Here is a 144,179-nt window from a genome sequence, read left to right on the forward strand (position 1 = left end):
GAACTACGGTGCTTAAAAAGAAGAATTTGAAGAACTGTCATTTTTTGTTGACATTGTTGGAAGATTTCAAGCTTCTAGTGCTGAGTGCAAATGTCCATTCAGTCTTATGAATTTAAACAAATGTACATACAGAAACAGACTAGAAGGGGAACATGTGGATGATCTAATGAGGATTAGGATGTAGCTTTCACCTGGATGTGAAATTAATCCGGACAATGGTGTATAAACAATGAATTTGTAATGAAGACAGACGAGAAAAGCTTATGAAACATGAAAGATCTTCCTTGTTGTACCATATTTCATTAGACCCTACAATTAAAAAATAAAATCAAAAGTATGTGATTTTCAGATTTTCGTTCTAGATGTTCATAGTATGCATATTCCAAAAATATGTAGAGTGCTGCAGAGTTTTCAGGCTGTGTAAAAATTTCCTGCTCAGAGCAATGGCTGGTCCACACGGCTGTAAAAAAAAACTTAAAAGCATAGAAAACCCACAGCACAATACAGGCCCTTCGGCCCACAAAGCTGTGCCAAATAAGTCCTTACTTTAGAAATTACCTAAGGTTACCCATAGCCCTCTATTTTTCTAAGCTCCATGTACCTATCCAGGAGTCTCTTAAAAGACCCTATTGTAACCGCCTCCACCACCGTCACCTGCAGCCCATTCCACACACTCACCACTCTCTGCGTTAAAAACTTACCCCTGACATCTCCTCTGTACCTACTTCCAAGCACCTTAAAACTGTGTCCTCTCATGTTAGCCATTTCAGCCCTGGGAAAAAGCCTCTGACTAGCCACACGATCAATGCCTCTCATAATCTTGTACATCTCTATCAGGTCACCTCTCATCCTTTGTCACTCCAAGGAGAAAAGGCTGAGTTCACTCAACCTATTCTCATAAAACATGCTCTCCAATCCAGGCAACATACTTGTAAATCTCCTTTGCACCCTTTCTATGGTTTCCACATCCTTCCCATAGTGAGACAACCAGAACTGAGCACAGTACTCCAAGTGGGGTCTGACCAGGGTCCTATATAGCTGCAACATTATCTCTCAGCTCTTAAATTCAATCCCACAATTGATGAAGGCCAATGCACCGTACGCCTTCTTAACCACAGAGTCAAACTGCGCAGCGGCTTTGAGTGTCCTATGGACTCGGACCCCAAGATCCCTCTGATCCTTCACACTGCCAAGAGCCTTACCATTAATACTATATTCTGCCACCATATTTAACCTACCAAAATGAACCACCTTACACGTATCTGGGTTGAATTCCATCTGCCACTTCTCAGCCCAGTTTTGCATTCTATCAATGTCCCATTGTAACCTCTGACAGCCCCCCACACTATCCACAACACCCCCAACCTTTGTGTCATCAGCAAATTCACTTACCCATCCCTCCACTTCCTCATCAAGGTCATTTATAAAAATGACAAAGAGAAGGGGTCCCAGAACAGATCCCTGAGGCACACCACTGGTCACCGACGTCCATGCAGAATATGACCCGTCTACAACCACTCTTTGCCTTCTGTGGGCAGGCCAGTTCTGGATCCACAAAGCAATGTCCCCATGGATCCCATGCCTCCTTACTTTCTCAATAAGCCTTGCAAGGGGTACCTCTTCAAATGCCTTGCAGAAATCCATATACACTACATTTACTGCTCTACCTTCATCAATATGTTTAGTAACATCCTCAAAAAATTCAATCAGGGTTGTAAGGCACAACCTGTCTTTCACAAAGCCATGCTGACAATTCCTAATCATATTATGCCTCCCCAAATGTTCATAAATCCTGTCTCTTAGGATCTTCTCCATCAACTTACCAACCACTGAAGTAAGACTCACTGGTGTATAATTTCCTGGGCTATCTCTACTCTCTTTCTTGAATAAGGGAACAACATCTGCAACCCTCCAATCCTCTGGAACCTCTCCTGTCCCCATTGATGATGCAAAGATCATCGCCAGAGGCTCAGCAATCTCCACCCTCACCTCCCACAGTAGCCTGGGGTACATCATGTCTGGTCCCGATGATTTATCCAACTTGACGCTTTCCAAAAGCTCCAGCACATCCTCTTTCTTAATGTCTATATGCTCAAGCTTTCCAATCTGCTGTAAGTCATCCCTACAATCGCCAAGATCTTTTTCCGTAATGAATACTGAGGGAACTTTGATGGTGAAGCCAGTGGGATTGAAGCCACAGTGCCCTGACTGTGGAAAGAATTAACGTGTGGGGTGTTTGATGCAGTTACGATCAAGTGAGCTGCCTTGTTCAAGTGATGTCATAGCTTCTTGAGTATTGGATTTTTCTAGGTAGGTGATGGGCATTACACCACACTCCTAACTTGTGACTTGTAAATGATGGAAAGACTTTGGGCTGTTGAGAGGTGAATACCTTACCACAAAATCTTGCTTGAAATTTGCCTCCCAATGGGAGGCTCACTTCAGGGGCAGGGCAGCCAGCCACAGCTAGAACATCTGACCTGCTCTTGTAGGCATATTTACATGGCTGGTTCACCTAGTCTTAGGTGCATTGCTACTCCAGATGGCTGAGGTTGGGGGAATTCAGTAACACCGATGCCATTTGTAATGGTCATTGTGTGCATATTACTGGCACAGTCCTTCCTTGACCATTTCTCAAAGTTGTAAGGTCCTGCTGTATGGAGACACAGGCTGCTTCATAGGCTGAAAAGTTATGAGTGTACAGTAATTGAATATATACAATCACAGGCAAAGACTCCCACTTCCAAACTTATGATGGGATAAAGTCATTAAGTAACTTAAGATTGGTTACCTAGGACACTGCCTGGTAATGTCTTGGGGTAGGAACAATTCACCTGCAACAATCACAACCATCTTTCTTAATGTAAGGAGTGATTCCAACCATTGGAATGATTTTCCCCAATACACATTGACTCTAGTTTAACCGGGTGCCTTAATCCCACATGTTGCCCTAATGTCAGCGGAACTTACCCTCACGGCTCTTTGATCCGTCTTTGGACAAACGGTGTGGTGAGGGAAAATCCTCTTGGTGAAACCATCTCTGGGGATCAACTGATTCTATTTATTACAATCAACTTCAGCAAGGAATGTACTACAAAGGAGATCTGAAAAAAGCAACAAAGGAACGTACGGAATAAATCTGAAGATTTGACAACAGGAAATCGGGAACAGCTGTCAGGGGCAAGTTACATGGCAAGTTTTCAGTTCATTATTTGAAATATCTATGTCACAAGATTCAGCAACGAGAAAAAAAGGGGTCAGTAAAAGCCTGATTTGTCAATACACAGTCAAGTTACCAGTAATGTGTGTGATCATAATTACAAAGCATGCAAAATATTTCAAGACGAATGATAGCTACTTTGGCTATGGCTGTCCATGCTTAATAGCAAAAATGTCCAGAATATTATTTCAACCAGCAACTTTATATTTCTCTATATTGTTAATCCCATAGGCATCCGTTAGTCTCGTGAGACCATGGATTTGCACCTTGGAAGGTTTCCGGGCACAGGCCTGGGCAAGGTTATATACCCATGCTGCAAGTCTCCCCTCTCCACGACACCGATGTTGTCCAAGGGAAGGGCATTAGGACCCATACAGCCTGGCACCAGTGTCGTTGCAGAGCAATGTGTGGTTAAGTGCCTTGCTCAAGGACAAAACACACTGCCTCAGCCAAGGTTCGAACTAGCGACCTTCAGATCACTAGACGAATGCCTTAACCACTCGGCCAGGTGTAATATCAAAGAATAACATTAAGAATTCTCTCGTAATATCAAAGAATAACAATATCCAGACCACAACCCAAAGATGTATCTAAAGTAGGTTAATTGCTTATTGTAAATTGTCCCACAATTTAGGGAACCCTACAGTTAGGGGGTCAGACAGGTGATCTGTGGATGCAGGAAAGAAACGTGGATGGTAGTTTGCCTCCCAAGTGCCAGGGTCCGGGATGTTTCTGATTGCATCCACAACATCCTGAAGTGGGAAGGTGAACAGCCAGAGGTCGCGGTACATATTGGTACTAACGACATAGGTAGGAAAAGGGAGGAGGTCCTGAAAACACACTACAGGGAGTTAGGAAGGAAGTTGAGAAGCAGCACCTCAAAGGTAGTAATCTCGGGATTACTGCCTGTGCCACGTGACAGTGAGTATAGGAATAGAGTGAGGTGGAGGATAAATGCATGGCTGAGGGATTGGAGCAGGGGGCAGGGATTCAGATTTCTGGAAATTTGGGACCTCCTTTGGGGCAGGCGCGACCTGTACAAAAAGGACGGATTGCACTTGAATCTAAGGGGGACCAATATTCTGGCAGGGAGGTTTGCTAAGGCTACTGGGGAGAGTTTAAGCTAGAATTGCTGTGGGGGGGGGTGGGAACCGCACTGAAGAGACAGAGGAAGGGGCGGTTAACTCAAAAAAATAGAGAAAGCTTGGAGACCAATGCAAGAGGGAGGGTAGGCAGGTGATAGAGAAGGGATATGATCAGACCGATGGTTTGAGATGTGTCTATTTTAATGCAAGAAGCATCATGAACAAAGCAGATGAGCTTAGAGCGTGAATCAGTACCTGGAGCTATGATGTTGTGGCCATTACAGAGACTTCGATGGCTCAGGGGCAGGAATGGCTACTCCGAGTGCCAGGCTTTAGATGTTTCAGAAAGTACAGGGAGAGAGGCAAAAGAGGTGGGGGCATGGCATTACTGATCAGAGATAGTGTCAGGGCTGCAGAAAAGGAGGAAGTCATGGAGGGATTGTCCACTGAGTCTCTGTTGGTGGAAGTTAGAAACAAGGAGGGGTCAATAACTCTACTGGTTGATTTTATAGACCACTCAATAACAACAGGGACATCGAGGAGCAAATAGGGAGACAGATTCTGGAAAGGTGTAATAATAACAGGGTTGTCATGGTGGGAGATTTTAATTTCCCCCATATTGTTTAGCTTCTCCCTAGAGCAAGGGGTTTAGATGGGGTGGAGTTTGTTAGGTGCGTTCCCCGACACAATATGTAGATAAGCCTACAAGAGGAGAGGCTGTATTTGATCTGGTATTGGGAAATGAGCCTAGTCAGGTATCAGGTCTCTCAGTGGGAGAGCATTTTGGAGATAGTGATCATAATTCTATCTCCTTTACCATAGCATTGGAGAGCGATAGGAAAAGGAAAGTTAGGAAAGTGTTTAATAGGAGTAAAGGGAAATATGAAGCTACCAGGCAGGAACTTGGAAGCATAAATTGGGAACAGATGTTCTCAGGGAAATGTACGGCAGATATATGGCAAATGTTCAGGGGATGTTTGAGTGGCGTCCTGCATAGGTACGTTCCAATGAGACATGGAAAGGATGGTGGGGTACAGGAACCGTGGTGTACAAAGGCTGTTGAAAATCTAGTCAAGAAGAAAAGAAAAGCTTACAAAAGGTTCAAAAAACTAGGTGATGATAGAGATCTAGAAGATTATAAGGCTACCAGGAAGGAGTTTAAGAATGAAATTCGGAGAGTCAGAAGGTGCCATGAGAAGGCTTTGGTGAGCAGGATTTAAGAAAACCCCAAGGCATTCTACAAGTATGTGAAGAGCAAGAGGATAAGACATGAGAGAATAGAACCAATCAAGTATGACAGTGGAAAAGTGTGTATGGGATCGGAGGAGATAGCAGAGGTACTTAACAAATACTTTTCTTCAGTATTCACTACGGAAAAGGATCTTGGCAATTGTAGGGATGATTTACAACAGATTGGAAAGCTTGAGCATATAGACATTTAAAAAAAAGGATGTGCTGGAGCTTTTGGAAAGCATCAAGTTGGATAAGTCTCCGGGACCAAACATGATGTACCTCAGGTTACTGTGGGAGGCGAGGGAGGAGATTGCTGAGCCTCTGGCAATGATCTTTGTATCATCAGTGGGGACGGGAGAGGTTCCAGAGGATTGGAGGGTTGCAGCTGTTGTTCTCTTATTTAAGAAAGGGAGTAGAGTTGGCCCAGGAAATTATAAACCAGTGAGCCTTACTTCAGTGGTTGGTATGTTGATGGAAAAGATCTTGAGAGGCAGGATTTATGAACATTTGGAGAGGCATAATATGATTAAGAATAGTCAGCATGGCTTTGTCAAATGCAGGTCGTGCCTTTATGAGCCTGATTGAATTTTTTGAGGATGTGACTAAACACATTGATGAAGGTAGAGTAGTAGATGTAGTGTGTATGGATTTCAGCAAGGCATTTGATAAGGTACTCCATGCGAGGTTAATTGAGAAAGTAAGGAGGCATGGGATTCATGGGGACCTTGCTTTGTGGATCCAGAACTGGCTTGCCCACACAAGGCAAAGAGTGGTTGTAGACGGGTCATATTCTGCATGGAGATCAGTGACCAGTGGTGTGCCTCAGGGATCTGTTCTGAGACCCCTTCTCTTTGTCATTTTTATAAATCACCTGGCTGAGGAAGTGGAGGGATGAGTTAGTAAATTTGCTGATGACACAAAGTTTGAGGGTGTTGTGGATAGTGTGGAGGGCTGTGAGAGGTTACAGCAGGACATCGATAGGTTGCAAAACTGGGCTGAGAAGTGGCAGATGGAGTTCAACCCAGATAAGTGTGAGGTGGTTCATTTTGGTAGGTCAAATATGATGACAGGATAGAGTATTAATTGCAAGACTCTTGGCAGTGTGGAGGATCAGAGGGATCTTGGGGTCCAAGTCCATAGGACACTCAAAGCTGCTATGCAGGTTGACTCTGTGGTTAAGAAGGCATACGGTGCATTGGCCTTCATCAACCGTGGATTGAGTTTAAGGGCCGAGTGGTAATGTTACAGCTATATAGGACAGCATTGTGGGCCGAAGGGCCTGTATTGTGCTTAAGATTTTCTAGGTTTTTACGTAACTGCAATCCCCTGGGAATTCTTGTTGTTAATGATTACAGCTTAGTGCTAAAACTACTACTAATAAGATTGGTCCAACATTGTTATCACTAATAATATTCTGAGTACTATTGCTATCAGTCACAATGTTCACAGAACTACCATTGAATTTCCAGCCAAAAATAAAGGAGATGGAAAATTGATACCAATCACCACAGGACTATTAGATTCAAAGATGCGCTCAAAACTTCCTTGAAGAAATGCAGAAATACTATTGCTACTGATGTTCCACATTGTGCTGTTACCAGCATGAATGGTCTTATAATGCCTTCCAGTAGCAGTGTATTTCTCTCAGTAATTATGCTCTGAGTATTATTTGTCAGTAATGTTGTGTTATTGTTGACATACTTTTCACCAATACAAATATTCTGAGTACTTTATTATAGCACTGCTACTTATAAAATTGCTGCTAGCAATTTTGACTTAACTATTATTCTCGCAATAATAGCAGTACTCTTCCTGCTGAACACTGTAATAATGTTCTAAACATTTTTTTCTCCCAGCAATAATTCTCCCAGCTCTAAAGCATTATACTCCCAGTTGTAAGAGTCTTATTTCTGGAAGTAATAACACACTTAATAATGTACCCTGCAATCATGTTCTAAACATTTTTTTTCTTGGTAATAATATTCTAAGTATTATTTAATGTCCCAGTTATAATGCCTTGGGTATTATTGAGCCTGTAATAATGCTTTGCATGTTACTTCTCCTGATAACATTCCTGTCAATAGTACCTTCCAGTTGTCGTGTTCTATTTCATACTAATCTCATACTCCCAGTACAATAATGTTTAAAGCATTCGTTCTCCCTATAACAATGCTGCCAATAGTATTGTGCTCCATTTTATACTCATCTGTCTACTCCCAGGGCAGTAGTAATGTTTCAAGCATTCCCCTTGCATCAATGCTGTGGATAACATCTCCCGGTTACGCTCTGTTTTCTGTCTGCATGCTGCCAGTGCTGTAATGATGCGCCGCCCGTCCGTAGCTCTGAGCTGGGAGGCTGAACTCTGGTCACGTGAAGAGAGCCGTCCCATCATGCAGCGGGCCGTTGTCCAAGATGGCGCTGCTGTGGGCGTCGTTAAGGTGCGGTGTGTCCCTCCACAGGCGCCGGCTCGCTTTCCTCCTGCAGCCCGCCAGCTCGGCACACGTACTCTGGAGCTCCAGGCATCGGACTCGGCGACGGCGCGAGGTGAGCGGGTGGGAATGGGGCGAAGGTTGTGTGAAGGACGGTGTGGGTCGGATCATTGCGGATGGGAAGGGAGACGACGTGGTCGGAACTGCCTGCCCACCGGCCGGCACTGGGCAGCGGACGCCCGGGGATCGATCCGCTGGCCGGGTCTGCGCAGCGCCAGCGTTGGGGATCTGTCCGGTCCGGGACACCGTGGTCAAACGGTCTGCCGCCGGCTGGGTCTGGACAGCAGGAGCTCCCTGTCCTTTAGTTATAGTGACCTGGTTACTACAGTTTTGATTATCTCTGTTTCCGCTCTCCGTATCCAGCTGAGAATGTCCCGGCACAGATGAAAGCGAAAGAAATCTACAGCGTGACATACTGAATCAAATGACAGCGATTAATCCCTCGCATATCAAAGGTTTACCGAGAACTTTGTGTCCTTGTTGCGAACGGAAATCTATGCCCGTTATTTTCAGTTTGTGTTGGTGCTGAACATTAACTGCATGAGGCAGATCCAATGTGGAGATGGATTTAACCATATGCAGTCGCTTCCTATTGTTACCAGGAAGTCGATGTGACTTGTTTCACTTAATGTAGCTAAATTTTATTTCTTTTAGTTATTTATAGCTAATAATCGTATTAGTTATGATACTCCATTTCGCTTGTGAATAATGGTCAGTTGAAGTCAGATATGGAAAAATGATTATTAACCTTGGTAATACGTAGAGCAGCATGTGTCTTCAGATTTCATCACCTCATTTGAAGCCTTCTGTACATGTAAGGGGCAAAGGTTAACTATTGCTAAAACAAGTGTGTTGAGAAACGATTTAAAGTATTGCTCCTAATCGTAATTCTTAGACTGCATTCTTCTGCAAAATAGGTCTAATACTAGTGAAATAATTATTGCCTTTGATAATTTTTTAAACCAATTTTTCAAAATATATATCTTTGCCTTTAGCATACCTTATTATGAAAAGTTGTCAAAGGCTATCTGGCTGACACATGGTAACAGCACTATATGGATTTGCATTGCTTCTAAAATTCATTTAGACATTTGTTTGCAACTTGACCTTTTGGAAATAGAAGAAGGAAGTTTCAATGTCAGATGATGAGTTCTTTCAAATAGTGGGTGAACTAAAATGAGGTTCTGATTATCTTTGGAACCATAGAATTAGGTAACGACAGAGTAACATGGCATGGAACAAGGTGCTGCAGCCCAACTGATCCATCCCTACTAGTTCCACTTGTCTACATTTATTTGTCCCATAAGCCTTCAAGTCCCTCCCCTCCACGTTCCATTTAGACCATTAGACATAGCAGAATTAGGCTATTTGGCCCGGCAGGTCTGCTGTTCTGTTTCCCCCTCAACCCTGTTCTATCTTCTCGTAATGTTTCACGCTTTGACTTATCAAGAACCTATCAATCTTGGTCTTAATTACACCTAACGACCTGAGCTGCACTGCTTCTGGGGCAATTAATTCCACTGATTCACCATCCACATGCTAAATTCCTTTACATCTCCGTTCTGAATGGAAGTCCGTCAATTCTGTGGCTCTGCCCTTTGGTCCTAGACACTGTCTCTCCCCCCCCCCCCCCCAATAGGAAACATCCTCTCCACATCCACTCTGTCTAGGCCTTTCAACATTCGATAGGTTTCAATGAGATTCCCCACCCCCACCCCCATGTGAAGCCTCATCGGTGCTTTATAAAGCCCCAATATTACCTTTGCTTTTATATTCTAGTACTCTTGCAATAAATGCTATCATCGTGTTTGCCTTCCTCACCATGAATTCAACCTACATACTAACCTTGAGGGAATCCTGCATGAGGACTCCCAAGTCCCTTTTTTCCCCATTTAGAAAATAGTCAATGCTTTTATTTCTTCTACCAAAGTGCATGGCCATACACTTCCCGACACCATATTCCGTCTGCCACTTTGTAGCCCATTCTCCTCATCTGTCCAAGTTCTTCTGCAGCCTCCCTGGTTCTTCAACACTACCTGCCCCTCCACCTATCTTTGTAAACTTAGCTAAAAGCCATTAATTCCATTATCCAAATCGGGTCACGTAAAAAGAAGCAATCACAACACTGACCCCCATGGAAACCACTAGTTATCAGCAGCCCAATGAGAAAAGTCTCCCTTTGCTCCCACTCTTTGTGTCCTGCCAATGGTCTATCCATGCTAGTATCTTTCCTGTAATACTGTATGATCTTATCTTGTTAAGCTGCCTCATGTGTGGCACCTTACCAAAGGCGGATTGAAAATCCAAGTATACAACATCCACCAATTCTACTTGTTTACCCTGCTTGTTGTTTCCTCAAAGAATCCAACAGATTTGTCAGGCAAATTTTCCCTTAAGGAAACTATGCTGACTTTGGCCTATTTTATTATGTGCCTCCAAGTACCCCAAATCCATGTCATTAATGATCAACTCCAACGTCTTCCCATCTGCTGAGGTCAGGCTACCCATCTTGACCATTTCCTCTGGAGGCTTATTCCAGGTTCTCACTACACTCTGTGTAAAGAAGTTACCTCCAGTAACTTTGTATGCAAACTTGGCTGCAAAACCAGTAATTCCTTCATCCAAATCACTGACATACAATGTGAAAAGAAGTGGTCTCAACACTGATTCCACAGCACAACCAGAGTCACTGGCAGCCAACCAGGACAGGCCCCCTTTATTTCCATTCTTTGCCTGCTGTCAGTCAGTGAATCTTCTATCCATTCTAGTAGCTTTCCCATAATACCATAGGCTCTTATTTTGTTAAGCAGCCTTATGTGTGGTACACTGGCAATGGCCTTTGAAATCCATAAAATAATCATCCACTGACTTTTCATTTGTCTATTCTGCCTGTTATTTCCAACAGATTTGTCAGGCAGATTTCCCCTCCATGCAGACTTTGCCCTGCTTTGTATGTGCCTCCAAGTACCCCAAAACCTCATCCTTAATAATAGATTCCCAGCACCTTTCCAACCACTGAAGTCAGGCTGACTGGCTTATAATTTCCTTTCTTCTGCCTCATTCCGGTGAACTGTGGAGTGACATTTGTAATTTTCTGGTCCTCAGGAACCATTCAGAATCTAGTGATTCTTAAAAGATCGTTACTAAAAACGTCTTTTTCAGAACCCTGAGGTGTAGTCCACCTGGTCCAGGTAACTTATCTATCTTTGGACTCTTTAGCTTCCCAAACACTTGTTGAATTATTGTAGCAACACTGCTTCTGCCCCCTGGCGCTTTTTTTCTGGCATTCTGCTGATGTCTTCCACAGTGAGGACTGGCGTAAAGTACTTATAAAGTTCCTCTGCTGTTTCTTTGTCCCCCATTGCTACCTTTACAGTGTAATTATCCAATGGTCTGATCTCCACTCTCATTTCTCTTTTACTCTTTATATGTCTGAAAAAGACGTTTTTTTTGTGTACAATTGGCTAGCTTACCTTCATATTTCATCTTTTCTCTATGGCTCTTTAGTTGGCTTCTGTTGGTTTTTAAAAACTTCCCTATCCTCTGCCTTCCCACTAATGTTTGCTATATGATATGCCTCTCTTTTGCTTTTATACTGTTTTTGCCTTTTCTTGTCAGCCTTTTCTTGCCTCACCTCCCTTTAGAACTCTACTTCATCTTTGGGATGTATCTTTCCTGTGCCTTCCAGATCTATCCTAGAAATACCAGTCATTGCTGTTTTACCATCATCCCTGAATGTGTCCCTTTCCAATCAACTTTGGCCAGCTCCTCTCTCATGCTCTGTAATTCCCTTTATTCCACTGTAATACTAATACCTATGATTTTAGCTCTCTTTCTCAAACTGCAGGGCGTATTCTGTCATTTTATGATTGCTCCCTCCGAAGGGTTCTTAATCAAATGAACTCTGTGATTGCTTCCTAATCAAATCTGGGGCATTACATAATACCCCATCCAGAATTGCTATTGGGCTCAACCACAAGCTGGTCTAAAAAGCCATCATGTAGACATTCTACAAATTCCTTCTCTTGGGATCCAGCACCAACTGGATTTTCCCAATCTACCTGCATATTGAAATCCCCCAAGACTAATGCAATTTTGTCCTTTTACATACTTTTTCTATAGCCCTTTGTAATTTGTAGCTCATGCCCTGGCAACTGTTTGGAGGCCGTATAGAACTCCCATGAGGGTCTTTTTACCCTTGCAGTTTCTTAACTCTGCCCACAGGGATTCTACATATCCTGATCCTATGTTTCAAAAAATTTGATTTCATTTTTTTTTTACCAGCAGTTTTGCCCACCCTCTCTGCGTACCTGCCTGTCCTTTTGATACAATGTGTATCCTTGGATGTTAAGCTCCCAGCTATGATCTTCTTTCAGCCGCAACTTGGAGATGCCCACAACATTATACCTGCCAATCTCTAACACATCAGCCTTATTCTGTATACTGTGTACATTCAAATATAAAACCTTCAGGCCTGTATTCAATGCCCTTTTTGATTTTGGTCCCCTGTTACACTTTAACCCATCCCACTGACTGCAATTTTGCCCAATTATCTTGTCTTTCCTCACAGTCTCACTACACACTGTATCTACTGTACTGTATACCAACTGCCCCAGCCTTGGCCCTATCAATCCGGTTCACATCCCCATGCCAAATTAATTTAAATCCTCCCCAACAGCTCAAGCAAACCTGCCCCCTCGGATTCAGGTGTAACCTATCCTTTTTATACATGTCATAGGTCCCAGTGATTCAGGAATCTGAAACCTTGCCCCCTGCACTGATCATTCAGCCATGCATTCATGTGCCAAATCATCCTGTTTTTGCCCTTACTAGCAGGTGACACAGGCAGCAATCCGGAGGTTACTACCCTGAGGGTTCTGCTTTTCAGCTTTCTGCCTAACTCCCTAATTCTCTCTTCAGGACCTCCTCCTTTTTCATATCCATATCGTTGTTACCAATAAGTGCCACGTCTTCCAGCTGTTCACCCTCCCCCTTTTGAATGCCTTGGACCTGATCCGAAACATTCCTGACCCTGACAGCTGGGAGGCAACATACCACCCGGGATCCTCTTTCATGTCCACAGAATCTGCTTTCTGCTTCTCTAATTATGGAATCCCCCATAGTTACTGCACTTCCCTTCTTACCCCTTCACTTCTGAGCCACAAAGCCAGACTCAGTGCCAGAGACCTGGTCACTGCCGATTCCCACCGTAAGTTGTCCATCCCCTAACAGTATCCAAAGTGATATTGTTATTGAGGAGAACTGCTACAGGGTTATTCTGTACTGGCTGCCCATTCCCTTTCCTTCTCCTGACAGTCACTTAGGCACCTGCCTCCTGCAACTTAGGAGTTACAGGATCCCTATCCATCACTTCCTCATTCTCCCATATGAGCTGAAGTTCGTCAAGCTGCAGCTCCGTTTCCTTAATACTGTTTCCTAAGGAGCTGTAGCTCAATGCACTTTGTGTAGATGTAGTTATCAGGGAGTCTAGAGGTCTGCCATTTTCCCAGATCTCACACAAGGAACATGCGCTACCTCCAGATCCATTCTCAGCACACTAGCTATGCACTAACAAGAAAAAAAAACTTAACTTAAAAAGTGGGATTTCCTAGTGGCCACCCATTTGAATTCCGCTTCCAATTCCGATATGTCCATCCATGGCCTCCTCCACTGTCATAATAAGGCCACACTTGAGTTGGAGGAACAACACCTTATATTCCATTTGGGTAGCCTTCAGCCTGATGGCATGAACATCGATTTCTCAAACTTCTGGTAATGCCTCCCACCCACCCTCTCCTTCAACATTTCCAATCCCCTTTTCCTTCTCTCACCTTAACTCCTGCCCTGCCCATCACCTCCCTCTGGTGCTCCTTCCCCCTTTTCTTTCTTCCATGGTCTTCTGTCTCTTTCATCAATTAACTTCCCTGCTCTTTATTTCATCCTCTCTGTTCAGATTTCACTTGTCACCTTGTGTTCCCCCCCCCCACCACCTTTTAAACCCAGTCCAAAGCTTTTTTTCTCCAGTCCTGCCAAAAGGTTTTGGCCCAAAATGTCTACTGTACTCTCTTCCATAGATGCTGTCTGGCCTGCTGAGTTCCTCCAGCATTTTGTATGTGTTGCTCAGATTTCCAGCATCTGCAGACTTTCTCTTTGTGATTGCATTTACCTTCCTCACCACCAATTCAACCTGCAAGTTAACCTTTAGGATGCTCTGCACAAGAACTCCCAAGTGCCTTTGCATCTTAGATTTTTGGATTTTCTCCCCATTTAGAAAATAGTCTGCACATTTATTTCTACAACCAAAGTGTATGACCATGCATTTTCTGTCATTGTATTTCATTTGCCATTTTCTTGCCCATTCTCCTAATCAGTCTAAGTCCTTCTGCAGCCTACCTGTTTCCTCAACACTACCTGCCCCTCTACCAATCTTCGTATCATCTGCAAACGTGCCAACAAAGCCATCTATTCCATCATCTAAGTCATTGATATACAGCATAAAAAGAAGTGGTCCCAGCACCAACTCCTGTGGAAGACCACTAGTTACTGGCAGCCAACCAGAGACCCTTTTATTCCCACTTGCTGCCTCCTACCAATCAGCCAATGCCCTAATCATGTTAGTAACTTTCCTGTAATACCACTGATTCTTAAGTTGGTAAGCAGCCTTGTGCAGTATCTTGTCAAAGGCCTTCTGAAAGTCCAAATATACAACATCCACTGCATCCCCTTTATCTACCTTACTTGTAATCTCTTCAAAGAATTCCAACAGGTTCGTCAGGCAAGATTTTTCCTTTAAGGAAACCATGCTGAGTTTGTCCTATCTTGTCCTGTGTCACTAAGTACTCCATAACCTCATCCTTAACAATTGACTCCAACATCTTCCCAACCACTGAGGTCAGGCTAACTGGTCTATAATTTCTTTACTGCTGCCTCCCTCCTTTCTTAAATAGTGGAGTGATATTTCCCATTTTCCAGTCCTATGGCTCCTTGCCAGCGTCCAATGATTTTTGGAAGATCATTATTAATGCCTCCACAATCTCTACAGCTACCTCTTTCAGAACCCTAAGGTGCAGTTCATCTGGTCCGGGTGCCTAATGTATCCTTAGGTCTTTCAGCTTTTTGAGCGCCTTCTCCCTTGTAGTCGTAACCACACTCACTTCTCTTCCTTCACACACTACAACACCTGGCACACTGCTAGTGTCTTCCACAGTGAAGGCTGATGCAAAATACTCATTTAGTTCATCTGACGTCTCCTTGTCTCCTGTTATTATTTCTCCGGTCTCTTTTTCTAGTGGTCCTATATCCACTCTCATCTCTCATTTATTTTTTTACATACTTGAAAAAGCTTTTACTATCCACTTTGATATTGTTTGCTACCTTGCTTTCATATTTCATCTTTTACCTCCTAATGATTCTTTTAGTTGCTGACTATAGTTTTTTTTAAAAGCATCCCAATCCTCTATCTTCCTGCTAATTTTTGCTTTGTTGTGTGCCCTCTCTTTTGTTTTTAAATTAGCTTTGACTTCCTTGTCAGCCACGGTTGTTCTATTTTGCCATTTCGGTATTTCTTTGTTTTTGTAATACATCCGTCCTGCACCTTCCTCATTTTTCCCAAAAACTCGCTGCATTGCTTCTCTGCTGGCAGGATGACCAATTTATTTTGGCCAGCTCCTCTCTCACTGTAATTTCCTTTACTCCACTAAAATACTGCTATATCAGACTTTACTTTCTCCTTATCAAATTTCAAGTTGAACTCAATTATATTGTGATCAGTAAGGGCTCTTTTACCTTAAGCTCCCTAATCGCCTCTGGTTCGTTACATAACACCCAATCCAATATAACTGATCCTGTAGTAGACTCAATGACAAACTGCTCTAAAAAGCCATCTCTGAGGCATTCAACAAAATCACTTTCTTGAGATCTATTACCAGCCTGATTTTCCCAATCGACCTGTATGTTAAAATCTCCCATGACTATCATAACTATCGTCAGTGGTGGGTAAATTGATGGAAAGTATTCTTAGAGATGGTATATATAATTTTCTGGATAGACAGGGTCTGATTAGGAACAGTCAACATGGATTTGTGCGTGAATGGTCATGTTTGACAAATCTTATTGAATTTTTTGATGAGGTTACTAAGAAATTTGACGAGGGTAAAACGGTGGATGTTGTCTATATGGACTTCAGTAAGGCCTTTGACAAGGTTCCACATGGAAGGTTAGTTAGGAAGGTTCAATTGTTAGGCATTAATATGGAAGTAGTAAAATGGATTCAGCAGTGGCTAGATGGGAGACGCCAGAGAGTAGTGGTGGATAACTGTGTGTCAGATTGGAGGATGATGTGTAGTGGTGTGCCTCAGGGATCTGCACTGGGTCCAATGTTGTTTCTCATATATATTAATGATCTAGATGATGGGGTGGTAAATTGGATTAGTAAGTATGAAGATGATACTAAAATAGGTGGTGTTGTGGATGATGAGGTAGGTTTTCAAAACTTGCAGAGAGATTTAGGACAGTTAGAAGAGTGGGCTGAAAGATGGCAGATGGAGTTTAATGCTGAAAAATGTGAGGTGCTACATTTTGGTAGATCTAATCAAAATAGGACATACATGGTAAATGATAGGGAATTAAAGAATGCTTTAGAACAGAGGGATGAAGATGGAATCTCATGTGGATAGGGTGGTGAAGAAAACTTTTGGTTTGCTGGTCTTTAGTAATCAGAGCATTGAGTATAGGAGTTGGGATGTAATGTTGAATTTGTATAAGGCATTGGTAAGGCCAAATCTGGAGTATTGTGTACAGTTCTGGTCACCGAATTATAGGAAGGATGTCAATAAAATTGAGAGAGTACAGAGGAGGTTTACTAAAATGTTGCCTGGGTTTCATCTCCTAAGTTACAGAGAAAGGTTGAACAAGTTAGGTCTCTATTCTTTGGAGCATAGAAGATTGAGGGGGGACTTGATAGAGGTGTTTAAAGTTATGAGGGGGATTGATAGAGTTGACGTGGTTAGACTTTTTCCATTGAGAGTGGGGAAGATTCCAACAAGAGGGCATGGGTTGAGAATTAGAGGACAAAAGTTTAGGGGTAACATGAGGGGAAACTTCTTTACTCAGAGAGTGGTAGCTGTGTGGAATGAGCTCCCAGCAGAAGTGGTTGAGGCAGGTTCTATGTTGTCGTTTAAAGTTAAATTGGATAGATATATGGACAGGGAAGGAATGGAGGGTTATGGGCTGAGTGCAGGTCGGTGGGAATAGGATAGGGTAAGAGTTCGGCATGGACTAGAAGGGCCGAGGTGGCCTGTTTCTGTGCTGTAATTCTTATATGGTTATGTAACATTGCCTTTTTGACATGCCTTTTCTGCTTCCTTTTGTGATCTGTGGTCCACATCCCAGCTGATGTTGGGAGGCCTGCTATACAGGAGCAGGGAGGTACTACTGCAGTTGTACAAGGCCTTGGTGAGACCACACCTGGAGTATTGTGTGCAGTTTTGGTCCCCTAATCTGAGGAAAGACATCCTTGCCATAGAGGGAGTACAAAGAAGGTCCACCAGATTGATTCCTGGGATGGCAGGACTTTCATATGAAGAAAGACTGGATGAACTGGGCTTGTACTCGTTGGAATTTAGAAGATTGAGGGGGGATCTGATTGAAACGTATAAAATCCTAAAGGGATTGGACAGGCTAGATGCAGGAAGATTGTTCCCGGTGTTGGGGAAGTCCAGAACGAGAGGTCACAGTTTGAGGATAAAGGGGAAGCCTTTTAGGACTGAGATTAGGAAAAACTTCTTCACACAGAGAGTGGTGAATCTGTGGAATTCTCTGCCACAGGAAACAGTTGAGGCCAGTTCATTGGCTATATTTAAGAGGGAGTTAGATATGGCCCTTGTGGCTACGGGGATCAGGGGGTATGGAGGGAAGGCTGGGGCAGGGTTCTGAGTTGGATGATCATAATAAATGGCGGTGCAGGCTCGAAGGGCCGAATGGCCTACTCCTGCACCTATTTTCTATGTTTCTATGTTTCTATAGCTGCCATCAGGCTCCTTTTACCTTTGCACTGATTTAATGCCATTCTTTACCAGCAGAGCCAAGCCACCCCCTCTGCCTACTTTGCTATCCCTCCGATACAGCATGTAACCTTGGACATTCAACTCCCAACTACAGCCATCCTTCAGCCACGACTCAGTGATGGCCACAACATCATACCTGACAATCTGTCATAGTGCAACGAGATCATCCACCTTATTTTTTTATATTCTGTGCATTGATGTATAACACTTTGAGTGCTATATTTGCTACCCTTTTTGACTTTGCATCTCTAATGCACTGATAGTCACCCTGCTCGCTGCAGTTTTGTCCTTCCTGTCCTTGTTGACAGTCTGACTGCACGCTATCTTTGCTTTTTTTTACAAACCATCCTATTCTGGTTCCCACCCTACGCCAAATTAGTTTAATCCCTCCCCAACAACTCTTAACAAACCTGCCTGTGAGATTATTGGTCCCCCTCTGGTTCAGGTGCAATCCGTCCCTTTTGTATAGGTCATACCTCCCCCAGATGAGATCCAAATGATCCAAGAACCTGAAGCCCTGCCCCCTGCACCAGCTTTTCAGCCACACAGTTATCTGCCAAATCATCTAGCACGAGGCACAGGTAGCAGTCCAGAAATTACTACCCTGGAGATCCTGCTTCTCGGCTATCTACCTAGCTCTCTAAATTCTCTCTTCAGGACCTCATTGCTTTTCCCTTCTTTGTCATTGGTACCAATATGTACCAAGACATCTGACTGCTCTCCCTGCCTCTCTAAAATGTTGTGGACATGATCTGAGATGTCGCTGACCCTGGCACTGGGGAGGCAACATATCATCCAGGTGTCCCTTTCACATCCACAGAATCTCCTGTCTGTTCCTCTGACTACTGAGTCCCCTATCACTACCGCTCCCCTCTTCTTTCTCTCTACCTTCTGCACCACGGACCCATGCTCAGTGCCAGTAACCTGGTCTCCCAGTCATTCTCCTGGGACAACAGTATCCAAATGGTATACTTATTATTGAGGGGAAAGGCCATAGTGGTGCTCTGTGCTAACTGCCTGTTCACATTTCCATTTCTCCTGACAGTTACCCAGCTACTCCTCTCCTGCAACTTTGGGGTGACTACTTCCCTGTAACTCTGATCGATCATCTCCTCACTCTCCCGTATAAACTGAAGGTCATCCAACTGCTGCTTCAGATCCCAACACGGTCTTCAAGAAGCTGCAGCTGGATGCACTTCATGCAGATGTAGTTCCCTGGGAGACTCTGGGTCTCAGGACTCCAGCATCTGGCATGAGGAACACACAATAGCCATTTACTACACTAAGTACAGCAAGAGAGAGGGAAAAAGGGAACCTTAACAGAAACTTACCCAGAGCCAATAGCTCTTCCGAGCTAAAGCCTGACACTCCTACTCTTAGCACTAGCCTACTCCCAACAATGGCTGCTCTGCTTGGCCCTTCTATTTAATTTGCTGTGCTCTGCTCCCATTGCTGATTGGGCCTCTGGAATGTCCGAACGCCTGCAAAGTTCTCCTTTTAAACAAGCGTCGCTGACCTTTGAGAAACCTCGTCACTGTGCTGTGCGCCCACTGTTAATTGGGCCACATTCTTTGATAATAAATGTACTTTGAACTTTGTTAATGAGGCAGACAACACTGGAAGAAACAGCACAGTGTCTCCTCATCCCAAGATCATCTGCTTTCAGGTCCCTCAACTGCAGTGTTGTTAATGATGATGTACCCTCTCCCTCAAGTTTCTAAGACCTGATGTAGTTATCATGTTTGATGCAGCATTATTTTCTTTTTTAAGCAAAGATCATCGCGCCTTTGGTAATTACAAAACGTATTATTTTTGCATGGAATTTGAGTTTCATCCCCACCTAAAATCCCGTGTTTGAGTGTAACATGACCAGTGCATTATTGCATTAAAATAAAATTTTGACTTTTTACGTAGTTTTCATTACATTAACTTGGAATTAAAATTCAATCTTTTGTTTTTATGTCTTATATCAAATCTAAAAAAAGTAAAATACAAATACAGTATTGCATAACCTCTTAATCAAATCATGGCATTGTAAGTGGAGACTGAAAGCCTGCCGTTGTTCATCAGCTGATTCAGGTATTTCCCCTGATGTTGCTATGCTGCTTTTGTTAGCCTGCACATAATGACAAGTAATATAATTACCTGTCATTATATTAAGTAATAATTTTTACTGTTATATATTCCAAAATCCAAAACACTTCTGGCCCCAAGCATTTCAGATAAGGGGTCCTCGACTTGTACTTCTAGAAATTGTTTAAAGAGAAAGCAACAGAGCAGAAAATAGAGTGCATCAGGAAATACATACCGTTCTGATATAGGGTTTTATAGGGCTAAACCAGGTGAGGGTTGCCGGCAGGCCTCATACCCAGGTGAAGTAGGAACGTTCCTGTTCTAGCGTGTGAAAAGTCACCTCTGGTGGACTGGGTGGATGAGATCAACAGTGAAGTCAACATTGCAGTTCTGCAATGCTTCTTGGAGAGCGAAGAGCATGATGAGGCACAGAAGTTATCTGCTGCAACCAAGGAAGACCCCAGTTTGTGACAACTACTTGTAGCACTGGAGCCAGACTTCTGAAGTGGAGAGACTGGAACTTTCACAGTGCACTGGCTTTTCCTCTTTAAAAACTTGCCTCCACATGTTTCACTATCATCATTGGATATGATGGATAACCAATACATGACTGTGTTCTTTTGATTGTAAATGAACAAAATTAGTGCAAATACTTAAGTGCAGAAAATGCACTGCTTTCATACAATGCTATCAATGACTGTATCCTCCAAATCTTCACTTTCATTGGAATATTCAAGATGATTGTTGATACCTTTATATTCTTCGTAGTTCTTGTTGAAGTAGTTTCATTTTCACTCATGGCCATTTCTGCCATCTTCATGCTTGAATACTTGAAACCACAGTGAGCAAAACAATTCTAAATTGTCTTACTGCTGCTTACTTATCACCACCTATCAGCGACTGCTTTTTGAACACAAGCACACGCAACTGACGCTATTTAAAAACTGTTTGCTCTAAGCGTGGTGTGGTATCTAAAGGCCACACAAGTTCATGTGACTGTTGCTACTTAGAAACTGTTCCACAACAGTTTCCTGTACCAAGTAAGTGGCATAGGGTCCCAAATAAATGAAGAGCATCCTGGCTATTTTCTAGGTTAGTTTTTGTTCTTTAAGGGTTGTCCCAAATAAACAGCTGTCCTGATTATCCGATAGCCCAATCAACCGGAATCCATTGTTTATTTGGCATCTTTTCTACTTAGTATTCCACATACCTTTAATCCTTTTGCAACCTATTAGGCCATGCTCTTTATGTGGTTATCAAAGTAATTACAATGCTTTTCATTTAGCTTGCCATCTTTTTCATACTTTCGCTTTCCTTTTCCAATTTCCCTTTAAATTTGCTTTTGCACATTTTTTAATCTTACCAGACTAATATTTTGAAGTCTGACATGTGCTGATTTTTTTTTTGTAAATTTTGTATCCATATTCCTTTGTTATCCAGGGACTCAAGGTTTAGCTGTCCCACTATTTACTCTGGATTCCATGAACACTTCTCATGAGACTAATTCACCATGGTAGCTATTTCAAGCACACTTCTGCTGAATCGCTTCTCAGTCTGTTGAAATGCACAGGTTATCTTTGTGACTGTATTGTCTGCTACAGACTGCAGTCATGCTCCAACCTTCCATTCCCAGTCATTTTTCTTTCCCAATTCTTTCTTCCTCTGGTCTCTTTTGGCCACTTCACTGTTCCTACCTAGTGATGTGGACTCTTTTTTTTACTCCACAGATTCCATTTGACTAGCTAATTATTTCTGGTGTTTTCTTTTTTTTTAATCAATGCAGCTTTCTTCCTCTCTCACCCAAATCTTCATGCTACTAAAAATAGATCTTGTATTGAAGGAAAGAACAGGTAGCTGGAACTTACCCTGCATTATTGATGTATGGTTCTGACAGCTCGAAAGAACATTTGCAGAGATGTTGTTCATCCCTCTGTAGTTTGGAAATAGCCATATGAGGTGTAGAGATTGGTGAGAAACATACTGAATCCTCACCTTTCAATAATGCTTTATTATTGCCTTTGTTGTTATGATATCTGCTGCCTTTGAAGGTCAGCTTTACATTTATTGCAGTGAGCAAACATGGGTTGTACCTCCTCCATGGTCCTCTTTCTTAAAGTCCCTTTAGGTTTTTTCAAAACCTGTCACTTGTTTAACCTCTGTATTCGTTGCAATAAAATTGAAAAGAACTGGAATATAATGAATTTTATTTGAATAATCTTGAATTACTATTCAATTTTCACACCTCTTGTTTTTACAACGGTGAATCTGTTAGACACAGATTTTGATTCCTATCAAAATTATTATTCTAGGAAAATGAAACAGTAAGGAAAAGGGTAAGAGGCATTCTTTATCCTGACCATGTGTCTGTGCACATCCTTTATCAGTGATGCAGTCCTCCTTATCGGTGTGGAACATTTGAAAAATGGGCTGTTGTCAGGGATACACATGGAGGTGTTCATCAACTAGGTGAAAGATGCACTTTGCTCTGTTCAAAAGTTGTTAGTCTGCTAGATGTCTGTGGAGGAATTTTGCTGACTGGCATATTTCAGGCTGTAGGAATAGGTACTGAGGGACACACTGAAGCTTGGTGTAGCCACAACTATGGCTTGGTGGGGGAGGGCCACAGTGTAGGGGTCTTCTGATACTGGAGAGAGATGGGCCAGTTTGGGTGAGGAAGCCCCTCAACTACCACCCCAGGGGGCCACATGAGTGGCAGCAGTGCTATTAATGTGGACGAATATAATAGAACAGTACAGGAAACATAGACTATGAATGTAAAGATAAAAATGTATTGCGTGGTTTGTTTTTGTAAATTTTTTTATGAATAATGTTTTTAATAACAAGATTTTTTTTAAAAATGGGAACTTCCCCATTCTGCCTAAGTCTTCTGGTAGTGGAGCTGAATTCTAATAAAACATAAGAGTGGTATCAGTTTTGTGGCATCAGCAGTGAAGTTTTTAAATGTGTTATGGAGGTCAATAAGTTAAATTTTCTATTCTTAAATAATTTTTAAAATTTTTCTTGTTTTTTCTTTTTTGTTTCAGACTGCACAATGGTGGCATTTTGTAGATAAACGGACAGACTGGCATGGGCATGCTGGTGGAGGCCTTCATTCTGACCCCAAAACTGTAACTATTTCCATTTTATGATTGAATTTTTAATATCTGATGACTGAGTTTTACCTGAAAAAACATATTATTCATAAAATAAATGTTTGGTATTGTTTGACTTTCACTCATGCGATTTTGAGCATTACTTGTCCACATTTATTGTCTATCTCTAAGTCCATTGGTTCAAGGATGCCTGCAGTTTTTCAGTGTTCGGCGAGGAGCACCAGCAATTTCCCTCAACTGTAATAATGTGCAACCTGGAGAATAATTAGGAGGTTTTCTCATGTGTCTGTAGAGGTTACAAGTTTGGGAGCAGTAGGAAAAGCTTTGCCAAGTTTCTGCAGTGCATTTTCTGTATGTTGCTCCCTGAAGGGTGTTTAAAGTACTTGTGCCCTGTAAATGTGTGAAAAGCTTGAGTTAGGAATCTGCCATGCATATATAAATTTGTATATGTGATTTTGGAAAAACTCCTTCGAAGTGTGAGTGTACAGGTTGAACATTCCTTACTGAAATGCTTGGGGCTGGAAGTTTGTGGATTTTGGAGTTTGGAATATTTGCATCCATGTAATGGGATAGCTTGGGGGTGGGACCCAAGTCTAAACACGAAATCCATTTATATTACATATACAGCTTGTATATATACCCAGAAGGTAGTTTTATATAATATTTTTAATTTTGTGCATGAAACAATGTGTATATTGAACCATCAGAAAGATGAGCTATCACTTTCTTGGCTGCCCACATGGACAACCTATGGCTGTTTGGCATCGCCATCATTCCTAAGCAGACTTTGTCTTATACTTGTTCATCACACATGTGTGCTGAGGCAGCCATTCAGTGGCTTAGATTTTCACTAGAGATTTATCTTGGCAAGCTCATCAATGAATTTCTCTGCTACTTGGTGATTAGCAGACACTTTATCACCCACAAATATTTTTAAAAATTAGTGCAGTGCCTTTTCTTAAATTTATGCAATCAGTTTGCTGAATATTCACAATTAGCTTCAATTTTAAGTTAATCGTGATAGATATTTGCTGTTTTCACAACATACAGTAAAGTGGCATATGTTCACTCCTATGCTGATGGGTTCACTCTTTCAACACACAGTTGAGATCTTCATCTTTCAGGTTATGCAGTGTTTTTCTATTTTTCATCAACTTCTGTTCAGTACATATGTGAGGTCACTTCTCAGAACTGTTGGTGGTGCGCAGAGACCTGCACATTGCCTGGGAACCTTCCCAGCGCCTTGGGAAATTTTCCATTTGTGGTGTCTTGACATAGCTCAAAAAACTTTTGGATTTCAGAGGTTTTTGGATTTTTGAATTTCAGATAAAGAGTGCTCAATCTGTATATATTTATGCCATTGAAGCTCAATCTGCAAAAAATACTAGTAATGCTCAAAAGGTCAGACAACATCTATGGCGAGAGAAAGTGTTTTAATGTTTCAAGTTTGCAACTTTATTAGAACTAGGGAAAAAGGTGGGTTTTGCAGTTATTACCCTACAACCATCAGACTCCTGAGCTGGCATGAATAACTTCAATCATCACTTCTATGAAGTGATTCTGTGACCAATAGAATCACTTTCAAGGTCTCTTCGACTCGTGTCCTCAGTATTATTATTTTTATTTGCGTAGTGTGTCTTTTGCACATTGGTTGTTAGTCTTTGTTTATGTAGTTTTTCATGAATTTAATAATTTTTTTCCCTGTAAATATCTGCAAGAAAATGAATTTCACAGTAGTGTATAGTCACATATATGTAACTTTGATAACAAATTTACTTTGAATTTTGAACTTGTAGTGACGACAAGGGAAGAGAGGGGACCAAATAAGTGAAGGCTCCCTAAGGTGGAAGAGAGAAGTTCAAAAGACATGGTTGACAATGAGATGATTAAAACAATACAGAGAGCCATTATGATAGACTAAAATATCAAGGCATTGACTATAATAAATTTGACCTCTTGAGTCAAGTTGTGATAGGCTTAATCAGTACTGTTCCTTGAGTTTGTTGAACTTAAGTGGAAAGACATACAAAGTCAAGATCAATTTGGGACAGGGGAAGAGATTGAAAATGATAGGCTCAGTTAAACTTTTGGACTGAATTCAGCTAAGGTATTCTACAGATCAGTAACTTCATTGGCATTCACTTTCTTTCTGAGAGTGAAGTCTCTTGCGACTAATTTATACAGTATCCTAAATTGACATCAGGTACCTAACAACTTTCTAAAACTCAACAATTTCACATCAAAATAAGTTTTTATTTGCATACATGGATGCTTTAAACTGTTCTGCTGTTCTCATTTTTTGGCTTCTCTAGAACTATCTTTTCATCTTTTCCCTATACATTCTTCAATGTTTTTCTGTTTAAATTTATTCCCAGGTTTTGTGTTTGTCGTCTTTTTATTTTGGAGTCTTTTATACAGTTTCCACACTATTGGAAATACATTTTTCTATTGCACTAAGTTTTTAATTCTCAATTTTATTTTTATGCATTTGTTCTGGTCATGTTGTTCCAACTGATTATTAATTTCATCCTTACTGTGACTTCAAAAAGCTCTTACATGGCTATAAACCATGTTTTTTAATTCCACAATTGTAGTCTTTCTCCGTCCTGTAGAATAACATTTCCATCTAAGAGAATTTGAAAGTTTTTTTTCTTTTTACAATAGTATTCTGAGATTTGATTTGTAGCACTATTTCCTTATCTATAATTATCTCATTTAATTATTTCATATCCCCTTCATATCTATAATTTCCACTAAGAAGCTGTTCCGTGAAAGCCAAGACAAAGAAATCCTCATTTGTGTCTGATTGTCACGTTATCCTTTAAGGCTATTAAAACTTTAAAAAAATCATTTCCTATTTTCCTTTTTTTGAAATGTTATGTCAAAATCCATACTTTAATATGGCCTTTTGTTTTCCCTTTATTCCATTCTGTTAATTTGACCTAATGTATATTTTATTTGCCTGATAACTGCTGAACGATACTGTAGGGAAAGTTGTAGTGTAAATGTGGAGCATTTCATAGACAAGAATCTAGATTAAGGATGTTATAAGTTTTTTAAATAATCCAATGAAGCTGTCATCTGATACCAATATGCTGTCAAATAAAATGAATAGAAATCCTTTTTAAGAAATCTTGACAGTAAAAAATGTTAAGCATTCTTTTCATTCTGTATGTTTTTTTAGATTTCACTGATTGCAATGAAACTTTAGCAGGAGATCCTACTGAGCCCAACCATCAACGTATTTGTTGAGATAATGAACTTGAACCAGAAGGACAACTTGGTCTCTGCAAAGTTCCATTTACATTATCCTCAATAATGATCACAGAACAGAAATATAGACTATTTACATAAACTTATCTAGTATTGGTTGTACACTTATTTCACTATTTTTATCTTTCAGTTCAAAGATATTGATGCAGGAAAAATCCTCAAAGCAATGCTGACATATGTTTGGCCAAAAGATAGACCTGATCTCCGTGGAAGGGTGGCTCTGTCTCTTGGTCTTTTAGGTGGAGCAAAGGTTGGTGATTTCTGCAGATTTTTAAAAGTTTTTTTGTACATGTGTCTTGCAGTTTGTGTTGATTAATTTTATTGTTCCACCCAATAGAATAAAAATTTACATTTTGCCTTTTTATTGTAAAATTATACCAAGAGAATGTGTAGTTAAAATATTTGTGTATCTTAACTTCAGAGAGTGTTATTAGAATCATGTAATGAGAATCATGGAAATCTAGTAATTTAGACTGATTGGACTTGACAGGATATTCTCTTCAACTATCATGTGTGTTAAATGTCCATGAGATTTCTCCCTCTGCTAATCTTGGGAGTGAATTCTAGATTATATCATTTAGCCTCCATTCCAATTAAATGAATATTGTACCTGGATGCAAGGGTCATGGATTTCTCAAACAGCACTCGATGTGTATTCAACTGTTCTGTGGTGTTCTGCCTTGTCTCCTTAATATACTGTTAAAAAGGAAGGGCTTTATGTGTATGATAGTGACATCTTGTTGCAGGTTGTAGTTATTGGTGGGTGGAAGAGGACAAGGGAATGCAATTTTTATTGTGTCTGAAGAAGATGGGATGTCTAGAAGAATGGGAAATGGAGGTTTGCAGCTTGAGGCAACAGGATACATACATAATACCCTAAAACGTAGAAGCAGAATTAGGCCACTCAGCCCTTTGAAGCTGCTGTGCCCTCTGGTCCTAGGCTCACCCACAATTTGAAACATGCTCTATACATTCACTGTGTCCAGCCTTTTCAATACCCGGTAGATTTCAATAAGATCTTCTCACCCCCGCCCCATCCCCGGCCCCATTCTTCTAAACTCCAGTGAGTAAAAGGCACAGAGCTATCAAATACTCTTCATATGTTTACGCTTTCAACCCTTTCATTACCAGCATCAATTCTGTGAAACCTTCTCTGGACCCTGTCCAATAGCAGCACACCTTTTCTTAGAGAAGGGGCCCAAAACTGCTCTCTATACTTGAACAGCAAGAGGTACCAAATAAAGTGGCCACTGAGTGTATAATCCCACTGTATCTTTTGCCAACCTTTTACACCATCCACAACACCACCAATTTTCTACTGTGTGCAGACTAACTAACCCACCCACCTACGTTTTCACCCAGATTATTAATAAATATCGCAAACAGCAGCGGTCCCAGGCTGGATCCAGTAGTTACTGACCTCCAGCCAGAGTAAGTTTCATTGATCACTACTGTTTGTTTTCTATGGGCAAGCCAGTTATGAATCCAAATGACAAATTCACCATGGATCCTATACATCTTAATCTAATGGATGAGCCTCCCATAAGGGACCTTATCAAACGCATTGCTAAAATCCTTGTAGACAACATTCACAGCTCTCCTTCATCAGTCACCTTTATTGCCGCCTTGAAAAACTCAAGTTAGACACCCCACACAAACTGTGCTGACTGTCTCTAATTAAGCCATGCCTTTTCCGAATGCTCTTAAATCCTACTACTAAGAATCCTTCCCAGGATCTTCCCATTCACTGAAATGAGACTCATCGATCTATAGTTGCCAGCGTCATCCCTATTTTCCTTCTTGAGTAGTGGAACAACATTAGCTACTCGCCAAAACAAGAGGACCTCACATATGGCTAGAGAGGATATGATGATATTGGTCAAGGCCCCAGGAAATCCATCTCCTGCAATAGCTTGTGGTATATCCCATCATGCCCTGGGGACTTATTCACCTTAATGTTCTCTTACAGACTGAACACTACCTTTTTTAACTGGAAATGCCCTAGCAAATTAGCATGCCACACATTGATCTTCCTGTCCTCCATGTCCTTCTTGATAAACGATGAAGCAAAATACTCACCTAAGACCTCAGCCACGTACTGCACCTTGAAGCACATGTTCTCTCTTTTATCCTTGAGTGATCCTACCTGCTGTCTGGTTATCCTCTTGCTCTTTATGTATGCATAGACAGCCTTGTCTTTAATCATACTTGCCAAGGACTTTTCATGAACCCTCCTGGCTCCCCACACTCTTCTCGTTTCTTTATAATCTTAAAGGGCTCTGTTTAATTCGAGTCTTCTAAGCTTTACATATGTTTTCCTTTTTTATCCCCTTGACTAAATTCCCCATCCCTCTCGACATCAAAGTTCCTTTACCTTGCTGTTCTTGTCCTTTTCACTCGAACGTGCCTGTACTCTGTGCAGTTGGTCTTTAAACACTCTCCATGTGTCAGGAGTAGACTTGCCCAAAAACAGCTTTTCCCAATTAACTCTTATTTTTGGCTAAAACTCTTGTAATTTGCCCTGTTCCAGTTTAATACTCAGTCACAAATAAAAAAATTTCTCTGTGTTCATACTTAGCTATAGCTGTCTTAAAGCTTAAGGAGTTGCATTCATTCTATCTGATAGCAACACACACAAAATGCTGGACGAACTCAGTAGGTTAATCAGCATCAGATTCCCCCTTCTCCAGCCCTGTATCTCTTTCACCAATGAACTTCCCAGTTCTTTACTTCACCCCTCCCCACCCTCCCAGTTTCACCTGTCACCTTGTGTTTTTCCCTCCCCTCCTCTCCCCCCACCTTCTAACTCTGACTCCTCATCTTCTCTTTTCTCCAGTTCTGATGAAGGGTCTCAGCCTGAAACGTCAACTTTACTCTTTTCTATAGATGCTGCCTGGCCTCCTGAGTTCCTCCAGCATTTTGTGTGCGTTGCTCTGCTTTCTTTGTTGATACTGCCTGGCCTACTGAGTGTCTCCAGCATTTTCGATTTCTGTTTCTTAAATATTAACCTCACACAATAGATTAGTGTCTAAATATGTTGATGTTTGCATGGATACTTGTTTTCTATCCTCTCCATGGCACAGTAACACAGTAGTTAGCACAACTCTTTACAGTATAGGCGATCCGGATTCAATTCCCACTACTGCATGTATGGAGTTTTTGTGTTCTCCCCGTGACTGTGGTTCTCTGGTTTCCTCCCACAGTTTAAAGACATATCGATTGGTAGGATAATTGGTCATTATAAATTGTCCTGTAATTAAACTAGGATTAAATTGGGGAATTGCTGGGCAATGTGGCTCAAAGGGTCTATTCTGCGCTGTATCTCAATGAATAAATAAAACTAGTGTGATGGCACTTAATAGCTTTCAATTCAAGTTACCCATCTGCTCTCACCCCTGCTCCCCTCAGTCAAATATCGATGCAAGGTTGTGGAATGGGAGAAGGGAAAGCAGACCCAAAAGCAATTTATTAATATTATCTGTATAAGATAAATCAGACACTGGTTTTGTATTCATCATCAAATTTGTAAGTTTTTACATATAATCGGAAGATGGTAGTTTAATACATCTAACAAGATGGTCTTGCTGAAATGAAATGGCAATCTAAGCTTACAGTGACTGCTGAAATCTTTGTTTCATGGTAAAACACTCCTTTGTTGCTGAAGACCCCCTTTTCTGCCCCAAAACCATGTTAGTATTTAGTGTCATCAGCTGCAATAATGATATTAACTGTATATCCTGTGTCCTGAAAATCCTGGCTTTATTCACTCGAGAACTTCATTTAAATAATATCCACGTGACTGCATCGTCCCTAAGCAGCTTGGCCTTCTTTCGTAGTGGGGTAATTCTCATTATTCATTGCAGTGCGGCATTTTCTGTTTGACATGTGTTTTTTGTTTTGATTATAAGCTCTGCAGTGATTTTCATATTTTAAATGCTAACTTAAGATAATGTGTAGTTTTTGAAGCTTAATTTTGTTATGTAGACTTTAATTTTTAACATCAAATCTATGTAAAAAAACACAACTGCATTCTACTGAAAGCTTACCATTGGTTTCACCATGCAATATAATTTTCCTCATCTGTTCAATGGTATGTTAATGAGTTGTTTTGAACCCCTTATCTAAGAAAGGACATGCTGACATTGGAGAGGGTTCAAAGGAGGTTCACGGTAAGCCTTCCGCGATTGGAAGGCTTATCATATGATGAGCGTTTAATGGTCTTGGTCCTGTACTTGCTGGAATTTGGAAGAATTGGCGGGGTGGGGGGGGGAATCTCATTTAAAACTATCGAATGTTGAAAGGCCCAGACAGAGTGGATGTTTTCTGTAGTGGAGGAGTCTAGAACCAGAATTGAGGTATGTCCGTTTAGAATGGAGATGAGGAGGAATTTCTTTAGCCAGAGGGTGGTGAGGTCAGGTCATTGAGTGTATTTAAGGCAGAGGTTGAAAGATTCTTGATAAGTCATGGCGTGAATGTTTACGGGGAGAAGGTGGGAGAACGGGGTTGAGAGAGAAATGAATCAGTCTTGATCAAATGGCAGAATAGGCTCAATGGGTCAAATTACCTAATTTTGCTCCTATGTGTTATGGTCTTAGACTTTTCATAAGACCATATCTCATGGTTTCACCATGCAACATAATTTTCCTCATCTGTTTCAATGGTATTTCTCTCTGGTATAAATTTTCTTTTAAATACAGATTTTGCATTTTCATTTAACTCTTCAGTAAATAACCACAATATTGCGCTACATCATTGGATCAAATAACCCAATTAAATATCCAACTATTATCTTTCATACTTTTGCAGATTTATTGTCCTTATTTTTTTGCCGACTTAAGCTTGCTGTTGGGAATTCATTCCGATCAGAATCAGGTTTATCATCACTCGCATATCGTGAAATTGGTTTTGTGGTAGCAGTACAGTGCAAAGCATAAAACAAAAATCACTATAGGTTATAATAAAAATGAAAATAAATGTGCAGAAGTGGAATGGAGGTAATATTCATAGGGGTATGGACTATTCAGAAAACAGGCAGAGGCAAAGAAGCTGTTCCTAAAATGCTGAGTGTGCATCTTTAAGCTCCCATACCTCTCTGATGGTAGTAATGAGAAGAGGGCATATCCCGAATGGTGAGGATTCTTAAGGATGGATGCCACCTTCGAGAGGCAGTGCCTTTTGAAGGTGTCTTCTGGTGGGGTGGTTTGTGCCCATGATAGAGCTGGCTGAGTTTACAACCCTCCTGTGCATTGGAGCCTCCATAACAGGCAGTGATGTAACCAGTCGGGATGCTTTCCACGGTACGTCTGGATAAATTTGCCGGAGTCTTTGGTAATGTACCAGATCTCCTCAAACTCCTAATGAAGTATAGCCACTGGCATGCCTTCTTCATGCTTGCATCAATATGATGGGCTCAGCAGAGACCCTCTGAGATGCTCATGTCCAGAAACTTGAAGCTGTTCGCTCTTTCCACTGCTGACCCCTCAATGAAGACTGGTGTGCATTCTCTCAACTGCCCCTTCCACTCAGCTCATTCTGGATGTTCACTAAACATCAGTTTACTGCCACTTCCTCTTATTGCGTGTCCACTAGTTTGAGGCAATGCTACCTAAAGCTTTATTTACCAATTGAACAAGAGAACCCCCGAAGAAATTACCAGCATGTGTGGATGAAAAGATTCAAGCAGCTGATCAAAGTCAAAGCAGGTGAAGAAATGCAGTGTCCTCATGATTCCTAGGCATCTTTGGTTCATGATCATTATAAGTGGAAGAGGAGTATTTGGTATAGTTATGGGGACCAGAGAAGCCCTGCATAAGCGGAGGAAGGAGAGCACTACTTCACTAACTGTTAGCCAGGGCCTGTCTTGTCTGGAAGAATCTTCAGTTCCCACATTGGTCTCATTAATCACTTCAGTACCCACATAGCTAGAACGGTGTCAACCGTAATCCTGTGACTGGCCAAGTGGAAGAAGTAGTCCTTTAATTATAAATATTAGTTTCTTTTTAAATTATAAAAGTTCATTATAAGTATTAGATGCTGCCCTCACCCACATCTCTATTTCTCACACATCTGCCGTCACCCCACCATAACATGGATGGGGGTTCCCTTTGTTCTTTTTTACCATTCCATGAGCTTCCGTATCCAGCGCGTCATTCTCCATCACTTTCAGCATGTACAATGGGATCCTACCACTAAGCAGGTCTTTCCTACTCCACTCCGTTCACTATTTGAGACTCTTGTCCATTCATCCCTTCTCACTGATCTCTTTTCTGACACTTATCCCTGCAAGCAGGATAAATACTACACCTGTCCATACACCACCTCCTTTAAGGCCCCAAAAAGTCCTTCCGGGTGAGGGGTCATCAGCTGTATCCGGCACTCCCGGTGTGGCCTCCTCTGCATCAGTGACACCCAAAGTACTGTAGATTAGTGATCACTCCATTGAGCAAATTTGCTGTGTCTGCCAGAAAAGGCACTTTTTCCTAGTAACCAGTCTTTTCAATTCAGCTTCCCATTCCCATTCCAACACATCTGTTCATGGCCTCCTCTACTGCCGTGATGAGGCCACATTCAGGTTAGAGGAGCAACAGCTCATATTCTGTCTGGGTACCCTCCAACTTGATGGCATGACCTCTGGGACTTTTCGAATTTTCTCTCTGCCCCCCCACTTTCAATTCCCCATTTTCATTCCCCTTTCACCCCTTCTCATTTGCTCATTACCTCCATTTGGTGCCCCTCCTCTTTAACTTTCTTCCATGGTCAACTGTTATCTCATATCAGATTTCTTCCGTCCTTTGCCTCTTCCACCTATCCACTCCCAACTTCTTACTTCACTCCTCTGCCCCACCCACCCATCTTCCCCCTCACCTGCTTTCATCTATCACCTACCAGCTTGTACTCTTTCCTGTCACTCACTGTCTTATTCTGGCTTCTTTCTCCTTCCTTTCCAGTTCTAATGAAGCATCTCTGCTTGAAATGTTGACTGTATATTCCCCTCCGTAGGTGCTGCTTGACCTGCTGAGTTCCTCTAGCATTTTGTGTGTTGCTCATTAGTTTTTCCACTTATTAATATTACCTATTCTTCCTTCAGTTACTTGGAAAATTTAACATTTTGCAAAATTCACATTTGAAATTGTGGTGGAATCCTGTCTACTTCATGGTAAAATATTTCGAGCAGTTTTGAAAGTGGTCTTTGAGCATGGTGTTATTTGGAACTATGGTCTTTAGTAAAAGATGATGAATGCTCCTCCACAAAATTTTTAGATTGCTAGGAAAATTAGGATAGTTATATTTTCTCAAAATACTGTCTCTACAATCACCTAGGGTGAATGGAAGAAACATCCAAAATTGCAGGGTGGTTGGCAATGATGTATGTTTCCAGTGTTGACTTTGTTTTAGCTGATCCTTGCTTGAACGTTTCTTTATTCACAAAAGCAGATTATACAACCCAGTATGTCTACGCTACTTCATCCCTCAAGCCTTCTTTCTTTCCTTATCCACCTAACATTTGTGTAAGATCATAAAAGTGCAAGATTCCTTGGGGATAAATCTGTGGGAAAACTAAAGGGGGACTAAGTGAAAGTGAAGAAATCCTGATTGCCACCAGATACATTGCCACACAGCAGGCTTTCGTTAGCTTACCAATTCAACTATTGCAAAGACCTTTACATTTTCTTCTGAAAATTACTACTTCATAGTTTAGGAATATCAATCTGTAACATTTTCCTATAATCAAATCACTCTACAACTTTAAAATTTTGTCATCAACTAGACTTAAGTATTACATGTTCGTAGTCACCAGTAGAGGTACAGGTGAGTATTTGATCTGGACTTCCCATTCACAATAATCACTTTCATGTTTCCTCGACATCTCTTGATTCATGAACAGTACAGCAAATACAATAAAGGGGCAACACATAAAGTAAATGTTTTATGTTTAAACATGAAAGTGATTATTGTGAATATTGTGTAGTCTGGTTGATGAAAAAATTTTAAGTTGTAAGTGATTTGAACTGATGTTAGATATCTTGATATTTAAATAATAAGAATCATCAATTATTGTTTTCTTAAAATGGGATGATTTTGCAGAGTTCTTTACACATTAATCGAACTGCTGCCTAAAGTTCAAAAATTCAAAGTAAATTTATTGTCGAAGTACATATATACCACCATGTACATCCCTGAGATTAATTTTCTTGCAGACATACTCAATAAATCCAATAACCACAATAGAATCAATGAAAGACAACAGAGTGCAAAATTCAAGAAACTGTACAAAGACAAAAATAAAGAAGAAATAATAATAATAAATAAGCAATAAATAAATAACAAATATTGAGAGCATGAAATGAAGGGTCCTTGAAAGTGAAAGAGACTGTGGAACAGTTCAGTGGTGAGGTAAGTGAAACTGAGTGAAGTTATCCCCCCCTTTGGTTTAAGTAGCCTGATGGTTGAGGGATAGTGGTGTGAGTCCTGAGGCTCCTCTATCTTCTTTCTGATGGCATCAGTGAGAAAGGAGCATGACCTGGGTGGTGGGGGTCCCTGATGATGGTTGCTGCTTTCCTGCGACAACACTCCATGTAGATATGCTCGGTGATGTGGAGGGCTTTACCCGTGATGGAAAGGGCCATACTTTTTATAGGATTTTTCATTCAAGGTCTTGATGTTTCCGTACCAGGCTATGATGCAGCCAGTCAGACTCCTAATCATGTATCTATTGAAGTTTGTCAAAGTTTTAGATGTCACACTTAATCTTCACAAACCCCTCAAGAAGTAGAGGCACTGTCATATTTTCGTCATAATTGCACTTAGGTGCTGGGCCCAGGACAGGTCCTCTGAAATTGTAGCTCTGAGGAACTTAAAGTTGTTGACCAACTCCACCTCTGATCCCCCGATGAGGACTGGCTTATGGACACGTCAATAATTAGACCCGTGGTTGTGCTAACATTGAGTAAGAGCCAGATTTTCAATTTCCTACCTATGTGCTGATTTATCACGAGTGTGGTGTCATCAGCAAACTTAAAATACGGCATTGGAGCAGTGCTTGGTCTCATTCATAAGTGTAAAACGAGTAGTAGTGTTGTTGTTAAAAGCTGACATGTAAATACAATGAAGCAATAATAATACGAGCATCAGCTGCCAGCTATTAGCTGTTGTAGTCAATTAAATCTTTACTGCCAACTTTTTACAGTAGCATGGACTTGACATTTCAAATTGCCTCCAGGACCTTTCTTCAGGAAATTGTAAATCAGTCATATAACTCACTCAGTATAATGTTCAACCTTTTGTACTGTTTTGTTCTTGTGTCTTTGCAGCTCACAAATGTAATGGTTCCTTTCATGTTTAAATATGCAGTAGATGAACTCAACCAAATGTCAGGTAGTGTTTTGAACCTCAATGATGCAACCAGTACAGTAATCACCATGGCAACAACTGTTCTTATTGGCTGTAAGTAAAATATTTTAATTTGCTTGACAGATGTTGACTGACTTGCAGCTACTACTAAATAATTCTGATGATTAGAATTGCAGGGATTTATCTTCATGTTGCATAAATGTGTTATATAATTGGAGGCTGTTACTGAAGTGATTTTTTGAGAGTATGTATCATTGTATCAAAGTGAGTCATGTAAATGTTTCAATTAGAAATAAATAAATAAGACATGCATGTGGCAAATGACCATCTGGGAAAAAAAAAATTGAAGCATCAAATATGTGCTCACTGGGCAAATGCACTGCAAATTGATTAGGTTATATCCCCAGTCCACCATGCCATGATCTATGGACATTCAGCTATTGTGGTAGATGGTATCATGGAACTATTTGGTTTATTTTACCTTGATGGATGTTTGGTGAGCTATCCAGTTAGTGGCATATCTCTGCTTTTTCTTTATTGCCAAGCTCTCCTTCATGTCAATAAATGTTTCAGGGAAGGGATTCAAAACCAGGTAGCAATGTGGACAACTGGAAACAACGTAAAGGAATCAGCATGAGGAAATAGCTGTATTTAAAGCATTGCATAGATCCATTATGTTATTGAAACAGCTTGTCAATAATTGCCATAAATTCCCCAGAAACATTTCTGTTTGTAATGCTGGAACCTTTATATGGAGCCTGCAAAAACATTGATCAAATATCTTGTGCCAATTGCCATTCTTTGTTTTGAATGGGCACTGCATTTGTTATTTACTCACTGATTTTTTTTTAATTGTTTCTCCCTCCTTTCAGCAATTTCTTGCTGAGATTCAGTTACTCAGATATCAGCTGCTGTCCAGTACATTGAATAAATTGTCATTTTTCATGCGAGTTTCCGTGCTGAGAAGGAGTAAGTTTTGCCAATAATTGGATGGATCCAAGCAGAGTTATATCCTGTCCTCAAAAAACATATTCACATGCACTTCGTGCTGGGCTTGCCAGAAAGTGATCATTACAGAGGTCCTTTTTTCAATATTTTGCATCTCTCTTCCAAAGCCTGCAATGCTGCAGCTGTTACTGGCTTGTCACAGCCCAGCTGAGATCAATATACTCAGACTGAAGATGTTTGGAATTATTTTGTGTGTTAAGCATAGAATTTGCTGAGATAGTTAAATTGTATTTTTGTTCAAATAAGAAATGCAATTTTGGTATACTATAGATTTATTTGCAGAAATGAGGACCCTGAACCACACCTGGGGCACTATAGAGGACATGGCTAAAAACAGACAGATGGCTGCCCATCTCTGCCCTAAACATAACGGGCAGATCATGATAGATCTATTTAATATATTAATTTTGTGTTCACTTTTGAAATTTTACACTTGAAGCAACTTTGAATTGCTGACTTAAATTTTAAAAACAAAAGGCAACTTGAATCTTCTGAATTCCTTTGCAGATGGTGTTTCCAGGGTTTGTGCAGCTGCCTTCAATGAGCTGAGGAATGCTGTCTTTGGCAAAGTAGCTCAAAGTTCCATCAGGCGAATAGCTAAAAATGTTTTCCTCCACCTGCACAACTTAGATTTGGGCTTTCACCTCAGCAGACAGACAGGTGCACTCTCAAAAGCCATAGACAGAGGAACAAGAGGAATCAGTTTTGTGCTCAGCGCCTTAGTGTTTAATCTCGGTCCCACTACATTTGAAGTACTGCTTGTTAGCAGCATTTTGGTAAGTAACGTGTTTGCTTAAAACTGCTTTTTGGCCCTCTGCTGAAAATGCCAACCAGGGTAGGTCTTACACCGTGAGCAGTAGGGCACTGATGAATGCAGTAGAGCCAAGGGATCTGGGAATACAAATCCATAATTCATTGAAAGAGGCGTCACGGGTAGATTGGGTTGTAATGAGAGATTTTTGGCACATTGGCCTTCATAAATCATCTTATTGAGTACAGGAGTTAGGATGTTATGTTGAAATTGTATAAAACATTAGTGAGTCCTAAATTGGAGTATTGTGAGCAGTTTTGGTCACCTACCCCCAGGAAAGCTGTCAAAAGATAGAAAGACATGAGAGAAAATTTACAAGGATGTTGCTGGGACTTGAGGATCTGAGTTATAGGAAAAGGTTTAATAGGTTAGGACTTAATTCCCTAGAACCTAGAGAACTGAGGGGAGATTTGATGGAGGTACACAAAACTAAGGGGTATCGATAGGGTAAATGCAAGCAGGCTTTTTTCACTGAGGTTGGATGAGGCTACCACTAGAGATCACGGGTTAAGGATGAAAGGTGAAATGTTTAAGGGGAACATGACGGGGGATCTTCACTTAGGTTGGTGAGATTGTGAACAAGCTGTCAGCGCAAGTGGTGAATGTGGGTTCGATTTCATAGGAAAGGCAGATAATAGTGCTGAAGATGAGGTAGCTGGTTTACAAACAGAAGCAATGTGTATTGAGGAGAGGCTGCTGATAGGGCAAAATTACAGTTAAGAGTATGAGTTGCAACATAAAAAGTGGACAAAATCGAAAAGAGTGAGTATGGGACTGAAGGTGTTGTATTTGAATGCACACAGTATACAGAATAACGTAGATTGACTTACAGCACAGTTGCTGATTGGCAGGTATGATGTTATAGACATCTCTAAATCATGGCTGAAAGAAGATTATAGCTGAGAGCTTAATATCCAAGGATACATGTTGCATAGAAAGCACAGGCAGGAAGCGAGAGGGGGCGACATTGCTCTGTTGGTAAAAAATGAAATCAAATCATTAGAAAGATGTGATATAGGGTCGGAAGGTGTTGAATCATTGTGGATAGAGCTAAGGAACTGCGAGGGTAAAAAGACCCTGATGAGAGTTGTATGCAGATCCCCACACAGGAGGTTGAAATTGTAGGCCAAAGGGGCAATGTTACATTAGCCATTGGGGACTTACAGTGTGCAGGTAGATTGGGAAAATTAGGTTGGTGCTTGATTAAAGGAGGAGGAATTTTATAGAGTGACTACGATATGGCTTTTTAGAGCAGTACATGGTTGAGCCCACGAGGGTATCAGCTATTCTGGATTGGTAGTTGTATAATGGCGGATGAACTGACTAAGTATTTTGCATCAGTCTTCACTGTGGAAGACACTAGCAATATGGTGGAAGTTTCAGGTGTCAAGGAGCATGAAGTGTGTGAAGTTACCATAACTAGAGAGAAAGCTCTTGGGGAAACTGAAAGGTCTGAAGGTAGATAAGTCACCTAATCAGATGATGTATATCCCAGGGTTCTGAAAGGGGTGGCTGAAGAGATTGTGGAGACATTAGTAATGCTTTTTCAAGTGTCACCAGATTCTGGATTGGTTCTAGCAGACTGCTAAATTGCAAATGTCACTCCACTCTTCAAGAAGGGAGAGAAGCAGAAGAAAGGAAACCATAGGCCAGTTCTTCAGACCTCAGTGGTTGGGAGGATGTTGGAGTCGATTATTAAGGATGAGGTCTCGGGGTACGTGAAGGCACAGGATAAAATAGGCCATAGTAGGCATGGTTTCCTCAAGGGAAAATCTTGGCTAACAAATTTGTTGGAATTCTTTGAAGAAATAACAACCAGGATAGGCAAAGGATGTTATATACTTGGATTTTAAGAAGGCCTTTAACAAGGTGCCTGCTACACATGAGGCTGCTTAACAAGCTACGAACCCATGGAAAGATATAGGATAGATTCTAGCATGGATAAAGCAATGGCTGATTGGCAGGGGGCAAAGAGTGCGAATAAAGGGACCCTTTTTTGGCTGGCTGCTGGTGACTAGTGGTGTTCTACGGAGGTCTGTGTTGGGACCGATTCTTTATACTTTATATGTCAGTGATTTGGGTGATGGAATTGATGGTTTTGTTGCAAAGTTTGCAGATAATTTGAAGATGGATGGAGGGGCAGGTAGTTTTGAGGAAGTAGAGAGGCTACAGAAGGACTTAGATTAGGAGAATGGGCAAAAAAGTGGCAAATGGAATACAGTGTCAAGAAGTGTATGGTCATGCGCTTTGGTAGAAGAAATGAAAGGGTTGACTATTTTCTAAATGGAGAGAAAATACAAAAAACTGAGGCACAAAAGGACTTGGGAGTCCTTGTGTAGGATTCCCTAAAAGTTAATTTGCAGGTTGAGTCTGTGGTGAGGAAGGCAAATATTAGCATTCATTTCAAGAAGACTAGAATATAAAAGCAAGGATGTAATGTTGAAACTTTATAAAGAACTGATGAGGCCTCACTTGGAATATTGTGAGCAGATTTGTGCTCCTTTTCTTAGAAATGATGTGCTGAAACTGGACAGGGTTCAAAGGAAGTTTGCTAAAATAATTCCAGGATTGAATGGCTTGTTATGTGGAGAGCATTTGATGGATCTGGGCCTGTATTCACTAACATTTAGAAGATTGAGGGGTGACCTCATTGAAACCTATCGAATGGTGAAAGGCCTTGATGAAGTGGATTTGGGGAGGATGTTTCCTATGGTGGGAGTGTCTAAGACTAGAGGACATGGCCTCAGAATGGAGGGGTGTCCTTTTTATAACGGAGATGAGAAGAAATTTCTTTAGCCAGAGAGTAGTGAATCTGGAATTATTTCCGATAGGCAGCTGTGGAGGCCAAGTGTTTATGTATATTTAAGTCAGAGGTTGATGGATTCTTGATTGGTCAGGGCATGAAGGGATGTGGGGAGAAGGCAGGAGATTGGGGCTGAGAAGTAAATCGGATCAGCCATGCTGAAATGGTGGAGCAGACTGAATGGGCCAAATGGCCTAATCCTGCTCCTATATCTTATGGTGTTATAGTTGGGCCAAAGGGCCTGTTTCTGTGTTGAAGTTTCTATGACTGATTAATTTATCAATTCATAAGCAACTGAAAGCTGTTGAGTAATATTTACATGCCACATGGTTGTCATGTACTGCCAACAGACATGAATATAAAATCAACACTTTCCATTGGACCTGATGTCCACTGTAATAATCTTGATTTGGAAAGGCAGATGAAGAGCTAAATGGGAAGAGGTTCTAAAGTAATGAAGCAAATTTGAAGATCACTACATTCAGATTGGTGTAAGAAATATGCTATTAATTTTTTTAAATCATGTCTGCATTTTCTGCAGATAATTGTAGTATTTCACCTGGACGATTTTGGTATCTATGTCATTTGGCTCGGCTTTCACAGAAGCAGGAGAAAACTACATTAGCTATTTGCAGGCTAAAAGGATTAGGACACAGGTGGTTTGTGCTGTTTTACAATATAGAAGCTCTGAGATCTTGGCTTTGTGTTCAGCAAGTAATAGTCTGTTAGAGGTGTTTATTCAGAAAATAAAAATAATATTGCATTATACTTCCTGTATAGACTAAAATACAAGATATACAATACAATCATCTTTCTTTACATTCTTTGTACCACTGAATCAATATATTCTATTTACAAGCATCAATGCAATCTCTGTTTATCTTTAAACAATATGCCATGATGTCTTTGGGAGGTGGTTACACAGGACCCAACCCCCTTTTTATAGGCAGTAGAACTTTGGACTGTGTTCCTTTTCCATAATAGTCTTTACTACGGTGGCTGCAGTGAATTTCAGTTCATTCCTCAATACGGAGTCCTGCACTCTGGAATGTGATAACTATCAGCATTCACCTCCAGGCACCTTTTTGCACTGAAAGACAAACATACTCTGACAAGATCAAGTGTGTAACCAAGTTGAAGGTTATCCAGCAGGGGTTGAGCTAAAAGTATCAGGCAAAGGACTATTTATACAGAGAATATATCAATACGGACACTTAGAATTGTTAAGTCGTGGAGAACCACATACCATAGAAATAGTCCCTCCAACCTGCAGAATCCATATTTATCATCACCCATTTACAGTAATCTTACACTGATCTTATTCTCCCTACATTCGCTCACATCCCACGAATCGCCCTGTCGATAACCCTCCTCTCCCATCCCAGCACCCCACCACTGGTTCTACCACTGCCATGTATATTGGCCGATTAACCTGCCAATGAGCACACCTTTGGATGTGAAAAGAAACAAGCACCCAGAGGAGACCTGTGTGATCAAGAGGAAAAACTCTACACAAACAGCACTGGAGATCAACACTGACCCTGCGTCACTGGAGCTGTGCTTTTTGGTTCGATTTTTATCAGACCTCTGTGTGCATTTGTATTCTAAGGAACATGTAAACATGCTTATTTCCTTGTGCTCAGCCTAGGGAGGTTGCTTAGTAAATGTTGGAAATTCACTGTGCAGGAAATTGAAATCTAAACATGTATACTCTCAATTCACAATGCACCAATACCATTTAAATTATCATATCTTGTTGTAAAGTTGGCCAAATAGGAACTGCCAGCTTGATTCTCCTAATACAGGTTTCCCCCGCCATCCGAAGGTAGAGCGTTCCTATGAAATGGTTCGTAAACCGGAAGGTCGTAAAGCTAAAAAGTAATTACCATTTATTTATATGGGAAAAATTTGTGAGCGTTCGCAGACCCAAAAATAACCTACCAAATCATGCCAAATAACACATAAAACGTAAAATAACAGTAACATTTAGTAAAAGCAGGAATGATATGATAAATACACAGCCTATATAAAGTAGAAATACTTCTCTATAATCATTTCCACACTGTTCTCGGTAGCGAAAATCTCACGGAAGCGCTCTCGGCAGAAACACTCTCTCCAGTAACCCTTAAGCTATGAAGCTGCCAAATCATACCAAATAACACCTTAAAAATACACAGCCTATATAAAGTAGAAATAATATATGTACAGTGTAGTATCACTTACGGGAATCGGGAAGACATGGAGCACACTGATGATGGTGTGTTAGGCTGAGTCGTTGGAGATTAAGGTGGTGTAGTGGCCCCCACCCTCCGGGCCACGAACCGATACCGATCCGCGAAGCATGCAGGGGTACAGCAGTGGCCAGGACGCACCGAGCACATCTTTAAGAAAAAAGCCGAAATAAACAAGCTAATTAGGTACCGCCCCGCATGTAAATGTCGGCCCAGATCAGAGGCGATTGCCGATTGCGTCGCCTCTGATCTGGGCCAACATTTACGTGCCGGGTGGCACGTAATTAATTAGCTTGTTTATCTCGGCTTTTTTCTTAAAGATATGCTGGGTGCGTCCCGGCTACCACTGCATTCTCCGCGGCCCAGAGGTTGGGGTGGTGGGACACTGGGGTGTCATCTCATCGTCGATCAGGGCAGGCAGGTCATCTTCTCCTATGACTGCCTGCCTCGATATTTGAAGGTCGAGGTTCGTCGTCTGCTGAAGGCTTGCTTGACTGCTAGCCTCGCGCATCTTTCTATCATACAGTTCTTTGTAAGCACTCAAACCATCTTGCAAATATGCCCTAAAGCGACATACCCTTTCAAAATTAAAGTCGTTCTTTATCATTGCAGTGAAAATCTCACGCAGTTGCATCACGTTCAGTTCCTGGATGACTTCACTTTTGGTCTGTTCACTACTGCATTTGGTTTCGATTGTAATCCTTTCCTCTTCCAATTGCGTCAGCTCTTCATCTATCAGTTCTTGGTCATGGGATGCCAAAAGCTCTTCAACATCACCTTTGTCAGCTTCCACAAGCCAAACTCACTTCGTCCTTACTTGGTTCACCACGATCGAAAGGCTTAATTATGTCTAGTTTTACGCTAAGTGTAACACACTTACGAGCTCTTTTAGGCTTTTCCAATACCTTCGAACTCATCTTGCTAACGGCTGCTCACAGGCACGTGATTAAGCAATGCCGGCTAGAATGCAGTTTCGAATAAAGGGGGAGAGCGGCTGCTCAGGGCGCACGCTGCCTTTTTTCATAACAGTGAAAACACCTTCTGTTAGCGAAAACAGGGAACTAATGTAGGTCTTTCGTAACAGTGAGGTTTCGTAAAGCAAACGTTTGAAAAGCGGGGGACACCTGTATTCGCAAACCTAATTGTTCCCTGTTTCGAATATACGGTACAGGTGTCCTCCGCTTTTCGAACATTCGCTTTACGAAACCTCGCTGTTACGAAAGACCTACATTAGTTATCTGTTTTCGCTAACAGAAGGTGTTTTCACTGTTATGAAAAAAGGCAATGCCCGAGAAAGCAGCGCGTGATAAAAGGCAGCACGTGCCCCGAGCAGCCAAGCTCCTCCCCCGGAACTGCATTCTAGCCGGCATTGCTTAAACACGTGTCTGTGAGTAGCCGTTAGCAAGATGAGTTCTAAGGTATAGGAAAAGCCTAAAAGAGCTCGTAAGGGTGTTACACTTAGTGTAAAACTAGACATAATTAAGTGTTTCAATCGTGGTGAACGAAGTAAGGACAAAGTGAGTTTGGCTTGTGGAAGTTGACGAACATGATGTTGAAGAGGTTTTGGCATCCCATGACCGAGAACTGATAGATGAAGAGCTGATGCAATTGGAAGAGGAAAGGATAACAATCTAAACCGAATGCAGTAGCGAATGGACCAAAAGTGAAGTCGTCCAGGGACTGAATGTGAAGCAACTGCATGAGATTTTCGCTGCAATGATTGCAGAAAAGTATGACTTTAATTTTAAAAGGGTACATAGGTTTAGGGCATATTTGCAAGTTGGTTTGAGTGCTTACAAAGAACTGTATGATAGAAAAATGTGCGAGGCTAAGCAGTCAAGCATACTGTCATTTTTCAAGCCTTCCACAGCAGGTGACGAACCTCGACCTTCGACATTGAGGCAGGCAGACATAGAAGAAGATGACCTGCCTGCCCTGATGGAAACAGACGACGAAGAGATGATACCCCAGTGTCCCACCACCCCAACCACCGGGCTGCGGACCGATATATTGCTGCGGAGAATGCAGCGGTGGCCGGGACGCACCCAACACATCTTTAAGAAAAAAGCCGAAATAAACAAGCTAATTAATTAGGTGCCGCCCAGCACGTAAATGTCGGCCCAGATCAGAGGTGATTGCCAATTGCGTCGGCACTACTCATCTTCTGTGAGTGGTGCCCCATGTATGTTGTTCTGAGAGCAAGGCCAATGTCCATTCTTGGTGCCAGCTTCACCTCAATGAATGCCAGTAAGGTGTGGAACATCAGCTCACTTTGCCTTCCACAGTTGGGGAGGAATGTTGGTTGGTGGTTGGCAAGTTAAGGCAACAGTCCGGCCCCATCGTCAAGAAAATGGTGATTTAAGAAATGTGAATATGATTGAAATGTGAAAAAGCATCTTTTTTTTAAAGAAAGTAGATCATAGTGACAATTATTAAAAATACTCAGTGTATTTGTATTAAGTATTAAACATTTCCATCATCACTTAGGAATTATTGTCTCAGTGAATGTTGTTGTTTGCTTCCCAAGTAAATCATCATGTGACAACAAAATTCTTAAGTTCATAAAAAAGTACTTCATTAGATAGGGTGGTTTAAACTGTCATAGCCCAAGTCTCCATCACACTCTTCACAGATGTATTCACTGTAAATTGTATTAAGGTTTATAGTTTGCAGTTCATTGGCAATCTTGTTGATATCTATAATTTTTCTTGATATCTAGTGGACAAGGTCCAGTACAGGTCGACCTTCACTAATCCGGCACCATTGGGACCTGAGGAGTGCTGGATTAGTGAAAATGCCGAATTACAGAAGGATCACATTAAGCATAATCAGTGCCAGATTATCGAAGGAACCAGATTATAGGTAGTTGGATTAGTGAAGGTTGACCTGTACCTAATAAATTTAATCATTGAGCAAACTAAGTCAAGATAGATTTTTGAAATACATATTTATCTTCACATCAATCTGCATTTTTCATATTTGGTTTAATTTGTTCAAATCACTTAAATTTTGATTAATAAATACTGTTTTCAATTTAATGTTTTTTTTGCAGTACTTTAAATGCGGTGGGTCATTTGCTTTAATAACCCTGGGGACTTTGGGTGCATATTCGGCTTTCACCATTGGTATTACACAGTGGAGGTACTGTAGAACTAACATTTGCTTTTTACTTTTCTTCATTCATGCTAGTGCCCTTTCGGTGGCAACTTTGTAACTTCAGCATAATTTCTCATTTGTAGAACTCGGTTCCGAATCACAATGAATAAGGCTGACAATGATGCTGGCAATGCCGCAATAGACTCTCTCCTGAATTATGAAACTGTGAAGGTACAATGCTCTGAATTCAGTTCTGTTAGATTCTGAATAGTTTTTTAAAGCAATCTTTTCCCTCGTTCTAAGAATATATATGCTTAAAATTCTGGCACCATTCCGCAAAATTTCAAGTAGTGCAGAAATGTAAAGGTTGAGGCCATTCCCCCTAGCATGAGCTGTATGTTATGATTGTGAATACAATCCAGTTAGAGAAAATATAAATCAGTCTCTTTTGATTTTCTGAATGACAATAAACATAATCTGGTGATAATATTTGTGTCTGTATCCAAGATACTCTGGGAAGTGGGGTATTTGGCCGATCCAAACAAAACTTTGGATTTCCATGGGAAGTCCCGAGCGTGAAGCTAATGTCCTACCCATGGGAGGATCTGGGCACAGACTGGTGCTCCTAGTGAAACAGGAAATAATTTCAGAAAATATCAAAATAATTTAATTGTGCAGTAAGTCAGAAATGTACTGCATTCTGAACAACATCCTTCAGATGTCTATTTATGCTTTGTAATATGTAACTTATTTGCTTTACATTTAATAGACTTTAATAACTAAATGAGTTACTGATTGACAAGAGTGCTAAAGTAAAAATTCCAATTGCAGTATTTCAATAATGAGAAGTATGAGGCTGAGAGGTATGATGGATTCTTGAAATCTTATGAAGATGCGTCTCTGAAGACTACCTCAAGTCTTGCAGTACTGAACTTTGGTCAAAATCTTATCTTCAGCCTTGGTTTGACTGGTATCATGTTACTTGCAAGTCAAAGAATCTTGGCAGGTACTGTTGTTAAACTTATTAATGTGTTTTATGCTTGATAATCTGCATTTTTCTTTCTTGTTTTATTTTGGGAAGATCTCCCACATTCTTCATTAATGTGCAGTTTGTATAACTCATTAAATGTCTGTTAGAGAACTTGGGTTGTTTAGTGTCGGAAGGTAGCTGATTAATGCCTATGCTGTGGCTGTGTGTAAGATCACAGGTGTGATTTAAGTACTGGTGAGACTGCTGTTTCACAATTCTCAATGAACATGTTGATTACATTGATAAATACACAATTAAGTTGACTTTTCTCTGGACAAACTGACAGGCTGGCAGTATTCAGCTGGCAATGGAGATGATACCAGTGGTCAGAAAAAGAAAGCAGCAAACGAGTATGTGAAACATATGAGATTAGACAAATTATTTCTTTGTTGACACCTCTCTCCCTTTATCTGTTATGGAAATGGAAATAATTGAAACTTTTTTTGATGTGCTGGGTATCCTTTTATCAATTGTCAAATGCAGGGAAAAAATCTTAGGATTTCATTGACCAATAAACCAGCAATAATCTGAAAAAATTAGGATGGATCTACTTTTTGCAATGTCAAAATTCCTCATGTAAGCATACCTAATGCTGTGCCTGCATTTCAGTAACAGTGTATAAAGTGTTTGTCAAACATTTTGTTTAACATTGCATTGTTTGATTATTATCTCTCATCTTACACCACCTTCCTTTCTATCCGATTCAAATGAAATGAAAAAGTGAGTATAACAGGTCATGCTTTAATATGCCAGATTTCTAATTATGATTAATATTGTCTTTCACAGTATAATCATATGTCATTCTGAATAAAGAGTTGGGGAAACTCATCACCATAAATTGGATAAGACAAACATTTAATTCCAAAATATTTAAGATAAAATGTTTTTTGTTTGTCTTGCTTGAGCTCAAATGGAAAAGCAGAATGGAAATTTCTTGTAATGTTCCATTCACTTTTGTAGGTACACTGACAGTGGGAGATCTGGTGATGGTAAATGGACTACTTTTCCAGTTGTCTCTTCCCTTAAACTTTCTGGGGACTGTGTATAGAGAGACACGGCAGGCACTAATAGACATGAACACATTGTTTACTTTGCTAAGCATTGACACAAAGATTAAGGTAAGATGGTGCAATTTTACAAAATCAGTGATGTAGGCTCTAAGTTTTAAAGTTCTGAATTTTTAGACTGAAATTTATATGCGATATAAAAATTAAATAGATTTTTGATTGAATATTTAAAGTAAATAATCCTGTAATTACTAATTACAATATCTGAAGAGGCACCATAGGTTTATTTTTGCAAACCAGATGTAGTTAGGTCATTGGGTATAATGCAAATTAATGGTTCTTTTTGTGCTTTTCTAGGAGGCACAAACAGCTCCAGTACTTCAAGTTTCTCCTGAAAATTCTACCATCACTTTTGATGATGTTTACTTTGAATATCTGGATGGCCAAAAGGTCCTTAATGGAGTATCATTTGAAGTTCCTGCTGGGAAAAAGGTGGCAATTGTAGGTGGTAGTGGTTCAGGGTAAGTAAGTACTGTATAGTGGTAGTCTTTAGAAATGTTTTCTAGATTTTTCTCTTCTATCTTTTTATGTCTATGTTTTGCATGTTTTTTTCTCTTACTCTTATATGGGAGTGACCAATTAACAATAAGTCACTTCCCCACTATGGTCCAGTGCAATGTTGAACCATTGGTATCATTTGGATATGTATGGACGAGAACTTGTACCAGATGATTCTTTTTTTTTGCAGAAATGTACTTCAATTCTTTTCTTTCTGGTTTACTCTGGTTCACCTCCAGTTTACTTATGCCTATCACTATGTGGGCAATTGGTAATTAAATTTTCAACAGCCTTTCTATCTGCAAACTTTCTTGGTTCTTCAAAGCATCTTTTTGACCAAAGTCATTCACAGTAAGGAAGTTAATTGATATCCTGGTACAGTTACTTAATTTGGTATTTTTTTAAAGTGGGATTCTTATTCCTAATATGTTTCACATTACAGAAGCAAAAGAATTTTGACGTTTTGTAAAGGAATGATTGTCAGGGAAAATGCATGAAGGATTATTTTGAATCTCTTAAAATGCAAATAATTATGCTAAAAACTAAATGAGGTATTGGATGAAAGATGTCTATTCAGCCCATCCATGTTGGTATCCTTAATTAGCTAGATCAGTATCTCCTTTTGCCCTTCCCTCTGTGCCTGTCTAGCTTCCTTTTAAAGCATTTGCACTGTTTGCCTCAGCCTTTCTTTGTGATCTCCCTTTTTACAGTTTTACAACTCCTCAGTAGAGGAATTTACTTGCATACTCTGTTGGGTTTAATGAAGATTTATTTTATATTTGTGATTCCCCTTTTGGGACTTAATCAAAAATGGAAGCCTTTTCCACTACACGTATTCTTGAAAACTCCCCCATTGGACAACATTTTGTGTTCTCTTTTCTAGAGAAAATATTTCCAGTCTGTCTAGCCTTAATTCTGATTTCTTCATAATAATGTATAATATCAGAAGTGTCTGTATAAGTGCAACAGAATATCTTCAAAATGAACTCCAGTGCCTTTTTGTTTGCCGTCTGATAACTTATTGCTACTTTCAGTGTTCCCACTAAGACCCCTCTTTGTTTCTATAAAATTTAGATTCTATCCGAGCAGCATGTGATTTCCTGACTTTTTTCACCTGGATGCACTGTTGTGCACTATTCTACATTAAAAATCATTTGTCGTTGCATGTCCAGTCTTATAAGACAAATGTGACAAACTTTATCTTTAAATTTATAGAACATAGAATAGTACCGCACAGTACAGGCCCTTTGGCCCACAATGTTGTGCCGACCCTTAAACCCTGCCTCCCATATAACCCCCCCACCTTAAATTCCTCCATATACCTGTCTAGTAGTCTCTTAAAGTTCATTAGTGTATCTGCCTCCACCACTGACTCAGGCAGTGCATTCCACACACCAACCACTCTCTGAGTGAAAAACCTTCCTCTCATATCCCCCTTGAACTTCCCACCCCTTACCTTAAAGCCATGTCCTCTTGTATTGAGCAGTGGCGCCCTGGGGAAGAGGTGCTGGCTGTCCACTCTATCTATTCCTCTTCATATCTTGTATACCCCTATCATGTCTCCTCTCATCCTCCTTCTCTCCAAAGAGTAAAGCCCTAGCTCCCTTAATCTCTGATCATAATGCATACTCTCTAAACCAGGCAGCATCCTAGTAAATCTCCTCTGTACCCTTTCCAATGCTTCCACGTCCTTCCTATAGTGAGGCGACCAGAACTGGACACAGTACTCCCAAGTGTGGCCTAACCAGAGTTTTATAGAGTTGAAATTTACTGTCATCTGCAGTTTTAAAATTATTTCTGATGCCCATCACCAGATCTCTGTATTTTAGAAAAGGTGAATTAAAATATTCCACCTCCAAGCACTATGTCGTACCACAACACAGATTTCTATGCCGTCTTAGTAGCGGCATTTATTTTGTAATCTGTTTACTGATTTGCATCCAACTTGCAACCCATTCTGTTACTTCACCCTCAGTTCTGCATGTCTTCTGAATCTTTCTATACCACTTAGTGGTACCCCACTGAATGTTATAGAAAGATTCAAACATAAATTTGCTTCAGCCCGTTCTGTTGTGCTTTTTTTCTTCTGCAATCTAGTAAGGCTGATCTAGTCTGCTTCCTCTAAGTAAGACTGATAAGATAGTTATCTGTTTTCGATATTTTTTTAATTTGTATTTTGCATTCTTACAAAATGTTCATCCTTGAACTTAACACCAACTTTAAGCTGACTGCCCTATAATTTTCTGGACCACTTTTTTAAAATGGAAAGCTGATACTAGTTTTCTCAGGCCTCTAATTTTAATACTTGTCAATATACTTAATCTGGATCAGTATCTTATCTCAAAATTGACTATTAATAATTTGTATCTGAATTATCATTGTATTTTTGAATCTTTGAATGCTTGTCCACCTAACTATTTACTAGTGAGACAATCAAGTTTATAGTTTGAAAATCATGGGAAAGAATTCTCTCGTACAGTAATTAGTCATTTGTACTGTAGGCTCATTCATGCTTCTGCATTCATTTTAAATAACAGTAAAATATTTTTCCTTTGAATTAGAAAAAGTACAATAGTGAGGTTGCTGTTCCGCTTCTATGAACCTCAGAAAGGGAACATATATGTGGCTGGCCAGAATATTAAAGATGTCAGTTTGGAAAGCTTACGGAAGGCCATTGGCATTGTACCACAGGTAAAGATCGTCATGTGACAAAACAGCATTTTAAAAATCTGCTCTTGCATATATTGTGTGCAGTTAAAACTTTATTTATGCAGTTTCCAAATCTAGCCTCAAAGTGAAGGAACATCTGAATCTAGATCTGATATCCTTTGGGGAGAAATGCAAACTGATGTATAGTGCTAACTTGCAGAACAGTTGTCATACTCAAAACAAGTGAATAGCATAAATTTCATTGCCTTAAGAAAATTATCAGTCGAATTGTTACACACAATAGTGGTCTGAATTATTCTTGCTTTGGGCAATATTTTGAAATTGGAAGCCCAACTTGAAGCTGACTGCAATGACAGATGGTAGTTTCTTGTTTATCTGATTTAGAATAACTTAGTTGCATAAATGCATTAGCTATGATGAGATGTTCATGCAGTATTCATCTTGCATGCTAATCTTAGGATTCAAAAATGCTGGTGTCTTTGAATGTAATAAATCTTTAAGGAATGCATTTAGTCTATATTTCATTTTGAAACACAGTTGTGTTGGCTGGGCCACTAGATGCTGTGTTTAGATGCTGTAGGCTATCTACAGACATTTCTGTCCAAGGGCTCTCTTTGAATACTTTAAAAGTAGTGATGTCGGAAAGGCCACAACGTGCTCACTGTCTCTTGTCATTTCCAATGATGTACTTGCTTTTAAGCACTTTAGGACACTTTTCTAAAGGCATTGCAAGGAATAGAAATAAATATTGGGACTATTATGTAACGTTTCTCAATCCTTTGGCCATCGTTCAGTGTCACTGTAGAAAGTTAATTCGTACACTGTTGCAAAGGCATTTTGGATCTTCAGAGGAACTGTTAAAACTTATGAAACAATAACTTCTCCACAACAATAAATAGAAGAGACTACAGTTGCGTATTAGTGAGCTTTCATTACCAATTAAGTCCCTCGCCAAATCTCCCACACTATTACTTTCACAAATTACATGCGCAAGATTTTGTCAGGTAAATGATTATTGAAGAAATAGTGAACTTAAAATAGTCCAAATTATTTTAGGAGGACTTTGCTTTGTCAAAACTTTTTATGGATGTAACACCAGATGCATCAAAGTATAACTTTCTTTGCTTGTTGTCAGAATTTTACCATCCAGCAAACCATACCATCTATTAATTATGATTTATTTTCTATATAATCTTTTCTGATGAAAAGTCATCATCCAAAAACAATAGGTTTCTTTCTCTCTCTCCAAACTCTGTCTGGCCTGCTGATTATTTTCAGTAATCCTTCTTTTACTTCAAAGTAAGTATCATCTTAAACCACATGTTATCAAAGGACTCCATTGAAACAATAGTACAGTAACTGCATTCTTTTATGGATTCCACTTTAAATATACCCGATGACTTGGCCCCCATAGCCGTCTGTGATAAAGAATTCCACAGATTCACTACTCTCTGGCTAAAGGCATTCCTTCTCATCTCTGCTCCAAGTGGGTGCCATCTATTCTGAGGCTGTGCCCTCTGGTCCTAGACTCACCCACTATAGGAAACATCCTTCCCACATCCACTCTATCCAAACTTTTAAATGTTCAGTAGGTTTCTTTCGGATTCTCTCACCCCACCCCCCCAGTCTTCTAAACTCCAGTGAGTACAGGCCTATAACCATAAAAAGCTCCTCAAATGTTAACCCTTTCATTCCTGGTATTCTAGTGAGCCGGCTGGTGGCGTAGTGGCATCAGCGCTGGACTGCGGAGTGGAGGTTCCAAAGTTCAAACCCAGCCGGCTCCCCCCAGCACGCTTTCCATCCGTGTGGGGTTAAGAGCTGGTGATCTCTTCGGGGGAAAAAAAAAACTCAGCCAGCAGAAGGCAATGGCAAACCACTGCTGTAACTTGCCTCGTACACGAATTCCAACTACATCAGAACGGCGTGGGAGGAAGTCATCCGCTACCCGGAATTATTATTATTCTAGTGAACCTCCTCTGAACTCTTTCCAATGCCAGCACTTCTTTTAGATAAATGGCCCAAAACTGCTTACAGTACTCCAAATATGGTCAAACCAATGCCTTATACAGCCTCAGTATTACATCGTGACTTTTATATTCTAGTCCTCTCAAGAGAAATGTTAAGATTGCATTTGCTTTCCTTACCACCAATTCAACCTGCAAGTTAACCTGTAGGGAATCCTGTGCAAGGACTCCCAAGTCCCCTTGCATCATTGATTTTTTAATTTTCTCCCTGTTTAGGAAATGGTCTACACTGTTAATCCTTATACGAAAAGTAGATGATCGTGCATTTCCCTATACTATATTCCATTTGCCATTTCTTTGCCTATTTTCCTAATCTAAGTCCTTCTGCAGACTTTCTGCTTCCTCAACACCATCTGCCCCTCCACCTACCTTCATATTGTCCACAAAGTTAGCCACAAAGCTGTCAATTCTGTCATCCAACATATCTGACAATTCTGTCAGATTAACATATAATCTGTAAAGAAGCGGTCTCAACACCGACCCCTGCAGAACACCACGTTGCCGGCCACCAACCAGAGAAGGTTCCATTTCCACTCTTTGCCTCCTGCCAGTTAGCCAATCAATCATCTATCCATTCAAAAATTCAAAGATTCGAAAAACTTTATTGTCATTCTAACCATACATCAGCTCTGCAGGGCAGAATGAGACAGTGTTCCTCAGGGGCAGTGCAATCATAACATAACAAACGCAACACTAAATAATAAACATAACAATAAATAGTAAAACACAACAGCCACATGTCAGTTAAATCAGTTATAAGTGTCCAAAGTAGAGTCAGGTGGAGCAGCTGTTTAGCAGTCTGACTGCTTGTGGGAGGAAGCTGTTTAGTAGCCTTGTGGTTTTAGTTTTGATGCTACTGTAACGTTTGCCTGATGGCGGAAGAACAAACAGTTCATGGAGAGGGTGTGAGGGGTCTTTAATGATGTACCGTGTCTTCTGGAGGCATCGACTCTGAAAGAGGTCTTGGACAGAAGGTAGGGAGATCCCAGTAACCTTCTCTGCTCCCCTAACCACCCTCTGCAAGGCTTTTTTGTCGGCAACACTGCAGCTAGAGTACCAGGTTGTGATGCAAAAGGTCAACACACTCTCAACCACGCCTCTGTAGAATGTAGTTAAGATGTTAGTGGGGAGTGATGCTTGTTTAAGCTTCCTCAGAAAGTGCGATCTCTGCTGCGCCCGTGGTGTCCCAGTGGTGTTACAGGAAATTCTAGTACATTTCCTGTAATACCATGGGCTCTTATCTTGTTAAGCAGCCTCATGTGTGGGCACCTTGTCAAAAGGCCTTCTGAAAATCCAAGTAAACTTCTACTGACTCACCTATGTCTGTCCTGCCTGTTATTTCCTCAAGGAATTCCAACAGGTTTGTCAGGCAAGATTTTCCCATAAGGAAACCATGCTGATTTTTGACCTATTTTATCATGTGCCTCCAAGTACCCTGAAACCTCATCCTCAGTTATAGACTCGAACATCTTCCCAACAACTGAAATCAGGCTAATTGGCCTATAATTTCCTTTCTTCTGCCAGTACTCCCTCCTTAAATAGTGGAGTGACATTTGCAATTTTCCAGACCTCTGGAACCATTCCAGAATCTAGTGATTCTTGAAAGATGGTTACTAATGCCTCCACAATGTCTTCCACTACATCTTTGGTTATAAGAGGATATGTGGCTTTTCTGTAATCAATTAAGACATTTTATTTATGGCATCATTTTGAAAATGAAAATATCAGGTTTAACTTTAATAAAGTGAAAGCCCTTCTGTCTATTATAGTTTCATACTTATTGTGTCCAATTGATATTTTAAACATGTTTCTTTTACATTTGGCTTATCTGCTCCCACTTCCACCAAATTCAAGGGGTAGCCATGAGCCCCAGCTATGCCTGCCTTTTTGCTGGCTGCATGGAACAGTCCTGATAATGCTCCCTAACTCTGTCTGCTCTACAATGATGTCTACATTGGTGCAGATTCATGTACCCATACTGAGCCCATCATTAACTTAGTTGTCCAACTTCCACATTGCCTTTAAATTCACACCCCTCTACCCTCTCTCAATCTCTCTGTCTTCATCTTTGTAGACAAACTGCCTACCATTATCTTTTGTAAACCTTCTGATTTCCATGGCTATCTTAACTATACCTCTTCCCGCTCTTTCTCCTAAAAAATGCTATTCCCCTTTCTCAGTTCCTCCTTCGCTACCGCATCTGTTCCCATGACATCAGGGATGTCCTCCTTCCCCTAGGAATGGGGTTTCCTCCATCGATGCTGCCCTCATCCACATCTCCATTTCCCAGACATCCATGCTCACCCCTCTTCCCGCCGCCCTAACAAGGTTAGAGTTCCTATTGTCCTTACCTATCACCCCATGAGCTTCTGCATCCAACAGAATGTTTTCTGCAACTTAAAATGGCCAAACATTTTAATTCCTATCCCCATTACCATTCTGACATGTTGGTCCATGGCCTGCTCTTCTATCATGAAGAGGCCACTTTCAGCGTGGGGCAACAGCACCTCGTGTTCATCTAGGTAGCCTCCAACCTGATGGCATGAATATTGATTTTTCCTTTTGGTAATTTTTTCTGCTCCGCTTTTCTCTTCTATTTCCCACTCCTCCTCCTCCTCCTGCTTATCACCTCCATCTGGTGCCCCTCTTTCTTCCCTTTCTGGTATGATTCATGCTGCTCTTTTATCAGGTTCCTCCTACTCCAGCCCTTAGCATTTTCCATCAATCACTTGCCAGCTTCTTACTTCACCCCCCTCACCCAACCACCAGGCTTCACCTATCATCTTCTAGTTTGTCCTCTTTCTTCTCCTCCCACTTTTTTATTTTGGCATCTCTTCTCTTCCAGTCCTGAGGAAGGGTGTTGGCCCGAAAATGTCAACTGTTCGTTCATTTCCATAGGTGCTGCTTGACCTGCTGAGTTTCTCCAGCACTTTTTTTGTTTTGCCTTAATTTCCTTTTTGCATCCATAAGGAATCATTCCTGAAAAACTATTCTATATTAAATGCTCATTCTGAGAATAAATGAATGAAGGTTTGAATTACTGTCGGAAGCCCATTTTTTGTCACAAGGAATGGAGTCTGTAAGCAAAATTTTAGTTCCTGTATACAAGATTAAGTGAAACATGTGATTATTAAATGATCCTGCATTGAAAATTGGAATTGCTTGTTTTTCTTGCCTCATAGGATGCTGTTCTGTTCCACAATACAATTTTCTATAACCTTCAATATGGGAACATCAATGCAAAGGCAGAAGAAGTATACCACGTTGCTAAGATTGCTGGCCTTCACGACTCCATTCTCAAAATGCCACATGGTTACAACACTCAAGTTGGTGAACGTGGACTAAAGCTTTCTGGTGAGTTAAACAACAACTGGAGATCCTAATTTGATTGTGTGGATATTGTTGTACTGTACCAATACTTTTAATGGTTGAATTTACCCTGAATATGTTTGCTACATTTTCATCATAGCTGAGGCCACTAGGTGGGGCTTGTTACCAATGAGACAATGTACATTTTCCATCTTGTATCTGTGGAAATGGTGACTGACCATTTAATCATTAAGTTACATTAATCGAATTTCCTTTGGATTTTGGACTATGATGAAAGAATGAATAGCCAAGGTACAAAAAAAACAGGTCAACAGCAGGATTCGATACTAAGTTTTCATTATGCATTCTTCTGCCATTGTGTTGAAGTTGAAAAGTTTGCCATCATGTTGGCATGCAATATAGTATGATAACTGCTGACTTTGAGCCATGGTGAATCAGTTGTGTATAACACAATTAAACCCTAAGGATTTATTTGTTTAGGCGGCACACTTAAGGACAACTACCCTATGCCTTGCACCACAGTGCTCTGTTCAATTATGACTCCATGCCGAAGTTATCCCTTTGACGCTGAACTAACTTTGCCAAATACCTTTAAATAAACTGCCAGCAGAATCTGCCTTGTCTTCTTATCTACTGAGGATTAAACATGAAATTATGAATTACACCCAAAAGAGTTCTGGAATGTCAGTTGGAAAATGTTCCCATAATGGATTTCTTACATAGTTTTAATGTTTGTAATTCTGCAAAGGTAAGAATTGCTAAGCATAGCTTCTTGAAACACACAGTATAATTTAACCATCATTGTGTGCCTGCTCCTGGGACTTAATTTTTTTTTAATTGCCAGCACCTAGGTATTCTTTACACCCTTCCTGCCACCTTGATCTAGAAAGAAAAGTTTCAGTTTTGCATTTCTGAATAACTTCATTGTGGAAAATGTTAGTCGGCCCTTTCAATCTACAAAATCAGGTTTTTATTTCAGGTTTTTAGCACCTGCAGCTTTTAATTTTTCCTAGTTTGTTTTTCAAACATAGAGATGAGCAAATGACATAGATGTTAAAGATTCTCTCTACATTCTCAGTTTTGGTGGGGAGGGGGCGGGGAGAAAGAGGGAAGGGCTATCCCATATGTCTTGACTAGCATTTATTCCTCAGTTAACAACATCTTTTTTAAAAAAAAATCATCATATAATTTCTGCATATTCTCACTGCCAGATTTCTCTCCTTGGGCTAAATTACTAGTTACAAATCAAAATGATTCACAGCGACAAAACATTGATTCTTTACCAAACAATGTAGCATCTGCATAAAGGAACTGGAGGCAATTGTGTAGAAGATTGTTTGTTTTCTCTGCTAAATTTAAAAGAATAGAAAATAAGATTTTTATTCTTCAGGTTCTTGAATAAACTCATTTCTTCCAATAATTCTGTTATCATTTCTTCTTCCTCACTGACCAAAAGTAATGTTCTGATGAATACTTCAGATATGAAAGGGCGTAATTACTAAAATTCTGTCATGTTCACTTTCTTTACCAGTTATTGGGCAATACAGTTGTCCCCCGCTTTATGAAAGTTTGCTTTACACAAGTTTGCTTTATGCCACTTTGCTTTTACGAAAGACCTACTGTTTTCGCTAATCAAAAGAAATCTGAAGAGGATTTTCGCTTTTACGAAAAAAGGCGCCCGCTTTAGTCATAGTCATATTTTATTGATCCCGGGGGAAATTGGTTTTCGTTACAGTTGCACCATAATTAATAAATAGTAATAAAACCATAAATAGTTAAATAGTAATATGTAAATTATGCCAGGAAGTAAGTCCAGGACCAGCCTAAGTTCAGGGTGTCTGACCCTCCAAGAGAGGAGTTGTAAAGTTGTAAAGATGGCCACAGGCAGGAATGACTTCCTATGACACTCTGTGTTGCATCTCGGTGGAATGAGTCTCTGGCTGAATGTACTCCTGTGCCCAGCCAGTCCATTATGTAGTGGATGGGAGATATTGTCCAAGATGGCATGCAACTTGGACAGCATCCTCTTTTCAGACACCACCGTCAGAGAATCCAGTTCCATCCCCACAACATCACTGGCCTTACGAATGAGTTTGTTGATTATGTTGGTGTCTGCTACCCTCAGCCTGCTGCCCCAGCACACAACAGCAAACATGATAGCACTGGCCACCACAGACTTGTAGAACTTGTGTTTACCCCGAGAAAGACTACCATGACCGTGAAGCCTTGCATGGGCAGGTGTGTGCACATGTGTGTACGTGCCAGTTTTTTTTCTACAAATCAGTTTTGGCTAAATCTTCCGGGTTCTGATAAGTGAAACTACACTGTACATACACTATTTCTACTTTATATGGGCTGTGTATTTATCATATCATTCCTGCTTTTACTATATGTTATTTTAGGTTTTATGTGCTACTTAGTATGATTTGGTAGGTTATTTTTTGGGTCTGAGAACGCTCAAAAATTTTTCCCATATAAACTAGTGGTAATTGCTTCTTCGCTTTACGCCATTTCAGCTTACGAAAGGTGTCATAGGAATGCTCTACTTTTGGATAGTGGGGGAAACCTGTAATTCAAAATTTAACACTTCTGGGTGGTAAATGATACAAGTAACTCTGGTTTTGGAAATGTTAGAGCAACCACCATCTTAAAATATTTATGTAACTACGGATGATACATTGCTTTGGTCTTTTTTCTGTGGCCAGCAACAGAATAATAAGTACTTTCTTCTTCAGGAATGTTCCACGTTACCACAGGTTGATCTTGCCACTTTAACATAAAAAGCACTGCTGTTCACTGAATTCTTCATTTGTTAATGTTTAAATCTCTGTCCCTGGACTAACAATAAATCTGAACTCCACCCGCTTCCCAACCCTGCCACTGAAGAGAAACTTCAATCTTTCTATTTAGTAACTCTGTTTAGTTCTTGCAGATGGAATATCCATTATTTCTGTTTATATTGAATGAGTATTTTAAGCGTGTAATTTGTGCTAGTAGTTAAAATTTTGCAAGAGATTCTTGTTTTGGTAAAATATTGTAACTTCCAAATTCAAACACTAGTGAGCACAGTCAAAAGATTATCTAATGCAAAATGAAACCACACCAGTATAACTTTATATGAATGGTAAATTGTTCTAAGCTTTCAAACGCCAGTTTGTAGTTAAACCTTCATATTAAGATGTTTTTTCAAAACACTTTTTATAGAGCTTTTACTATTTAAACTCGTCTACTCGTGCTTCACCCTCATGTGTGACTTCTGGAAGAACCAGATAACTTCAAATAGATCATTGTTATTCAAAGTGTGGTCTTAATCTCTCAGGTGGAGAAAAACAAAGAGTTGCAATTGCTAGGACAATACTGAAAAACCCTCACATTATATTGTATGATGAAGCTACGTCGTCGTTAGATGCCATAACTGAAGAGGTATGTTTTTCTGATCAAATATATCACACCAAATCAAACCCACTTGTAATAACGAATTTTATGTAAATTGTTTTAATTGGGATTAATTTAATCTCATTGATTTTTATGCTAAGATTCATTTTTGAATAAGCTTTTGTATTCTGTTTTGTTTAAGTTGTGTTGTTTTGAGTTTTCTGGTTTTCAGTTTTCCTTACACTAATGAGAGAACCAATTTCTAATCTCCACAGAATATTCTCAATGCAGTGAGGGACTTGATTCAACATCGTACATCCGTGTTTATTGCTCATAGGCTTACTACAATTGTTGATGCAGATGAAATTCTGGTTCTGGATAAGGTAGGATAACCACGTTTTGAGAATGCTTCAGAGCATATTGCTAATAAGTACTTTATCAGTGGCCAGAATCCAAGCTGCAGTTTTTCCAAATATTATCTTTAGTAATAGGTCAATTTCTGTAATTTCCAGTACATCGAGTTCCTTGTTTCAAAGTGAATTCCACAGCAGTTAAAAATCTGACACCCTGAAGAAAAGGAGGGAATGCAACTGCAGATTTACTCAGCTCCATTAGTGACCCTGTAGTGTCTTTATAAGCTGCTTAGTAAATGTGGGGATAGTTTATCTTTGTTATTCCACACAATGAACATCTGCTCTGGAGTTCTTGTCTCCAAACTGTGAATATAGGGATTCTCAGCTGTGAAGACAGGGCATGCTGCAAATAACCTATGGTCACAGTGTGAATAGTAGTGCCTTTGCAAAGTTCACTAGGTATTTCGCTGTATTTTTATAAGGAGATTGGAGCACATAGTATTAGGCCTTGTGTGCCTGATTAAAATCAATTTTCAAAATTAATTTGTCTATCATTATGTACATTCAGTGGCCACTTTTATTGGGTACAGGAATGGAACCCAGTGTGGTCTTTTCTTCTTGTAGTTCAGTCACTTCAAGGTTTGACATGTTTTGTGTTCAGAGATGCTCCTCTGTGTGCCACTGTTATAATGTGGTTATTTGAGTTACTGTCACCTTCCTGTCAGCTTGAACCAGTCTGGCTGTTCTCCAATGACCTCTCCCATTAACAAGGCATTTTCAACCACATAACTGCTGCTCACTGAATAGTTTTGCTTTTCGCACCATTCTCTGTAAATTCTAGAGACTGTTGTTTGTAAAAATCTCAGGAGATCTGCACTGTCTCTGATACTCAAACCACCCCAATTTGGCACCAACAATCATTCAAAGATTTAAAATATATTTATTATCAAAGTCTATATGCAGTATACAACCCCGAGGTTCATCTTCTAACACATACAGCCATGAAACAAAGCACCATGGAACCTGTTCAAAGAAACCATCAAACACCCAACGTGCAAAAAAAAACAAATCACACAAACAGCAAAAAAAATGAGTGAAAAACGCAATACAAAATATCGAACCACAAAGTAATTGAAACAGTTTAGGAATGTTCAGTTTACTTCAGTTCAATTTAGCACTCTGTTGTTCCTTGACTGTAGGCCTCAGAGCCAGTTTGTTCCAATCAAAATTGCACAAAATAGCAATAAAAACAAAGAAGTAACCAGAAACCAGGAACATATCATAACATGAGCTACAGAGTCCAATCCACAAACAGCATCTATTTAAACCTTGCATAAAAACCAAGATTCCAGCACCATCTTCCGGCAGCTTCAAGTAAGAGGGACTGCAAGCATACAGCGCTGAACACCCACTCACCTTCCGTTCTCATCCTCGTTGATTTCAATCTTGCTTGATGTTTTGATTGGCAAGAAATGGAGTCAATCCTGGGCTTGCACCCCGTCTCCAGGCTTCTTGGCCTCAAGTCCACATGCTCTCTCCCAAAACACTCTCGGAGGCAGCAAAGCACGAGATTGCTCAATTAGCCCAAAAACGCCACCAAGATGTAAGTCACAGGTTCCATTTGTAGCAGAATCATTTTTGAAAGAAGTAGTAGTAGTTTCCACCGTCAAAGTCACTTAGATCATGTTTCCACAGTATTCTGATGATTGGTCTGAACCAGAACTGAACTTCTGCGTGCTTTTGTGCACTGAGTTGCTGATACCTGATTGGCTGATTAGATATTTGCATTAACAAGCTGGTGTACCTAAGAAAGTAGCCACTGAGTGTATTTGCCTTTCATAATCAGGTCCTCTGGATAGGCAGCTGGATATTTTGGTAAGTCTGTCATTCGACAAGTAACCAGGAGGTTTGGGCTAACAATTCAGAGTTAAAATCACACTGTTGCAGTTCAGGAATTTAAATTGGATAACAATGACCAAGGTTTAATGTACAAACCCATTCTGGTTCACTAGTGTCCTTGTCAATCTAGTTCATATGAGATTCCAGACTTAATACTTAAATGTCTTCTGGAATAGACTAGCAGGCCACTCTGTTCAGCGAAAACAACAGATGGATGATAAATAACGTCTGTGCCAGAGATGTTCCTATCCTGAAAACTGCATAAGTAACATGATGAATCAGTTGTTATGTTGAGGTACTCATCATTTTGTCAGTTGTCACTAACTTGGGTCTTGTGATTTTTGCATTGAACTTTGTAATATCTGAATGATTTTTGGCAGTGTGACCTGACCATATATGTACTGTATAATTAGGGCACACTTATTAAATTTGGTGCTACAGGTGAAAAGTGAGGTTGCATCTTTGGTACAGAGAAACAATCTAAATTATTTTGCATGTCCTGATAACTTGTACCACTTCAAATAAATCTTAATGAATGCATGGGGGGGGGGGCATTGCATAATAAGGAAAAAATTAGGATTGAATTATTCCTAAAAATTACTTTTTCATTAAAAAAAATAAAAAGCATTCATGGGATGGTAGAAAACACTTAGTAAAAATAACAAGTACCTGAAATAGGTTGACCTGGCAATCCACTGCCTCCTATATTCCTCACAAGTGGCTTTTACTCATGGATGGGGCTTCCGTATGATTGTATCAGGAAATAACCTAATAATTTAAGTTTTTATATATTGGTTACCAGCTTCAATCAGGTGGGCATTCAACTCAACTTTAGTTGTACTTTTACTTTGTAAACTCATTCCAGTCATCTGTCACTTTATACAAATCAAACACAGTGGACTCTGGTTAATTGGGGCAGCTGTTTACTGTATTTGGGATAACTCAAAAAAACAAAAACAAATCGAGAAAACAGCATAGATTCTGTTTGTTTTTTGGGACACAGTGCCGCTTAATTAGGACAGCACATTGTTGCCAAACAGTTTCTACCAAGCATCAATCACAGCACATTGTGTGGCTGTTAAGATATTACACCGTGCTTAGAACAAACAGTTTTTAATTAGCGTCACTTGCGTGTGATGGTTCAAAAAAAGTTATTTTTGTCACTAATAGTTGGTAAGTAATAAGCAGTGAGACAATTCATAACTGTTTTGCCCACTGCAGTTTCTAGCATTGAGGCTTGGAGATGCCAGAAACAGCCATGAGTGAAAATGAAACGATTTAACTACTTCAAGTTAAGAACCACAAATAATTTGAAAGTATCAGCAAACATCTTTAATGTTACAATGAAAATGAGGGTTTGGAGGATGCAATAGTATGAAGCATTGTTGGAAGGCAGTTCATTATCTGCACTGTGTGTCTGCATTGATTTTGTTAATTTACGGTTAATCAAAAGAAAACAGCAGTATGCTTGGGATGAATTTCTCAATCAGTAACTATTAGGAACTAATACAGTTTTATAATACTGTAGTAGAATTAGTCGTATTGTAACTTGTTCTGTATACTATTTAAGTACAGTTAAATGTTAGTTTGATTTTTTTAATACCTTTTTAACTATTTCCATGAAACTTTGGCCTCTTAATTAGGACATTTTGCTTAAGTCTTGTAAACCATATGGGTGGATCATTAGTAACATCTGATAACAAGGCTTTGTTTACTCGAGTACAAGTCTCCCAATGTTTTTATGACTTTTGTTTCTAATTCACTGCAGGGTAAAATTGCAGAGCGAGGAACCCATTTGTCTCTCTTGAACAATGCCAACAGTCTTTACTCTGAGCTGTGGCACACACAAAATAACAGAGTGTTCAACAAAAATTCCAGTAGTAAAGAAGTAAAGAGAGATGTGCCTTCCAAGGAAGAGGAAAGAAGAAAATTATCAGAAGAGATTCTGAACAGTGTGAAAGGTTGTGGAAACTGCTCTTGTTAAAAATATTTTAATCTAGTATTAGGCATTTTGCACTGGCAGAGTTGTTGGATACCAATATATAAATAGACCATTTTGAACAGTAAAATGGGAGAAACTCCTTTTTAGTAAAGATTTTTTTATTTTCGTAAACAAAATGGTCAAAATATTTTTGGTTGGTAACCCTGATGTTGAGAGTCCTTTCATGGAACAGCAAATTGAAAATTGGTATCAAAAATCTATCAAATAAATATTCCATTGCAACATCCATGCACTTCCTATGTATAATTTTTAAGGAATTGTACATAATGGATTTTAGTGCATTACAGGTGTCTTTACTGAATTTCTGTAATGTAGTGGTGAACCAATACTGTATCAGTATTGGCATGGGCCACATTTTAGGAATAGTCATGGGAAGCTAAACTAGTGTTTGTTTTTGCTCACAACTATGTTGGTAGTAACATTATAATCCTTGAGGAATAAATTGTGTAAATATTTAGAGTTGGATTCTGGTTTCAACATATTACCTATTGTAAACGTTTCCAGTTGGGCAGTCTACTAGAATACATAATGAAATAAGCTTGGGAATAAGACACAGCTGAATTCTTTTTTTTTGTCTTCTGAAACAGCATTTACTAATAATGAACTTTGTTCTTTGTTCTTTGTTTTGAACTTTGTTTACAGTCCTTTTATAATACATCCAGAATTATTTAAATAGCCCATTGGTAATTTATTAGTCATTAATTTGAGATAAGATGCCAATATTTTCAGGGAAAGTTTAGCATTATAAAGGCTGTGAAGGAATTTGCCTCGGGTTATCTTTTGAGCTGTTTAGCCTCTGTGTATATGCTGTTGATTTAAATATCCCACAATTCTGTATAAATTCCTTTTCAGTCATCCACGTCTGCGTTTTGTTCTTCATACTAAATACCTGTCTCAATTACTTGAGAATGAAGGTGGTACTGTGTGACAAGTTACATAATCGTAGGATGTGAATGCTGTCCTGCCACCATTTGTACCTTCGATAGTTTTTTTTGTTTGGTTTGTCTTTGTTACCTGGGGGGGTGGGGTGGGGTGGGGTGGGGGTGGTGAAGGAATTACATGGGGTGATTGATAAGTTCATGGCCTAAGGTAGAAGGAGTCAATTTTAGAAAACCTAGCACATTTACTTTTCAACATAGTCCCCTCCTACATTTACACACTTAGTCCAGCAGTCGTGGAGCATACGGATCCCTTCTTTGTCGAAGTCAGCATCTTGGACCTCCAGAAAGTGGTCCACAGCAGGAGTGATTGATAAGTTCGTGGCCTAAGGTAGAAGGAGATGACTTCAGACTTTCTGCATAATCACTCAGTGTTGAACTGCACGTGCATGTAATGAGAGCTGTATAATTCATCTCCTTCTACCCTAGGCCACGAACTTATCAATCACGCCTTATAAATAATTGTAATGAAACTGTTATTTTGTTTGGATGTTTAATGCTCACCATCATTTACACATTGTGACACTAATCTAAACAAAGCTTTTTAACAACTTAAAATTTATGATAATACCAAAAAGCCAGAGTGATTTTCATGATCATTGTTAGTCTGATATAGAACCAATTCAGTTTTCAGTCTTTGATCTTGGAGTTCATCTGCAAGAATTAAAACAGAGTAACCAATTGAATTGTACTTTATTCATGTTTCTATTTCCACAACAAGATATTGTACAAACTATTTTATTCTCCCTGAAACTAAATGTATTATGTTTTTAACTTCTTGCAATAGATAAAGTAAATGGGCCAGTTTCTCTGGCAGTATAGTCCCTAGGCCATGGGAAATATTAAATAGCACTGTGATGATTTTTTTTGTTCCCGTTTTAATCTTGGTAATTAAATGCTGATCCAAGATCACATTTTTTTCTATAAAAAGTTATTTGATTTGTGATTTTTCTGTTTTTACATTATGAAGTATGTTGTTGCATTATTTGATCCCAATCACTTCTCTTGCCCATTGTACTTGGTAGTTAGCATTGCTGAGTATTGTATTCCTGAATGGTGGTGAGTGTACAATGAACCAAGTAGAATGCATTGGTGCTTAGAGTAACTATGTGAAGGGGATATTCACCAAGTTCTGAAGACTGCCTATGACTGGATGAAGCAAGGGGAAAAGCAGTGTGTGTATTTGTGTTCTACTCAATTTTGCTACTCCAAATAATATGGACAACAGCATTTTATTTTGTCTTTAAATTGTTTGATTTCCAGTAGATCCTTAAAGTAAAATTGAATATACCTTATTTCTTTCGTATCTGTATTCGACAAATACCTTGCCCAAAAATTTAAAAAAATTATTAACCAAAATTAACTTCATTCAAGAATAAACTGTGCAACCCCTTTTCATTTTTACATTTGTAGACAATGCGTTTAATATTAAATTATATTTAATATTAAAACCAACAACACTGATGCTGCTCAGTCCCTACCCCCGCCCCAATAATGGAAGAGCACTATATTAAAAAAAATTACTATGGAACAAAGTGATGTTAATTTCGTTTGCATCCAAACTTGAGCAACTTTTTGCATTATGATCTATTTAGGTGCATAAGCCATAAATGTATTGTGGAATTAAAACAAAAAATCCATTCTATAACTTCCCTCATTCATTTTAAATGCAATGTGGGAAAATGTGTACATGCTGCTTAAAATAAATGTAAAAGAATCATATCCAAATATAAGCATCCATGTGCCAATGTTTTCCCTGCAGAATGCTGAAGTATTGAATTGTTTGTTACTTAAAAGATTTATGCTGTTTTTAAACCTCTGGTTTTAAAAGAAAATTAAACAAATTCATTTTTAATAAAATTAAGATGGTTTCCATTATCCTCATGCTCTTCCCTTAAATAAAGCATAAAGCATTGCTGGAATATAACTTTAGTTTTACAAGATTATTTTTTCAAACCTGTATTTTTAAGGCAGCATTGAAGACATTTTGACCTATGATGCTAACTCTGTTTCTCGCTCTGCAGATGCTGCCTGACATGCTGAGTATTTTCAGCATATGCATTTTTAAAATTCTATTATTTATGCTTGTTCCCAGGAATGATATTGTTTGGATTTGTAGAACATCATGACATGCCCCTTCTTATTTCGTTATATCATTCCCAGAAATTGGAATGTGAATTATACTTGCTGTACAATTAAGAAGTCTTAGAAATTTTAACCAAACCCCCTGTAGATGTAGCAAATACAAAGACTGACATATCTGTGTATTTTAATCATTATTTAATTTGGGCCAATGTAGCTGAATTCTGCGAAGCAACGTTGTACAAATTAAGCACTGTTAGAAACTGAATTTCCACAATAGTTTTTTTATTTGTAATAAATATAAATCATTGCCAATGAAAGAAATGGTTGTTAAAAGCTAAACTTGTATACTTAATCAAATGACAACCAATGACTTTTCTCATAGAAAACCAGGAGAAAAATCTGAACACGGATTGGTGTATTTAACCTTCCCTCAAATAGGGTTATCAGTAGAGTGCTGCAAATAAATAATTTTCTCATTTGATGCTGTGTGTAACCCAAAAGGATGCTAAGAAAATGGTTGTGTGGAACTAACATTTATTTTCAATTAAGGTAGAAGTTTACCTATATTGATAACTGCTCCTTCAAAGTTATTCAATGTATGTGAACTAATTCAGAGTACTTTGACAGCTGTGATCTGGTGCTTGTTCTTAATATTTTTAAGTTGATTTAAATGATTTTGTAATGGGACCATGTAACGAACATGTTTTCTTTGTATACTATTTTTTTTGGTGACATACTTTCCGACAATAAACACATTTTGGCAAGCAGAACAATTTTTCTTCTAAACTAGTGCATGTAAACCTTTTGTTAATTGACAAAAGGTTGTATATTTAATGGTAAAATAACTTATAACATTGATTTGATAGAAAATATCACTCCATTACCCTTTTTTTTAGTACTCAGCATACTATCTGGCTTATATGTAATTTAATAAGTCATAAAAAAATAAACTAAAATGGTGAACATCACATTATTTTCATGAAAATACAAGGAATGATTGAGCAAATTTCAGAAATCAGTTGAAATTTGGTCAGTCGTGTAAGCTAATGGGTTAGATGAATGAATGGATGCCTGTTTCTCCTTGTGTTAGACAGATACCAGTTATGCCTTGTGAAGCAATAACCAGATGCAGTTGGAACTTTTGGGTGTACATTAGCCAAATGTAGAATATATTACCCAGCAATATTTGCTTTAATCCATCCTTGTCAGAAATGCTGTCACTGGCACATGGATGAAAGGAAAATAGAGAGTTACGGGGTAGTGTGGGTTTAGTACTTTTTTTAAGGAATATATGGGTCAGCACAACATCGAGGGCCGAAGGGCTGTGGTGTTCTAGAGGATAATTATCATTTTTAGGTTTTTTTGTCCTAGGAAGGCAGATGTGGAATTTCTTCAATTACTTCAAAACATAGTATCACAATGATCGAGGAAATACCCATAAAAATAAAGATTTATCTGCAACTTGATTACCTACTGTATTATAGTATACTGTACATTCAGTTACTGCTTAAATCAAATCTTCTAATATGGCTGCCGCCTTTATACTTTGGGTGTACATTAGCCTGCTTTGCACACAATGAAGGACCTCGACATTGAACCCTAGCTTTATAAAAGATATAACAAACTCTAAAGCAGGATCTGATACAGGAATTATCTTTTTAAAAAGTGTTCCCTTGACAATAGGAAAAAACCCAGTAAGTCAACAGGAGACGCGTGGAGAGCTGCCACTAAACCTAATTGCTTTGTATGCATTTTCCATTGTTCTTTTACGTGGTCTGTGGAATCTACATGTTATTAATAAATCTGTTATAAAACACAGAATGCTGGATAAAATTCAGCAAACCACACAGCAACCCTGGTAAGAAAACAAAATGAATATCTCAAGTCAAGGGCTCTTGCAATAAGTGTGTGTGTGTTGTGATGGTTATATTTTCTCTTTCCCGGTTCTGTCAAAATGCCTTCACCCAGAAAAGCCAGCTAGCTTCTCCTTCCATGGTTGCTGCCTGACTGGCATTTTCTATTTTTATTTCTGCTTTCTAGCTCCTGCAAGTTTTTAATTTTCATTATCAACACTATTTATATAGACCAACTGGCTCATTCAAAATCAATACATTAAATTACAAGCTATATCATTTTTGCATTTCGCTATGCAGTATTCTAGTAATACTTTATATGTTTAAAGTTATTTTTATAGAGCTGTAAACTCATTTAAACTTCTACGGAAGGTTTATTAAATGCTTCACTCTTATTTAAATATTAAGTAAATCAAATATTTTAATTTGACAGCTTTGAATTACAGTCTAGATAGACGTAAATGATTAACATTTTTTATCCTTTCTTGACTGTGCGCACTTAATCCATATATCTAGTTAAAACATAGTGAAGTGCAGGCTTATTAGCTGATACTAAAACTGTATTCTACTGGATTATTCAGAAGTGTTTGGCAACACACTGACACCATTGACCATGCTTGCCATATGTTATTTTTGTTCTTTCTGGCTAATAAAGAATACATTGCATGTCTGTCTATTTGAATAAGATCCAATGTGATTCCATCTGGGTTGGATGATAAGCCATCCCAGGCAGACATGCTTAAATTAAAAAAAATATTTTCAATAGTGTCGATTAAATTTTGGTGTGTGTATCTTACATTATTGAATACATTTCCCAGGGCTTGAATTGTGTCTTGCCTTACTGCTATTAAAATTGAAGTTGGGGTTGGGGTGGAGAATTGTAATTACAGGTAGATTATTAAGAGTTTATCCAAAATTAGAAGCTAGCATCTGTCCTTTTGTCACCTTGCCACGTGTTTTATTTCCCCCAGATTGAATTGCAATATCAAACTTTGTTTGCACAAAGTGATACATTGTTAATTTTTCTTTGTCAAATTGCACTATGCATATAAATTTATTTTAAGTTCTGGCAGATGTGATTTCTACTCTGATTTGTAATTTTAACACTAAATTTGGCCCCTCTCCCCACCAATCCATCTGCAGTTCTGCCAAATTTCAATCTACTTGTCTTTTCATTTCACAATCATTGACTGGACATGTGTCATTTGTGGTCGGCTAGTGCAAAGCCTGACTTCAATCACCTGATTTCCACAAGTACGCTTCCAAGAGAACTTGCAGAAATGCTATCTTGAGTAAGAAATGTTACTTATTAAATGTTACTTCCCCTAGCCAAAGTGTGAGGGGTGATTGATAAGTTCGTGACCTAAGGTAGAAGGAGTCAATTTTAGAAAACCTAGCACATTTATTTTTCAACATAGCCCCCTCCTACATGTACACACCTAGTCCAGCGGTCGTGGGGCATACTGATCCCTTCTTTGTAGAAGTGCTCCATAGCAGGGGTGATTGATAAGTTTGTGGCCTAACGTAGAAGGAGATGAGTTATTAACTTCAAACTTTCTGCATTATCACTCAAAGAGTTGAACTACATGTGCATGTAACGAGAGCATCTTGGATCTCTAGCTGGTCCACAGCTGGGGTGATTGATAAGTTTGTGGCCTTAGGTAGAAGGTGATGAGTTATACAGCTCTCGTTACATGCAAGTGTATTTCATCTCTTTGAGTGAAAATGCAGAAAGTTTGAAGTTAACTCATCTCCTACCTTAGGCCACAAACTTATCAATCACCCCTGCTGTGGACCACTTTCTGGAGGTCCAAGACACCGACCTCTACAAAGAAGGGATCCGTATGCTCCAGGATCGCTGGACTAAGTGTGTAAATGTAGGAAAAATAAAAAATGTGCTAGGTTTTCTAAAATTGACTCCTTCTACCCTAGGCCATGAACTTATCGATCACCCCTTGTAGAGCTAATGGGACTTGATGCTTCAATCCCTATGATAAGTCGGCACTCTCGAAGTTGGCAGTGGGCTTAGAGTGGTGACAAGGAGGGTTGGTACCTCATCGGGGTCATCAGGTGGGCACCCTCCTCCTTTGACGTTTCGTTGACAAGCCCACGACATCTCCCGAGGGCTCAACGGTGCTACCTGGCGTCCCAGATACACCCCCCTCAGTTCTACCCTCCTGTCTTCATCTTGCAGCCCAGTTGTTGTCTTTCCTTTTAATCCAAATCCAATTACTGCTTTCTTCTGCTGCATTTGACAAGGACTTGATTGCTTGTTGGAGTGAATAACCCCTCACCCCCATCATCTTCAATAGACTGATCATAGATGTAGCCATGAATCCCTTGCATCCCACTTCTACAGGGAAAATCTTGGTCTTCCAGCCATTCTGGGCAGCTTCAGTTGAAAGTTCAGAGTACTTGTTCTTTTTCCTCCATGAGCTTCTTCAACACCATCTTCCCATGGTACTGTCAATTCCACAACATATGCCAGCTTGGCTGTTGTGGACCATAGGACCATGTCTGGCCGGGGTGTTGTAGCACAATGTCTGGGGGAAACACAAGCTTTTTTCCCAAGTTCGCGTCCATTTTCCAATCCCAAGCAACCTGCAGAACACTTACATCTTTTGATGTTATATGGTGCCCTTGAGGCTGGCCTGCTGGTACAAATCTTGTGATGTGAACATTTCTTGCCGATGTTTGTGGGAGAGCATTTGTGGTGATTCGCCTTTGTTCCAAGATTGATGCCAGCTGCCTGAGAACTTGGTTATGCCGCCAAGTGTACCACCCCTGGCTGAGGCTCGTGGTGCATCCTGTTAAAATGTGCCTTAGTGATCCAGGTGCTTGATAAAGAGAGCAAGTGGGGTCTTCTCCCCACCACTGGTTCAGGTTCTGGGGTGTGGGTAGGAGGTCATGTGGCTCTGATCACAAAACTTAGCTGAGATCCCTCCATCTCCCAGATGTCACGCCAGCTGAGTTTCCTCTTTTCCAGGCTCTCCCAATTAGTCCATTGACCCAGCTTGGCCATTGAGACGGCCCTGGTGTGTTGCTCTGCCTCCTCCTGTCTTCTCAACTCCTCCACCACGAGCCGTCTCTTCTGCACTGATGTTGCCTTGTGTCATTGAGGAGCCTTTGGGATGAGCCCAAGCCCAGCTCTCCCATGCTGGACTTGGCCAACCACATCCCTGAAGCGAAGAGCAGACTTCGCACTCTGAACAGCTTCAGATGGGGTCCACCTCCTCCCTGTTGCCACACGGGGGGCCGCTGTTCGAATAACAGTATCTTCAGATTCAGTGAGGGTCATGATCAACCTTGCTTTGGTGCATTTGAATTCTTCCACAAGACTTGCAATTGGTAATTCTAATTTGCCGTTCCCGTACAGTCCAACAGGATTTAAACATCGTGGAAGTCCAAGCCACTGTTTCACATGTGTGCTGATCACTCTTTCGAGCTTTTCCACCTTGTTGATGGGGATTTCATACACTGTTAAAGGCCACATGAGTCTTGGGTGTATTCTGAACTGGAAGCACCACAGTTTGAGTTTTCCCGGCAGCCAGGTCTTGTTGATACGAGCTGTGTACATGATGGTATCCTTTTTGGGTTTAAACTGCTCGGTGTCCTTGAGCTTAGCATCATACCATCGGCCCAAGCTCTTCACTGGTATTTCTGAGACAGTTGGGACAGGTGTTCCATCAATATGAAATGTTTTATCCGTGACCTGACCTTTGACAATGGAGATGCTTCTGCACGTGCTGGGCTTGATCTTCCTCGCCCATGTGATGTTTTGATGAAGCTTTCTCAGAAGTCTCTTGGTGTAGGGGACAGTTGTCATCAGTATTGTTATGTCGTCCATATAGGCTTGTATCAGTGGTAACTAGCCCTTTTCCTCCCGCAAACCCTTTTGAGGCTCTGATAATGAGCTCCATTGCCATAGTGAAGGCCAATGGGGAGATGGTACACCCCGCCATGATGCCTGCTTCCAGTGGTTGCCAAGTTGTGGTGAAGTCTGATGTTGTAAGACAAACTTGCAGATCCTGGAAGTAGTGTTTTACCAGATTTGTTATTGTTGCAGGCACCTGAAAGAATTCAAAAGCAGTCCACAGTACGGAATGAGGAACTGATCCATAGGCATTGGCCAGGTCGAGGAACAAGACATGCAGATCCTTTCTTTCTTTTATAGCCATCTGGATTTGATGCCATATGACACAGGCATCCCGAGAAGCCTGCTATGCCAGCCTTTTGGTTTGACATATCAATGAATTAGATCCCTCAGCCAATCACCAACCTCCAACAAAACATGTTAATGAGCACAAATCTGGCATCCAAATAACTCAGTTATTCTGCACAGGAACTGTTTGAGTTTTAACATGTCAGATAACCAAGTGTTGAAAATTGTACATTCTCTCTCCCCCCCCCCCCCAAAGATAAATATCCTCCATTAACAGTAACTCTGGTTAAGCTGCGTACAAATTCTTGCCCTATTTATTTTCTAGTAGATTGCTACTGAAATGATTAGGAATAACTTAAATGACCTACTGTGATTATATGGTGTTGCATAACAATTGTAAATCATTATAGTAGTTTTCATCTTTTGAAGAACAACAGCTGGCAGTAAGCTGGTTTTGTGGTTTTATTATCATAATAGTTCAATTGAGCTATTGCTTTGCACCTAACTGTCATTTCTCTATATTTATTACCCTAATATACTTGAGCAAAAAAAAACTGACAATGCACTGCAACACTAAAGACTTTGGACGTGGCTAAACAAGTCCACAATAAATTGTTGAGTGTTTATACATGCTGGAAATGTTTTATTTGATATATCTGAGAGAATATGCCTAGATGGGGAAAAAATCAATAATAAACTGCAGATGCTGGGAAACTTTATTTAAAACAAGCACATCCTATAAATGTAAACACAAGGAATTCTGCAGATGCTGGAAATTCAAGCAACGCACATCAAAGTTGCTGGTGAATGCAGCAGGTCAGGCTGCATCTGTGGAATGAGAAAGGAAGTCAATGTTTCATGTTTCCAAAGTTGACACTGTTTTTCTTCCCACAGCTGCAGACTGACCTAAGAATTTTCAGCACTTTCTGCTTTTGTAACAGAAGACAGTAGTACATCCCACCTTCCACAGTAAATGCGTTAACTATAGCTTTACAGTGTTAATATGGGTGTCCTCTTTGGAATACATGTTTAACAATAATGCACTTTGAAAATAGACTTGTTAAAAATTATACTGCTTCACAGAAAAGTTGTGTGAATTCCACTTTCCTTCCATTTGATCACTGAATTTGTTCTTCGCAATTCCAAACATATTTCTATAAGAAGAATCCTTTTTAAAGGCAATTAAAAAAAACTTACTGTGAAGTTAATGAAAAGGGTGGCTATTGTTGCTGAGGTGTTCCTTCCCTTCCCTGCATTATTGCTTGGTATCCCTCAAAAAAAAAGGTGGTCACTCCAGAATGTACTATTTCCCAGAGTGGATGCTTGATTATTGAGACTGTTGAAACTTGTGGACACCACTGCGGGGAGGGGGCGGGCGGTGAGAGAAAATAGATCCGAGGATCAGGCATGAACTTCCTGAATGGTAGAACAGACCTTGTTTAAGTTTCCAGTTTTCCCCCTGCATTGGAGACACAAGGTAAAGAGTAAACAGTTGATGTTTCTGTCCAAGACCCTTCATCGAGATTTCCATAGATGCTGCCTGGCCTGCTGAGTTCCTCCAGAATTTTGTGTGTGTTGCTTTGTACTTCCAGAATCTGCAGATTTTCTTGTGTTTGTCATTTGACAACAGTACCAGTTGCCTATATATTATCTTAATTCAGGATCTTATCTAATTTTCTCCTCAATAATATTGGTATGTTTAAACAATTCAGCAGATCCTGTCATGTCTTTTATCACCTGGTTCATTTGGAGCATCAGAATTGTAAATTCCAAAATTTTACCAAACTAAACTTTGTCAGTATTTCATAATATCCATATAAATAATGTTATAATAGTACATTTAGCAAACCATTCAATGTTATCAGAACTAACTTGATGTGTTGCATCATTACTTCCTGTGCAAGGTTTTAGTGATCAATGATTGCACTTCATCACGTTAAAGTGGTGTGATCCTATGTATTTGTGAAGGAGACAGTCACAGCTGCGATATTATTCCAGTACAATTATACAACAACTCAGTTTTTTTATATGATAAATCCAAGCAATTTCTTATTTGGACTCTAATATTTAAGTGTTTATTGATGATTTTATGGCAATGTCTCATTCTCTGGCTCTGGTCAATACTTTGACGGAAATTTGACTGTCATTCACAGCAAACATAGAAATCTACGGTACATTGCAGGCCCTTTGGCCCACAATGTTGTGCCGACAATGTAATCTAATGTAGAATGCCTAGAATTACCCTACTGCATAGACCTCTATTTTTCTAAGCTCCATATACCTATCTTAGAGTCTCTTAAAATACCCTATTGTATCCACCTCTACCACTGTCACTAGCAGTGTATTTCATGCACCCACCACTGTGTGAAAAACTTACCTTTGACCCCTCGTGTTAGCCATCTCAGCCCTGGGAAAAAGCCTCTAGCTATCCACCCGATTAATGCCTCTCATCATCATATACACTTCTATCAGGTCACCTCATCCTCTGTCGCTCCAAGGAAAAAAGGCCAAAATCACTCAACCTATTCTCATAAGGCACGCTTTCCAATCCAGGCAACATCCTTAAAAATCTCCTCTGCACTCTCTCTATAATATCCACATCCTTCCTGCAGTGAGATGACCAGAACTGAACACAGTACCGCAAGTGGGATCTAACTAAGGTCTTCTGTAACTATAACATTACCTCTCACAGCTCTTGAACTGAATCCCACAGTTGATGAGGGCAACACACCATATGCCTTCTCAACAACACTGTCAACCTGCGCAGCAGCTTTGAGTGTCCTATGGACACGGACCCCAGATCTCTCTGATCCTCCACAATACAAAGAGTCTAACCATTTATATTCTATCTTCAAATTTGTCTTACCAAAATGAACCACTTCACACTTATCTGGGTTGAACTCCTTCTGCCATTTCTTAGCCCAGTTCTGCATCCTAGCACTGTCTGGCTGTGACCTCTGACAACCCTCCAGACTATCCACAACATCCCCACTGTGTTATCAGCAAACCTACTAACCCACCCTTCTATTTCCTCATTCAGGTCATTTATAAAAATCACAAAGAGGAGGGGTCCCAGAAATGAATCCTGTGGAACACCACTCTCACTGACCCCCATGCAGAATACAAAACATCTATAACCACTCTTTCCTTTCTGTGGGCAAGCCAATTCTGGATCCACAAAGCAAGGTCTCCTTGGATCCCATGCCTCCTTACTTTCTGAATGAACCTTGCAAGGGAACCTTAACAAATGCCTTACTGAAATCCACATACACTACATCCACTGCTCTACCCTCATCAATGTGTCTTGTTACATCCTCAAAGAATTCAATCGGCTCGTAAGGCATAACCTGTCCTGGACAAAGCCATGCTGACTAACCCTAAGCAGATTCGTTGTCGTTAGGTCGCATCTGGAATTTCCAATTGGCAGACGATTTCCCTCCACACTGCTCTGTCCCGACACTTGTCCACAACATCCCTAGATTTGTCCAGCTTGGTCCAATCCTTGATGTTAACCAGCCACGTTGTTCTTTGCCTTCCTTTTCCTTTCTTTCCCTCTGACAAGATGTAATCGCTCCGCATAATGTGTCCACGATAAGCAACCTTTAACTTCATAATCTTCTCCAGCAATATCTGTGGTTTATCAGCTTCGGACAAAACCCTCTCATTTGAAACTTGCTCTACCCAGCTGATCTTCAACGTTCATTGATAGTACCACATTTCAAAAGCGTTAATTCGTTTCATGTCATCCTTCTTCAGAGTCCATGTTTCTGCTCCATACCTCAGTACTGACCATACATCACACTCGAGTAAGCGGATTCTACTTTGGATGTCTACCTTCCAATTGCATAGTAGATCGTTTAGCTTCATGAACAGGGTCTTAGCCATACCTATTCTCTTTCTGATCTCAACTTCACATCTCCCGTCATCTGTCAGACAACTGCCAAGATAATCAAACTTTCACGCCTATTCAATGTATTCCATTCACTTGTAACAATACCATCATGAATGAGTCTTTAGTGTTTGTTTTGCTTACCACCATCGATTTTGTTTTCTTATGTATGGTTGATTTTAAGTCTGTAGTCAAGGCTTTTCTCATTCACTTTATTCAGCATAATTTGCAATTCGCATTCGCTGTCAGCTAACAACGCTGTGTCGTCCGCATACCTGACATTATCCACCTTCCGGCCTCCAATTGGAATACCTGTCTCCTGATGGTCACATTCTCGAAAAATCCATTCTCCGTAGAGGTTAAACAAATCCGGTGATCCAACACGGCCTTGCCTTACGCCTCGTTTAATATATGCCCATGGTGATAGCTCATTTTCTACCCTGACCGCCTCTTCCTGTTTCCAATACGTTCCTTATTATCTGCACATTCTCCCATCCCAGATCAGATTATGTCTCTCTAAATGCTCATAAATCCTGCCTCTCAGGATCTTCTCCAATAACTTGCCCACCACTGAAGTAAGACTCACTGGTCTATAATTTCCTGGGTTATCACTAATCCCTTTTTTGAACAAGGAGAAAAATATTTGATGGGTGGTGGAACGGCTGGCCCTTTGGTGTGGTCAGAACAATCTGGAGCCAAGTATGCTCAAGACTGTGGAGATGACAGTGGACTTCAGGAGGAGCCCCCCAATACTCCCCCCCCCCCCACTCACTATACGCAACAGTACTGTGTCTGCTGTGGAGACCTTCAGGTTTCTGGGTGTCACAATCTCCCAGGACCCGAAGTGGACACCTAACGCGGACACTGTTATCAAAAAGGCTCAGCAGAGGTTTTATTTCCTACGCCAACTCAGGAAGTACAACCTGCCTCAGGAGCTGCTGATTCAATTCTATTCAGGAATAATCCAGTCTATTCTCTGTTCGTCCATCACTGTCTGGTTTGGATCAGCTACCAAACAAGACAACAATAGACTCCAAAGAAGCGTCAGGGCTGCGGAAAGGATTATTGGTGTGAAGCTGCCCTTGATCCAGGACTTATATGCATCTAGAGTCAGGAAGCGAGCAAGCAGCATCATTGTAGACCCATCGCACCCTGGACATCACCTGTTCCAACTCCTTCCTTCTGGTAGGTGCTTTTGATCACTGTATGCCAGGACAAATAGGTACAAGAACAGTTTCTTTCCGTATGCCATCAGTCTTATGAACACTTGAATTTTATTCTATTATAAACCAAGTCCACCTGTACATACACAGGTATACCTCATTGTATATAGTTCACGATTATTTGCACTATTGTTCTGTTTGCTTTTTGATTCTGTACAGCCAGAGCTCAGGGAAACCGGCATCAAATTCCCTGTATATGTCCACATACTTGGTGATAATAAAGGATTCTGATTCTGAATTTGCAACCCTCCAATCATCTAGTACTTTTCCCATTCCTATTGATGATGCAAAAATAATCACCAGAGACTCAGCAATTTCTTCCCTCACTTCCCACAGTAGCCTGGGGTATATAGCATTATATGTAACAAAGTAAATAACATTTTTTTTTTATCTTTGCTCCTTTTCTAATTAGTGATAGGGTTGCCCATAATTATACAGTCCAGTGATTGTGGTGACAATTGAATCATTTCAGTCAGATTTGGTTTCATTGAGTTGATGTCATCTCTCAGAACACTTTCTTGTAATCTGTTTTTATGTACTCACCATCTACACCTGTTTCTCCTGTGTCCATTCTATGCTAGAATTACTGAGGTACGGTAGAAAACTTCCTTTTGCATCTGCATAGATCATTGAATCACATCCGTGCATCAAGGCAGTGTAAAGAGCAAAACAATGCAGAAATATGTTGTTACTGGTACAGGGAAATGCAATGTAGGCAGCCAGTAAGGTGCAAGGCCTTGACAAGGTAGGTTGTGAAATCAAGAATTCATATTATCATACAAGAAGTCCGTTCAATAGTCTTACAAAAGCAGGATGTCCTTTGTCCTGTAATCTGTAGTAATCAATTAATTTGCCAGTACATTTCTGTAATGGAGGAAGAAACCAACACACCTTAAGAAAACTTACATGGAGAACAAGCAGCTAATGTCAACACTGACCTGTGTCAGTAGAACTGTAGCTGCAGTGTCTATATTCCAATAAAATATTTAGAACTGTCCTGGTCCTTGATGGTAATAATTAATTGGTTCTTGAAGCCACAGAGGAAACGATTGAAACAAGCAGTTTTCAAAACTTATGAAGGAAGTAACTGGTGATCCACAGCCATTCAGAAACCTCTGTTCTTAAATTCCAGGATATAAAGACAATAATTTTTTTTGGGGGGTGGGGGGAGAGATGACAGAATTATTGTCAACTTGGAGAAAAGCATCATGCCATTCTCCTGCAAGTCTATGAAAACCTACAGGAACATTACCACATGAATTGGTCACACTGCCTTTCAGACCTGCTCTGACAAGCATTTAGATCACAGTTGATCAACATCTCGACCATTTGATCATCCTGATCATACAAATACCCCTCATACACCAAAAACAGAAGGGCAGATTTCTGATATACACCAGTTGACATTGTTATGAAAACTTCTAGAAGAATGGAATTCTTGACTACTTGTTATTCAAAAGAACTTTACATCTGATTGATTACCAGTGAGGACACAGTTAAAGTAACCTTTTCACTTTAGTCAAGCAGTGTAGACATGCACTGACATGCACTGATGTCAGTGAATTATCTTCTTGAACCACTGAGGCCTTTGTGATGATTCACAAAGTGCCACTTGGAGTGTTTTGGGATTTTGACCCAGGACTGAAGAAACATTTTCATGCCCATTATGATGTGGGAAATTGGGGAATTTGTAGGTGGGATAAACACACGACTCCTACCCTTATTTTGGGAGTAAAAGTCACATTTTGGAGCTAATTGTGTCCCTTTCTCTGATTTCTTTCTCTTTAATGTTTTTTCTTCCTTTCTGTATATCCTTATTAATATATAATCCAGAGTGCTGCGCAAATATCAGGATCGCTTGGGCAACCATAGTCTTGTTCTATCAGATATATTTCCTTTGTCCTAACTATCCCTCCCCTATTATCTCTGCAACTTAACCAATTTCGCTATTCAGAGACAGCATGCTAGTATGGCAATTAGCATAATGCTTTATAGCACCAGCTGTAAGATTGGGTTTCAATTCCTGCTGATTGTACTGTGTGGGTTTCCTCCAGGTGCTCTGGTTTCCTCCCATATTCCATATGTGTTAGGGTTAGTAAGTTATGGACACGCTATGTTGGCAGCAGAAGTATAGCAATAGTAATGGGCTGTCTCCTGTACATCTTTGGACTGTTGGTCTAAGTTTGTTTAATAGTCAACCACACACACAGATACCGCCAAACTAAACTGTGTTCCTCCAAGGCCAGTAGTCAGGCACAAGCAACAGCCCATAGGATATATAGTTACTATATTAGAAAAATACACACTCCCACAAAAAAAAAGTCTAAGTCCCCGAGTGCTATGGCCTGTAGATTGATGGTGCATTGGAAGTTGTCCTGGAGCCACATTTCTGCAAGAACAACTCATTGTGCATGCGTGCAGCCATAGAGGAGCACAAACCAACGTGTCTTCCACCGAGTGAACACTGGGGAGCAGCACCAACGACAGAAGCAAGGAATCCACTGTGCTCACAGAAACCTCTGCACCCTCCCATACCACCTCTGGCATTTCCTCCCCTGCATGGCTGGAAGAGGTGACCCCATGGCATAACTGCCCCTGATCCATGCAACAACTGAGATAATACAGCTGCACCCCCATCTGGTCTCAGCAGTGAACCAGACTTGTAGTATTCTACATTACCAATATCTAACAAGGTCTTGCAATCACAATAAAAAAGTCTAAGACACTGTTTGTTGAAATACACTCTGCCTCTTCGCACTGACTCTTAATACCATCATCCCTGTGTTGCTGTAGTAGGCGACACGATAGGCAACGTCCAGTGCCATCACTATCCAACAACTTGCTGTTGAGTAAACCTAGAGTACTTGATGTTCTTAATACCCAAGTGTGTTGTGATTATAAAAATGATGTAAAGGATGAACAATTACACCATTAGTTGGACCCGGAGTGGCTGCTGCGAACATGTGTGCTGCCATCTTACCATAAGATGACACAAACTACGCATCTCAATGTATGTTTCGATATTTTGATGTGCATGTGACAAATAAAGCTAATCTGTGATCTTTTCTGATGTTTTTTTTAAGCTGAAATGTTAAATATTTCACTTTCTACAGATGCTGTCTGATCTATTAGGGTTTCGACCATTTTCCATCTTTTAGTTCAGATTTCCAGTGTCTGTATTTTTATTTTCAATAACCACGCACAGATTGAAGAACAGAACAGCACAGAAACAGGCACTTTAGCCCATGAGGTCTGTGTCAAACACAATGTTAAATTAAACTAAATCTCTTCTGCCTGCACATGATCCATATCTCCCCATTCCCTGCATATTAATGTTTCCATTCCCATTATGACCTCTCTTGCATGGCTCGTGAGGCAATGAAGTTCAATGCAAGTATCAAGAGTCTACTTTCATCTTTTTCTTGCCTATTTGAGGCATTGACCAGTGATTTTAGCAATTCTTAATGTTTAAAGCTGCTTTGATCTTGTGTTCCAAGGCAGGAATGAACATCTCTCACTTTCTTGCAGTTTCCCCCAATTTTCTACTTGTTTAACCATTTATTTACACTAGTTGCTTTAATCGTGCATCACAGCTATAATGAGAAGAAAATACTGTATCTGTTCTGATTCTCTCTTCTGATTATGACACTAAAGAAATTTGGCATGACACCCTTTGATCCTCACTTAGTTTTCTGGACGCAGCATGGCTTGGTATGGCAAGCATCTAGAAAATAAAAGATTCCATCCACCCCAGATGCTCTCTCTTCTCCCCTTTCCTATCGAACAGAAGATAGCTCAAAACACCTGTGGCACCAGGCTAAAGGACAAGTTCCACCATACTGTTGTAAGACTACTGAACATTTCCCTAGTATGATAAGATAGACTCAACTTTACAATCCACCTCTTTGTGTCTTTGCATCTTACATCTACCTGCACTGTACTGTAACAATGTATTCTATTATTGTTTTACATTGTACTATCTCAATGACTGTGAACTGAATTGATCAGTGTCAATTGTATGCAAAATAACCTTTCTATTGTACTTTGGTATATGTGACAATAATAAACCAACTTACTTCACAGACCAGTAGCTTTAAGATAACTTCATTTTTCCTTAACCACATCTTTCCCCTCCATTACAATTGATATTATGTAGCCAAACCTGTTCCATTTAAAAACCACAAACACGAGGAATTCTGCAGATGCTAGAATTTCAAGCAACACACATACAAGTTTTAAGGAAGAGGGAGATAGATTCTCAGTTGGTGAAAATTTATCAGGGGATAAGTGAGCATTGGGGTTACAGCCAGGGTATTTTTGATTGACAAAGCAGGCTACATAAGTCTGCCTCTCGTTGTACATTTGACAGTGTCATTTGGTTCCTCCCTCTCCACCTCTTTCTCAGCAACTTTAAACATGTTTGCTCAGCTTGACAAGTGTTGACCTGAAACATTAACTCTGGATGCTACACCATAGCAGGTTGTGATAGTGCTGGGAGACAGTGCACAAAAGGTTCACTCAGATCTTACCTAGACTGAAGATGTTAGTTAAGTGAAATTGAATTGTCTGTACTCGTTTTCCAGATAGTGAAAGAGGCTAGGGATGATTGTTCACGTGCTCTGCACTTTCTCTATAGTGCTACATTTTATTGTTATTGTTTCACCTTGTGCTACCTACCTCAATGCACTGTGTAATGATTTGTCTGTATGTACAGATCTGCATCATCTGCTGAGAATTTATAAAGGACCGATATATAAGTATTTGGCTAGACATGAACTGATTAAGGATCGTCAGTATAGCTTCATGCGTGCTAGGTCATGTCTAACCAATCTTGTAGAGTTTTCTGAGGAAGTTAGCAAGAAAGTTGATGTTGTCTACATAGACTTCAGCAAGGTATTGACGAGGTCCTACATAGGAGGTTGGTCAAGAAAGTTCAGTCCCTCAGCATTCAAGATGAGGTAGTAAATTGGATTAGACATTGGCTTTGTGGGAGAAGCCAGAGAGCTGCCTTTGACTGGAGGCCTTGAGACTAGCAGTGTGCCGCAGGGATCGGTGCTGGGTCCGTTGTTGTTTGACATCTATATCAATAGATCTGGATGATAATGTGGTGAACTGGATCAGCTAATTTGCCGATGGACACCAAGATTGGGGGTGTCGTGGACAGTGACGAAGGCTATCATGGCTTGCAGAGGGATCTGGATCAGCTGGAAAAATGGGCTGAAAAATGGCAGGTGGAATTTAATGCAGACAGGTGCGAGGTGTTGCATTTTGGTACAACCAGCCAAGGTAAGTCTTACACAGTGAACGGTAGGGCACTGAGGAGTGTGGTAGAACAATGGGATCTGGGAATACAGGTCCATAATTCTTTAAAAGTGTTATCACAGATAAATAGGTTCATAAAGAAAGCTTTTGGCACATTGACTTTCATAAATCAAAGTATCGAGTACAGGAGATGGGATGTTATGTTGAAGTTGTATAAGATGTTGGTGAGTACTTCCAGTAATGCCCCTTCACCATTCCCCATTCCATTTCCCAATCTCTCCTTCTCTCCTTACCTGCCCATCACTCCCCTCTGGTGCTCCTCCCCCTTCCCTTTCTTCCATGGACTTCTGTCGTCTCCTATCAGATTCCCACTTCTCCAGCCATTTTTTTTCACCAATCAACTTCCCAGCTCTTTACTTCACCCCTCCAACCCTTCCAGATTCACCTATCACCTTGTATTTCTTCCGCCCCCCTGCCACCTTCTCACTCTGACTTCTCGTCTTTTTTCCTCCAGTCCTGATGAAGGGTTTCTGCCTGAAACATCGACTGTACTCATTTCCATTGATGCTGCCTGGCCTGCTGAGTTCCTTCAGCATTTTGTGTGTGTTGCTTGGATTTCCAGCATCTGCAGATTCTCTCTTGTTGGTGAGTATTGTGTGCGGTTTTGGTCACCCATCTGTTGGAAAGATAAAAATAAGTTTAAAAGAGTACAGAGAAAATTTACAAGGATGTTGCCAGGTCTGAAAGACCCGAGATATAAGGAAAGATTGAACAGGTTAGGATTTTATTCCTTAGAATGTAGAAGACTGAGGGGAGATTTGATAGAGATATACAAAATTATGAGAGGTATAGTATGGGTAAATGTAAGCAGTTTTTTCCCACTGAAGTTGGGTGGGACTAAACTAGAGGTCATGGATTAAGAGTGAAAGGTGAAAAGTTTAAAGGGAACGTGGGGTGAAACTTCACTCAGAGGGTCATGAGACTGTGGAATGAGCTGCCGGCATAAGTGGTGCAGAAGAGCTTAAGAGAAATTTGGATAGGTACATGGATAGTAGAGGTATGTAGGTGCAGTCAATGGGAGTACAGTTTAAATGGTTTCAGCATGGACTAAATGCACCAATGGGCCTGTTTGTGTGCTGTACTTCTCTATGGCACTACAGTATTACTCTATGACATTGGTCAGACCACATTTAGAGTATTATGAGCAGTTTTAAGCCCCATATCTAAGAAAGAATGTGCTGGTGTTGGAGAGACGTCCTGAGGAGGTTATGAGAATGATCATGTGAATGAAAGGGTTAATGCATGAGAAGTATTTGATGGCTCTGGGCCTGCGGTCACCTGAATTTAGAAAAATGAGGTAGGATCTCATTGAACCCACCGAGTTCTGAAAGGCCTAGATAGTGGACGTGGAGACGATAATTCCTGTAGTGGGGGAATCTAGGACCAGAGGGCCAATCTCAGAATGCAAGGACAGTCATTTAAAACAGAGATGAGGAGGAACTTCTTTAGCCAGAGGGTAGTGAATCTGTGAAATTCATTGCCACAGACGGCTTGTGGCAAGCCAATGGGTATATTTAAAGTGGAGGTTAGACACTAGTCACTAGAATACTACAGCACAGTACAGGCCCTTCGGCCCTCGATGTTGTGCCAACCTATATATTCCTAAAAAAAAAGTACTAAACCCACACTACCCCATAACCCTCCATTTTTCTTTCATCCATGTGCCTGTCCAAGAGGCTCTCTAATACCCCTAATGTTTTAGCCTCCACCACCATCCCTGGCAAATCATTCCAGGCACCCACAACCCTCTGTGTAAAAAAACTTACCCCTGATGTCTCCCCTAAACTTTCCTCCCTTAACTTTGTACGTATGCCCTCTAGCGTTTGCTATTCATGCCCTGGGAAACAGGTACTGGCTATCCACCCTATCTATGCCTCTCATAATCTTGTAGATCTCTATCAAGTCCCCTCTCATCCTTCTATGCTCCAAAGAGAAAAGTCCCAGCTCTGCTAACCTTGCCTCATAAGACTTGTTTTCCAGTCCAGGGAACATCCCGGTAAATCTCTGCACCCTCTCCATGGCTTCCACATCCTTCCTATAATGTGATGACCAGAACTGAACACAATACTCTAAGTGTAGTCTCACCAGAGATTTGTAGAGTTGCAACATGACCTCTCTACTCTTGCACTCAATCCCTCTATTAATGAAGCCTAGCATCCTATAGGCCTTCTTAACTATCCTATCAACCTGTGCAGCGACCTTGAGGGATGTATGGCTTTGAACCCCAAGGTCCCTCTGTTCATGCACATTCTTAAGTAACCGACCATTAACCCTGTACCCAGCTTTCTGATTTGTCCTTCCAAAGTACATCACCTCACACTTATCCAGATTGAACTCCAGCTGCCACTTTTCTGCCCAACTGTGCATCCTGTCGGTATCTTCTTGTAACCTTCGACAACCTACAGCTCCATCCACAAATCCTTCAATCTTCGTGTCATCTGCAAACTTACTCACCCATCGTTCTGCCTCTTCATCCAGGTCATTTATAAAAAATCACAAAGAGCAGGGGTCCCAGGACAGATCCTTGCGGCACTCCACTAGTCACCGACCTCCAGGCAGAATACTTTCCTTCCACTACTACCCTCTGCTCTCTTCCTTTAAGCTAATTTTTTATCCAAACAGCCAAGGTTCCACTGATCCCATGCCTCATGACCTTCTTGATGAGTCTCTCGTGGGGGACCTTGTCAAATGCCTTGCTAAAATCCATGTAGACCACATCTACCACCCTACCCTCATCAATTTCTTTTGTTACCTCATCAAAAAACTCAATTAGGCTCATAAGGCACGACTTTCCCTTCACAAAGCCATGTTGACTATCCTTGAGTAGACTGTACTTCTCCAAATGCTCGTAGATCCTATCCTTAAGAATCCTTTCCAATAGTTTGTAGGCCACGGACGTAAGACTCACCAGTCTATAGTTCCCAGGATTCTCCCTATTACCTTTTTTAAACAAGAGAACTACGTTTGCCATTCTCCAATCCTCCGGCACCTCCCCTGCAGCCAAAGGGGATTCAAAGATCATAGCTACTACTCCAGCGATCTCTTCTCTCACTTCCCACAGCAACCTGGGGTATATCATGTTCGGCCCTGATTTGAGGTTGATTTGTCAGGGCATCAAAGGTTAAGGGAAGAAGGCAGGAGAGTGGGGTTGAGAAGGAAAATGGATCAGTGATGATGATTCGAATGCTTGAATGGTGATAGCCTAATTCTCTGCTCCAACAGTAGAATATGGCCCAACAGTACGCAAGTCAAGCCTTTCTCTGTATGTGTGACAATAATCATTTGCCCGACCCCAGCCCCCTAGGCCTGAGTCGACATAGTAGTAGTAGTAGAAGACAATAATAAACCAATTCCAATTCAAGAATATAAAAGGCACAGATACCTGATATAGTCAAATAATTTTTCCATATTAGTGGTATGAATACAAAATGGGCAATCTTAGGGTGAGGTGTAGGAGATTTAAAGGGGATATTAGTGGGTATATTGTTTCACAGAATGATTGATATTTGTAATAAATTGCCAGGCAAAGTGGAGACACCAAATATAGTTAGAGGAATTTAGATGGAAACTTAAAATGGCAGGGAATATCATCTTACAGGCAAATGGTAAATGTGTTTTAAAAAGTCGGCAAAGGCATGATGGGGCATCTCTGTTGTATGACCTGACATTTCCAGCATTTTCAATGTTTTATTTATTTCACGTTGTGAGTCTGCTCCTTTATTTTACACAAGTCTCTTCTGTTTTATAAATCTACCCTTTGTAATGAATACAAACGTTGGCCTTTTGTTTTTCAGCTGCATACTCAAAACATAAACTTCTAAGCCGCCTGCCTGGTGCGTCCCTATTTTCTGCCTTTTATTGTTGTTTCAGATTGTCAATGGCTGTAGTTTTATTTTGCAATGTGGAAAAAAAAACAAACTTCACTTGCAGAATTCCGGAAATTCAACGTGAGTACCAACCTGAAGGACGGGAAGTAAGGAAAACACCCAGAACTTGATAAGCGAAACTCACCTGCAAGCGGGTCAGGTACGTGCGAGGCGAGAAGGGGAAGCCGGGGCGCGCGCACGCTCGGTGTACAGCGGGTCCCATGGACTCCGCGCGCGTCCACGGCGTGTACAATGGATCGGGGGGGGGGGAGCAGAGGAGAGCGCGCACGACGCGCGGGTGTGTGTGTGTTGGTGGGGGGGGGGTGCTGTTGGAGGAGGGGGTTCGCGCGCGCGCGCGCTTATGTATGTACGTACACGCGAGCGAGCGGGCGAGTGCGCGCGCCCTGAGTTTCGGGAGCAGCAGCACAGCGCTGGAAACAATGGCACGGGGCTGCATCTGATGTCCAACTGGAGGGAAGGGAAGTCAGTGTGGCACATCCCTCCGCAGGACACGGGGACAGGCACTTCAGCAGCAGTGACCACCCCCTTTCCCCCATCCCCTAATCCCAACAAGCGTCTACCTTCCCTCCCCACCACAGCCAACGTTAGAACCAAAAAAAACGAGGGCAATGGATTAAACTGTATCGTTGAAAAAAGATTTACAAATTGTTACTCCCTCTTCGCTATTATCCCTCTCTCTTTATTCCGTATCTTGGCGCCGTGCAGAGGGAAAGATGTAAGAAAAGGAGGAGGGTGTCTGTGTGTGTGAAAGGAAAAGGGGGTGAGGTTTGGGAAAAGCCTTGGCTGCATCCGAGAGAGAGGCGCGACACCTGCACTGGGAAAAGCAGGCGAGGAAGCAGAGAATTGTGGAGCTTGGATAGTGCCACGGGCCTTGCCCTCTTGACAGACCAACCCCCTCCATACCCCTCCTCCCCCTCCCGCCCTCCCCTCACTGTGCACCCTGCCAGTGGCAATGCTGCATTCGGATCTACAGGTATGGCAGCTCTCTTCTATCTAGCTCTCAGCGGTTCCTGTGTTTAAACAGCACCCCCCCCCCAGTCTTCCCTCCCCCACTCATTCCCTCCCGTTCCTCTCCTTTTCCCCTTTCCTGTCCCCTTTAACATTGAAGCAATCTTTGTTAAAGCGAGTGGGATCAGAAGGTGTACTTCGTCCAGGCCTGCGAGTGAGTGTGTAAAGATGCCAATTGTAGCATTCTGGCTGTTTGAAAACCGCATGAAGGGTGCTTTGCCTGCACGTTAAAATGCAGCAGATATCCCTGTCGAAAAGCTCCCCGTTTATGAGCGATTAATTTGCAACTGCAGCATGTGTGTCTGTTACGTTTGCATTAGTTGTGTAGTGGATGGCCTATAGTAGACAGGAATGGGGTGATAAAAAGGGGGAAATATTGGACCATATTCCCTAACAAATTGGTGCTGTAGTCTGTAATGGAGTTTTAATGTGAGATGTGGGAATAGTCAATAAATCTGCATATGACTGATATACTAGGCCATTAATTAATTTCAGTTTGATAAGAAAATGTTTTATAAAATAGTGACAGCCATTCTAATTCAATTAAAAACAACCTATTGTATATTTTTGCTATCTTAATTCTATTGCTGCAGGTGGGGGAGGGGAGACCCTAGAATGACAGGTTACTGTAGTTGCATTAAAGGTCCACAAAATTCTGTAAGTGTTCTTTTATTGTATGGCATGCAGTCATTAATTTTAAGATATAAAAAAACATTGTGGTCTGCAGTTGGAGACAAAGACCAAAAATAGTGTAGATTTAGAACAAGTACCCTTTAATTTTGCGTGGAGTCACGGCAGATATTCAGGGATTGTTTACTATATAATTCAGAAACACAGTAATTTTATCCTTAAATGCAAATAAGAAATACTTCTCTAGCATTGATTTTCTGCAGAGTGTGGATATTGAAGTAGTACTTTCTGGGAGCACAAGGTGTTTTTTTCTGTTTGCATTCAAATTTAATCTACTGCAATTAACAGCATGTCTGGAATGAGAAGAAAATGTATTTTATAAAAGATTTTACTTTGAGCCTTTTACTGTATTCATTATATCTATTATGCCGTCAGCATTTGTAAGGCACACCTTAATTTTTAAACTTGTTTTTTAATGCTTCAAAGTTTCATCACTACAAATTAAGAAATAGCTGTGTATTAGACCGTGTTTTCTCAAATAAACTGGTCTAAGATTAGAATTTGATCAGATTTATTTCATGTGTGTTTAGTAATGTTCTTTGGACAATTATTAAAATATGGATGTAATAGAGTGCCTGAATTTAATTAAAAATTTGATTGCATTTGACTAAAATACCTGTTGAAGATTACAAGGCGTATCAAGTGCTTTGAATGGAAGATAAAGAACAGTGTGGTCCAGTGATTATAGCAATGGCAGGAATGTTTGTGGGGGTGGGGAAGGGAGCAAGCCCCCCTCCCCCCACACTGATGTTGATTTAATGTGTAATGTATTGAAATGGCTTGTATATTTGAAAGGTGTCAGATGCAAATTCCTGTGCATGTTTCTACATCAACACCTTGCATGAGTTTTATTTTGAATTCTATTTGTACAATATATCTGCATCATGGAAAGCTGTTTGAAGTTTATTCTGCTTTTAACATTTGCTTAAAGCAGTTCTTTATTTGTGGCTTATTTTGTGATGCAGCCCCTTGGGAAGCCATAGAACCCCGGGGTTTGAAATGTGCTGGTGTTGTTGAACTCTGCAGTGGGAAGCCAGAACATATGAGTTTAGAGGAAGGAAGACCAGGCACTAGAATGTGGGATGAAGTGTAAATCTGCTGTGTTGCATTCAGTGTTAATTTTATTCTACATCAAGCAATTGTAAATCGGCAATGGTGTAATGTTGAAGTGTCTGGGAATGAGACTCTTGCTATCATTTTATTGTGGAGCTTGCTTAAGGTTTTTTTTGTGGAATTTTGACATGAAGGTATTTAATGAAGAAGGGCATGTGTTCACTTTCCTTCCCCTCCACCTTGATCTCTTCTGATATATTGATTCTTTCCCTGAAATTTCCATGAGTTACTGGTGCTCCCTGCCTCACTGATGAAGTGGCCATTCTTCAAGTGGTACATTGTCAAGGATACTGTCAGACCTTTTAGCTGCAGAAGGCTTCAATTAGCAATCAGTGGTAATCCACTGAATCAATAGCTCTGTCCAGTGCTGAGTGCATTTCATTGCTTGCAGGATCTTGCACCGGCGATGGGCCATACTTCGACAATGGAAAATTCAAAACCTGCCCAATTTGGCCTCTGCTGGCAGTCACAAATCTCGGGTCTAATAAGTGTATCCCTTCTCCCTTTCAGCTGTTGTCTTTATTATCACTCTTTTGCATTAATTCTTTACTTTGCAAATTATAGCAACTTTGTCTTTGCATTGTGTAGCAACAAATGTTACATTATATAAGTTCAGGGAGTTAGGTGCTAAGTTAAAGGAGAGGACTTCCAGAGGTTTGATCTCAGGATTGCTATCTGTGCCAGGTGCGAGTGAGGCCTGAAATAAGGTCACACAGTTTACAGGTGGCAAGGAGATGGTGCACAAGAGAAGGCTTCAGATTTTTGTATCATTGGGCTCTCTTCCAGGGAAGGTGGGACCTGTACAAAAAGGATAGTTTGCACCTGAACTGAAAGAGGACTGATACCTAGAGGGAAGGTTTGATAGAGCTGCATGGGGTGGGGAGTGGTGGGGGGGGGATTAAAACTAGAGTTGCAGGGGGAATGGGAACCAGGGTGCCAGAACAGGTGGTGGAATGCTTGTGGAGAAAGATGTTGTTAAGCCGACGTACAAAGTCAGGAATCAAGGGGTTGAGCATGGTGGGGCTAATGCCCTGAGCTGCAAACATTTCAATGCAAGGAATATTGTAGGAAAGGCAGATGAGCTTAGGGTATGGATCGATATGTGGAATTATGACATTGTAGCCAATAGTGAGACTTGGTTACAGGAGGAGCAGGACTGGCAGCTCAGTGTTCCAAGGTTCAGTTGTTTTAAACATGATAGAGCCAGAGGGATTAAAGGAGCAAATTTGCAGAGAGATCACAGACTACTGCAAGAAGTATAACGTTGTGAAAGTACGTAATTTTAACTTTCCACACTATTGACTGGGATTCTCATACTGAAAAACAGCTGGATGGGAAAGGGTTTGTGAAATGTGTTCGGGAAAGTTTTCTTAATCAGTGCGTAGAAGTCCCAACTAGAGTGAGTGTGATACTAGATCTCCTGTTAGGGAATGAGACAAGGCAGGTGACAAAAGTTTGTGTAGGGGAACACTGCATCTCGTGTTCATAATGCAATTAGTTTCAAGGTAATCATGGAAAAGGGTGGGTCTGGTCCTTGGGTTGAGATTCTAAATGGGAGAAACTCCAATTTTGATAGTATCAGAAAGGATCTGGCAAGTGGATTGTGACAGGTTGTTTTCTGGCAAAGGTGTACTTGGTAAGTGGGAAGCCTTCAAAAGAGAAATTTTGAGAGTGCAGAGTTTGTATGTTTATATGTTCCTGTCGGAATAAAAGGCAAGGAGGACCTTGGTTTTCAGGAGATATTGAGGCTCTGGTTTTTTAAAAAAAATAAGGTGTATAGCAGGTATAGGCAGGTAGGAGTGAATAAGGTATTTGTGCAGCATGAGAACACCTAAGAAGGAAATCGGAAAGGCTAAAAGAAGGTAGAGGTTGCTCTAGCAGGCAAGGTGAAAGGGAATCCTAATGGCTTCTACAAATATATTAAGAGCAAAAGGTTAGCAAGGGACAAAATTGGTCCTCTGGAAGATCAGAGTGGTAATCTATGGGTGGAGTTGAAAGAAATAGGAGAGATCTTAAATGGATATTTTGTATCTGTATTTAGTCGGGAGATTGACATAGAATCTATACAAGTGAGGCAAAGCAGCAGTGAGGTCATGTGCCTGATACCAATTACAGAGGAGGTGGTATTTGCTGTCTGTGGCAAATTAGGGTAAATAATGTTGTATTTAATATTTCAACTGAATTGAAGCTGTCTGAGCATTGTCAGTTCAGTGATGGGCTTAATGATGCACTGAGAAATCATTTAGTTTGTGGAATCTTGCAGAAAGCATTCGAAAATGGCTCCTAACTGAAGCACAATTTACATTTAAAAGAGCAGTTGAAATCGTTGTATGAATGGAAACAGCAGACAGGCACAATTGAGTTGCAGTCATGAATGAAAGTGAGCTTGAACAAAAATTGCAATGTTTACACAGAAATTGGCTTGGCTGAACAAATTGTTACCATTGTGGCAGGGGCTTACATACCCCAAACTAATGCAGAATTAAAGGCAAAACTTCAGAATCAGGTTTATAATTGGCATATGTCATGAAATTTGTTAGCTTAGTGGCAGCAGTACATGCAATACATGATAATATAGAAAAAGTAAATCAATTACATTAAGTATATATGTATATTAAATAGTTAAATTAAAACTAGTGCAAAAACAGAAATAATATTAGAAGTGAGATAGTGTTCATGAGTTCAATACCCATTTAGAAATTGGACGGCAGAGGGGAAGAAGCTCTTCCTGAATCATTGAGTGTGTGCATTCAGACTTCTGTACCTCCTACCTGATGGTAACAAGGAGAAAATGTCGCCTCCTGAGTGATGGGGGTCTTTAATAATGGACGCCACCTTTCTGAGTCACCGCTCCTTGAAGTTGTCTTGGATACTACGGAGACTAGTATCCAAGATGGAGCTGACTAATTTTGCAACTTTTTGTAGCTTCTTTTGATCCCGTGCAGTAGCCCCTGCAAACCAGACAGTGATGCAGCCAGTCAGAATGCTCTCCGTGGTATACCTGTAGAAGTTTTCGAGTGTTTTAGGTGACAAACTGAATCTCCTCAAACTCCTAATGAGATCTAGCTAGCCTCTGTCTTGCTTTTTTATAGCTGCATCACAATATTGGGACCAGGTTAGATCCTCAGAGATCTTGACACACAGAAACTTGAAATTACTCACTCTCTCCACTTCTGATCCCTCTGAGGATTGGTTTGTGTTCCCTCGTCTTAGCCTTCCTGAAGTCCACAATCAGCTTTTTAGTCTTACTGATATTGAGTGCAAGGTTGTTCCCATCTCCATCTGAGATTCTACCAGCAATGGTTGTATCACCAGCATGTCTATAGATGGTATTTGAGCTATACCTAGCCGCAGAGTCATGGGTCTAGAGCAGAGGGCTAAGCACCTATCCCTGAAGTACACCAGTGTTGATTCCATGCAGATTGTGGTCTTCAGGGTGGAAAGTCGAGAATCCAATTGCAGTAGGTGGTACAGAGGCCCAGGTTCTCTAGCTTATCGATCAGCACTGTGGGAATGATAGTGTTAAATGTTGAGCTATAGTCAACGAACAGCATCCTGGCATAAGTGTTTGTACTGTCCAGGTGAAGACATATTGAGATTGTGTCTGCTGTAGACCTATTCAGGCAATAGGGAAATTGCAGTGGGTCCAGGTACTGGCTGAGGCAGGAATTGATTCTAGCCATGACCAACCTCTCAAAGCATTTCATCACTGTAGATGTGAGTGCTACTGGATGATTGTCATTTAGCAGCTCACACTACTCTCCTTGGGCACTAGTATAACTGTTGCACTTTTGAAGCAAGTGGGAACTTTGGACCGTGGCAGTAAGAGGTTGAAAATGTCCGTGAATACACCTGCCAGTTGGTTGCCACAAATTTTCAAAGCCTTACCAGGTATTCCAACTTGCAATAAGTGCAACTAATTAGGACACATGCAAAGAATATGCCAGGCAGACAAAATACATGGACTGCAAATGAAAGAGATAAAGATTAAAAAGTCGTTACAGTTTCAAAAAGAGCACAAATCTGCATGCTGTTGATGAAAAATCTGATAATGATGAGAGTGACACAGGACTGGATAACCTTAAGATTTACAATATGTAAACTAACAATAGACAAGCAATATGGCTTACAGCAGAAGTGAATGGCATATTAATTAAAACGGAATTGGACACTGGCTTGGCTGTTTCAATCATTCCAAAAAAAATAGTTTGAATGACATTTCCAGATACAAAACAGAAACCTGCAGGTATCCAACAAAAAACTTGTACTGGAGAAAACATAACTCCTGTGGGAATGTCATTCGTAACAGTGAAATACAACAACCAGCAAGCCACATTGAGCTTGTATGTGGTAAAAACAGGTGGGCCAGCATTGTGTGGTCATGATTGGCTAAGACAACCACAGCTTGATCAGAGATCCATTCACCATTTGCATTCCACATCCCCTGGAATAGAGTCAACTGAAAAGGAATTAAGAAAGGTACTGGTTGACGTCACATCTTGTCTGTCTGCTGTATACTATGAACCATTGCCCAACCGAAGGCAGACAAATGTTAGTGAAAATCTCTGTGCCTTTGGTTGGAAAGTGTGTTGGACCAAGGAAGGACCAAGCTCCTGAAAGGAATCGTGAAAGTGATGAAAGCAGTGGTCTGACAACAACAGTTTTTGTCAGCAACTTACCTGAGAAAACTTCTGATATGTTAATCATTTCACAATAAGCTGTTTGTTGCTTGGTTTTAAGCAGGAAGAGGGTTCAAGGAGCTTCAGGAAAGTTGCAAGTATTCGGCTTTTGTGAGTATAAAGAACTGGAATCTACTCTGTGGCTATTAAGGTTATTGCATGAACCTCAAGTGGGAGACAAAAGTTGCTGCTTGTAAAAGTAGATGCAGAGATCAAAGCCCAGCTGGATGAACGGAAGGCCAAAAAGAAATCAGTCGATGGAGATAAAAAACAGAGGATTCGTCAGATGATGTTGTTGATGAGGGAACAAGAGGAGACATTAGATCGTCAAGGGAGCAATAAAAGTGAACTAAATACACCTTCCCAAAATCAAGGTGCACAAACTAGAAGAAGAAAAAGGAAGGAGAGAAAAGGTGTCCAAAGCTGTCAGAACCACTTCCAGCAGTCGCAGAGTCAACTCCTACAATCACTACAGAGGAGGCCCCAGAATCTGAATTTTTTCACAGCCACGTCTCACTTTGCTAAGCAGAGTAGCATTAGATAGATAGATAGACATACTTTATTGATCCGGAGGGAAATTGGGTTTTGTTACAGTTGCACCAACCAAGAATAGAGTATAAATATAGCAATATAAAACCATAAATAACTAAATAATAATATGTAAATTATGCCAGATGGAAATAAGTCCAGGACCAGCCTATTGGCTCAGGGTGTCTGACCCTCCAAGGGAGGAGTTGTAAAGTTTGATGGCCACAGGCAGGAGTGACTTCCTATGACGCTCAGTGTTGCATCTCAGTGAAATGAGTCTCTGGCTGAATGTACTCCTGTGTCCAACCAGTCCATTATGTAGTGGATGGCAGACATTGTCCAAGATGGCATGCAACTTGGACAGCATCCTCTTTTCAGACACCACAGTCAGAGAGTCCAATTCCATCCCCACAGCATCACTGGCCTGACGAATGAGTTTGTTGATTCTGTTGGTGTCTGCTACCCTCAGCCTGCTGCCCCAGCACACAACAGCAAACATGATAGCACCGGCCACCACAGACTCGTAGAACATCCTCAGCATCGTCCGACAGATGTTAAAGGACCTCAGTCTCCTCAGGAAATAGAGACGGCTCTGACCCTTCTTGTAGACAGCCTCAGTGTTCTTTGACCAGTCCAGTTTATTGTCAATTCGTATTCCCAGGTATTTGTAATCCTCCACCATGTCCACACTGACCCCCTGGATGGAAACAGGGGTCACCGTTGCCTTAGCCCTCCTCAGGTCCACCACCAGCTCCTTAGTCTTTTTCACAGTAAGCTGCAGATAATTCTGCTCATACCATGTGACAAAGTTTCCCACCGTAGCCCTGTACTCAGCCTCATCTCCCTTGCTGATGCATCCAACTATGGCAGAGTCATCAGAAAACTTCTGAAGATGGCGACGAAAGACGTTATCCCACAAGAGTAAGAAATCCTTCACAACAATTAAACCTTTAGGCCTAAATGGGACAAGTGAAAATTTATTCTGTTGTGGATGTCTTTTTAGTAGTCGTATATACATGGTATGCTGTGTATATAGTTAAGATGCATTATATACATCTACGCCAGTGAGGGTAGAAACAGAATGATTTGGCAGATAAATGTGTGGCTGAGAAGCTGGTACAGGGGACAGGGCTTCAGCTTCTTGGATCGTTGTGATCTCTTCTGGGGGTAGCTATGACCTGTACAAAAATGAGGGGCTACACCAATATTCTTGTGGGCAGGTTTGTTATAGCTGTTGGGGAAGGTTTAAACTAAGTTGGCAGGGGTATGGGAACTGGAATGGAGGCACTCGGGATAGAACGGTTGGTTAAAAAAGCAAAAATAGCATGCAGTCAGACTGTCTGGAAAGACAGGCAGATGATAGGACGAAATTGCAGCCAGCAGGGTAAGTATCAGTGCATTAGAGTGGCAGAATCAACAAGGATAGCAAATGGAGTACACGGAGTGTTATATCTCAATGGCCGGAGTATAAGAAATAAGGTGGATAATCATGTTGCACTATTTCAGATTTTCACGTATGATGTGCCATCACTGAATTGTGGCTGAAGGATGGTTGTAGTTGGGAGCTGAATGTCCAAGGTTACACATTGTATTGGAGCTATAGGAAGGTAGACAGAGGGTGTGGCATGGCTCTGCTGGTAAAGAATGGCATCAAATCAGTAGAAAGATATGACATAGGACTGGATGATGAATGCTTGTAGGCTGAGTTAAGAAACTACAAGGGTAAAAGGACCCTGATGGCAGTTATATACAGGCCTCCCAACAGCAGCTGGGATGTGAACCTCGGGTTACAATGGGAAATAGAAAAGGTGTGTCAAAAGAGCAATGTTATAATAGTTATTGGAGATTTTAACATGCAGCTTGATTGGGAAAATCAGGTTCGTAATGGATCTCGAGAGTAAGTTTGTTTAATGCCTACTAGATGGCTTTTTAAAGTGGTTTGTCATTGAGCCTACTAGGGGATCAGCTATACTGGATTGGGTGTTATGTAATGAACTGGAGGCGATTAGGGAGCTTAAGGTAAAAGAACCCTTACGAGGCAGTGAACACAATATGACTGAGTTGAACTTGAAATTTGATAGAGAGAAAGTGGTCTGATGTAGCAGCATTTCAGTGAAGTAAAGGAAATTACAGTGGAATGAGAGAGGAATTTAAAAACGCAAACAACAGGAATTCTGCAGATGCTGGAAATTCAAGCAACACACATAAAAGTTGCTGGTGAACGCAGCAGGCCAGGCAGCATCTCTAGGGAGAGGTGCAGTCGACGTTTCAGGCTGAGACCCTTCGTCAGGACTAACTGAAGGAAGAGTGAGTAAGGGATTTGACAGTTGGAGGGGGAGGGGGGAGATCCAAAATTATAGAAGACAGGAGGGGGAGGGATGGAGCCAAGAGCTGGACAGGTGATAGGCAAAAGGGATACGAGAGGATCATGGGACAGGAGGTCTGGGAAGAAAGACAAGGGGGGGGGACTCAGAGGATGGGCAAGGGGTATATTCAGGTTGGAGGAGCAACACCTTATATTCCGTCTGGGTAGCCTCCAACCTGATGGCATGAACGTCGACTTCTCTAACTTCCGCTAATGCCCCACCTCCCCTTCGTACCCCACCTGTTACTTATTTTTATACACATTCTTTCTTTCACTCTCCCTTTTCTCCCTCTGTCCCTCTGAATATACCCCTTGCCGGTCCTCTGGGCCCCCCCCCCCCCCCGTCTTTCTTCCCGGACCTCCTGTCCCATGATCCTCTCGTATCCCTTTTGCCTATCACCTGTCCAGCTCTTGGCTCCATCCCTGCCCCTCCTGTCTTCTCCTATCATTTTGGATCTCCCCCTCCCCCTCCAGCTTTCAAATCCCTTACTTACTCTTCCTTCAGTTAGTCCTGACGAAGGGTCTCGGCCTGAAACGTCGACTGCACCTCTTCCTAGAGATGCTGCCTGGCCTGCTGCGTTCACCAGCAACTTTTATGTGTGTTGCTGGAATGAGGGAGGAGTTGGCCAAAGTAAATTGGAAGGAAATGCTGGCAGGGATACCAGCAGAGCAGCAATGGCATGAGTATCTGGGGAAAAATGAAAGGTGGAGGATAGATAAACTCTAAAAATGAAGATATGCTCAAATGGCAAAATAGTACAATGGTGGTTGACAAGGGAAGTCAAAGCTAATGTTAAAAGCAAAAGAGAGGGCATACAGCAAAGCAAAAAGTAGTAGGAAGATAAAAGATTGGGAAGCTTTTAAAAACCTACAGAGTAAAAGAATCATCAGGAGGGAAAAGATGAAATATGAAAGCAAGCTAGCCAACAATATCAAAGTGGATAGTTAAAGCTTTTTCAAGTATGTTAAAAAATAAGAGAGATGAGAGTTGATATAGGACCACTAGAAAATGAGGCCGGAGAAATAATAATGGGGGACAAAGAGATGGAAGATTAACTAAATGAGTATTTTGCATCAATCTTCATTGTGGAAGACACCAGCAGGGTGCCAGATGTTGGAGAATGTGAGGAAAGAGAAGTGAGTGCAGTTTCTATTACAAGGGAGAAGGTGCTCTAAAAGCTAAAAGACCTAAGGGTACATAAGTCACCCAGACCAGCTGCACTGCACCCTAGGGTTCTGAAAGAGGTTGCAGTAGAGATTGTGGAGGCATTAGTAATGATCTTTCAAAAATCACTGGACTCTGGCATGATGCCAGAGGATTGGAAAATTGCAAATGTCACTTCACTCTTTTAAAAAAGGAGGAAGGCAACAGAAAGGAAATTATAGTCCAGTTGGCCTTTCCTTAGTGGTTGGCAAGAGGTTGATGTCAATTGTTAAGGATGAGATTATGGAATACTTGGTGGCACAGGACAAGATAGGACAAAGTCTGCATGGTTTCCTTGAGGGAAAATCTTGCCTGACGAGCCTGTTGGAATTCTTTGAGGAGATTAAAAGCATAATAGATAAAGGGGTTGCAGTGTATGTTATGTGTTTGGACTTTCAGAAGGCCTTTGACAAGGTGCGACACATGAGGCTGCTTACTCAGTTAAGAGCCTGTGGTATTACAGGAAAGTTACTGAGCATTGGCTGATAGGTAGGAGGCAACGAGTGGGAATAAAAGCATCCTTTTCTGGTTGGCTGCCAATGACTAGTGATGTTCCTCAGGGGTTGATGTTGGTACTGTGTTTTATGCTGTATATCAATGATTTAGATGATGAAGCTTTGTTGCCAAGTTTGCAGATGATATGAAGATTGGTGGAAGGGCATGTAGCGTTGAGGAAACAGGCTGTGGGAGGACTTAGACAGATTAGCAGAGTGGGCAGGAAAGTAGTAAATGAAATACAATGTTGGAAAATGCATAAATGTGCAGACTGTTTTCTAAATGGGGAGAAAAGCCACCAATCTGAGATGCAAAGGGACTTGAGAGTCCTCGTGCAGAATACCCTAAAGGTTAACTTGCAGGTATAGTCAGTGGTGGGGAACGCAAATGCAATGCTAGCATTCATTTCAAGAGCTCTTGACTACAAGAGCAGGGATGTGATGCTGAGGGTTTATAAGGCACTGGTGAGGCCTCACCTTGAGTAATGTGAACAGTTTTGGGCTCCTCATCTAAGAAAAGATGTGCTGGCATGGGAGAGGGTTCGGAGGAGATTTTCAAGGATGATTCCAGGAATGAAAGGATTATCATACGAGGAAATTTTGGCTCTAGGTTTGTTCTTGGTGGAATTTAGGAGGTTGAGGGGGGATCTTATTGAAACCTTTCGAATTTTGAAAGGCTTAGACAGAGATGTGGAAAGATGTGTTTCTCATGGTGGGAGAGTTTAAGACAAGCGGGCACAGCCTCAGGATAGAGGGGAGTCCATATAAAACAGTGTGTGGTGAATTTGTAGAATTTGTTACCACAGGCAGCTGTGGAGGCCAGGTCATTGGATGTATTTAAGGCAGAGTTTGAAAGGTTCTTGATTGGAAATGGCATCAAATCTTACGGGGAGAAGGCTGAAGAGGGGGGAGAAAAGGATCAGCCATGATTGAATGATGGAGCAGACTGGATGGGCCAAATGGCTTAATTCTGCTCCAATGTCTTATGGTCTTAATTATATTGAGTTGAAGTTTCTAGCTAAGCAGGGAGGAGTGTTGTGTATTTATATTTCAGTAGTATTTGAGTAAGATTTTTTTTTGTGTGTGCGTCTGGGTGTGCATGCGTCTGTGCGTGTGTGTGCGATGTTGGCGGGACGATATCTTTTTCATGCCTTTACAAGGCGCTGAGCAAGAGAGAGACTGTGTGTGGTGCGCCACTGCTCACACAGACATTTCGCAGTATTTTTCCCTTTATTTTACGAGGTTGAGTTGCGATCTCGACAGTCAACCCGGCACGGATAGAAAGCGTACTCGGGAACGGCCCCGACTGGATTTGAACCCGGGAACCTCAGTTCCAGGGTCCGACGCTGATGTCATTGCACCACCAGCCGGCCCTTGAGTAAGATTTTCAATATACTGTTTGATTAAGCTTTCTTGTTCGTTTAATTCATTATGGGTTATATGTAAAATACATGAATTGCATATATCATGATGTTACCATATGATATGTGTGCACCTTGCTTCCATGTCTTTCTTTTAATTAGTTTAATATTTTGGAGTTACAAAGCATAACAGATAAATCCCTGGGGCCTGACAAAGTGTTCCCTCAGAACCTATGGGAGGCTAGTGCAGAAATTGCAGAGACCCTAGCAGAGATATTTAAAATATCCTTAGCCACGGCTGAGTTACTGAAGGATTAAGTATAGCTAATGTTGTTCTGTTGTTTTAGAAAGGTCCTAAGCATAAGCCTGGAAATTATAGGCCAATGACCCTGGCATCAGTTGAGGGAAAGTTATTGGAAGGTATTCTAAGGGACTGGATATATTAGTATTTGGATAGACACAGACTGGTTAAGGATAGTCAGCATGGCTTCGTGCATGGTAGGTCATGTCTATGGAGTTTTCTGAGGAAGTTACCAGGAAAGTTGATGAAGGCACGCATTGATTGTTGTCTATATGGACTTTAGCAAGGCCTTTGACAAGGTCTTGCATGGAAAGTTGGTCAAAGAGGTTCAGTGGCTTGACATTCAAAATGAAGTAGTAAATTGGATTAGACATTGGCTTCATGGGAGAAACCAGAGAGTGGTAATAGATGGTTGCCTCTTTGACTGGAGGCCTGTGACTGGTGTGTGCCACAGGGATTGGTGTTGGTCCATTATTGATTATCATCCAGAATGTTGATATAAATGACAATGTGGTTAAATGGATCGGCAAATTTGTGGATGGCACCAAGACTGGGGATGTAGTGGACAGCAAGGAATACTATCAAAGCTTGCAGTGAGATCTGGAGCAGCTGGAAAAAAAAATGGGCTGAGAAATTGGAGATCTAATTTAATGCAGACAAATGTGAGGTGTTGCCCTTTGGGAGGACCAACCAGGGTAGGTTTTTCAGGTGGGTGGTAGAACAGAGGGTCTGGGAATAGAGATCCATAAATCCTTGAAAGTGGTGTCATTGTTTGATAGAAAAGAAGGTTTTTTAAGCACATTGACCTTGATAAATCAATGTATCGAGTGCAGGAAATTGGATGTTATGTTGAAGTTGTATAAGACATTGGTGAGGTCTAATTTGGAGTATCACTTGCAGTTTTGGTCATCTGCCTACAGGAAAGATGTAAATAAGTTTGAAAGGATGCATAGAAAATTTACAAGGATGTTGCCGGGACTTGACCTGAGTTACAGGAAAGGTTGAATGGATTAAGCTTTATTCTGTAGAAAGTAGAAGATTGAGGGGAGATTTGATAGAGGTATAAAAAATTATGAGGGGTATGGATAGGGTAAATGCAAGCAAGCTTTTTCCATTGAGGTTGGGTGTGACTACAAGTAGAGGTCATGGGTTAAGAGTGAAAGGTAGAATGTTTAAGGGAGAACTTCTCCACCCAAGGTGGTGAGTATGGAATGAGCTGCCAGCACAGGTAGTGAAGGTGGGTCCAATTTCAACATATGAGAAAAATTTCGGTAAGTGAAGGGATAGATGGGGTATGGAGGGTTGTGGTTGGGGTGCAGGTCAATAGGACTAGACGTATCAATGGTTCGGCTCAGATTAGATGGGTCAAAGGGCCAGTTTCTGTGCTATAGTGCTTTGTGATTCCAAGAAGGTGATAAATTTGAATCTGATTCTGGTTGTAGGGGCTGTAAAAGGTTGAGAAATGGAATAAACCTTGTATGATTTAACTTTGAAAGCAATCTTTCTTTATGTGCAAGTATGTACGCAGTTCGAAGAGCAATTGTAAGTATGTACCCTTTATTATTTCTTGAGAGCATTCTTTATTGATACCTCTATACAAGGATTGTTACTTAACACAGATTTGGAATGGAGAGTTCAAGAAGGACTGTGTGCTTCAAGTACATGGTATTATCAAGACACAGAGACCCAAAGACCTCATGAAATTCCTGCAGTTTCCGCTCACGTATCCTCTCTGATCTATGAAACTCCAGTTCCTGTGAGGGTTGACAGATGTCTGAGGGAGGCCTTCGGAGGTAGGGTGGTGATACCCAATCACCCAGCAATCAAATATATTCCATTAAAGTGTGAGTCATGTCAGACAACTGGACAGGAATTGTGTGTGAGCACACTGTACACAGCTGATTGATATCTGTTGTATTAAGCCACGCTGGTTTGTACTAAGCAATTATAATCACGTTGCTCTGGGCCAATACTATATGAACAGGTAGTTTTCATTCATTTGTTCATCTTACTTAAGAACAATCTTTTCTATGTTTGGATGTAGAAATGAGAAAGGAAAATTGTCGTCTTGTCCATCCTTTAGATTATCCACTCATCCTCAGAAAACTTAGTAAAATATAGGTACCATTTATTCTGAATGTATTCGGAGTTAATATTTTGTGTTGTGGAGAGAAAGCTGGTCTGTTGGACTGTTCTTTTAAAGATCCAACATATGTCCTCTTTCTGTGGTTGGAGATTCTACATTTAAGTTGTCAATAAGCTACCACCCAAAAAGAAGACACTGTAGAGGTTTCAGAATAGTAAATCCTCCTGAGCTGAGGTCCTGCAATGCAGCCAACAACATAGCTGGGACATTGTATAAGAAACTTGTTTACTGCTGTGCTAGCTATTTCACATGTGGCTGTCCTAAATGACAAACGTTTGCCTTTGAAAATGAAGAATATACTCTGTGTACCAATGCATTTCCTACATCCCTGTGGAAGATGAAGTGCTTGTGATTACATGGTTTATTGAATAATGTTCAGGTGTGAGGCCCTGGCTAATTTTCTCTCTGCTTAACCTGGAGGCATCAGGACTGCTGTGACTGAATGCAGTTAACTTAGCAGAGAACAAGGATTGAATATGGGTGTCTGCATGGCTCAGCTAGTCACTGGATGAACTCGCTGACTCATCGAGTTGTCACACAGGAGGAAATATTGTGTTATTTTCAAGGGGGAGGTAACTATGGGGGAAGTGAAGGAGTATGGGATTAATAAGCAACCCTTTCAGAGAGCCAGCATAGCCTTAGTTCAGCTGAAGGTGGTCGTCCTATGTCTGCATTTCTAATTCAAAGGCTACTGGACCGTTGTGATCTATGGACTTGCCTGTGTTGTTCTTGGCTGTGTTGTAGGAGGTGTGTGATGACAGCATGGTAGTGGCACTTTTGCTTTGATTTGCCCTCAATTATAGGACCTTGGACTCTGGTCCCCTCCTCCACAGAACATTGCAGCTGCTAAAACGATCCTAGTGAAAGAAGATTATACCTGTTTTCTACTTTTCATTCCTTGGCAACACAAACGGATGTTCCAAGAGGGTGCAAGAAGTGATTTATCCTGTATTTATTTATAACTATCATACCCTGCTGCTAACTGTATTAACGAACTGGTTTACACTCAACAATAATTTGTTATTATTTTCTCTGCTCACCCTGTAGATTCCTGCATGCTACCATCCTCCTTGTGTCTTTTGAGAATACTTTTGATTAAATAACATTGTTCCTAATTCTAGAAAAACAATTTTTCACATCTTGAACCATGACCATTTTTTGGATTTTTTTTTCCCCACAGTTACTGATTCAGCTTCACAGAAGTGAAATTCTCAATGTTTAGGGGCAGGTGTGCGGGTAGGAAAAATTCCGGGACCAGTGGAATGATTTTTATCAGGTGTGGAACTTGTGTTAATGACAGCTGGATGCCCAAGATAGTGTGTGAAGATGTGCAATGCCTGCTCGCACTCAAAAGGCCATCTTTATTTATTAATCACAACTCAGGAGGCCATTGGGTCCATGCTGGCTGCCATCAGTTCTCTCTCCATTACTCCCAGTAGCTCATTCTCCCTCTCAACTCCTCTCTGAGTTTTTTTTGTATTTACCTACACTAAAAGGGTAATTATCCTTTATTACAACAGCATAGTTCTTGGGATGCGAAAGGAAATCCAAGTGGACATAGAGAACAAACTGGCAGCACCACAACTCAGGATTACACCCATGTTTTTCAGCATGTTTCTCAAGCCTGTTGTTTCTCCTAGTAAATAGATCTGACTCTATGACCTGTATTTAAACTACAATTTGTCCTTATAACTTACCCCAGCTCAGCAGATTGACTGCCAGAACCTTTATCCTTGTTCCTGTTAACTCCAGATGGAATCACTCCTTTGCTTTCAGAGTAAGTCAATTACTCTTGAATGTCTTCAGAAATAAAATGAATCTAATGCCATGCTTGCTGTTAGTCATTTGAAACATTCCAGGATGTTCTGGACCATAATTTTTTCATTATTGAAATTTTTCAAATTGCTTCAGATAATTTTCCATGTGTTGCATGGTCCTTTTTCTACAAAGTTTGTACATAGAACCAGCTTACTTACAAATATTCGATCACGAGAGGCAAACCATCTTGCTTTTAAGTTCTCATCATGTGTGCTTTAGTTATAGCATCTCCATATGCTGTTCCACTGGCATTAAGAATACTTGTTTAGTAATAAATCTTTTGGTCCAACATCAAATGCTATTACAGGATTTATTTTTAGACTCTATTTAGGGTCTGTGTTTTACTAATAATTTTACAGCAAAGCTGTATATTCTAGAAAGCTTGTGTGAATGTGACTGAGAGACAAAGGCATATAATGTGACCATCATGGCTTTCTTGCACCGTGTGGAATGCCAGATGTAAATGGAGGTGAATTACAGTGAATGGAAAAGCTCTGCAAGATTTGTTCAATAAGATTAACATATTCAGGGAAAGGAAACTGCAATGTGTTCACTAAAGATGCATAACAAATTTGGTGAAAGAACTGGGCTAAATCCTTTTGTCATATCTACAGTGGCAATACTCACTGATAGAATAAACTGGCATTTCTGTGGCTCTTAACACAACCAAGCTTTCACAACCTTTTTGGTTCTGAAGAGCAGTCTCAATTATTTCTATGCCAGTTTGTTCACTATCTACAAAATGTGGAGTGATGATTACTGAGTCTATTTTGGTATTGCTCGAAAACTTAATGTTGCCCATGATCTCCGAAATTTTTTTAATGATCAACAAAGTGATTTCTGGGGAATGATCCTGTGGTCTGCTTATCTTGCCAAGATGTCCATGTAGCTGCTCTTGTTACGGCACTGATCAGTGGTGACTCTCATGGTTCTTAATAAGGGCACTCAGCAATGATGACTCCCTCTGTGATTGTAATGCTATTGAACATTGACAGGTTGGATAGGCTGGAGTGTCATTAGTCATAATTCTCTATTTGTCTTACTTCATAATGGTAGAGCAAATGCTATTTGGTCTGCACATGCCTGGACATGGTCCAAATTTTTCTACGGGCTACTTTATTATTAGAAAAGTGAATGAAACTAAGCACTGGACTCATAAGCACAAAAGATTCTGCAGCTAAGAAGGAAGTCTGCAGATGCTGGAAATCAAAGTAGCACACACAAAATACTGAGAGCACTTAGGCCAGGCAGCATGTATGAAAAAGAGTAACCAGTCGACGCTATGGGCTGAGATCTTTCATTAGGACTGGTGTTGGACTAATCATCAGGATTCTGCAGATGCTGGAAATCTTGAGCAACACACGCAAAATGCTGGAGGTACTCAAAGTTCAAAATAAATTTATTATCGAAATACAGGTATGTCACAATAATACAACCCTGAGATTCATTTTCTTGTGGGCATTCACAGTAATACAAGAAACACAGTAGAATCAATCAAAGGCAGCATCCAACAACAGTATGGAGAAACAACTAATGTGCAGAAGATGACAAACTGCAAATAAGAAAAGAAATAATGATTCATAAATAAGCAATAAATATTGAGAACATGAGATGAAGAGTCCTTGAAAATGAGTTCATAGGTTGTGGGAATAGCTCAGTGATGGGGCAAGTGAAGTTACCCCTCTAGTTCAAGAGCCTGATGGTTCAGAGGTAATAACTGTTCATGACCCTGGTTGTGCGGTTCCTGAGGCTCCTGTACCACCTTCCTGATGGCAGCAGCATGAAGAGAGCCTGGCCTGGATGGCAGGAGTCCTTGATGGATGCTGCTTTCCTGCAGCAGCGCTCTAGGTAGATGTGCTCAGGGGTGGGGAGAGCTTTACCCTTGATGGGCTAGGCAGTGGAGGCATTGGTGTTTCCACACCAGGCTGTAATGCAACCAGTTAATATACTCTCCACCACATATCTATAGAAATTTATCAAAGTTTTAGATGACATGCTGAATCTTCTCAAACTTCTAACAAAATCGAGGTGCTGTTGTGCTTTCCTTCCTGAAAGCACTTACTTGCTCAACCCAGGACAGATCTTCTGAAGTGACAATGCCAAGGAATTTAAAGTTGCTGCCCCTCTCCACCTCTGATTCCCTCAAAAGAGAATTGGCTGATGGACCTCCCGTTTCCTCCTCCTGGTCAATAATCAGCTCCTTGGTCTTGCTGGTATTGAGTGAGAGGTTGTTGTGGTACCGCTCAGTCGGGATTTCAGTCTCCATCCTATGTGCTGATTTGTCACTACCTTTGATTCAGCAAGTGGCAGTTCTGTCCTCAGCAAACTTAAATATGGCATTGGAGCTGTTCCTAACCTCACAGTCATAAGTGTAAAGTGAGTAGAGCAGGGGCTAAGCACACAGTCTTGTATTACACCTGTGCTGATGGAGAAGATGTTGCCAATCCGGACAGACAGGAGTCTGCAAGTGAGGAAATTGAGGATCCAGTTGCACAAGGAGATATTGAGGTTTAGGTCTTGAAGCTTATTGATTGGTTTTGAGAGATGATGATATCGAATGCCGATCTATAGTTAATGAAGAGCATCTTGATGTATGCATCTTCGCTGTTTCAGGGTTGAGTGAAGAACCAATGAAAAGACAAATTGGATTGGATCCACATCACTTCTCAGACAGGAGTTGATAATGTTTCATCACAAATCTCTCAAAGCACTTAATCGCTGTGGATGGACTGTAAATCCTCCTGGGCAACAGTCATTGAGGCAGGTTGCCACGTTCTCCTTGGGCACCAATATAATTGAAGCTTGCTTGAAGCAGGTGGGTACTTCAGACTGCTGAAGTGAGAGGTTAAAGATATCGGTGACCACTCTGATCAGCATGGGTCTTTCATACTTGGCGAAGGTACTGTATCTGGGCTGGATACTTTCTGTGGATTCACCCTGAAGGATGCTCCCATCAGAGAGTAAAATCACAGGGTCATCGGGGGTCGTGAAGGTTCCTCCCTGTTTTGGCGGCCAAAGTGAGCATAAAAGGGACAATTTCTCATCTGCGAATAAAGCATTGTTGTCACTTATGTTGCTTAGTTTAATTTTGTAGGAGTTGATAGTACTGGAGTCCTGCCACAGCAGTTGAGCATCCTTTAGTGATTCAAGTTCCAGTTTATTGTTATTCAACCATTCGCATGTATACCACCAAATGAAACCATGTTCGTCTGGATCAAGGTGCACAATACAGTACATAAAACTCACACACACAACGTATTATTTGTTAATTTATTTGTGGTAATATTACTTAATAAAATGCGTATACGATACAAGTTTAAAAAGTTAACAGTATAATGCAGCTGGTGCTTCATATGCAAAGAGACCTGGGTGATGGCAAGGAGTACAGTAGTCTCTGGAACTGCCACTTCACATGTGAAATGCCTTTCTGGAGATTGTACCTGAACCTTCTGTATTCTCCTACTTGGTCACCAGACCTGAATGCCTCTGATCTGGCCCCGAGCAGATTGAGGATCTCATGGTTCATCCAGGACTTCTGGTTGGGGAAGACTGACTGATTTTGTAGGACGCAGTCATCTACAAAGTCTGTAACAACCCTGGTGTATTCATTTAGCTCCTCTGATGAATCCTTGAGTATAGCCCAGTCCACCAACTCAAAGTAGTCCTGTAGCCACTCCTCTGGCTCCTGTGACCGCTCTTTGTTGTTCTTATCTCAGAAACCTAACTCTATAGCCTGTACCTGGCCTATATGCAGGTAGGAAGAGGACAGCCAGTGATCTGATTTTCAGAAATGCAGTCTTGGCATGGAACTGTAGGTACTCCTAACGGTAGTATAGCAGTGGTCCGGCAGCATCTGTGAGGGGGGAGGGGAATAATCTTTCGATATTTCAGGCTGAGACCTTTTGGTTAAGGTGGCACTACCAAATAGTTAAAAAGTTGAGAAATCTGACTTGAAAACATGACTAAAAACACCTTCTCTGAAGTAAATTGTGTTAAATTATCGCCACAGACAGTGAAGGGGTGAGTGATGACGAAGTGAGTTTGGGAGATGAGCCATGATTTTGTATTGCAAATGGAGTTCCAGTGCCCGTACAATTGGACCAGATGCGAGTTTGGATTGCTGTAGGTACAGAGAGGAGAAGTCGGGGCAGAGGAGATTCAATGCCTGTACAGTTGACCCAGGTGTGAGGTTTGATTGCTCTGGCACTGGGCTGATTTGAAGAGTTTGAGAGCAGCTTTGGGGTGGGCAGCAAAATCTGGGCCTGGAGTGAGTCGCTGGGTGGCATGGTCTAGGCCCCAAGTGCTTCACAGTAGCCAACTTCTAGTGTATAATCCACTGTTTAGATAATTTAAATGCCAGCCCAGATCAGAGGTGAGAGCCAATTTTGCTCGCTCTCCACAATGTTCTCTCCTCTCTCCAGGGCGCTGGAGCCTTCTGCTGTTTGGTTAATTTAAACACCAGCCCAGATATTTTGAAAAGACAGTGTCTGGATCCGAGATGAGAACAGATTTCGCTCGTTTTCTGATGGTCACCTCTCTCCTTGGTGCTGAGGCTACAAAGACGGCCCCGGCTGAGGTGCTCCATGTCTGCTAATATGAACTGATAAGTGAGGCTTTGGGTCTACTCTGGGCTACAGATCTGAGGACTCAATTTGGTTCAGAATATTCTTGTTTGCTTCAATTATTGCATGATTTGTGTTTTTGTGTCCTCTTGTGAATCGGGTGTTGGTCTTTTTATATTGTTTTTCAATTGGGTTCTTTTGGGTTTCTTGCTTTGTGGCTACCTGTGAGCAAACAAATCTCAAGATTGTGTAATTTGTACGTTCTCTGATAATATACTGAGCCCAGCACGTTGCATGTCAGTATGAGTCAGAATATATGTCCATCCTTGCCTTGGGATGAGGAAGAGGGCATTGGTGAAGGGGCTAAAGATGAAATTCAGCTGAAGAGTTGGACTGTTTCAGTGATTCCCTGTGGCTCTGGTAATTGGCTTCAGATGAACATCTTTTATGTCAGCTATGACACCAGTTAGGTATAGAACCCATCAAATCTGCAGGCAGTGTTCTTTCCTTTACTACTGATCAAGCTTATTCACTGTCCAACCAATTTGCTTCATTTTAGTAATCTTAAGTAAAATTGGTTGGACAGTGCAGCTCTGATGTTGTGGATATCAATAGGAAGTCCATAGTACGTCTGGCGGAGGACAAAACAAAACACACTGCACAGGATCTCTTCCACCTGCATGATGGTTTCCAACATAGTTATGGAAGAAGTCATTCCCTGCATTTGCCTTATTTTCCTCTGGTAGTTCAGCAACATTTTTGGTTGGGTATGGTAGCTCTGATCATTTGGTTTTCGAGCCCTTTAGTTCAACAAATCTCGTTTTGCAGGGAAGTTCCCTTGTTGAGTTGCTTCACCAAACTGGTATCTCATGTTTGGGAGTTCTTTAACCACATTTTCTGTTCTTCCTTTTAGTTCATGGTTGGCTTCCTTCTTTGGTGGTTTAACAAGGTCCATGAATTTTCACTTTGTGCTTCAGACAAATTTTGAGCCATCTTTAGCCGTGCATTGCATTAATTATGATTCTGCGTGTAATAGTTTTACCCAGAGCTACCTGTGCTGCTGAAGCCTTTAGTAGTGTGCCATAAATACTCATGGATGCAGAAGATTCCTGTTCATGAGCATTAGAAAGGGCCTGATCTTGCGCTTGGAGCATCAAACGGTACAGCACAGTACTTACTACTCTCTGTGTGTATTTAAAAAAAAAACACTACCCCTGATGTCTCCCCTATACTTTCCTCCAATTACTTTAAAAGTATGTCCTCTGGTATTAGCCATTGCCACACTGGGAAAATGATGCTGGCTGCTAACTCTGTCTAGATACGATACGCCTTCTTAACCACCCTATCAACTTCCGTTGCAACTTTGAGGGATTTATGAATGTGGTGCTTAAGATCCCTCTGTTCCTCCAGAATGCTAGTAATCTTACCATTAACCTTGTACTTTGCCTTCAAGTCTGACCTTGCAAAGTATAATCATTCACACTCATTTATTTATTGAGGAACAGACCGTTTGAGCTGCGCCACCCAGCAACTCCTGATGTAACCCTAGCCTGATCAGGGGACAATTTACAATGACAGCTGGTGGGAGGGAGGAGAAGATGGCGGTGCAACACAGTGTGCACAGCCTCTTCGGTGAATGATATTGGTATCTGTCAAGTAGGATGCCGTGCACAATTCTGATTTGATGGAGGCAGACGTGAGAAGCACGAACATCTGAAGAAACTTCTGAGATGCCCGCTTTGCTGCTGCTGCTATTGTGCGAGCGAGAATCTCCGGAGGGGAAGGCCCCAAATCCTCGGCTTTGCCTGTTGCTGGCGGCCGGGGCTGGGGTCAAAGTGCTTGGCAGAGATGGTGCTCAGAGCTCGGTGTCCAAGGGCTGGTCAGAGGCTCGAAGTTTTCAGATGAAATCAGAGTTGGACTGTGGTCGGGTGCTTCCAGGATGCTGCATTGGCAAGTTTGCGGCGCTGGAAGCTCGTGGCAGGAAGAGTTTTCTTCCTTCTGCCGTCTGCGTGAGATGATGGGACTTCCAAGAGACTTTGAAACATTTTTTCACCGTGCCCATGGTCTGTTCTTTATTAAGTTACGGTATTGCTTGCACTGTTGTAACTATATTATGTGGTTTTTGTCAGTTTTTCAGTCTTGGTCTGTCTTATGTTTCTATGATATCACACTGGAGGAACATTGTATCATTTCTTAATGCTTGCATTACTAAATGCCAATAAAAGACGACTGCGTGTCTTCATAATCTAATCTGATATCTTTGGTATGTCCTTGAAACGTGCAAGGAAACCAGAGCACTGGGGGGGAACCCACTTGCACACGGGGAGGACGTACAAGCTCTTTACAAACAGCGGCCAGAAATGAATCTGGGTCACTGATATTGTAAGGCGTTATGCTAGCCACTACACTACCATGCTGCCCGCATTGAACTTTTCTGCCAATTAGCAGCTTAGCTCTGCACCTTTCTTTTGTGTTCATTGATCTTTCAGAATGTGGGTACCATTGATAATGCCCGTATGTATTTCTCACCATGAGTGGCAGTTGAAAAACTGGTGGTGAGCTGTCTTCTGAACTACCTTCAGACCTTCCAGTGAAGACACTGTCACGATGCTATTGTATAGGGAGCTTGGTGTCAATGTAGAATTGGTGATGTATTTCCACATCAACTTGTAGTGCTGATAATGATGTTCAAAGTAAATTTTATTATCAAAGTACAAATACGTCACTATATACAACCCTGAGATTCATTTTCCTGTGAGCATGCTCAGCAAATCTGTAGAACAATAACTATAACAGGATCAATGAAAGATCAACAGAGTGCAGAAGACAACAAGCTGTGGAAATGCAAATAGCAATAAATAATGAGAGCGTGAGAAAATGGGATAAAGAGTCTTTAAGGTGAGATGTGTTGTGGGGGCATCTCAGTGGATGGGTAAGTGAGTGTAGTCATCCTCTTTTGTTCAAGAGCCTGATGGTTGAGGGGTGGAAACTGTTCTTGAACCTGGTTGTGCAAATCCTGAGGCCCTTGTACCTTCTACCTGATGGCAGCAATGAGGAAAAAGCATGGCCTGGATGGCAGCGATCTTTGATGGGTGCTGCTTTCCTACGACAGCATTTCATGTAGATGTGCTCAGTGATTGGGAGGGCTTTACCTGCGATGTATTGGGATGAATCCACTACCCCAGGTACACGTTGCCCATGTTAGTGACATATGCTCCTGGCCCTTGGGCAAACCCTGTCCACACAGACCAAAGTGCCTTCCTGAGCTAGTCCTGTATTTGGCCCATATCCTGCTAAACCTTCCCAATCCATTACCTCTCCAAATATCTTTTAAGCATTGTATTTGTACCTGCCTCTGCTACTTATGTTGGCAGCTCATTCCATATACCCACCTACTGTACTTCCTGTACACTTATGACTGTGTGGCCATATTCTGCATCTATAAGATTTCAGATGATGCCACTGTAGTTGGCCGCATCTCAAATAATGATGAGTCAGAGTACAGGAAGAAGTTAGGGAGCTTCGTGACACGGTGTCATAACTATAGTCTTTCCCTCAATGTCAACAAAAGAGCTAGTTATTGACTTCAGAAAGGCAGACAGTGCATCTGCTCCTGTCTACATCATACGGTGTTGAGGCTGAGAGTGTTGAGGGCCTGAAGTTCCTAGTTATGAACATGACCGAGACCCTGTCCTAGTCCAACTATGTTGATGTTACAGCCAGTAAAGCTCACCAGTGCCTCTGCTTCCTCAGGAGGCTAAAGAAATTCAGCATGTCCCCGTCGACACTTACCAATTTTTATTGATGCCTCATAGAAAGAATTCTGTCTAGATCAGGGGTTCCCAAGCTTTTTTAATGCCATAGACCCCTACTATTAAGCAAGGGGTCCATGTACCCCATGTTGGGAACCGCTGGTCTTGATGAATAATGGCTTGGTGTAGCATCTGCTCTACATGTCACTGCAAGAAACTGCAGAGAGTTGTGGACACAGCCCATCACAGGAACCAGCCTCCCCTCTATGGACTCTTGTCTATACTTCTTGCTACCGCCGTAAAGCAGCCAGGATACTCAAAGACCCCACCCATCCCAGATGTTGTATCCATCTCGTTGGGGGGGGGGCAGTAGATATGAAACCTTAAAGCATGTACTACCAGGCACAAGGACAGCTTTTATCCTACTGTTATCAGACTCTTGAATGGACCTCTTGTACAATAAGATGGACCTTTTGCCAACCTTGTTATGGTCTTGCACTTTATTGGTTACCTACACTGCACCTTTTTAGTAGCTTTTACACTTTATTCTGCATTTTTTTTTTTACATTTTTCTAGTTCAATGCACTGTGTTATTGTTTGATTTGTATAAACAGTGTGCAACACAAGCTCTGCACTGTTTCTTGGTACATGTGAAAATAACAGGCCAATACCAATACTTCCTTCAATCTGGAAATACATGCCTTTCAGTTCCTTTTAAATTTGTTATGTCCTCATCTTAAACCTATGTCCCTAGTTTTAGACTCCCCTAACCAGGGAAAAAATGACAATGACAATTCATCTTGTTTCTGCCCTTCAGGATTTTATAAACTTCCATAAGGTCACCCCCTCAGCCTTCTTTTCTGCACCATCTCTAACTTAATCATCCTGCAGGAATGATGTGATTATCAGAATTGCACATAAAATAGGGTGTGGTCTTGCTATTGTTATGGCCTTGTACCGCAATGGATATTCACTTCTTGTGTTTTTGCTAATCTCGGGTTTCTATATGTAGCATTTGCCATTTGTAAGATCAAATATAGTTGTAATTAAATTTCCAGCTAACAGTTGTTTAGTTTCTGTTCATAATGGGAGTCATTCTGCAGTTCTTGAAACGTAAATGGCAAACAGTAATCAGCTTGAAGTTAAAACAGGTATTGTATATAGAGCAGCTTTTCAAACAAGCTGTGTGGATAGTAGATGCTTTGTCTGCGAGAGGTAAGACTTAGCTCACTGCACCTGCTTTACCCGAATCCAAATAAGCCTGAACTGCTCTCTGAGTTTATACCCTTTTTCTCCACTTGGGTGTCTTCACTACACACACACACACACACACACACACACACACACACACACACACACACAATATTTCCTCAGATAACCTTTCAACACAAAGTATCTTAGTATCTTCTCCGTGGTAGGGAGAGGGGACCCAACACTCAATGTGGTGTTGGCAACTAAATAGGGAAGTAAACTATTCTTTGAAGATTGGGTAGTTACAGTATAATCTTTTAGTGAGAGTACTCGTGGCTATTTCTATCTGATAGCGCTTAAAGTCTTTTTTTTGGATTTTGGAACTTCGTGGTTAGCAAACCCAAACCATCACAGGACAGCAATAACATAATGTGCTGGCTGTGAAGGTGTGCATGTCATGCACTTCCCCAGTTTGCATACCTGTGTTGCCACTTTCAAGGAACTATGTACTTGTACCCTTGGGTCTCTCTGTTCTATAAAGCTCTGCAGGGCCCAGTCATCTATTGTGTAAGTCCTGTCCTTCAACTTCCCAAAATGCAAAAGCTTCACATTTGTCCATATTGAATCTCATCTGCCGTACTATGGCCTGAAAATGAATCTCAGGGTGACATATATGTACTTTGATAATAAATTTTCTTTGAACTTTAAACATTTTTAATAATGCTGTATTAAACTTCTGACAGTTTCCTATAAATTTTGTTTTTGTTATGATAGAGACTATCATAATATTATGATCATCATCATCAGGTGCCATGCCCAGTTTGAGCTTTGACTGCCATGGCCCACACACTCCTGTTTCGGGTCAAGTGGATCAATACATTGGTATTCATTTCCAGTTCTCTGCCTGCTGTCTCCATCATCATTTTTCTTTGTCTTCCTCTTGATTTCTTCCCTTCAATCTTTCCCATAATTACCGTGCATTCTAACTCCTCTTTCCTAATCCCGTCTAATGAAGTTACATTGCCTTTTCATGATCTCATACATTATTTCTATTTTTGTGTTTGCTCTGTTCATGACATCCTCGTTAGATATTCGTTTCGTCCATGATATTCTTTGCATCCTCCTCATAAACCACATCTCTGCTGCTACAATTCGTTTCCACATGTTACTAGTTATTATTCAACATTCTGAGCCATATAACATAACTGGATAAACGTAACATTTCAGTACTCTGAGGTGGGTTGTCATGCCTAGTTTAGTGTTGGTCAGTATACTCTTCATTTTTGTAAAAGTGTCTTTTGTCATCCCTATTCTTTCTTTTATGTCCATGTCGCACCTGCCATCTGATCTCACCCAGCTTCCTAAGTAGCAAAAGTTCTGTACTTGTTTTATGTCTTCCCCGTTTATTTTCAGCCTGCAGATAGGATTCTCCTTCTTTTGGATATCACCATGCATTCTGTCTTTTTGCAATTGATAGACCCATTTTTGCACTTTCTTCAACAACTATATCAATTAAGTTTTGTTGTTTTTCCTCTGTACTTACAATTAACACAGTGTCATCTGGATGTCTGAAATTATTGATGTTTTCACCTCCAACTTTGATTCCCAAGATGTGTCTTATTTTTTGTAATATTGTTTCACTGTACACATTAAATAAATCAAGGGAGAAGACACACCCTTGTCTAACGCCTCTCTTGATTTTCGTAAACTGACTCACTTCTCCATCTATTCTTACAGCGGCAGTTTGTTCCCAGTACAGATTTCTGATTAGGCGGAGGTCTTTCGAATCTAGATCTAGAGTTTTCTGTAATATTTCAAATAACTTATTGTGCTTCACTTTATCAAATGCTTTTGTGTGGTTGATGAAACAAACAAACAAATCTTTTGCATTTGAATAGCTCACTCTGAGAGTATCCTTAACATCAATATTGCATTTCATGTACCTTTGTCTTTCACAAAACCACATTGTTCTTTACCTATTTCAGCTTGTATCTTACTTTTAGCTCTTGTCATCAAAATTCTTAGAAGTATCTTGGTGATATGGCTCATTAAACTTATGGTCCTATGTAATTCACATTCTATTGCTCCAGGTTTCTTAGGAAGAGTGATTAATACTGATTTTTTTCATCTCTTCTGGTATTATTCCAGTCTCATAAATGTCACTGATTAAATCAGTAAGTTTTTCAATTCCATAAACTTCAAGAGCGATAATTTGTTCTATTACTAATTCATCAGGACCTGCTGCCTTTCATCTTATTTATTGCATTACAAACTTCAGATTTTAAAGTACTTGAACCTTCAATGTTTTTCTTAATTTCTGGTTTTTCACCTCGATCGCCTTCAAACAATTCCTGAATATACTCAGTCCATCTGTTCATAATCTCATCTTTTTCCATGATAATGGTACCGTCCTTTGCTTTCAAACATCCACCTGAAGAACAGAGGAGATTTTTACCAATAATATTCTTGATTTGTTGATGTAACCTTTTTGGATCAGTAATAGGGATTCTTTCTATTTGCTCACATTCCTGGTTTAACCATTCTTTGGCTTTTTGACATAAGCTTTTAACTTTTTCATCTAAGGACTTGTATTCTATAGGATTTGCTTTCTTCCATCTCCTTTCTTCCATTAGATTTTTGATTTCATCTGTCATCCATTTATTCTTTGTGCTTTTTCCTTTTTTAGGAATCACTGACTTTGCTGATTCTACCAAGGCATCCTTTAGAGAGTTAAATTTCATTTCTACATGATTGCTATCATCTTCAACAGATTCTATTTCTAGACTTTGAAATCTATTCCTTACTTCAATTGTAAATTTTTGTCTTAAGTTTTCTTCTTTAATTGCAAGGGATTGTTCAAGTTTTTTCTTCTTTAGTTTTTTAAGTTTTACTTTTACGTGACATACTACTGGGTTACGGTCACTATTATAGTCTGCACCTGGATATGTTTTGCATTGAGTCACTGAGTTTCTAAATTGTTGGTTTATAGTAATAAAGTCAATTTGATTTCTAGTGTTATCACCTGGACTTTTCCAGCTCCACAAGCGTCTTGGATGGTTTTTAAAGTAGGTATTCATAATGACCTGATTATTCATCTTGCACCATTCTACCCATTTCTCTCCTCTTCCATTTCTTTCCCCGAGTCCAAATTTTCCTATGGTATTTCCATCAGCACCTTGTACTACTTTAACATTTAGATCTCCCGTGACAATAACAATATCTTGAGATTTGCATCCATTCTTTGCTTGTTCAATCTCTTCATAGAATTTATCTATATCATCATTTGTTCCATCTGTTGTTGGTGCATATACCTGTATAATTGCTAAATCAAATGGTTTTCCACTGAATCTTAACAAGGAGCACTCTTTCTGATATTGCCTAATGTCCTAAAACACTTTTTGCCATGTTTTCATCCATAAGAATTCCTACTCCATTAGTATGGGATATTCCACAAGAATAAACATGTTTTATTTCTATTCTGACATGTTCCAGCACCTATCCAACGAACTTCACTAATTCCCATGATGTTAATCTTTAGTCTTTCCGTTTCATTTATCACATTGTCTAATCTTCCTGCTTGATATAGGTTTCTTGCATTCCAAGTGGCAATAATTTTCTTTTGTGTTACTTGAATTTTATGAGCAGTAGCTTGATGACGGTCAGGGATCCCCTGCTGACCAGAATCAACCCTACTGAGCGAAGCATCTTCAGAATTGTCTTGAAGATCCTCTTGACGCTGTTGTTGTGTGATACATTTTGTGAGTTTGACCATGGTTTTTTTAGCAAATAGATTCTAGGAAACCTAGTATCTAGCAACGGTGGTTTGCTGTTGACTTTTGAGGTCCTAGCTCATCCGCCTTCTCTGCCATAAGTTCAGTTACTGAGCCTGCCGGATCTGCCGTTGGCCTTCGCTCGTATCCTGAGCAGGAACCCTTGCAGATGCTACCGTTCCAGGTCAGAGTGGCCCTGAAAGCAATGAATGACTAAGGGGTAACTCCACTTTCCCCAGAGCTCTGAAAGTCCCCAGTCAGAGCCTCATCACTGGTTGCAGTTCAGAGTCATACCCAGGACAATAAGTCATACCCATAATAATCAGTTAATCATCTTAACCAATGTGTGCTTCAATGATTCTTTGGCTGGTATTGGCAAGATTGGGATAACTTCTTTCTGAATTTCATTAGTTGAGTGACAAAGTCTTCATATTAATGAAGAGCCCAAGATGTCTTCTGGCAATGTTTCATGAACATATTTAAAGTTTTGATTTTCCTTTATTTTGATTGGCTGTTTTCTCTGGTTTTCACCCCTGCTTTTTTATTTGTTGATTAAGACCCTCTCTTCCTGATTTGTTCAGTTTGTTGCTTGGTTGAATTCCATTTTCCAAAATCAAATTGCACCTTTTTATATCAACAAATATCACAGACAAAATCACAAACGAGAAAATCTGCAGATGCTGGAAATCCGACCAACACACCCAAAATGCTGGAGGAACTCAGCAGGCCAGGCAGTATCTAGGAAAAGAGTACAGTCTGTGTTTTGACAGTCCTGGTGAAGGGTTTCGGCCCGAAATGTCGACTGTGCTCTTTTCCTAGATGCTGCCTGGCCTGCTGAGTTCCTGCAGCGTTTTGTGTGTGGTTGTTTCATAGACAAGATGCTTGAGACACCATTTCTGATCTGCCTCCATTGTTAACGCCAGATTTAATGGGTTGGAAAATATTAATTATTTATTTTCCAGTAGTTAATCAAAAACATTTTCCTCAACTACCCGGGGCACTTGACTTACAAGTTTTTAAAGGAATGATCTCACTTGAGATGGGCATAGGCCCTTGAGGTAGCGCATAACATTTTAAGTCACCATGGACTTGAGTCTGACTTTTCACATGAGCAAAGACCACTGATTAGAAACATCGGTTTGAATTTCACCTGAAGTGCTAAAGTCATAGCTTTTGCCTCTGACCCCAAAGTAGTTTTGATCACAAAGGTCTGGTGAAATTTAGAGGATGGTCTTTCCCTTTTGCTGTCTCAGTTTCAGGGCACCGTGAGATGCAAGTCATTTACACAGAGAGTGGCGGGGGGGCGGGTGCCTGGAATGGGTTACCAAGGGTAGTTGTGGAATCAGTTTGGTGGAGTTTTAAGAGGCGCTTGGATAGAGATGTGAATATGAAGAGATATCAATGATACACAGGAGGAGGAGTAACAAGATTGGCACAACATCAGGGCCAAATTGACTGTGCAGTGCTGTACTGTTCTATGTTCTGCAGTAACTTCCATGTCATTGAGTCAGCTAGGCAGTGAATTTCATTGAAAGTTTCACTCATACATCACACCAGAATGGAGAAAGAACAGTTTTAGGGTAATATTTGGAATATCTTAAAACGTAGAACAGTACAGGACAGTTTCAGGCCCTTCAGACCACTATGTGTGAACCATGATGCCAAATTAAACTACTGCCTTCTGCCTGCATACGAGCTATATCCTTCCATTCTCGACATATTCATGTGCCCATCTAAGATGCTCTTAGATACCACTTTTGTATCTGCTTGCACCACTGCTCTGGGCAGCATATTCCAGGTACCCACCTTTCCCTGCGTAAAACAAAACAAAAACACTTGCCTCTCACATTTCCTTTAAACTTCCCTGCTCTCTCATCTTAAGGTTATGCCCTCAAGTATTTGTTATTTCTAGCTAGGGGGTGGGGGGAATTCTGATTCTTCTTCATAATTTTAAACTTCTATTGGGTCTCTCCTCAGCCTCTGATGCACCAGAGAAAATAATTAAAGTTTGTCCAACTTCTTATAGCTAATACCCAGTAATTCAGGCAGCATCCTGAAAAACCTCATCTGCACCTTCACTGGAGCCTCCACAACCTTTCTGGAATGGAGTGACCAGATCTACACACGATATTCCAAGTACAGCCTAACCAACGTTTTCTATAGCTGCACATGTCACTTCTACCCAGTGCCTTGACCAGGGAAGGCAAGCATGCTGTATGCTGCCTTTAGCACTCTATCTGCTTGCGTTATCACTTTCAGGGAGTTATGAACTTGGGCCCAAGATCTCTCTGCTCATCTCAGCGAACACATATTCACATTAAAATTAAAACAGAAGCTGAGCGATCACCAGTTTTTATTAAAATAATATATATTAAAATATATTTTGAACATTTAACATTTGAATTAAAATCCACATACAGAAAATCAGCTTTCAAGGCCAGAGGAACTGAGGAGAACTAATTATGGCATGTTAATTTACTTAAAAATTCAATTATTCCTCATTTTTGGTGCATCTTATAATGTGTTCACAAATACCTTAAAATTCCCATCTGTTGCAGGGGACAAGTTTTTTTTTTAAGAAAAAGAGCTATCTGCGAAGGAGGGCTGAGGCACTGATATTAATTTAGAGATTTCCTTTTGATACTGTGCGGGTGCTGAAACCCTAAAGTTGCAGTCAGTGTCACAGTGAATTATGCTGATCTCACAGTCTTGCTGATATAAATATGGCAAGTTCTGAGATATTATTACAGCCAATGTGTAAAAATAAAATTAATTCTATTGTGTGGATATATCATAACAATTTCATGGATCATGCTGTTACTAATACTTTGCTGAAGTCCTCTGCTTGGATGTCAGTATTTTTGAAATAGACATTTTAAGGCAGTGGGTTAGTTCGCATTTTCTTTTGTTTCACTGGGAAATATTACTGGGTTGTCCATTTTTTTTTCATTCGTGGCTTTTAACATTAATGATGGTAGTATCTGATTGCTCAGTTGTAACTTCTTCCATTAAAACAGATAAAATATGAGCCAATCAACTGAATTCAATTGTACCTGATACAGTAGGTCGAAAAATGATGGAAAAGTATGCTGGCTTGCCGTTTTTGTGTTACATTGCAGAGCAGTTTTGGTTTTGTATTGGAGGAACTTTTTGCATTGCACAAAGTAATTTTTCACATTGTATGAATAGACAATTGAACTTGCAATCCAACGTCAAAATAAAATATGTTGTATTTCTCATTAGACCTTTTCATAGGGAAGTCGTATAACTGTTGTGTGTGTATAAGCTGGTTTAAAAGCAGTTGTCAAATACAGTATAGGCATGATATGTTCTACTTTGCAGTCACCTTACTCTTTCCTTTCCATTACGTGTAGCCTACAGATTGTTAAATTATATGCAGGACTGCTTTCCCTTCTCAAGGCCACTGAATGCATAAGACCAACCCCAGCAATTGCAGAGTGGTGCCATAGAATGTTCAGGTGATAGCCAGTTGGCCATTCATACATGTGTCAGATCTTTGAATATCTAATTGCAATTCACTTTCATGTTTCGTTCCTGCAACCAATCAACACAATTACTACAGGGTGTGTTTCTCAGTCTTGCATTTTTTTTCCATCTCACATATATGCCCAATTCTTTTTATCAAGTTTATCACCGAATCTGCTTTCACCACGCAGAGTTATTACCCCTCAACCATCAGGCTCTTGAACTAGAGGGGATAACTTCACTTGTCCCAACACTGAACTGTTCCCACAACCTATGACAAAATATGCTGGTGAACACAGCAGGCCAGGCAGCATCTATAGGAAGAGGTACAGTCGACGTTTCAGGCTGAGACCCTTCATCGGGACTCAAGGATGTTATTAGCAGTTCAGATGAGGTTTACTGGGTTAATGCCTGGAATGAATGAATTGCCTTGTGAGGAAAGATTGGATAGACTTCATCCTGTTGAGAAACTAGAACTAGGGGTCACTGTGTGAAAAGGGCGGGGGGGGGGGGGAGTCGCTCACTCATTTAAAACAGAGGAGATCAAATTCTCTCCCTCTCTCAATAGGTAGCATAGTGGATAGTGTAGGACTTCACAGTGCCAGCGATGAAGTATAGGTGCTGCCTGGCCTGCTGTGTTCACCAGCATTTTTTGTGTATGTTGTTTGAATTTCCAGCATCTACAGATTTCCTTGTGTTTGCATCCACAACCTATGAACTCACATTCAAGGATTCTTCATCTCATGTTTTTGACGTTTGTTGCTTTTTTTTTTTCTTTTGTATTGACAGTTTGTTGTCTTTTGCACCCTGTAGGTGCGGTCTTTCATTGATTCTATTATGGTTATTGGATTTATTGAGCATGCCCACAAAAAATGAATTTCATCGTTGTTATTGGTAGCATATATGTACTTTGATAATAAATTTACTTTGAACTGTACATTTTTATTTCTTCATAGCTCACTAGTTCTTTTGCCAACCTGAAATCTTCAGGGTTCTGCTTACTGACCCTTCTGCCGCTGAAAGGCTTTTAGTTATTTACATCAGAACCTTGCAGTTCTGAGCATTAATTTTAAGTTTCATGTTGTCTTCCTCCACTTGAAATTATGTACTAGTACATCTTTTTGCATAATTGAAGATCCACACCCCTGCAAAGAAACAAACTGAATCATGAACTCAGCTCCTCAATCCTGCCCTGCCATTTAATGAGACGTAATTATATCCTTGACTCTACACTTCAGTCTATCTGCAGTAACTTTACCCTTCCTTGTTCCTTTCACCCCACCCACCGCCACCCCTCTCTATCCTGCTTCCTTTATCTTTGCAGGAAGGATATTCTAATGATTCATCAGATAACATTTAGTTTTATTTGTTAGATGTATTTTGAAACATACATGAAATGCATGTCAGGGATATGCTGGAGCAACCCACGGGTACTGTCTTGCTTCTGGCACCAACAGTAGCATATGCCCACAATGTATCTGAAACTGTGACTTTGGAATGTGGGAGGAAACTGGAGTTACCCGTAGGAAACCCAGAGAGTTGTGCAGAGTCATAAAAACTCCTTACAGACAGTGACAGGAATCGGACCCCCACCACTCATCGCTGGCACTATGAAGTGCCACACTATCCGCTATGCTACCGTGCCACCCATAGAGACAGAGAGAGAATGAATTTGATCTCCTCTGTTTTAAATGAGCGACCTCCGCGCCCCCCCCCCCCCCCCGCTTTTCACACAGTGACCCCTAGTCCTGGTTTCTCAACAGGATGAAGTCTACCCAACCTTTCCTCACAAGGCAACTCATTCATTCTAGCCATTAACCCAGTAAACCTCATCTGAACTGCTACTGATATCCTTGAGAGAGGAGACCAGTACTGTATAAGGAACTCCAGATGTGATCACACCAGCCTCGCAGTTGAAGCATATCTTGCATTGTTATTCATTTCCCTGTCAATAAGCAACACTCGATTGTTTTTTTAATTACTTGCCTCCCTTGCACGCTAACATTTTGCAAGTGGTGTACTCTCAACACCATGACCTCCCTGTATCGGTAATGTTTCACCATATAGATAATATATTTTTTATTTTTCCCATTACTATTCTGGTACAATGTGCAAAAGTCTCAGGCACAAGACTTTTGCACAATACTGTATTCGTCAATGTGGAACAGAGAGCGAGTTTGTAAATCTGGTGGGAGCAAAGAATGCTGGGAATGGTGGTGCGTGGGACAGGTGGCAAAGGAGGAATGGCAAGGTGGGGATGTAGACACGCTGACCCTAAGACACCAGGTAAGGTAATTTGAGTGGTTTGTTGTTCATTATAGAATGTCTCTTTGGTGCTTACCGCTCCCTCCCCTCTCCCTTCCCCTTTCCACTCACAGTCCACAATAGAGACCCGTATCAGAATCGGGTTTGTCGTCACTCACATATATCATGAAATTAGTTTTTTTTTGTGGCAGCAGTAAAGTGCAAAACATAAAGTTACTACAGTGCTGTGCAAAAGTCTTTGACACCCTAGTTACCCAAGACTTTTGCACAGTACCGTACATAACATAATATATAGGAGGAAAAAGCCATCCACCCCTCCCTGCATGATCTTTTCCTGCACTAACTCCTTATCTTTTTATTTCCTTTATGTTTGCAAATCTCTTAGTCATGGAATAGTACAGATGGAAACGGGCCTTTCCACCCAACTGGTCCATGACAACCAAGATGTCAAACTACTCCTATTTGCCAGTTTTTGGCCTGTAAGCTCCTAAACCTTTCCTATCCATGTACCTGTCCAACTGACTTTTAATAATCTTGATTGCTGCTGTGAACCTCCAAAGAATTGAAATTCCATAGCCCTACTGAAAGAAAAATCCCAAGAATTCAATATGCTTTGGGTGAAGACATTTCAATTCACCTCTGTTCTGAATAGACAACCCCATATTTTGAAACTACAACCCCTGGTTCTAGAGCAGCCAAGGGACATATCAGCTCTATATTTACTCTGTCAAACCCCGAAAGACTATTGCATGTGTCAATGAGATTACCTCTCATTCTCTAAACTCAAGAGTATCAGCACAGTCTGTTTAATCTCCCCTTGCACAACAAACTCGCCATCAGAGGAATCAAGCTGATAAAGCTTCTTGGTACTTCCTGTATCACAATTATATTCTCCCTAGGGTAGGGAGACCAGCCATTTATGTCATACATTGACTGATACAGTCTCACCAGGATGCTGTACAGTTGCAGCAAGATCTTGTATTCAGATGAGTTTGCAATTGTATATCTCCTGTGAAGTCTTGAAATCCTTCCCAGAGTTGGATAGAACATTTCAGCTGAAACCAAACCAATATTTCATAAAAGCTTGACATTATGTTCTAGTTAATGTATTCTCCCTCTCCATAATTGAAGTCAAGGATCTGATTTTCATGTTTAAACAAATCTGTTGACTCCATATTTGGGAACTGGTAGTTTAATTTTCCCAAGGAGTCAGAGTTAAGAAAATGATTGGTGGAAGAAAATAGTTGTAGAAGATGTGCTCCTTTTGCAAGGGGGCTGCAGAAGCTCTCAAGTTACAGCCAAGGACTCCTGGTAGGAGGTCATAAGCATGGTCTCTGTAAAGACTTGGGGGCAGTCTCTAAATATCTGCACCTTGGGGAAGATTGCATCTCAAGCAATCCTATGTCTGATCTGCTTGATTTTCTTGATAGGAGGCATAATAGAAGTTCCTCTCCTGAACTACATGGTTTGGATGACCTTGCTAATGCAGCTGGGGATAGAGAAGCCAGTGTCGGTATCCTACGGTGATTGAGGCTTGGAAGCTGAGAGTGGCTGAGACACCGACCTCTGTGGGCTGAGCAGCCGGGCATAGCTGAGTCTGCTTGATGAGCACAAGAGGTCTCAGTGAAGCAAGGAGTGCATGGTGAAATTGAATCTTCAAACAGCATGGTGTCGGGAGTAGGAGTTGTTAAAAATGTGCTCTTCTGTAAATAATATTATTTTACAGACCACTACAGTTGAAATGAATGGTTGTCGCTGGAGGTAAATTTAGTGTGGTTATAGCATGCAAACTATTTAGTCCATGCCTTTGCTCTCCATCTAATTTCATCAACTGTTCCTTCTGTCCTATTTATCTATTGCTACCTTTAAATCTGTATGTGTTTCTAATCTCTGTGAATCCCTCTGTTGACGACTTCAATCTTGAAACCAATTTCTGGGTGAAGATTCTCCTGAAATCCCATTTGGATGTTTCAGCGAGTCTCTGCTTCATCTGTTATTTGTTCTGGTTTCTCCATAATTGGGGGTTTCCAACTTGGGGTCCATGGACCCCTTGCTTCATGGTATGGGCCCATTACATAAAAAAGTTGGAACCCTTTGCCATAAGTGAAAGTATTTTTCCTATGTCTGTCTTTGTCAGAGTACAGAGTCTCAGCCTTTTTAGTCTTTGTAGTTATTAATGCATAGTTCCAGTAAACCATTTTCTTTTTGTTTTGCAACTCCTATATTGTCTCATTATCCTTTTTATAATCTTCACCCTCCAACAATGCATGATATTCCTAAATTTGGGCTAGCCAAGGTTCTTCAGTTTACCATTACCTTCACTCTTCACTTCAGTTCCTATAGTGATCTTGCTTTTTTTTTTGATGAGTTGATCAAATTTTTTCTCTGCTTTTGACCTTTGCATCTGCTATCCCTGAAAGTTCCTTTACTTTGGTCCACTTAAACATGCAATGAATTGGTTATCTCTTGTCTTTCCTTACCAAACATTCACTCTAATTTTTTCCCTACTTTTTGAAATTAATTTGCCAACCTTGTGTCTGTTCTGCATTTTCATAATGTGCTTTTTGTGTTTTAGTTCTCTGTTGACATGCAGTTACTCTCTTCCCAGCTTCAGGCATTAAATGTACTGTACTTCTGATTTGGATACAAATTATTTTGTAAGTGATGAATAACAGTAATCTTGGTTGCACCATTCCTCAATTTGCCTGCAAAATTTCTTCTTTATCTTCCTGTTACTTCATGGTATTTGATATTTTGCTATATACCTAGCAATGCATCCTGCTACTGCCCAAACTAATGTTGGAAAATGATTCTCTTCTATATGTTGTAGGGAGAAGCTGTTAACCAAGCAGGTTTCTGCCTTTGATCTCCGTTAACTAAGCACTTGTCCCATGATGCTGAAATCTATTGGACAGGGTCGTATGGGATATTTGGCACAGAAGCAGTCCATTCAGACCGACTAATTCACGATGGCATTAACGCTACACTCGGGCCTCCTCGATATGTTTACATTTTCTTATGACAAAGAAGCAGGTTATTTTATTAGACTGTGCAATATTGTTGTCAATCCCATTCCCCCTTATTTCCCTGTAATCTATTTTCTCTCATGTCCCTCCGAACCAAGCCCCACCCGCCCCTGACCAATTCTTCTGCCCACTTCCAGTGTGGTTTATAGAAGCTGTTTCTCTGGAATGTGGGAAGGAAATGAAACAGCTGGAGTGAGGCCAGTCAATGAAAAGGAGAACACACAAACCTCAGACACACAGCACCCTATGTGAGAATTGAACCCATGCCCCTAGAGCTCTGTGGCAGCAGCACTGACTGCCGCACCATTGTGCTTCCTCTTTCCTTGCTTGTGAATCAGCAGGACCCTTCTCCCTTGTTTGCTAGGCCAGTCTACTCATCAATACATCAACAGTATTTGCTTCCATTATTTCATCCCATTTTACGTTCCTTGGATAAAACAGTTTCTTCTGAATTCCTTTTAATACCTTGCTGCCAGTTGTAAATTGATGGCCTTTAATTACGTTAATCCCCAGAAGTGTAAATTCTTTTAATGTCCATTTTGACAATACCTTTCAGTAATATTAAATAAACTCAGTGATTCAATCAGAGCTTATTTCCAAGAAAAATAAACCAGTCTGTTCATCCTTGTGAATTCTGTGTCCTCATCAATGCCCCTATATCCTTGTTTTAATATGGTGGTAAGTATGATCTAACCAAGATTTGGTGAAGCTTCCCTACTTTTCAATTCTGTCCCTTCAGAAATAACCAAGTTATTAAATGTTAGTAGATTCTATTTCTGTTATCTCCAGATTCCTTTGCCATGAGTGCACATGAATTATAAACAGCAGTGAGCCCCTGGCTCCCTGAAGCCTGCTTCACCAGCGACTGATCTGATTATAATTTTAACTCTGCATTTCCATCCAACCCCAGTCATTTTTCACCCTTTGCTTGTCTAATTCTGTCTTACAAATATTCAATGGTTCTGCTTTTATAATACTTTTGAGGAAAATCCTGAAGATTTGCAATTTACTGGGTCCCATGAGAGATTTGCTGGCTTTGGAGAGGGGCAGAGGAGATTCACAAGACTGATGTTGGGAATGAAAAGTATGAGGAGTGTTTGATTGCGCTGGGCCTGTACTCACTGGACTTTAGAAGAGTAAGAAATGATTCATTGAAACCCATCGAATATTGAAATGCCTAGATACAGTGGACATGGAGAGGATGTTTCCTATATTGGGGGAGACTAGTACCAGAGAGCACAGCCTCAGAATAGAGGTACTTGTCTTTAGAACAGAGATGAGAAATTTCTTTCGGGAGAGGATGGTGAAAATTGCCACAGATAGCTGTGGAGGCCAAGTCACGGAGTATATTTAAAGCGGAGGCTGATAGGTTCTTGAGGAGTCAGGGCATCAAAGGTTATGGGGAGAAGGCGGGAGACTGGGGTTGAGAGGGATAATAAATCCACAATGATGGAATGGTGGAACAGATTCGACGGGTCGAATGGACTAATTCTGCTCCTATGTCTTATGGTCTTAAAGTCTTATGAAAAAGTTCATCTTGTACATATTAAATAGAAGACCCATTATGTTTGGACAGTGATTATGAGATTGATTATTTTCCCCACAAGAAGAAGTAGCCTCTCATATCCATCCTGGCCTAACTCTTTAGGTTCTTGAATTTTTAAATGGGTTGCTCTCACTTTTTGAAGTTTTATATGGACTTTGGTTTTTGCTCTCTGTTTGATTAGTTTATTTAATGCATTCAATTTTCTATTTTAATTTTCTCATCATCCAATACGAAATCTACCTACTCTATCTACTCTGTATAAAGTGAAGCAAAATAATTAATATTTTTGTCAGCTTCTTTATCTTTGGTATGGTTTTGCTCATCCCCTTTTCCTAACACAGTTTTCCTTTTCCATTTAAATTGAAGTGTTTGGTGTGGGGGGGGGGGGGAACCTGTTTACTGTGCTGAATAATCTTCATAGTCCCAATGACAGGGTTCTTTTTTGCCTTCCCAATTAATGTATTTGACTTTTCATTAATCCCGTATCATCTACGGTCCACGTACTTACTGTATGCTCGTTTGCTTCACCTCATTTGTTTACTTGTGTCTTGGGGTGTTTATTTTCTGTGAAATACATATTTGTGTGCTGTGTGGAACAGTGTTTGATTCTCATTATTGTTTATCGATATTGTGCATTTTTTATCTTTCTATTCTCAACCCTTAATAAAGTCAAATTTCTGTAATCCTTTAATCTTTTCACATTAACAGTTTATCATCATGAAACATTATGTGTGCTCACTAATGTCTGGATGTTCCTATGCTTGTTTTATTGGCTATTTTCCCCCCGTTCATTCACATTGTTGGGCTTTTTTTTAAACAAAATAGTTACATAGAAGTCCTGTATGAGAGTAGGACTCCATTCCCTTCTCCCATTGGAGACCTCATCTGTCAAATTCCATGATTAAAGTCTTGTACCCATTTCCTGAATTTGTCTGCATGTTTTTCCCTCCACTTATTTTCAGCTGTGAAGTTATAGATTATGTTTATAAATATGATGCTCCTTTCTAGTCAATTTCCAAATGGGTACTGTTTTTTCTCTTCCTCATTCTGCATCCCTTTACTTAAGGGTTATCATGTTATTCTTAATAAGTACCATTCACTCCAATCCTTTTTTTCTTCCTATTTTTTTCTCAGTGTGGTGTATTCTGCCAGATTGTTTTTGTAGACATTTCTCTGCGATCCCTGATTCCTCCCATTATTACCCCAACTCTCCTTTTTATTTGGCAGACACTCTGTGTGTTGATGTTTCAGTAGCAATTCCTCTTCATTTAGGGTTAATCCTCTTTTCGGACTTCTGCTCTACTTGGTCTCCTGCTGTCAAATAACACTGTCTCTTGCAATTTATTTCACACTTAAGCCACTTTCCTGTAGATCTCATCCCATCTCTTACTCATTTAAAACTTTGTCAATTCTCCATTTATCTTTTCCAGGAGACACTAGTTCCATCCAATTTCACTGGAGACTATTCCATTACTACATCACCATCCTGTCCATGAATTGGTGTCATGTGCCATGAAAAGTGATTCATCTTGCCCAAATAAACCCACTATTGGTCTTTATTTCTCCTTATGTGTTTGTTTCAATGCCAGTTTTTAACCTGTATTTAAAGAATACTCTGAACAGGAGATGATGATATACAGTCAGTGGCCACTTTATTAGGTTCATGTGTACATCTTGTTAATGCAAATATCTAATCAGCCAATCATGAGGCAGCAACGCAATGCATAAATACATGCAGACGTGGTCAAGAGGTTCAGTTGTTGTTCGGAGCAAGCTTCAGAATGGGGAAGAAATGTGATCTAAGTGACTTTGACTGTGGAATGATTATTGGTGCAGATGGGGTGGTTTCAGTATCTCAGGAACTGCTGATCTCATGGGATTTTCATGCACAGCACTCAAAAATCTAGTGAGTAACAGTTCTGTGAGTGCAAATGGCTTGTTGATGAGAGAAGTTAGAGGAGAATAGCCTGACTGGATCAAGCTGACAGGAAGGCCTCAGTAACTCAAATAACCATGCATTACAACAGTAGTGTGCAAAGGAGTACCTCTGAGCACATAACATGTCAAACCTTGAAGTAGATAGGCTACAGCAGCCAAAGACCAAATAATTTTTAGGTACCAAGTCAAGTGGTCACTGAGTGCTTACCATTTTATCTATAAGGTCTACATGAGAGTTTTAAAGTGTAGAATTTGATTTTTAATTTTGCAGGTTTTACATGTGTATTGTAGAATTCAGAATCAAACCATTTTACTGCAGATAACAATTAAATGGAAAGAATAATGAATTATTATGGAACTTCTTTCATCCTTTATGGAATACTTAAAAGTAATTTCCACTCGCTGAAGTATTTTCAAAGTATATATTTAATGCTATAATGAAGGAAACACAGCAAGGAATTTGTGCAGTTCGAGCTACCACAGACAGCTATGTGATAATGACCAGATAATCTATTTTAATAATGTTGATTTGTAAGAAAAGGAGCGAAAAAGAATGTTGGGCTGAAACTGAAAAAGTTATTACATTTTTTTCATTTTGTCAAAAACATTTTCAATTACTGCCAGATTTATATTTTTTTAATTGACAAAGTAATTGTGGCTCTCTTTAAATAGTGCAGCTTGCAGCTGTGTAAAATTAAGATTTTGTTCTATTAGCCATGAAGTAATTATGAATAGAATTGTTTTATTCTTTGCACCATTGTATGCAAAAGTACATTATGCAAAATAGTGCTGCCTTACCTATTCCAGAATGATTCATGTTCTTGCAGATCTACTGTTGCTTTCTACATTCCTGTTTCCTTAAGTAGTTAGTATTTAATTTCAGTTAGTATTTGAAGCGACCCATGTACAGCATGAACGCAAACAAAAACTACAGTTTGTATTCAGATTCCTTGTGTATAGAAAGAATGAGGGCTGAATGCATGTAACAAAATTATTTAAAACAGTTTATCATTGACATTATTAATAACGTTGGCATGCAGATGTTCTTTTTTGTAGTAATATTATGATTCAGTTTCAACTAATTTGGGAGGGACATTTAAGCTTTGATACCAGATTTGGCTATGTTTGTACGGTTAATCTATTTAAACACATTTTTCCATTATATTTATTTCTCCTGCTCTTTTAAGCTAATAGTTCCCTGTTGGCTTATGATATCTGACACTCTACCTCCCCAGTATTTTACGTAGACTGTCATAATTTGCATGTGAACCATGCCTTTTTGTGTTCCCAGGCTGAAGGAAGGGAGAATATCCTGTGATTGCCCAAGTTCCTCTAGAGATTTCCGGAGGACAGAGAAAATGAATGCCTTGTGGATTTATGTTGTCTTTCATGCTTACTGAGAAAACTATGGTGTGGGCAAAGAAGCAAATTCTGTAGTTTAGTAGACAGGATAACCCCTATTGACATCAATGGATCTGGGGTTGAGAGTGGTAATCGGCTTTAAGTTCCTCTGCATACACATCACCGAGGATCTTGCATGGTCTGTACATACCAGGTGTGTGGTGAAAAAGGCATCTGTAAGAGCAGTCTGTTCTGCTTTCAGCATGTTTGGGTTATTGTTGAAGGTGAGGGATGCTGAGGAATGTGTGTCATCCAATTAGGATGGTGGAACAGGAGAAGGTTCAAAAGAATACTGCGAGGGGGTGGGGAAGTGCCAGAGGGATCTGTGTTGCTGGAGGGCACGAGTAATGGGCGGGGGAGGCCTCGCCATGTAGACAAGAAAGATCCCAAGGAGTGTCTGAAACTGAAGAAGTTGATGATGGGATAAGGAGGTCTCAAAGAGTCAGGAGACCCCCAGATACGCTGGCCTGTGTTGCACTGGATGAACAGAGTGTTATACCTATCCCCCTAGTGAGATATGTCACTACTATTTACAAATTGATCAGAGGTCCTGACAACATGAAATTCCTTGAAAGTGGTGCTATTAATGAAGGAATGATAAATTATTTCGAAGTCATGAAGATGTGACTATTTTTGGTGGGGTGGGGGAGTTGTAACATCCTGGTTCACATTTTTACTGCTATGCTGCAGTTATTTCATTTTAGCAGTTCTGTCAGAGTTGTCTGTTCTACTTTTAGCCTGTTTGGGTAATTGTTGAAGATGAGGGATGCTGAGGAATGTGTGTCATCCAATTAGGGTGGTAGAACTGGGAGCAGGTTCAAGAGAACACTGCGGCGGGGGGGAGTTTTGTGAGGGACACTAAGGTTGGTCTAGGGTTTGTTTTTTGTTTGGCAGGAGAAGAGGAAAGAAGACACTGGAGAGAACTGGTTGTAGGATTTAACCTGGTGGGGGACCGTGATTCGATGCAGCCAGGTGCTGGGGTCTACTGAGGATCAGTGGATATCTATGACTCTTGGAAGACTTGTGGTCCAACTTGTGCACATTTGACTGTTTAATTATAATGGGCCGTTTTTGTTTTTCTTCTTTTTAACTAGCCCTTAAGTTAAGATTCATAAATATAATTCCTTTAATCATATGCAGTGTGCTATCTGTTATTTCTTGGCACTGAGTTGTAACAGGGTAGCAGATTACACAGCGTCTACACAAACCGGGGTTTGAGGTGGGAGAGTCACCTCAATCTCAATCTCCAACCTATTTAACTCCGCAATCATTTTCGACATCTCATTTGGATTTTGTTTATTGATTGATTGAGATGCAGCATGCAGTAGGCCTATCCAGTTCTTCGAGCTGCACCGCCCAAGAATCCCCCAATTTAATGCTAGCCTAATCATCTGAAATTTATAATAACTATTTATCCTACTAACCAGCATGTCTTTGGACTGTGGGAGGTAACAGGAGCACCCAGAGGACAACCACACGGTCATGGGAAGAACATACAAATTCCTTACAGGCTGTGGCAGGAGATGAATCCGGGTGGCTGGTATTGTAAAGCGTTGTGCTAATCACTGTGCTACTGTGCAGCCCTGGGTCCTCCCTGTGCAAGTGTAAGGGCTTTCAATTTTTTTTAGTTCAAAAGAAAAGTTAGGTGAATAAGTTGTACATTTTGATTTTTTTTTAAATTTGAACTATGCCATAGCTACAGTTTCACTGATTTGAACAACAGGGATATAATGTTGAAAACCATAGTGATCCTCCAGGTTGCACGTAATCTTAATGATTATCAGCTGTACTGAGAAAGCTAAATTGTTGAATAAATGTGATTTTTTTTCAGCTGTGAGTCTCTGTTCAAGCAATCTGTATAATTTTGTGTATTTGGTACTATTTCCTTTTCTCCCCCCAAAAATAAGCTGCTTCAGAGTACTAATAAAATTACTTATTTTATCCTACAAATGTAAAATTCCAGCCATTATTTAAAGAAGTGACTACTATACATTGGGTAGAGTTTTCTGAGCTCCGTAGACTGTGAACATGTTCTTCCCTTGGGGATCTTCAGTTAATGCTTTTAATCACATTAAATTTGAAACTTGTCAACATACTGAAAAATTGCTGCTGTGTGCTTGAATGGATGATGGCCAGATACCATCTCTAATGTCTTCGAGTGCAGCTACCCAATATGACAGCGGTAATAGAATTAATATCTAGTAAGATCCAACCCTTCAAGCAGTACCAGTTTATGAATAGTAGTGTACCATCAGTTTGCCCAGGTACCTCTGTCTGGAATTTTAATCTACAGGCCCAAAGCCTGTGCTTGCTTGAACTGGAAGCTGAAGGCCACCCAACTGGCTGAAAACATCCAGGACTCCAGTGTCGTGGTCTAAACAACACTGAGCTTCCAGTGCCACGCCAAGGGAATTCCACACTGACACTGCTCTACTATCCTCTGGCAGCAGATAAAGCTCCATCTCTAGCAGTGAAAGCCTCTTACACTTCAAGAGGTTTTCAAACAAGTAAATGTCTTGGTCATTCAGAACAACTTAGAATTTAAATAGTTTAAAATGTAAAAAAAATTATTTAAACCAAAAATAATTCTTCTGAAATCCATCACACGCCTTTTGACTTGTTCTCAGACTTTTGAAATCAGTTGGGCTTGAATTCAGTGCCAAATCATCCAAATTTCTCAATAGATCCAGGGTTTGCATATTTAACAGACTATTGCAATTTGCATATGGTCCTGGAACTGCCAAAAGTTAGCCAGTGAGATAAGATTAATTGGATTTGGGGTTAGATTAAGACAAGGGAACATCTCAACAACATTTGGACAGGTATATGGATGGAAAAGGTTTAGAGGGATACGGGCCAAATGTCAGCAGGTGGGACTAGCTTAGATTGATACCTTGGTCAGCATGGGTGAGTTGGGCTGAAGGATCTGTTTTCGTGCTGTATTTGCTCTATGACTACAAAAAAAAGATCTGGAAAGGGGAAGTAGAAGTTCACCATTGCCCACGGTGTTTCTTTCTTTTAATAAAATAATTTAAACATTGCATCCAATTGCTACTTGTTGATTATTGGAATGGACCAAGCATAGATGTGAGAAGTGGATTTTTTTTTTCTCTCGCTGTTCCATGTTGTGCCATCTGTCAGTACTCTACCAAAGGTAGTGAGGTGATTTTGTAAAGAAAGTCGTGCATTGCGGGAGCCTAGCAATGCACTTTACAACCAGTGTAATGCTCAAATTTAGTCATTCCTTGTGATCTGGAAAAGTGGCAATCAGGTTATACAGGACAAATTCCCAAGTAGCAGCACTACTGGTTATCACTTGTTGGGAAGAATATGTGTTGGTCAGGATTCTGAGGTCATTTCTGTGCTGTTTGAAACAGTAGCATGAGGCTCTGTATATCCACCCAAATGCCTTAGTTTAACATCTCATCTGAGAACAGCTCTAACAGTGCAGTGTGCTCTCAGTGCTGCAGTGAGTTGTCAGTCTATGCTTTAGTGTCTGCATCACTAGACGTAGGAGCAGAATTAGGCCATTCAGCCCATTGAGCCTGCTCAACCATTCCATCATGACTGATCCCAGATCCCTCTCAACCCCATATACCCATCTTCTCGCCATATCCTTTGATGACCTGACCAATCGGGAAATATCAGCTTCCGCTTTAAATATACCCACGGACTTGGCCTCCACTGCAGTCTGTGGCAGAGCCTTCTTCAGATTCACTACTCTCTGGCAAAAAATATTCCTCCTTACCGCTGTTCTAAAAGGTCTCCCCTCAATTTTAAGGCTGTGCTGGATACCCCCACAATAGGAAACATCCTCTCCACATCCACCTTACGTAGCCTTTTCAACATTCACTAAGTTTCCATGAGATCCCCCTGCATTCTTCTGAATTCCAGTGAGTACAGGCCCAAAGCTGCCAAACACTCCTCATATGTTAATCCCAGAATGTTCATTCCCAGAATCATCCTTATGAACCTCCTCTAGACTGTCACCAATGACAACACATCCTTTCTGAGATATGAGGCCCAAAACTGTTGACAATACTCCAGGTGCGGCCTGACTAGTGTCTTTTAAAGACTCAGCATTATCTCCTTGCTTTTATATTTTTCTACTCTTGAAATAAATGCTAACATTGTTTTTGTTTTCTTTACCACTGACTCTTCCTGTAAAGTAACTATCTGGGAGTCTTGCATGAGGACTCCAAAGTCCCTTTACACCTCTGATGATTGAACTTACTCCCCATTTAGATAATAGTCCACAATTGTTCTTTTACCAAAATGCATTACCGTACATTTCCCAACACTGTATTCTGTCTGCCACTTTTTTGCCCATTCTTCCTGCCTGTCAGCCATTCCTCTATCCATGCCAGTATCTTTCCTGTAATGCCATAGAATTTTATTTTGTTAAGCACCCTCCTGTGTGGGTCCTTATCAAATGCCTTTTGAAAATCCAAGTAAATGCCATACACCGCCTTTGTCCACCCTGCTTATTACTTCCAAGAAGAACTCTAACAGATTTGTCAGGCAAGATTTCCCTTCACAGAAACCACGCTGGCTTTGATTTACTTTATTATTAGTCTCCAAGTACCACGAAGCTTCATTCTTAATAACAGACTCCAACACTTTCCCAGCCACAGAAGTTAGGCTAACTGGAGTAGGACTTGAACTGCATCCTGCATTGCAAAGATGCCATCCATCCCCAGTGTGCATACCAAAGGCAGCCCAAACCTTCACCAGCACTGGTAATGTACATCAATGCCCTCTAGGTGGCTGTTTCAGTTGGCATCTATCACACTGGCACATAGCACCAGTTCTGTGGCAGTTTGGTTTGTGCTGTGGAGCTTGTGCCTTTCGTATACGACAGCCCTGAGTTCTGACTTCCAGCCAATAATGTTAGCCCTTGTGCAGAATTGCAAAGGGGCCAGCTCCAATTTACGGTTAGTCATGCTTATCTATGACTTGTCTCAACTTTGTACCTTGTTGCAGCTGAAATATAAGGTATGATGTCCCTTTAATTTTGAGCCTGGATGTAAATGGGGATCAATCCTTCTATATTGTGACCAGTGTTTCACTACGTTTAATCTTGATCTATAATTTAGTTATATATTGTGTTTTTCTTCCCTCTTTTGTATTTGAAGTTTGTTGTCTTTTGCAAAAGGGTTGTTTGTCTGCCCTGTTCAGTGCAGTCTTTAATTGATTCTATTATGATTCTTGAATTTACTGAATATACCTGCAAGAACATGAATCTCAGGGTTACGTGATGCAGCCTTGTTTGACCCTGGTCATCACTGAGATTGTCTCCTTGTAGAGCCTGTGGTTGGGATCCTGGTTTACGTGCTGTCATGAAGCAAACTGAAGATGATGGTAAGCAGCTCAATTTGAGAGTGTTACACAGTTCTTCACTATTAGTGAAATCTTCATCGGGATTGAAAAAGGCCATGTAAAATGGTTGTTGCTCCCCCTCTGAATTGTCCTTGAGGTTGTTGTTCAGTGAAGATCTGCACTCTGCTTCTCTGGATGGCATCCACACTGAATGAAGCAGCCGCTGGGCAACTAGAAGGACCCCGGTGATGGATTTCTCTGTGGAAAGAATAGGGAGACCTCTCTGTAAGTACTTTGGTCAGGTTTGTCCCCCTTTCAAGGTTGTTCACAGTTGATACAACTTTATTTTTTATTGTTTTTATTTAGAGATAAAGCAGGGAACCGGTCCTCCTGGCCCACTGAGCCGTGCTGCCCCGCACCCCACTGATTTAATCCCACCCCAATCACAGGTCAATTTACAATGACCAATTAATGTACTAACCTCTATGTCTTTGGATTGTGGGAGGAAGCCAGAGCACTCGGAGGAAACCCACGTACTCAGGGGAAGAACGTACAAACATTCTCACAGAGGACAGCAGAACTGAACTCCGCTCCGAGCTGTAATAGTGACGCACTAACTGCTATGCTACTGTGGTCTCTTGTATTCCTCCAATGGAACAGCATTTACTCCCACAGTGATATATCAGTTGAGATGCGCTGGGTGCTTTGCATTTTTGGAAAATAGTTTTTTAGTGAGCTTTTTTTTAAAAAAATGATCAGGTAAAAATGTGATAAGAAGCATATGTGTACCATTTGTGTTGCATGATTAGTAATTACTGCGAATTGAGGAGAATGTGTGAAAAACGTGACCTTTTAGTTCAGAATTTATGGAAAGTAAAATGTCATGTATGCAAAGAGCTATGCCGTTGTGTTTCAGTCAGTTTACTGGTTGAATTGATTTGTCATCAAAGGATGTGTTGCAAATCAAAATTTGTAATTTCAATCATTATGGTCTAGTTGGAAACACTTCATTTTGACCCAAGGCAGATGCATGTGCTCAATCTCAGTTAAGGACGTAGTTAGATGCTGATGAACAGATGTTGCTTAGTGCATTTAAAACACTCACATCTTTACTGTTTTGTAGTTTTGGCATAAAAGTTATATAGTCATTGCCAAAATTGCAATGCCAAATGATAAAGTGTTACAGTTGGAATTCATTTCCTGGCAGTCTGGTGACAACATGAATCTGAGTCATCCAAGGCCAGTTCAGGAATCTGAAGCCCTGTATTCCATGGATTGTATTCCTTCAACCTTGAACATGTACTCAGTGGTCACTTTATAGGAGTAGAAGGCGGCGGCGGCTGCTGCTGCTCATCTGCTTCAAGGCTTGACGTGTTGTGTACTCAGAGATGCTCTCCTGCCCACCACTATTATAATATATGGTTATTTGAGTTACTGTCACCTTCCCGTCCACTTAAACCAGTCTGGCCATTCTCCTCTGACCTCTCATCAACAAGACATTTTCACCCACAGTACTCCTGCTCACTGGATGTTTTTTTTGTACAATGTTTGTATTTTGAACCACTCTCTATAAACTCTAGAGCAGGTGTTCCCAAACTTTTTTATGCCAGAGAGCCTTGCTGTTAACTGAAGGGCCCATGGACCCCAGATTGCGAGCCCCTGCTCTGGAGACAACTGTGCACGAAATTCCCAGGAGATCAGTTTCTGAGATACTCAGCCCTCCCCCCCACAAATCTGGCACCAATAATCGTTCCACGGTCAAAGTCACTTGGATCACATTTCTTCCCCATTCTGAACAATAACTGAACTCCTTGACCATGTTCATGCTTTTATGCATTGAGTTCCTGCCACATGATTGACTGATTAGATATTTGCATATTTGACTAAGTGTACAGGTCTCTGAATCAGGTTTATTATCATTGACATTGTGAAATTTGTTCTGTGGCAGCAGTACAGTGTGATATATAAAATATACTATAAATTGCAATACGTAATATATTTTTTTCATGGACAGTTCAGAAATCTGATGGCAGAGGGGAAGAAGCTGTTTCTAAAATGTTGAGACTGTCTTCAGGCTCCTGTACCTCTGTTTGGCATGTTCTGGGTGGTGAAGGTCCATAATGATGGATGTCACTTTTTTTGAGGCATTGTCTTTTGAAGATGTTCTCGATGCTGGGGAGGCTACTGCCCGTGATGGAGACTGCTGAGTTTACAATCCTCTGCAGCTTTTCCGATACTGTGCAACGTGGAGTGGTTGTGCTTCTGTACTGCTTCGTGTTGTGCAGATTGCCAACAGCTGAAGAAAAATAATGGACTATGTGGGAGGGAATGGTTAGATTGATCTTGGTGTAGTTTATAAAGGGTCAGCACAACATTGTGGGCTGAATGACCTGTAGTGTGCTTACGCTGTTTCAGTGCTGTGTTCTATAGTCATGGAGCCAAAAAAATTTTCCTAAAGGTGAGTGGTTTTACAATGTATAAATAATACGGTGAAATTTGAGCACTTTCTACATAATTACAGTCTTGAGTTTTGTTTGTGAGTAGATTTAAAATGTTGCGTCTCCATCTAGAATCTTTCATGTAGTTTGACAGTGGCAGTTTGTCTCATCTTGGGATGTGTTGCTTTTTAATAGACTGGCTCCGGTGTTGCTGAGGCAAAATGATTAACTTGGACGTTGGATTATTGTTATTACTACCTCAGGCTTGAGCTGTTCCTCGGGGAATGCAACTTTCTGAAATAACGGACACCATACTTGCATTCATTTGTTTCCTCCTCCCATGCAAAGATTTTCATTGCATTCACACATTTAAACTTGGCTTCTCTCTTTCAAAGTTCTTGCATTTTAAAAAAAACTCATTTGACATGGACCACTTTAAGATATAAAACTACTTGTTTTGAATTGCTCTAGTATACACATTCATGGTGTAGTAAGCTTCAACAACTAGGGATATCAGCAATGTGATTAAAATACATCTCACTTCTCTTTATTCCCAGTTCCTCAGGAGTGTGGAAATCCTTTTATACATCTGTCTTTCGTTCAGCCCAGCTCACAAGTATGTCCAGGGAAATCAAGGGACCTTAGATTTCTGGAGTAATCTATCATTGGCCTGAGTTTTCACTGGACCTCGACATGTTAAGTTGCCAGGCGTGTCCCAGTATGTGGCTTGTGTTCAAATTCCAATGTCTAGATTGACAATCCCATGCAATATCTAAGGGGAGCTGCACTGTTGGAAATGCAGTGTTTCAGAGGAGGTGTCAAAGCAAGGCCCTCTCTATCATCATTTGGGTGCAAAAGATTCAGGTGCACAATTGTGAGGAAAAAGAGTATGTTCCCTAGTTTCCTACCCAATATTTATATCTCAATCAATTTCACTTTTTTTTCAGGAGGTGCATATTATGTATTATTACATTGTGGGTTATGGAGGCTTGCTCTTTGCAATTTGGCTGCTGCATTTATAATGAGTAAAACTTTTTAGAAGAACACAATTGTCAGTGATTTGATATGTCCTGGAATTGTGAAAATAGTTGTACAATTGACAGTTATCAACTAATACAGAATGGAAGGTAGGCCCTTTGGCCTTCTGAATCTATGTAGACCATTTTTATTCTCATTATCATCATTACCATCAAATTCCCTTGGATTTTACCACGCAAGGAGAGTTTTACAAAAGCCAATTAACCTACTAACCCATTTGTCTTTGGGAATTGAGTGAAGACAAGCAAATATGCCAACTCCATGCAGACTGTATACAGGAAGTCAGGATTGAACCTGAGTCACTGGACCTGTGATCAGCTGCTCCAATGTGCCAATAATGAAAACTTGGTCTCAGGAACATGCCTAGATACATTTGCTAATAACCTACTGATTTCAGAAAATTATATGTCTATCAGTGGCACTAAGTTATGAAGGCCAATAATTTACAATTATGCAAAACGAGCTTACTATAACTTATTCAACACCTTTAGGTTTTGTATATATTTAGGAGACGTGGACTTCATAGTCAGAGTCAGCATTTAATTACCCAACCCTAAATGCGTTTGGGACAGTGCTGTTTTCTTCAGCCATTGCAGCCTTTGAGGTGTAGATCATCCATCATGCCATTAGGGGAGAGTTCCAGGATTTTGCTGCCAGGACCATGAAGGAATGACAATGTATTTCCAAAGCAGAATAATGTATAGTTTTGGAGGCAATTTCCAAGTGGTGGCACTCCCATACTTTTGCTACCCTTGTCCTTCCAGCTGGTAGAGGTCATGGCTCTGGAAGGTGCTGTCAAAGCAGCATTGGTGAGTTGCAGTATTGTATCTTATAGAAACTTCTACTGTGCATTGGTGATTGAGTGAGTGAACGTTTATGGATGTGGACCTAACAGGGATGCTCTGTCCTGTATTAGAAACATAGAAGCCTAGAAAACCTACAGCACAATTCAGGCCCTTTGTCTTACAATGCTATGCCGAAAATGTACTGACTTTAGAAATCACCTAGGGTTACTCATAGCCCTCTATTTTTCTGAACTCCATGTACCTGTCCAGGAGACTCCCAAAAGACCTTATCGTATCTGCCTCCACCACCGTCGCCGGCAGCCCATTCCACACACTCACCACTCTGCATTTAAAAAAAAAACTTACGCGTGATATTTCCTCAGTACCTACTTCCAAGCACCTTAAAACTGTGCCCTCTCGTGTTAGCCATTTCAGCCCGGGGGAGGGGGGGGAGGAGAAATATTGTCTTGAGCTTCTTGAATGTTATTGAAGCTGAACTCATAGAGGCAAGTGGAGAGCATTCTGTCACATTACTTTGAGTCTCATAGATGGTGGACAAGCTTTGGGTCATTAGGAGTTTAATTGCTGTAGGATTCTGAATCTTTGATTCCTCGGCCATTTAGTGTATTAGCAGCCCCGCCCCAAACAACATTTGATGCTGAGACATGGGAGGGGGCAGTTAGGTACTGAAGGTGGATTGTATCGTTTAGGAGGAAAGGGACAGGAAAGAGAAGTAACTTATAGAGAGGAAGGAAGTCCAGAGTTCAGGCCCTGCTGAAGCTGAGGGTCAGGAAACTTCAGAGGACTTGATGAAGCAGAGATGTTGATGATGGAAGATGGAAAACTGGAGTTGCCTAGGTGTTGTGATAATTGAGTCTAGTAATAACCAAAGCATGAATGAAGGTTTTGTTGTTCAGATTTACGTGAGTAGAATCACTGGAGATTATTAAGGTTGCCTTGGTAAAGGCTATGCGATCAGAAACTTAGCTTGCAATGAGATTTGACAACTGGCTTGTGAATCATGTGTTTCAGTCTAAGATTGTTGCCAGCGAGAGTGTGAATTAGAATGCTTAGAGAGAGAATAGAGTATATGATGAGAACTGAAGACATTGCCTTGCATCTTACCAATATTTATACGTGGACTTTCCAGAAATTCAGTACTTGATATCAGACATGCCGAAAGATGGTCTAAAACAGTTTATGATTTAAGACTTGGTGAGGCAGAACTGTGTGTCATCTTCTTAAATGTGAAAACTTGCTATGTTTTCAGAACTTATCACTGGGACTAACATGTGGAAGAGAAATAGGCTTGTGATTTCCCTGACATACATGGTACAAAGGCTTACTTGTAAGTAGCCCTTGTCTGTACAAGTATGCACATAGATTGCCTATTGCCACTGCCCCATCCTTGGCTCCTGTTTTCTTACTCTGCTCAAAGTCATTACATTTTGCCTTGACCTTACTGATTTTGAACTTGGTACCTATGGAAGCAATCCAAGTTTGTTATCTCTTTAACTATCTAGCCTGCAGTGTTTTTGATTGTTTCCTTACATGCATCCCAAGATTATTTGTGTCTACTTCTCTATATTTTTAAGTTAACACAGATGTTTTCATTTATTCCAACTAAAGGGCATCACTTCCAATTAACCTGAGATTTTAAAGTTTATTTGCACTTAGCTGTTCAGCCTGCACGTATTCTGATGACTTCCTGTATTATGTGCATTGTTTCTCAATGTTAGACCGAGCCCTTGGTTGGATATTATCTGCAAATTTTCATATCAAGTTACTTGTTCCCAAGTTTAAGTTATTAATTTGTTACCAGAAGCAGTGGTTTCATCATTATTCCTGATGGAAGCTTTCTGCTTCCTCCATCTTGAACAGGCTGACTTTTCCCATACTCTCTTGAGTTAATCCAGTGCTTATTTATCTATTTATTCTCCAATTCTGTAACTGAAGGTGTATCATTCAGCTGCAATGTGGCATTTTACTGAAGGCCTTAAGAATTAAAAAAAATTGTTTTTAAGCTTGTTGGGTATTTTAGAAGGGTCCTAGAGTCCCTGTGCAAATCAACATAAACTAATGTACACTCAAAATAATCGAAGCATCAAATAGAATGTTGGTGATTATATAAAAAAGGTTGGGAACAGGAAGTTCATTTGTACGGAGCCTTGTTCAACCCCATTGGTTGTGCAATGTCTGTGCATTGGCCTTGGAGAGGAATGGTGCAGATTCATCAAATAACAATGCTGTCAGGGTTCAACAATGAAGGTAGCTTTCAGCTATACAATTGTGCTTTCAAGGTTAAGAGGACATATCTGAGTTGTTCCAGAGAAACAGAGTCCAACAAAAAAGAAAAGACAATCTTGAAGCTAGAGCAAGACTATTCAGTGAAATTCAGAAACTTTTTTTTTCATATAAAGCAATCTTATATTGTGAGTTTGGAACTCATCCCAAAGGTGCTGTGGATGTCAGGTCAATTAGAATATTTATGGCTCAGC

General features: G+C 40.6%; 1 protein-coding gene across 1 annotated transcript; it reads left to right on the forward strand.

Moving 5' to 3' along the window:
• Window positions 1–7,935: 7,935 nt before the first annotated feature.
• On the forward strand, window positions 7,936–64,563 carry abcb7 (ATP-binding cassette, sub-family B (MDR/TAP), member 7). Its single transcript, XM_072270916.1, has 15 exons — window positions 7,936–8,082; window positions 23,209–23,292; window positions 26,681–26,800; window positions 35,862–35,994; window positions 37,417–37,685; window positions 45,807–45,895; window positions 45,994–46,081; window positions 46,682–46,856; window positions 47,841–47,998; window positions 48,245–48,408; window positions 51,007–51,136; window positions 56,322–56,493; window positions 59,789–59,892; window positions 60,120–60,227; window positions 63,865–64,563. The coding sequence occupies exons 1-15, from the start codon at window positions 7,951–7,953 to the stop codon at window positions 64,078–64,080; spliced, it is 2,142 nt and encodes a 713-aa protein (XP_072127017.1). The 5' UTR covers window positions 7,936–7,950; the 3' UTR covers window positions 64,081–64,563.
• Window positions 64,564–144,179: the final 79,616 nt, after the last annotated feature.

The sequence above is a fragment of the Mobula birostris genome, chromosome 10, assembly GCF_030028105.1.
Source record: "Mobula birostris isolate sMobBir1 chromosome 10, sMobBir1.hap1, whole genome shotgun sequence".
NCBI lineage: Eukaryota > Metazoa > Chordata > Chondrichthyes > Myliobatiformes > Myliobatidae > Mobula > Mobula birostris.

What these genes read in the sequence shown, in the direction of transcription:
- abcb7 (XM_072270916.1), top strand. Translation starts at nt 7,951, where the DNA reads ATGGCGCTGCTGTGGGCGTCGTTAAGGTGCGGTGTGTCCCTCCACAGG. An exon ending in GTCTTTTAGGTGGAGCAAAG is followed by an intron (nt 26,801 to 35,861) that starts GTTGGTGATTTC and finishes GTGTCTTTGCAG; the next exon opens with CTCACAAATGTAATGGTTCC. An exon ending in GCATTGACACAAAGATTAAG is followed by an intron (nt 47,999 to 48,244) that starts GTAAGATGGTGC and finishes GTGCTTTTCTAG; the next exon opens with GAGGCACAAACAGCTCCAGT.